The sequence below is a fragment of the Arachis ipaensis genome, chromosome B9 (assembly GCF_059453495.1).
Source record: "Arachis ipaensis isolate K30076 ecotype BB chromosome B9, ASM5945349v1, whole genome shotgun sequence".
NCBI lineage: Eukaryota > Viridiplantae > Streptophyta > Magnoliopsida > Fabales > Fabaceae > Arachis > Arachis ipaensis.
This window is the reverse complement of record NC_142444.1, coordinates 11,178,696-11,322,874: the sequence shown is the minus strand read 5'-3', so window position 1 is coordinate 11,322,874 and position 144,179 is coordinate 11,178,696. Positions and strand designations below refer to the sequence as shown.

The 144,179-nt window shown below is 33.2% G+C and overlaps 11 protein-coding genes, 1 long non-coding RNA gene and 1 pseudogene across 13 annotated transcripts; 7 read left to right on the top strand and 6 right to left on the bottom strand.

Annotated features, from left to right (window-relative positions):
- Window positions 1–11,781: 11,781 nt before the first annotated feature.
- LOC107618718 (NAD(P)-binding Rossmann-fold superfamily protein) lies at window positions 11,782–16,846 on the bottom strand. The gene is made up of 9 exons (XM_016320847.3): window positions 16,498–16,846; window positions 15,486–15,598; window positions 15,178–15,231; window positions 14,945–15,029; window positions 14,646–14,751; window positions 13,405–13,491; window positions 13,175–13,272; window positions 12,661–12,770; window positions 11,782–12,066 (listed from the first exon to the last, which is right to left on the bottom strand). The coding sequence occupies exons 1-9, from the start codon at window positions 16,796–16,798 to the stop codon at window positions 12,001–12,003; spliced, it is 1,020 nt and encodes a 339-aa protein (XP_016176333.1). The 5' UTR covers window positions 16,799–16,846; the 3' UTR covers window positions 11,782–12,000.
- A 12,484-nt stretch (window positions 16,847–29,330) lies between these two features.
- On the top strand, window positions 29,331–41,219 carry LOC107618104 (Sec23/Sec24 protein transport family protein). The gene is made up of 12 exons (XM_016320041.3): window positions 29,331–30,282; window positions 30,687–30,860; window positions 31,602–31,763; window positions 35,881–36,023; window positions 36,867–36,942; window positions 37,071–37,246; window positions 37,344–37,425; window positions 38,365–38,442; window positions 39,128–39,289; window positions 39,398–39,661; window positions 40,416–40,520; window positions 40,882–41,219. Exons 1-12 carry the CDS (start codon window positions 29,551–29,553, stop codon window positions 41,020–41,022), a joined length of 2,295 nt encoding a protein of 764 aa, XP_016175527.1. The 5' UTR covers window positions 29,331–29,550; the 3' UTR covers window positions 41,023–41,219.
- A 501-nt stretch (window positions 41,220–41,720) lies between these two features.
- On the top strand, window positions 41,721–45,451 carry LOC107616785 (Heavy metal transport/detoxification superfamily protein). Its single transcript, XM_016318705.3, has 4 exons — window positions 41,721–41,982; window positions 44,015–44,196; window positions 44,611–44,698; window positions 45,126–45,451. The coding sequence occupies exons 1-4, from the start codon at window positions 41,862–41,864 to the stop codon at window positions 45,449–45,451; spliced, it is 717 nt and encodes a 238-aa protein (XP_016174191.1). The 5' UTR covers window positions 41,721–41,861.
- A 10,963-nt stretch (window positions 45,452–56,414) lies between these two features.
- On the top strand, window positions 56,415–59,144 carry LOC107616633 (hydroxycinnamoyl-CoA:piscidic acid hydroxycinnamoyltransferase-like; annotated as a pseudogene). Its single transcript, XR_015899970.1, has 2 exons — window positions 56,415–56,974; window positions 58,286–59,144. The product of XR_015899970.1 is annotated as a hydroxycinnamoyl-CoA:piscidic acid hydroxycinnamoyltransferase-like (transcript).
- Window positions 59,145–60,589: 1,445 nt separating this feature from the next.
- On the top strand, window positions 60,590–63,657 carry LOC107619600 (protein FAR1-RELATED SEQUENCE 5). Its single transcript, XM_016321896.3, has 3 exons — window positions 60,590–60,674; window positions 61,287–61,717; window positions 63,350–63,657. Coding segments are annotated over exons 1-3 (636 nt in total). The 5' UTR covers window positions 60,590–60,673; the 3' UTR covers window positions 63,554–63,657.
- Window positions 63,658–75,412: 11,755 nt separating this feature from the next.
- LOC148543728 (uncharacterized) lies at window positions 75,413–75,845 on the bottom strand. The gene is made up of 2 exons (XR_015899795.1): window positions 75,717–75,845; window positions 75,413–75,598 (listed from the first exon to the last, which is right to left on the bottom strand). It is a non-coding gene; the product is annotated as an uncharacterized LOC148543728 (long non-coding RNA).
- A 354-nt stretch (window positions 75,846–76,199) lies between these two features.
- Window positions 76,200–79,154, bottom strand: FLU (Tetratricopeptide repeat (TPR)-like superfamily protein). Its single transcript, XM_016321005.3, has 5 exons — window positions 78,920–79,154; window positions 78,724–78,809; window positions 78,462–78,624; window positions 77,053–77,373; window positions 76,200–76,894 (listed from the first exon to the last, which is right to left on the bottom strand). Exons 1-5 carry the CDS (start codon window positions 79,152–79,154, stop codon window positions 76,692–76,694), a joined length of 1,008 nt encoding a protein of 335 aa, XP_016176491.2. The 3' UTR covers window positions 76,200–76,691.
- A 3,345-nt stretch (window positions 79,155–82,499) lies between these two features.
- LOC107616977 (FBD-associated F-box protein At4g10400-like) lies at window positions 82,500–85,805 on the bottom strand. The gene is made up of 3 exons (XM_016318825.3): window positions 84,650–85,805; window positions 84,309–84,569; window positions 82,500–82,803 (listed from the first exon to the last, which is right to left on the bottom strand). Exons 1-3 carry the CDS (start codon window positions 85,700–85,702, stop codon window positions 82,768–82,770), a joined length of 1,350 nt encoding a protein of 449 aa, XP_016174311.1. The 5' UTR covers window positions 85,703–85,805; the 3' UTR covers window positions 82,500–82,767.
- Window positions 85,806–94,213: 8,408 nt separating this feature from the next.
- Window positions 94,214–104,501, top strand: LOC107616733 (linoleate 9S-lipoxygenase-like). Its single transcript, XM_088499857.1, has 10 exons — window positions 94,214–94,471; window positions 94,637–94,923; window positions 95,169–95,427; window positions 96,992–97,333; window positions 97,399–97,484; window positions 99,631–99,702; window positions 99,787–100,085; window positions 101,465–101,728; window positions 102,170–102,561; window positions 103,955–104,501. Exons 1-10 carry the CDS (start codon window positions 94,246–94,248, stop codon window positions 104,329–104,331), a joined length of 2,604 nt encoding a protein of 867 aa, XP_088355983.1. The 5' UTR covers window positions 94,214–94,245; the 3' UTR covers window positions 104,332–104,501.
- Window positions 104,502–112,447: 7,946 nt separating this feature from the next.
- On the bottom strand, window positions 112,448–113,170 carry LOC148543727 (uncharacterized). Its single transcript, XM_088498685.1, has one exon. The coding sequence runs from the start codon at window positions 113,168–113,170 to the stop codon at window positions 112,448–112,450; it is 723 nt and encodes a 240-aa protein (XP_088354811.1).
- A 3,267-nt stretch (window positions 113,171–116,437) lies between these two features.
- LOC107619054 (alcohol dehydrogenase-like 7) lies at window positions 116,438–124,294 on the top strand. The gene is made up of 11 exons (XM_088500518.1): window positions 116,438–116,671; window positions 120,389–120,537; window positions 120,615–120,751; window positions 121,124–121,173; window positions 121,852–122,177; window positions 122,398–122,480; window positions 122,564–122,639; window positions 122,945–123,009; window positions 123,163–123,258; window positions 123,624–123,788; window positions 124,035–124,294. Exons 2-11 carry the CDS (start codon window positions 120,498–120,500, stop codon window positions 124,149–124,151), a joined length of 1,155 nt encoding a protein of 384 aa, XP_088356644.1. The 5' UTR covers window positions 116,438–116,671; window positions 120,389–120,497; the 3' UTR covers window positions 124,152–124,294.
- LOC107614986 (neutral ceramidase 2-like) lies at window positions 124,280–130,808 on the bottom strand. Its single transcript, XM_088498684.1, has 9 exons — window positions 130,504–130,808; window positions 129,452–129,660; window positions 128,409–128,711; window positions 127,300–127,555; window positions 126,623–126,881; window positions 126,137–126,262; window positions 125,598–125,661; window positions 125,261–125,430; window positions 124,280–124,834 (listed from the first exon to the last, which is right to left on the bottom strand). The coding sequence occupies exons 1-9, from the start codon at window positions 130,806–130,808 to the stop codon at window positions 124,280–124,282; spliced, it is 2,247 nt and encodes a 748-aa protein (XP_088354810.1).
- Window positions 130,809–136,372: 5,564 nt separating this feature from the next.
- LOC107614985 (putative F-box/FBD/LRR-repeat protein At1g66290) lies at window positions 136,373–138,882 on the top strand. The gene is made up of 4 exons (XM_088498010.1): window positions 136,373–136,435; window positions 137,001–138,290; window positions 138,370–138,558; window positions 138,664–138,882. The coding sequence occupies exons 2-4, from the start codon at window positions 137,010–137,012 to the stop codon at window positions 138,880–138,882; spliced, it is 1,689 nt and encodes a 562-aa protein (XP_088354136.1). The 5' UTR covers window positions 136,373–136,435; window positions 137,001–137,009.
- The last annotated feature ends 5,297 nt before the right edge of the window (window positions 138,883–144,179 follow it).

Below are 144,179 nucleotides of genomic sequence, written 5' to 3'. Positions count from 1 at the left end.
AACATTGTCAAATTAAATTGACTTTTATTCTCTTCAATGGCATTGCATTAATGCACCAAAAGACCGGTAGTTTCTTAAAAAAATATAATATGTTATAAAATTATTTTTAATACAAAAAGTTTAAGAGAAAAAAATTTAAATATAGTACCAATCTTTGAATTGCATCTTCAAGGTGGCACGAATTTTTCAAAATTGAACCTAAATTGAGGAAATCCGATCTCATTATATGCTCCACTTCGAATATTTTTGGACAAACGTAGAAAACGTAGAGAGAATGTGACTTGAACTTGACCTACAAATCTCCTTAGAAACAATTGCCCAATCAAAAAAAATAACAGATTAGAAAAAAAATGCTTTGATTCTTAGATTTAGACTCACTAACCACAAAGAAACATTATATATAGCCTTTAGTAGTACAAAAATAATTATAGAAATTAATTATTGCAATATTAATTTACCACTATGAACGTTAGTATCATATTTATAGCAATTAGAATTATAAATTTATGTTTAACTTTTTATATAATTATAATTAAGATATTTTTTAAATCAGTATAATTATGCATTATTCATTAAATGCTAATTGTAATATAATTCTAATAAAAATATTTTTTATAAATAAATTTAGAAGAGAGAATAGTGCCTTTATTTTGAAAAGAAAATAAATTCATGAGAAATTGACACCTTACTTTCATTAGCTGGGGAAAAATCCAATTTTAGTATATTAAGTAGATTATTTTATATAATTATAATAAAGATATTTTTCAAAATTGGTATAATCATGCATTATTCATTAAATGCTAATTGATGGGTTGGAACCGAAATTCCAACACTTAGAACTCACCGGCAAGTATACCGGGTCACATCAAGTAGTAAAACTCACTAAGAGTGAGGTCGATCCCACAGAGATTGATGGATCAAGCAACTTTAGTGGGTGATTAGTTTAGTCAAGCTAACATTGAAGTGAAATTGGATGAAATTTTGAGAACAGAAAGTAAATTGACAAGAATCTTAAAGCTGCAGAAAGTAAAATTGCAAGTAACTTAAAGAACAAGAAAGTAAAATAGCTGAAACTTAAATTACAAAAAAAGTAAATTGCAGTGAATGTAAAGGGGAGTGGGTGCTGAAAAATTAAAGAAAGCAATAGATCAAGCAACTGGAAATTTAAATTGCAGAAAATGTAAATGTGCAGGAAATTAAATCAAGCTCAATGTGAACAAAAATGTGAAAGTACAGAATGCAGGAAAGGAAATTGCAGAAAAGTAAACGTAGCAGAAGAGGAAATCAGCAAGAAGACTTAGATCAATTTTTAATTCTCAAAGAGAAACTAACAATTTCAATGAAATAGTAAAAACAGAAAGAAAGCCAAGAGCTCACTTACTCTCAAGATCAAAACAGAAAGGAAATTGAAGAAGAATGAAACAGAAAGTAAAATGGAGCTCAATTGCAATAGCTAAAGGAAAGTTGAAGATCTCAGGGGTTGGATGAGACTAGAAAACAAGTCTAGATCTCAAGTCCTTCCTTGATCCAACAAGAGAATAATTGCAGAGAAGTAAAAGAAACAATTGCAGAAGAAGTAGAAGATAAAAGCAGTAAATAGAATTTGGATTCAAATCACAGTTTCTAGAATTATGCAAAAAAATAAACAAAGAGATCTCAAGGTGAGGTTGAGACAGAATTTCCTCAACTCTTCACTTTCAAGATCCAAGACAAGAAGTAAGAAATGCAAAAGCAAGAACAAGGAGGAGAGACTCAGCTCTCAATCCCAATTTCCCCTAGTGCTCTCTAGTAGAGCCAGCCTCCTAAAGAAATGAAGCAGATGCCTTTTTATAGGCTTTTCACAAAATAAAAATGAAAATGAAATTCTAAACAAATTACAATTAAAAATAACTTCCTAAGCTAACTTGTTCTTGTGCCTTGAAGTGATGTCCATGGGCTTTTAAATTTTGGTGCAGGATTGAAATAATTTGATTTTTGGACCATGGGTCACACTCCCAGGGCAAAGCTCTCCCCAAGAGCTCAAAGCTCTCCGTAAGAGCTCTATTAGAAGCACCCCTTTGTTTTGGAGAGAAACTCCAAGTTCGAACCATGATGGAAGCATTTTGTGAGCTATTTTTCTTACATTTTCATGAGGAGACCCACGATAAAGCTCTCGAGGAGAGCTGAGCGCTACTTCCTTGCTTCCCTTGGTCTCCCTCTTCGAATCCTGGTGAAGCCACTTTGATTCATTTTTGCTTGTTTTTGGTCCTTAAAAATGCCTTTCAATCGTGCCTTAATTTCATGCTAAATATAAATTGCCATATATTGTTGGAAAGCTCTAAATGTCAGCTTTCCAACGCAACTGGAAGCACATCAATCGGACATCTATAGCTCAAGTTATGGCACTTTGAAGGAGGCATGGTCATGCTGTGAGCGCCCAAGTTTAACTTAGCGAAAATTTTTGCCTCCAAACTCATTTTCCTTGAGGCAAGCCCGAAAAAGCTCTTGGCAAGAGCTTTGGGCAAGAGCTTTGCTTTGAGTTTTGCCTTGCCTTTTGAAACAAAGCTCTTGGCAAGAGCTTTAGGCTCTTGGCAAGAGCTTTGTGCTTTTGCTCCTTGTTGTGAGACACGCTTTTCTTCCCTTGGTTTGGTCATGGGCCACGCTTTTAAAAGCGTGGCCTAAGACTCCAAAATGTGCTCCAACTTCAAAGTGTGCCCCAAAGCTCTTTTTTTTTTTCTTATTTTGTGCTTCTTTACTTATTTTTCTCCTTATTTCCTACAATATTTATAAAATTAAAAGATTAAGGAAATATACCTTTTAAGCACAAAAGAGTGCGATATTTAAGCACAAATCATCAATTTCTTATATGAAAAAGCATAGAAAAACATGACATGGTGACATGTCATCACAACACCAAACTTAAACCTTGCTTGTCCCCAAGCAAGAAAAGAATCATGCAATTAAGATTGATAATCCAAGGTAAAAAGAATAGCAACTCAATGTTCATGGTAAGCTAGTTTTCTAAGCATGCTACAATCACAAAAGAAATGTAAATAACTGATGCTTCTATCTAGCTCAATTTATGAAATCTTTTCCTTATTTTTCTTTCTTGAAACAAGCTTTTGATTTTCTTATTAGCTTCTCCTTTTGGGTGCTTTGCCCCATGAGTTAATAACAAAGCTACGATTCTAAATGCTTTGTTTTCAAGTATTACCACTTGATACATAAGCACCACAAGCATTTGAATTAGAGGACTTCATTAAGCTCATTTTTCTTTTCTTTTCTTGACTCTCTAATCATTGATGCTCAGAACCTTGAGCTTTGAGGGAGTGCTTTTGCACTTGAGCCTAGCCTTGACTTCTAAGTATTTTGTTTTCAAGCATTTGGCTTGATACATAAACACCACAAGTACTTAACAAATAAATTGCCATTGGTACTCAGAGCCTTCAGCTTTCTCATTTTTTCCCTTTTTCTTTTCTTGCTTAAATTTGTATTTGCTTCTTCAAGGTTTTCATGATTTTCAAAGATTTCACAAAATGTACTAGATGAAAACTTCAATTAAATAAAATCTAATGCAATTGAGCAACAATTAACCATACTAGCTTTCCAATACTTGTATGCACATGCTAAACTCTTCTTTAATTCCTTGTTTGTTTATAATCATGATACTTTACTGCTTTTGAATTCACAAAACTCAAGTTGATAGTCATAATGGCATGGCAACATGTTACAAATCAAGATGCAGGCTATGCTTATCTATACCACACATGTAAACAGGGAAGATAAAGACAATCATGCAATTTAAGTGCTGGAAACAAATGAGAGGAAAAAGGAACTTTACAACCTTGCAATTCTTCTTCTCTATTGTTGTCCTTTTCCTTCTATTCTTCCTTCTTCCCATACCAATACTCAGAATGCTTGCTCATCCTCAAGCAACAATTAGAACAATGGCTATGGGGCTAAGATGGATCATGAATATCTTACATAATGAAATATTAGTAGCACATGTGTTTTAAGCAAGCAAAATTAAGGATAACAATCAAGGCACAGAGAAACAGAAATATTGTGATTGCAAGCATAAGAAGGTGTGCACAATACTTTGCATAAAGAATAAGTAGCACACCAAACTTAGTGTGACACTTTTACTTGGAATTGATGCAAGTATCTAGTAAGGATTGGAACCAAATTTTGTTGCATAGCAACACCAAACTTAGAATGCAATCACATATCAATTTATTTGAATAAAAACTAAGCAAATGAAACTATTATATGTTAAATACAATCACCAAGCCAAGAATCTGTCATGAATAAAGCTCTCTTGGTAATGTATTAACAAACATAGTAAATAAAAGAAAGCATTTAAAACAAGGAAATGACTAAAAACAAAGAGAAAACTAAAATTGTCTAACTAAAAGAAAGATAACAGTGCAAAGAACATTATGATTATGCAAACAAGTAGTGTTGCTGAATGAATTGCATAGAAAAATAAGTGGCACACCAAACTTAGAATCTTAGTGTAACACTTCCATGTAGAATTGATGCAATCATTCAAAGGGATTGAAAACAAATTGTTGCAGGGCAACACCAAACTTAGAATGTAACCATATGCCAATTTATTGAATTTAAACAAAGCAAAGAAAGAAAATAAAGCAGAGAAGAGAAATTATACCTATGGTTGACATGTTGTTCACTTTCTTCCTCTTCTTCCAGTTTGTTAAGAGGAATGACCTCAAGGGATGAGAAGATTCAGCTATTACCCCCTGTCTTGGTCTCTCCTCAGCAAGCTTTCTTTTGTTAATGACTTGATTGAGCTTGCTTGCTGGATCAGGGGGAGGATTGCTTGTAGTTGACCTTCTCTTCTTCATAAATATTGTCCTTTGTAGCTTGGTCACAATCCTCTTCTCGGTGCTTTTGTTAATTGCCTTTACTTCCTTGAGTCCAAGTCTTGGTGGTTGTGTGATTGTTGGAGTGATTTCTTCATCAAGAGCTTTTTGCATTGGTGGTTCCATGAGCTTTTCCTCTTTGCACTTCTCTGCTTCAGTTGAGTGTGAATTCTCTTGAGTATCTTCCTCCATTTCTTCTTCATGATTTTCCATTAATTTCTTTGGGAAAGAAGTTTCAGGTTCCTCTATCACCTCAATTATCTTCTGTGAATATGAAGCCACAGGTTCAAACACCTCCACAACCCCCTTTTCCATTGAAATTTTACTTGACACAGAGGCTTCCTCATCTTACTTTTTCACTTCCTCACCCACAAATTGGTCTTCATCCTCTCTGTTTGATGGTTCTAGGTTCCTCCTTATTTGCTCTGAGGGCTCATTCATCTTCTTGAGGATGATTTCTTTCCAGGATTGAGATTGTGTGTATCTTTCCATGAGTTTTCTGTGTATTTCAATAGCTTGGCATCGGCTTTCTATGGGTTCTTTGGACCATTGAAGGTAATCCTCATTTGCTGGTTCAAGAGATGAAGGTTGAGAGAAATTTTGGTGACATGAATATGTTGTGGTGAAGTTGTGTTGAGGGGTTTGGAATGAGTAGTGTGATTGATGGGATGACTTGTATGGATTTTGGAGGAAACTTTGTGTTGAGGCATAATCAAGTGATGAAGAACTTTCAAATGAGAAACTGGAACGTGAGGGTGGATGCTCTTTCATTCCTTGGTGATACTTCCATCCACCATGAGAATAATGATATGAATTATTTTGTGGTGGTGGTTGGTATCCCATATGATTTTCTTGCTCATCTTGTGTCTCTGAAGCAAATCTCCATGAATTGGAGTGCTTAGAATGTGTATTCTCTTGGTGATATTTCTAGCCACCATTAGAGATTGGTGATGGTGGGTAATATCCCATAAAATTTGTTTGATCATAAGATGAGTTGAACTCCATTTGAATTTTGGAAAACACAACACCAAGGAAAATTGAAATTACTCATATCAGAGATGAGAATTTCTTAGTGAGGCAAAAACTCAAACACCTTGGTTTCAATCTAAAATAGAAAAAAAAATAAAGAAAATGCTTGATCTAGACTTCTCACCCACTTAATCATTGTTGATCTAAATCAATCCCCGGCAACGGCGCCAAAAACTTGATTGGTTGGAACCGAAATTCCAACACCTAGAACTCACCGGCAAGTATACCGGGTCGCATCAAGTAGTAAAACTCACTTAGAGTGAGGTCGATCCCATAGGGATTGATGGATCAAGCAACTTTAGTGGGTGATTAGTTTAGTCAAGCTAACATTGAAGTGAAATTGGATGAAATTTTGAGAACAGAAAGTAAATTGACAAGAATCTTAAAGCTGTAGAAAGTAAAATTGCAAGTAACTTAAAGAACAAGAAAGTAAAATAGCTGAAACTTAAATTACAAGAAAAGTAAATTGCAGTGAATGTAAAGGGGAGTGGGTGCTGAAAATTAAAGAAAGCAATAGATTAATCAACTGGAAATTTAAATTGCAGAAAATGTAAATGTGCAGGAAATTAAATCAAGCTCAATGTGAACAAAAATGTGAAAGTGCAGAATGCAGGAAAGGAAATTGCAGAAAAGTAAAAGTAGCGGAAGAGAAAATCAGCAAGAAGACTTAGATCAATTTTTAATTCTCAAAGAGAAACTAACAATTTCAATGAAATAGTAAAAACAGAAAGAAAGCAAAGAGCTCACTTGCTCTCAAGATCAAAACAGAAAGGAAATTGAAGAAGAATGAAACATAAAGTAAAATGAAGCTCAATTGCAATAGCTAAAGGAAAGTTGAAGATCTTAGGGATTGGATGAGACTAGAAAACAAGTCTAGATCTCAAGTCCTTCCTTGATCCAACAAGATAATAATTGCAGAGAAGTAAAAGAAACAATTGCAGAAGAAGTAGAAGATAAAAGCAGTAAATAGAATTTGGATTCAAATTACAGTTTCTAGAATTATGCAGAAAAATAAACAAAGAGATCTCAAGGTGAGGTTGAGACAGAATTTCCTCAACTCTTCACTTTCAAGATCCAAGACAAGAAGTAAGAAATACAAAAGCAAGAACAAGGAGGAGAGATTCAGCTCTCAATCCCAATTTCCCCTAGTGCTCTCTAGTAGAGCCAGCCTCCTAAAGAAATGAAGCAGATGCCTTTTTATAGGCTTTTCACAAAATAAAAATGAAAATGAAAATGAAAATAAAATTCTAAACAAATTACAATTAAAAATAAATTCCTAAGCTAACTTGTTCTTGTGCCTTGAAGTGATGTCCATGGGCTTTTAAATTTTGGTGCAGGAATTGAATTAATTTGATTTTTGGACCATGGGTCACACTCCCAGGGCAAAGCTCTCCCCAAGAGCTCAAAGCTCTCCGTAAGAGCTCTATTAGAAGCATCCCTTTGTTTTGGAGAGAAACTCCAAGTTTGAACCATGATGGAAGCATTTTGTGAGCCATTTTTCTTACATTTTCATGAGGAGACCCACGATAAAGCTCTCAAGGAGAGCTTAGAGCTCTCAAGGAGAGCGCTACTTCCTTGCTTTCCTTGGTCTCCCTCTTCGAATCCTGGTGAAGCCACTTTGATTCATTTTTGGTCCTTAAAGATGCCTTTCAATCGTGCCTCAATTTCATACGAAATATAGATTGCCATATATTGTTGGAAAGCTCTAAATGTCAGCTTTCCAACGCAACTGGAAGCACATCAATCGGACATCTGTAGCTCAAGTTATGGCACTTTGAATGAGGCATGGTCATGCTGTGAGCGCCCAAGTTTAACTTAGCGAAAATTTTTGCCTCCAAGCTCATTTTCCTTAAGGCAAGCCCGAAAAAGCTCTTGGCAAGAGCTTTGTGCCTTTACTCCTTGTTGTGAGACACGCTTTTCTTCCCTTGGTTTGGTCATGGGCCACGCTTTTAAAAGCGTGGCCTAAGACTCCAAAATGTGCTCCAACTTCAAAGTGTGTCTCAAAGCTCTTTTTTTTTCTTATTTTGTGCTTCTTTGCTTATTTTTCTCCTTATTTCCAACAAGATTTATAAAATTAAAAGATCAAGGAAATATACCTTTTAAGCACAAAAGAATGCGATATTTAAGCACAAATCATCAATTTCTTATATGAAAAAGCATAGAAAAACATGACATGGTGACATGTCATCACTAATTGTAATATAATTATAATAAAGATATTTTTCTAAAAATAATTTTATAAGAGAGAATAGTGCTTTCATTACATGAGAATATTACTTTCTAAAAATAAAGATATTTTCCTAAATTAGTATAATCAGGCATTATTCATTAAATGCTAATTGTAATATAATTATAATAAAGATATTTTTTTAAAAATAATTTTAGAAGAGAGAAGAATGCTTTAATTACATGAAAATAGTACTTTCTAAAAATAAAGATATGTTCCTAAATAAGTATAATTATGTATTATTCATTAAATATTAATTATAATATAATTATAATAAATATATTTTTTATAAAATAATTTAGAATAGAGAATAGAAAAGTGCATTTTGGAGGAAAAACGGAGTCACGTCACCTTCATTAATTGGGGGAAAATCCAGTTTTAGTATATTAAGTAGATAGATGACACGTGATATGTAACGTATTGCTGACATGATACATTAATTAATTATTTTGTGACATATGACATTAATTTTTATATTATCATATTAAGTGATATTTGAAGTAATATATTATTATTTAACTAACAAAAAGATCAATTTAATTTATGATTATATTTTTTTAAAATTAATATGATTAACTTAATTTTTAGGAGACCAATTAAAAAAAATAGATGATCTTTTAGAAATAAAATTGAGTATTAATCCAGTACTAATAGATCCTTTAAGATGTAAAGCTTCAAGATCAACCAGTGACTTTCTGGAAAATTTTCTTTATCTCATCCATCACATGGTAACACAGCCATTGTATGCAAATAATGTCAACGATTATGTCTGCCGACAATAACAAGAGTCAAGAGAGAAGAGAGATGACTGGTTTTGTGGTAAGGAGTTTAAATAACATATATAAAATTGGGTGATGTTACATGATTAAATTATTTTAATAATTAAATTAGTTTAATAATTATTAACATAATAAAAATCAGTTAAAAAAGAAAAAATACAAAAAAATGGTTGAATTTAACTGTAAAAATAATTTATCACCTAATATTTCTCAATAAAATTATTTTTTTAAATTTTATTTTTTTTAATATAATAATATAATAAAAAATATAATTAACTAATAAATTTACATCCATATAAAAATATATTTTCTTCTATTCTTGAGGACATTTAGAGAATTATTTAGGCTTTGTTTAAAATTTAAATGAAAACTTGGAAAGAAGTAAAGAGATGAAAAGAGAAAGAGAAAAAAAGTTGAATGAATTTTTAACTTCTGAGTGTATTTGGATAAAAAAAAAAAAGAAAAATGATATCTGTATGACACTATCTTTTTTAAAAATTTAATTTTGATGTATTAATAATATAAAATATTTTATACAGTTGTTTAATTATATTTGTTATTTTAAATATATCATTCACCGAATCTACATAAAAAATAGTTATTTTTACTGATGTCACGATAAATAATTAGATACATATATAAAACTACTTTACACTGACAGTATATTAAAATTAAATTCATCTCTTTAATAATCTTAAAATATTTTTTTTTTGGAAAATTGTACATACTTATAGATTGAGGAAGTTACTAAAGTAATAAAGTAAATGATTAATAACCGTTGATTTTGAAACTTTGAAAAAACAATCATTTGTATCCATAACTTTACAAATGCTAAAAGCACTCGCCAAAGAAAAAAGCGTTATATCCATGAAAGATGGGTTCTATGCATAGTTGTAAAAACCGGATCGGACCGGCCGGTTCGACCAGAAAACTGGTGAACTGAACCTTATACCGGTCCGGTCCAGTGTTTGAACCGCACAAGGAACTGAATCGGTCAAACTCGGTGTGAACCGGTACGAACCGGTCAAAACCGATGAGGTGGTCTGACCGAACCGTTTGGAAGAAAATATTTCCAAAATGCTTGAGGTAGGGTTCGAACCCTTGTCCTCAAGGAAACCAAAATGCTCCACAACCACCAGACCATTATGTTTTCTATTAAAACATATGCAAATTATAATACATATAGATATCTTCTATCAAATAGTTTACTTTTATTTAATTTATTTTAATTTTAATTATAAATTCACTCCTTCTTAAATTAATTATATTTTTATTTAACAATAATGATAAACTCACTCATTTTTTTATAATTATATAATATCTATTAATATTATTTTTTAATAAATACTTGTAGTATATAATAGTATAAAAGATATAAACTAATTAATAAATTATTAAAATTTAAAAATAATAGTTATTTTAATATAAAAACAAAATAAAAATATTTATGATAGAGTAAAAATAATAAAATATTTATTGTTCATGTTCCATATTGTTTTAAAATAACTTGATATTTTAAAATGTTAGTAAAAATATGTATTTTAAATTTTAATTTTAAACTTTTAACTATTTTTTATTTTTTATTTACATAGGACCGAGTCAACCGGTTCAACTAGTAACCCAGCGGTTGAACCAGTGACCCAGTGACCCAATGACCTGACCGGTTCGATCACCGGGTCGGTTCTGACAACTATGGTTCTATGTTACAAAAGTACTAAAATCCTAAATTTATGTTAACTTTTAAATAGAATTCTCAAATTATCCCACCTTTTATTTTCAATATCAACTCTATCCCTATCTCTTCTTTCTCATATCCCAAATTTTTAGAATCTTCCATTGCCATCACCTTAACCACATTCTCTATTCTCTACTACTCCACCACCACCACTACCATGACGATATTGACATCAATTACCTCAACCATTCCATCTATCAACTCCACCTTTTTCCTTCTCTACCGTAACAATCATAATTACATCATCTTTTAACAACAACAACTGCAAGTAATCAAACCACAAAAAAAAGCATTCAGATTTTTTTTCGGCAAAAAAAAAAAAGATTAAGGGAAGGATGACAGAAAGAGATCGAGGAATCTTAAGTTATTTTAGAGAAGGTGGTGCCATTGACGTTAATGAAAGAGAGATTGATGTCGATTGTACCGCGAAGGTCAAAGAAACTGATCAAGCCACAAAGATTGGAGGTGAGGGCCATCACCACTGCCACCTCTCTCTCAAACACACATACACACAACCTCCTTCGATGTTTCTATTTTTCCTTCTGATTTGATATAATTTTTAACTTCAATTTACTTTCTTTGTCCCTCTCATCTCTATTGTTGGTGTTGGTGAATGTGTCTGGGATGTTGCAGGGGTGCAGTGGATAGTGAAATACAATTTAGGGTTGATGTGGTGGGTGTGATGGAGAGTGACGAGAAATGGGTGAGAGGGACTGATTTTATAGTGTGGTAGGAAGGTGCGAGTAATGGAGGGATCAGGGATGTGAAAGTTTAAGATTTGAGAAAGAAAAGATAGTGGTAGAGTTGAAGTTGAAGATAAATGGTGGGAGTAGTTTCTTAATTTTATTAAAAAATCAACAAAAACTTAATATTTGAATATTTTTATTGCATGAAACTCATTTTTTATTGGTATAACCTTAGTTTTTTTTATGGATACTTTTGTTAGTGTTTGCAAAGTTTATAAGTGTAAATAATTGTTTTTCTTTGAAACTTTTATAAAATGTATACCCCCCACTACTTGGATTTAACAGTGATTAAGTCTTTAATTTATAACGAGAGAGAGAGAGTGTGTGTGTGTTTTTGGAGGGTGATCCTCCTGAGAGTGTTTTTGGAGGGTGATCCTCCTGTATTTGCCCGCCCGTATAACGATTAACAAAATTCAACTCATCCTTTAATTCTTCTAAATTTAGGAATATTTGAATTTCAGCCCTTTTTCTTACACCTTGGAAATCGGAATAATGAAGAAACGTCTAGAATGGTGTGATTGATCTTGAACTCGCTAATTATGATACATATATACATTCTCTTTATTTTTGGTCTGCCACATATACATGTTCCAAATGGTATAAAATTTACTTGCAATTCTAGTTATTGGGAGTGCGCACCTTCGAATAGTTCTTGCCACTTCTGAGCATCAGTTCCAGGACCCTCACCCTAAAATATATGCATTATGTCATAACAATTTCCATACATAAAAAATATATGAGCAAAAAAATGAACTGAATAAAAAGCTCTCATTAAGTGAGGACAACTGTGGTAGAAAACTAAACATTTTTACTCAGGAAAAGAATATAATCTTTCTGTATCATAGGATAATTATCAATATTTGCAGGATTATTTTTCTTAGCAGAATAATCTTTCGAGGATTAAAATAGTAATATACTTGAGAAAAATTCAGCTCTGTACTAAAACAAAATCTCCATAGAAAGGTCTCATCCAGAAATTACTTCAAGTTATAGAAAAATACTGCCTAACACTATAACAGTAGGAGATAATATTAGGTCATTTTAATATGAACACACATGTAAATTGTGTAAATGCGAATGGATCCCCTCAATGCGTAAAATTTCGCATAATCTTGTCATGTGTTAATCTTCTCTATTGGTTTATGGGGTCGATACACGACCCCAGTTTCTTGATCAATGGTGAAAATCAACGGGTCAAAATCATGTAAAATTTTCATGTGAGATCTATTCCCATAATCCAAAAATGAACTTCATTTACCAAAATAATAACATATAAGTTTACCTCAACAGAGTTGACTTCATATACTTGGTTCTTGGTGACTTCAAGATCCAATGCCTGTATGCAAGCTTCAGCAACAATAATTCTGCTGGCCTCTCCAACTAATTTATCTCCTGGAAGCCCATCACAAATTTTATAAAATTTTAGACAAAAAATACTAGTGAAAGTATAAATGATCTGGTATAATCATCTACTGAGTCAAGGGAAGACACCAACAAAGTGAATTAACTATCTTAATCAATTATTTTGAGTTCCAAGATAAAACCCTACTCATACTCAGATATTTATACAATACATAATATACACAAAAATTCCTCCTAATGGCTAGAATCAATCTTTGGCAATTCAGAGTTATTAGGCCTTTAGCTCCATCAAAATCAATCTTTGGGGTGTACTTTTGGTATTTATAAACTTTGGTGGGTACTTTTGTCCACTTCAAATTCTTTCATGTGTACTTTTGTCCATTTACTAAAAAATAAAAGAAAATTGCTTTGAATAATGAGCATTGTATACATACCTTGACCTATAAGAACTGCTCGTCGTTCTCCAGCTGTTGCTTTGAGCAAAGTATTTAAATCATAAGATGTGTATGGTCCATCAGTCAATCTTCCAGGTCTAAAATGCATTTAGATATCCCATATGAGACATGAAGAACTTCAGTCAAACATGATCCAATTTAAACGTCCTCCAACTCTTAGTTTGTCAGATATGAACTTCGGGTAGAGATATGTATATTTTGCATCTTACCTGATTATGGTGAATGGAATACCAGAACTCCGAAGAAAATCCTCTCCCATCTTCTTATACTTAAGAACACCAAATAGATTCATAATGCTACATGAAAAATCAACATTAACAAGTACACGAGTTAGAATTTGGAGAAGAAATTTTACCAAGATAGGTAACATGATTTCATGACACAACAATTTATAGAGGTTCAGCTGGAATTTGTTGCTGTTTCCTTGTCACTTAGTGACATGGTACATAATTAACAAACAGCCTGCACTTGTGAACATGAATAAAGTTCAATTCGAACTAAGAAATCTAGAAAAATTTTCAAAGCACGTATTCTTTCAATTACTAAATGAAGTTGAATTCAAACTAAACAAATCTAGAAAATTTTCTATGACCTATTTTGATCCCCACTAGTTAAACTTCTAACTTCCAATTACACCCCTCAAAACAAATAATACCGAGGCCAGAAAAAAATGGTCTTATTCATTTTGTCTCCTGAATGTGTGTCAAATTTGTAATCTGTAGCCGGATTTTGTCTTCTGTACCTCCTAGGCCCCCCTTTCAAGAAGTGTACACATAACCATAGTTTTGTCCACTGCCACTTTGGGTAACGAACCCATGGTTATAAATGACCCTGATATTAGAGAAAGCATTGTTTCAATCTCCATCTAGTGTAAATATTAACCTTGCATAAAGTCCTAATAGTTAAAGGTACATCCAAAATCAAATCCCTTTTCAAAACCTTCTATTGTAGGAGACCTGAAGGCAAGTCATCAACTATTCATGATCCATTATATAGTCGGAGATTCTCCAGTGAGACAACTCTGTCATAGCCACCTAAGGCTAGAAGTTTACAAAGGAACAGAAGTCAACTATTGCTATTCTGATTATACGAATTTGGAGCACAATAGTAACAATACATATTTAAACCAAATGTTCAATCAAGAATAGCCAATTGAAAGCAAACCTGGTAATTTGAATTCAAAATAACAATACAAATATAAGTAAATTTTAATTTTTTAGTTCATTCTTCTTTAGGAATCATAGATTCACATCTGTGACGAAGAGTCTTTACAACCCATAATGGTTATGTTAAATTAATGTTTTCATCCAATTTTTCATTAGAACTTTCGAAGGGACCCAATCCAAATAAAGAAAAGAAGATTCTGCTTTCAGCATTCTAGCAAAGCAACCGATGGTTTAACAAAGTCACGTACAACTTTGTCTTTAAGAATTTACTCGTGTATGCTTACCTCCACGGCAATTCATTGGACTTAGTCACACCTATTGATGACACAAGAACAACTCTCTTCACTGATGAAGGCAATGCAGAAACTAGATTCTTCACTCCCACCCAATCTTCAAATAAATACTTATAATCAAAATCAAAATATGGAGAAGTTGATGGATTTTTTTATATGTGGTAAGCAACTTTCAATAAAAGCATTACCCATCTACTTAATTTTTCAAAAACTTAAATCAACTAAATAATTTTCAATTTTGATTATTTATGGAATCAAATAATGCAATTTATTCATAATATGATTCTTACCAACTCTTTCTGGTGTATTATCATCATCCCACCGTCTGGAAGGAAAAGCAGTTGTTCCTGTGCAACAAATCACATGCGTAACTCCCTATAAAGCAAGTAAACAAAGAAAAAAAAGAAAGAGAAAGAACATTATTACAATACATTTCCTTTGGTGAATGAAGTTACTCAGCAAAATGAAAAATTTCATATTATCAAATGGTATTAGGCATTGAAAAGGAATTATGAAAGTAGACCTCAAACATGGATGGATCCAAATCTTCCTGCTTCCTTGTGTCGCCTTTGACTACCTGTCATGTCCAGAAACTCCATAAGACCTTTTTTTAATAAATAACGAAAAGCAATATAAACATAAGGCCACTATGGAACCTTTGCAATTTTCATTGTTTTCTCTGATCATTTTATATCAATATATACTTTAAATAAATAACAAGATCAATAACATCAGCATATCTTTTCCATATTGTTGGCTATTTTCAGTTTTTTATGCCCAAAATAACACAAGCTTTGCTCTCTGAATGCTGATCGAGATTAAATGATATACCTGCAATTTATCCCCATCTTGTTTACCAAACAGTGCTGTGGCTTTCTCAGGATCTCTAAGTATCAAGCGTGACTTAACATTCCGCTGAAGCAGTGATGCTACTACCAGCTGCCCTGAATAGCAGATATCACAACCACTTCATAAAATTCCAAAATCAAACTATGGCATGAATAACTATTCAATAATCCGGCCATTTCCATAGCTTACCCGACTTCAAAATGAATGTATAAAAGAACGATAAATTCTTATATAAACACAAGTTTAGCATCACTTTTTGGGCATACTCACAATAAAAATAGGTCTCACTTACCATATTCAAAATACACACCTCAATTCATAAGTCTTGCCAAAGCTTATGTGACTATGTCCAATACTAGAATTTCTCAAATACTTATCTCCATCTCCAGCGTGCAATGCTAGTCACACTTCAGAGAGTAAAGTGTAAAATCTGAATAATTGAATATGAAACTATTGATTTTATCATCAGTTCAAATGCTACACTTTACTATCTTAAAGTGCAACCTACACTTTATAAGGAGCCAGATCCTATCTCTTTAAGATGTTATATCATGAAGAACAAAATCCCCCCTTCATAAAATAGTTTAAGAACAATTCCGCTAACCTACACCAGTATAAAGGAAATCATTTTGATGCTAGGAAACATGGCACACAATTTTTTTCTAAAATATCATTTATCCATTAAAAAATATTCTTTTGCTATTTTCAAAAACTTGAACCCAAACCACTTAGTTAAATAATAAACAATTTGTCATCTCAACTAATTCTATTTCTATTAGTTCTATAAATATTTTAAAAAACAAAAGAGTGAATTGATACACAGTTATGTAGTAACAACCCTTTTCATTACTACATAACCAGTTTTGTTCTAAGAATTAGAACTTACTCAAACAAAAACTGTAAATTTTCTGTCACATACTGATATACTACAACTTATTCAAGTAGAGACCCTAATATATTTTTCACGAAGTAACAAAATTCAATTCGATCTTACCAACTCCTCCAGAGCCTCCAACAACGAGAACAAGTTTTGAAGACGCTGGCGTGCTTTGGCGATTTTCCTTTGACTCTGAACTCCGAATTTCAACGAGTTCCTTGTTGCTCACAGCGTTTTGCGATCCTTCCCTCTCGGTGGAAACAGCGTTTGCATGAACGCGCTTGGAATCGCAGCTCCATCTCAATGCAACGGAAGAAGAAGAAGCGACAGGGATTCTAGTGAAAACTTGAGGCTGTGAAAGGCACTGAATTTTGAGGGAAGAGAAAGGGATTGTAGCAGTTGCAATTGTTGAAGCCATGAACACAATCAGAAGAGATTCTGTTATTAGACGTTAGTCACCACTCACCACTACTTTTATATTTATATTTATTTTTATTTTTATTTTTCGATTAATAAACAATGACCTCATGATATTTAACACACTCATCAGTCATCACCCCTCTATTTTTGTGCCATGTGTCCTTTTCTTACTTGTATGAAATCTAAAAATGATTGTTAAAATGTTAATATGTATTATATTAATTTTTTTAAATTTAAATTGCTATTTTTTTAAAAAAATATTTTTATGTGATTAATAAAAAAAGAACATTTAGTTTTTTTTTTTTGGTGACTAAAAGAACATTTAGTTTAGTTCACGAAGAAATTAGTTTTAACAAAGTTCTAATAGTAAAATTAATTATTATGATTTACAAAATTTAAAACTTTAATCGAGATGAAATTAAATATAATAAATAATATATTTATGTATAAATTGATTTTTTTTAAACATTTTATTTATTTTTATTGTTTTAAATGAGTTAATCATTAAAAATTTTAAATTGAATAAGTTGGAACGATTTATCAATTTTTTCAATTTTTGATCAATTTTTAATTAGCTCTCAAAAAAAATTAAATCTTTATCTTATAAATAGAGCTAGATGTGAATTAAACCAACTTGTGAGTTAATTCAGATTCGATTTAATTCGAAAAGTTGAGTTTATGGATTTGTGAGTCGAGTTAAAACTTGGCTTAAATATTAAATGAGCTGAATTTGATTGAAATCTAAAGTATTTGATATATTAATGACTTTTTTAAATATATACTAAATTTGATTATTATTAGATATTAATTACTCTTGTCACTCATTAAATTTGAGATTAATTTACTTTTTTAATTTCATTGTTTTTTTTTTTACAGAAAAAACATATCATTTAAAGAAAAGTCAAACGGTACTTACAGATAATAGAGATAAATTAATCACCAAAAAAAAAGATAATAGAGATAAATTAGATCTAAAATTAGAGAAGATGATTAGATAAATTCTATGCTGAACTATAAACTGAAAGTAAGTTCAACGTTTGATTACAAAGAATCTTAACCACTAGAAACATAGACAGATTTGAATCTCTATAATTTCTAAATCAACACTAAAAGTGATGCAACATGTTGAAAAATCTGTTCTTTTTCTCTGCTTAAAGCCAAATCCTCCTCTAGTCAGAAGATATTTCTATGAACAATAAGTGAACTTCAGTGTATACTCCAAGATCTGATAGATCTGTACCAACGTAGCCACACTACCCATAAAGGGAGGACAATAAACCACCACAAAATGGGAGAAAATACACCACATAGGGATATTAAAAAACAAAAATTAAAACAAAATAAAAGATAAACAGAAAGGCGTAGGGGAAGAAACAAAGGAGATAAAGAAAGGAGAGAAGGATTGGGGGAGAAAGAAGAAAGTAAGAAGAGAAACAGAGTTAAACAAAGAAAACTGAAAGAAACCAAAGAAAAAAAAGAGAATAAAGTAAGAAGAAAGAGAAGGGAGGGGAAAAGGGGAGAGGGAGGCCACCACCTTACCAAGTTAGCGGTGGCGGCGGCAGCCTCCCTCTTGGATGCCACAAGAATAAAAAGGCTTCAACCCTAGCAGAGAGAAGAGAGACCGGCTAGGTAGGATAGGGTTAAAACTTATTGCTCTGACGGAGTTAGATTTTTTAATTTCATTGTTTATATTATTCGGCAATATTATTATCTACCTATACTTTTTCTTATCCCTAATACATTAATACAAAAGAAAAGAATTTGGCCGATGACAATAGTTGTAATTCAATGATGATAATTTGACGGGATAAGTACGATTTTGGTCCCTAAAGTTTAATGCCAGAATCGATTTCGTCCCTCTTCTAATTTTGGATTTAAAATCGTCCTTAACATTTTTTTTCGTATTAAAATCGTCCTTTTTAATAAAATTTTTAATTTAATTCCTAAACTACCCATATTTTAATTAAAAAAATAAAATTTTAAAATAAAATAAATATAAAATAAAAAAAAGAAAGAAAGGGATCAGAGAAGCGGGGTGAGTGGGGACTGGGGAGAGAAAGAAACAAAGGGGAGAGGGGGCCGAGAAAGGGGGTGGGGGAGGGTGGAGGGGGGAGAGAAGGGGGACGCCATGCTGCCGCACCGCCGCCCGTCGCTTCTTCTTCTTCTTCTTCTTCTTCTTCTTCTTCTTCTTCTTCTTCTTCTTCTTCTTCTTCTTCTTCTTCTTCTTCTTCTTCCCGCCGCCGCATCGCCGTCCGTTTCTTCTTCTTCTTCTTCTTCTTACCGCCGACCCACCGCCGCACCGCCGCCCGCCGCTTCTTCTTCTTCTTCTATGAATTTCTGGATTTCTTCTTCTTTTGTTGTGGAATATTATTGTTGCTGATTTGTTGCTTTCTGTTTCTACTTGTGTTAAATTTGTGCTTGAATTTGTTGATTTTCTATTTCTACTTCTCTGTGTGGAGGTGGGGGTGGGGGTGGGGGTGGGGGTGGGGTGGGGGAAGGGAAGACGGGGAGGGGGAGGGGGAGGGGACGGGTGGGGACACGGGGTGGGGGTGGGGGGAAGGGGAGGGGGACGACGGCGGCGTTGGTGGTGGTGTTGGTGGTGGTGGAGTGGCAGTGGGTATTGATGATGATGATGATGATGGTGATGATGATGTTGATAATGGTGGTGGAGTAGCAGTTGGTGGTGGTGGTGGAGGAGATAATTATATTGGTAGTAGTAAAGGTATTTTTGTCCAAAAAAATTAAAAGGACGATTTTAATACGAAAAAAATATTAAGGACGATTTTAAATTTAAAATTAAAAGAGGGACAAAATTGATTCTGACGCTAAACTTTAGGGACCAAAATCGTACTTACCCCTAATTTGACAACTTTTTAATAGTGGTAACGATCTTCGCAGTAGTTTAATAACTTCTATCTCTGACAACTTTTGTTGATAGTTCGATAACTTTCGACAAATTTTTGATGACCTCGAATGATCCAGCAACTTCTGACAACCATTGGTTGCCAATAACGATAAAGAATTTTATTATCAATAAAATATGAAAAGATAAAATCATTTATTCAATCAAATTAATTTTCATTAATTTACAATCCAAATATTTCTAAACGAATTTCATTCTTATTTTATATAATTAACTCTAAATACAATAATTGAATTTCAGTTCAATTTATTTAAAATTAAATCAAATCAATTTAAAAAATATTTGGTATTGAAATTAAACACATCTAAACTTTATCTCTTTCTCTAACAAGAGACTTAGGATAGCTAACATATCACCCTAGTAAAAGTTAAATTTATTTGGAATCACATAGATGTATGCATTTTCATCAATTATTGCTCAATAAACATCATCTTATATGGCCAATGAGTAATAGCTCAAATGACATAGTCTCTCCATACTCAATTAAGAGGTTGCGGGTTCGAGTCTTCTATCTTTGGTAAAAAAAAAAAAAAAAAAAAAACATCATCTTATATGCAAAACTTCATCATAATATAATATAAACACTAACATGATGAAAATAATTAATATTCTAATTTTCCTACCTACTTTATGTAAAGGCATTATTATTTCAGTATATTATCTAGGCTCAACCATAACCAACTATAGAATATATATTTTTTCTCCCTTAGATTTTTATACTATTATCCTCTGCTTTACAATAAACATACATCATCAAAATCTCTACCATCAGGAGAATGAACATGGTTATTGGTTGTAATAATAGCTGTGGTTATTGAAATAGGGTTTGGTGTTTTAGTACTTTTATCATGATTGTTGTTGTTGTTGTGCTCTTCTTCAAAATGGAAAAAAATAGGTCTAAAACATGTATATAAATAGATAAAAAACCAAAACATCCATGGAATTGTAACCAAAACCAGGCCTCCAATGAGATACCATAGATTATACTTTGAACCTGGAAAAATAAGGTACATGCAAAGGAATACACCTCCACCAATGATGCATGCCAAAATAATTCCAAAGATGAGATATATTCTAACATCTCCATCTTTTTTTACCATTGAAGAATAAGAAGAAGAAGAAGAAGATTATTGATTACTAATAAGATTAGTGGGATCAGAGGACCTTTTATCTATTTATTATTATTATTATTTTTTTTGGTTGAAACGATTTTAAAGAAATTTATCAATGTTTTGTGGAGAAACATATGTTGGAAGATTTCAAACAAAGTTTTATTGAACCGTTAAAATCGGAAAATGGTATCATATTATAGCTAAACAAATATAATATTTATAGTTATTTCTTATTTGTATCTTATTATTTAATTATATATTAGAAAAAGAAAAATAAACATAACTATGGGTATTTTAGAACAAATAAATTTTAAAAAATCATTAGATATAATTATATAATAATTAACTAAATACTGTGACAATATACCCTTCTCATTTTGTTAATTACTCACTCGGGCCAAACTAAATTGTGCATCATTATTTGACTTATTCTAACACTGATAATTAAAATTCTTCCCTTTATATTTTACTAGCGAATTAACAGAGATGTTAATAATAACAAATTTGAAATTGGTTAATATGATAAATATGTTATACTAAGATCAAGAGATTATGGGCTTCATTCTTAGAGTTAACAAAATGATTTTGTTATATATTGTATATGATGAAGAATAGTTTGGAAAATAAATTTGTACATCAACTCTCACATTCAGTAGCGAATCTTGAAAAAAAAAATTAGGAGGGCCAAATATATGATTAAATATATAAATTATATAAAAATATGTTAGAATAAATAATTATATTAATTTAGATTATTTATATTGAAACACCAAAAATATATATGATAATATGAAAGTGGATTTATACTCATAAAATAATTAGAAGAATTTGATTATTTGATCTTCTTTAATCAAAGCATTCGATATTTTTAATAGGGCTGAATTGCAACTCTTCTTTGCTAGGGAAAAAGCTATGGAGGCGGCTTTGATATGTTGGGGACTAAAACTCCTGAAGTCAATATTTATATTTGAATATGACACCTATTAAACTCTAAAACCCAAACAAAAATAATATCTCAAGCTCAAATAAAAATAATATCTGGTTTTATTCTCATTTAATTTCAAATAAAAAATAATTATGACATATTCAATTTAGTATTTATAATAATAAATGAGATCACCGTTATATAAGTCATTTAATTTGACATAGCATAATTTGTAATTATAATTAATATATGTATTGCCCACAAACAAATTAGGAAATTAAATAATTTTTCAACAATCTCCTACTTAAGCCATACATATATTCTTTCCTGAGATAATCACATCTTATAAACTTTATGCACACATCTGAATGTTATTGTTCATACCCTGGCGCAAAACATAAGCCAGGCCCAAATCAGAGAAAGTCCAGAAGATAGCCACCGAGTTATCGACCTCTAAAGAGGTTGACGTACATTACAAAGTGATGACTCTCCACTGAAAGAGTCAAAATTAATCCCAACTATCTCTCATCTACCTCAGGAAGGGAGATCTCAACAAACTCCAAATAAAGGGGACGGTTAACCACCACCAAGGTGGAACCATTCCAACGGTGGTTATTAGCACATCGCCTATAAATACACTGATATTCTTCAGGTGTGCTTAAAACCCAATTGACTAAAAACCTGCTTATACCCTTGCTAACTTAATAATCGGAGTGTCTTGAAGGTATCCCCCCTCCCCCAATTTCCTCACGAAGAACTTGGTCGGCGGCTACCTGACACAGGATAATTCGGACGCTGCGCCACAAGGAGTTTGGACCTCACGTTCAGACCCAAATACAATCTAGTTTCAGGTAACCCTCGAAACATTGGCGCCGTTGCCGGAGACCTGGAAGTTAACACCCATGGCGGACGATCACTCTGAAGACGGACGTACAACATCCGAATAAGAACCAGAATACCAAGAGATAGGCAACGATGATCAAGCCATCGTGATACCCCTTAGAGAATAGACGAACCACATGGTGAAGGAACCGTGAACAACCCTCCCCGTAGGAGAATTAATTCCGAGATTCATCACCTAGAGGATGAAGATCAACCCCGTTCTACCAAACTTATTGGACTAGTGCAAGGACATCACGACCAACTTGAGCACTAGAACAGGAGATAGAACGATAAAGGGAGGCAGAGAGAAACTTGATGAAAGAAATTAAATGACAAAGAAAGTTAGAAGAAAAGCTTCTAAAGCTGGAATCCAACCTTCAAGGTAGGAACCGACATACAGCTCGGGAAGACACCCTCACTTGGAGGAGAAGATCCTTTCATCGAAGACATCATGCGGGCAAAGGTTCGTAGAAACTTTAAAAGCCCTGACATGAGCCTTTATGATGGAACGACTAATCCGAGGCACTTGGTGCGGAATTTGAGAATATTCACAACTGAACTGGAAAGTGCACCGGGTCGTCCAAGTAATACCTTAGGTAAGTGAAGGTTGATCCCACGAGGACTAAGGAACTGGGCAATAATGATCAACTGATTGACTTAGTCAGGCGAACAGAAAAGTTGGTTTTGTGGGTTTTCAAAAGCATTAAACAATAAATCAAGAGTAAATAATGTAAATAATGAGTTTGGTGTAAAAATCAATGAGAGAAACAGTTAAGGTATCAAAGATGTTTACTTTTTCAGATTAAGTTTTCTTACCAACTATTTTAATCATACAAGATTCATTTCATGGCAAACTGTAATTGACTAAACCCTAATCTCTTAGTGATTTAGTCTCCTTTAATTTTTATCAACCGCCAATCTCTTGGTCACTTGATTCTGATTAGAGGGTTAAGTTCAAATATAGTTTATGGCCACAAAAACCCTAATTGCCCAAGGCTAAACGGATTATATGTCACATATTCAGATTAGTTCAAGTAATTAGCAATTTAGGAGAAATTTACTTTCAAGCTGTGTTCAGGTGAGAGACCTCTCCCAAGAATCACAAGAATGCATCTAGAATAAGGGTCATACTCTCGTTCCACTCAGATTCATAAAATTAAGAATGAAAGTAATCATTGAAATTGAATCAGTATATTAATTAAAATAGAAAAATAATATATTTAATCCATAGAAATAAACAGAGCTTCTAACCTTAACCAAGAGGTTTAGTGGCTCGTGACTTATAAAAAAACAAGGGTTCTAAAAAGTGCGGAAAAGAGAAAATCTGAAGGTCCCTCTAAAAGGTGAATCTTTTTCCTTTTATATCTAACATAATTTGATTTGAAACTAAAAGAAAATATTCAATTCTAAATCTAAAAGATTTTGTTTGTAAATAAAAAAAAAAAATAAAAGATAAGATAACAATTAAAAGCTAAATCCAGCTAAAGATGCTCCTTTGGGTGAGGTTGACCCGTATTACTGGCATTTAGCGCCAGAAATGGGAGTTCAGCGCCAGAATTTGCAATGCTTGGGCGCTGGTTCTATCCTTCCTGGGCACTAAACGCTAGGCTCAGCGTTTAGCACCAGAATTGGCAGTGATTCCAGAAGAAAAGTATAAACTATTATATATTGTTGGAAAGATCTGGAAGTTGGCTTTCCAACGCCGTTAGAACCGAGTCAATTGGAATTTTGTAGCTCAAGTTATACTCATTAGAATGCAAGGAGATTAGGTTGACAGCATCCACTTTCTTCCTTTGTTTTTGCACAAAACTCTGCCAAATTCGTCCGAATTTTATCTGAAATAATAAAAATACCAAAAAAACTCAAAGTAACATCTAAAGAGAATTTTAGCACTAAAATATAATTAAACTTACTAAATTTAACTAGAAAATAAGCAGAAATGGGTATAAGATGCTTACGCATCAGCACCACTTAAGCAACTTCAAGAGTCGGATATATTTGCCCGATGCCTCAGATACGACTCGTTGCAACGCCTTTCCAACAACCCTCACCAAGTCGCCTATAAAGTGGTTTGACATTCTGCCACCTAGGTCGGTCACTAGCTTCGACGACCTCGTAAGAAAATTTCTCACCCGATTTTCAATTAAAAAAGACAAGGTCAAGCATGCACCTAGCCTGCTAGGAGTCAAATAAAAAATTGGAGAATCCCTCAGAGACTACATGGAAAGATTCAAGAAGGCGTGCCTAGAAATCTAAAATCTGCCCACGGAAGTAGTAATAATGGGTTGGTCAATAGTCTCTGAGAGGGGCCTTTCTCCCAGTGCATCTCAAAGCGGCATCCGACGTCTTTAAATGAAGTACAGGAGCGAGCCGAGAAGTAAATCAATATGGAGGATAATGTCAGGCTATGAGAACCTAATCTCCGACAAACACAACATTATCAAACTAGAGAAAAGGAGAAAGGAATACAACTCGGAGAAACCAAGGAGGTACCACAATTATACCCCGTTATGAGTTTCCCTTGTGGATGTTTATAGGAAAATTTACCATACCGAGAAGCTTCTCCCTCCTCGGCCAATTAAAAATAAGAAGGGAGGAAGTCGTACTAAATATTGTGAGTACCATAAGCTATATGGACATTCTACAAATGAATGTTACAACCTAAAAAACGTGATTGAGAAACTGGCCAGGAAAAGTCGGTTGGATAAGTATCTCATAGAAAGGTTGGACATTCAGGGAAAGAGAAAAAGGGATGAAGAAGACATCGGCCGAAGAGATCGGTCCACCCGAACTCCAGAAAGGCATATCCACATGATAGCAGGTGAATTTGCCGGAGGAGGTCTCACTAAGTCATCCCAAAAGAGACACCTAAAGGAGGTCTATCAAGTGGAGGAAGAAATCCCTGATTCGCCAACCATTTCTTTCACAAAAGAAGATGTGCAGGGTATAATACTCGGGCATGATGACCCCATAGTAATCATCATGATACTTGCCAATGAAAATCTTCATAGGACCTTGGTGGACCAAGGAAGTTCAGCTGACATTCTATTCAAACCTGCTTTCAACAAGTTAGGGTTAGAAGAGAAAGAGCTGAAGGCATACCCAGACACTCTCTTTGGGCTAGGGGATACGCCTATCAGACCATTGGGCTTCATTTCCCTACCCACCACCTTTGGTAAAGGGATAAGGTCCAAAACCTTGACTATCGACTACATTGTTGTTGATGTAGCTTTAGCCTATAACGCCCTGATAGGGCGGACAACCCTAAATCGACTAAGAGCCGTTGTCTCCACTCCTTACCTTAGCATGGAATTTTTGACGCAGAAAGGGATTGCTACTATCAGAGGGGATCAAAAGTTAGCAAGAAAATTCTACAATGAAAGCTTGAATCTACGTGGTAAAGGTAAAGAAGTCAATTCAATTGAACTCGGTGGAGTACGAGGGAGAGATGACCTAAGACCACAACCTGAAGGAAAGACAGAGGAAGTGCAGATCGGGAATGAAGTCGGAAAAGCCACTAACATAGCAGTAAACCTAGGGGCAGATTTGAAGGAAGGTCTCATCAAGCTTCTATTGAAAATTCCGACCTCTTCGCTTGGAAAGCGTCCGATATGCCTGGAATTGATCCTGAGCTCATGACCCACAGGCTCGCAGTGTATCCTAGATCCCGGCCTGGTCAGCAAAAAAGGCGTAAACTCGGGACTGAACGAGCTCAAGTGGTCGAAGAACAAGTTCGAGCATTGCTAGAAGCCGGGTTCATCAGGAAAGTTAAATACCCATCATGGTTGGCAAATGTTGTGTTGGTAAAAAAGAAAAATGGAAAGCGGAGGATGTGCGTCGACTACACTGACCTCAATAAAGCCTGTCCAAAGGATCCATACCCTCTTCCCAATATTGATGCTTTAGTAGATTCATCTTCAGGATATCAATACTTATCTTTTATGGACGCATACTCGGGATATAATCAATTCCCGATGTTCAAGTCGGATCAAGAGAAGACATCGTTCATCATTCCAAGAGCGAATTATTGTTACGTGCTCATGCCATTTGGTTTAAAAAATGCGGGTACCACATATCAGAGATTGATGAACAAAATATTTTCGCCACACCTCGGAAATTTAATGGAGGTATATGTAGATGACATGTTGATAAAAACTAAGGAAGAAGCAAATCTCCTGTCCGATTTCTCACAAGTATTCAATACCATAAGGAAGCACGGGATGAGATTGAATCCCACAAAATGCACCTTTGCAGTAGAAGCAGAAAATTTTTTGAGGTTCATGCTCACACAAAGGGGAATTAAAGCCAATGCTGACAAGTGCAGAGCCATCTTAGATATGAGGAGTCCGACCTACTTGAAAGAAGTCCAACAGCTGAATGGACGACTTGTAGCCTTATCCAGATTTTTGGCAAGATCGGCGTTAAGGTCCTTGCCCTTTTTTTCACTGCTAAAAAAAGGATGCCAATTTGAATGAACTCCTGAATGTGAAAGAGCTTTTCAAGAGTTCAAGAACTTTTTAAGTAAACCGCCCATTCTCACTCGGCCAAAAACAGGAGAGGAACTTGTATTGTACTTGGCCGTTGTTGATAAGGCGGTAGCTTCAGTTCTGATACGGGAAGATGAAGTCGGACAACATCCCATTTATTTCACCAGTAAAGTCTTACAAGGACTAGAATTGAGGTACCAAAAAATTAAAAAATTTGCATATGCCTTAATTCTGACATCTAGAAGGCTCTGACCTTACTTCCAAACACACACCATAAAGGTTCGAACTAATCAACCCATGAAGTAGATCCTCTAGAAAACAGACATAGTATTATATTAGTAGCAAATATTATCATTTTAAACCAGTAATAGTTTGTACTCGTATTTATAAGATTTTGTATAAGTTAAATTTTAAAATGGTTCCTGAAATTACACTTGGCCTCAAAGTAATCCCTAAAGTTAGTTACCCAAATTTGTCCTCGAAATTGCACTCTAAAACTCATAATAGTTCCTAAGACACTTTTCATCGTCAGAAAGTTGAATTTGATTTATTCCTACCAAAACGACGTCATTTTGTATTTATAAAAAAAATCCCATTAGCCTTCGATGCCTCCCTCTCGAACCCCTTTCCCCATTCGTTCAGGTCATATCCACAACTATCTCGAGTTTAAGACATGTCCATTCAAATCACTTTTTTCATAACCGAAGTAGTTCCTAAGAAGAATATTGAGAGTAGAGAAGGAACAGAAGCTCATGAAAACATGCATCCAATATGTCACTTCTCAATAGACTTGGGTCAAATTTTTCAATGTGGTTTGTCGTGAAAACGAAGACCCTTTCACATCACCTAACAAGACTACAACCCATCCATAAAATTCAGCAACCCAAACAGAGTAACTGAGGATAGAATATAAGGATTTTTTTAGAAAATTCATTTCTCAATCTCTTCATACCGCACACTTCAAGGTTCTATTCAATCTTCAACAATTTTTAATTTCGATGTTTGTTTGTACAGAAAATCTTTGAAGACCAAAATTTTTGTATTTTCAATTTGTTTTGCTTTTGTGCTGTTGATTCAGATTTTATTCTTTTTTTTCGTTTCTTTTGTTTCTACAAAGCTAAATGGTTGAAACGACAGTAGAATATAATTTTTCTAATGGTTTCAATGAACTGTCGAGGATCGAGGCTTTGGAGAGGGAGAGGGATGAGCTTGCAAGCAAGAGCGTGGAAAAGAAGGAGCATATTAAGAAGCTCACGTTGGAAATCGAAGGACTCCGCCGTGATGGCGATGAGATGAGGGAAAAAGTTTTGTGATAGAAGGATCTAGGTGATGACGTGTTCCCAAAGGACGGTGGCGCTGCTCAAGGTGTCGGAAATGGTGTTATTGTTGGCAAGGCCAAAGGTGAAGGCAAAAGAAATAAGGGCGCGTGTGAGGTTGAGGCGGTTGAAGAGCTTGGTGATGGCAAAATAGAGATCCAGTAGGAATACCTCTTGGAATATGATTTGGGGATATGACCAAAATGAACGGGAAAGGAGTTAGGAGGGAGACATTGAAGGCTAATGATTTTTTTTTTTAATAAATACAATTCGTCCCGTTCAGCTTTTCAACAACGGAAAGTGCTTTAGGAATTATTGAGTTTTAGAGTGCAAGTTCGAAGATAAATTTGAGTAATTATAACTTCAGTGACTACTTTAAGGCTTAAGTGCAACTTTAGGAACCACTTTAAAATTTAACTTGATTTTACATATAAAAATACATAATTTACATCTATATTTATTATAGTTTTTTTTTAAATAAAAAGCTCAACACAATAAGGTGGAGCATCATAGTCTCAACAGAAAAGTACTAAACAGATAAAATAAACTAATTCCTAATCATTTCTGACAAAAGCTATCCACAACCCAAAAGATCAAATATTACTTCACTCTTTATAATTCTTAATGGACCTGTTAACTATTGGAACACCTGATTCTTGATTCCTGAAAATTCTGTCATTGCTAATAGTTATACATATATTTATTATTGTTATACATGCAAATTAATATAATTCACTTTTATATTTATCAAAATTTACATATATAAATTAATAAAATATATTTATTAAAAATAATTTGATATTTACGCGGACAAAAATTACTAAAATTTGCTTATCCCTCTCAATTTCTTAATAGTTAATAATAAATTGTGTTAGCATTGCTCTTGAAAAACCTTTTAAATAAATTTACTGTTACTCATAAATTGTAGTAGTCATACACTCATTTTGTGTCATGTACTCGTGTGGACCCATGAAACATGAAATTATTGTTAAACTGGAAACCTCCTCACTTTATCACTCTCTCCGCCTGTGTCTCCTCCTCATCGTTAGCTAACTCAATTCCAAATCTCAATTTGAAACCGAATCCATCACTGAATACGTGATTCATGGCGGAGTTTCTTGATCTGGAATCCCAGGATGGCGTCCGGATGCCCTGGAACGTCATCCCCGGCACAAAGCAAGAAGCCGCCAACGCCGTCGTCCCCGTCGCCGTAATCTACACTCCCATCAAACACTTCCCCTCATCCGCCGCCCCTCTCCTCCCATACCAGCCCCAGCGCTGCCGCACCTGCCGCTCCGTTCTCAACCCCTTCTGCATCGTCGATTTCGCCGCCAAGATCTGGATCTGCCCCTTCTGCTTCCAGCGCAACCACTTCCCCCCTCACTACGCTTCAATCTCCGACGACAATCTCCCTGCTGAGCTTTTTCCACAGTACACAACAATAGAGTACGCGTCCACACCTGATCCTACCGCCACCGTCCCGCCGGTGTTCCTCTTCGTCGTCGACACGTGCGTCATCGAGGAGGAGATTGGATACCTACGCTCCGCCCTGCTTCAGGCGGTGGAGCTTTTGCCGGAGAATTCGCTTGTGGGATTGATCACGTTTGGGACCTTCGTGCATGTTCATGAGTTAGGGTTCGCTCAGGTTCCTAAGACTTATGTTTTTAAAGGATCTAAGGATGTTTCGAAGGATCAGTTGCTTGAGCAGATGTGCTTCTTTGCCAATAAGCCGAAGCCGGCCGTCGGCGTCATTGCCGGCGCCCGGGATGGCCTGTCCAGGGAGAGCATTTCGCGGTTCTTGGTGCCTGCTTCGGAGTGCGAGTTCACCCTGAATTCGGTAATACTAATTTGTTATTTTAATTTCTGGTTGGAGTGTGTTTGGAGGAGGAAATTAGGAATTTAGGATCAACTCTGTGACTCTGTCAGGTTAGTGGAAAAGAAAGGAAGAAAGAACATTAGATTAGTATAATTGATGACTAAGAGATGGTTAGGATCATACTATAACGAAATTTTCTTCTCTTTTTGTGAATGCTGGTGTCTTAGTGAAATAGAGTGTTGCTATGTATGCTGCCACCCTCACAATGACTTTACTTGTTTTGTAATCTATATCATGTTGAAGGACCATCTGATAAATGCGAGTGAATTAGGTGTTTTAGCAATTATTTTAAGTGAACATGAGAGGATCCTGATGATAATGTGTATTTGGTGTTAATTTTTTATTGTGTGTGATTTGGTTGACAGGTTTTGGAGGAGCTGCAGAAGGATCCTTGGCCGGTGCCTGCTGACCAGCGTGCGACGAGGTGCACCAGTACTGCACTGAGCATAGCAGCCAGTTTGTTGGGGGCATGCGTTCCTGGCTCGGCCGCAAGAATTATGGCTTTCATTGGTGGGCCAGCAACTGAAGGACCTGCTCCTGTAAGACTTGCTGATCATACTCGTTAATGTATGCTGTATATGCTATTTAGTGTACTTGCATATATGGCAATTTTTGAGTCCTATTACTAATTTAGAGAATTGCCACTAAGTATGAAAATATATTACTATGACTCATTGATGACCCGGCAATCATTTACTTCATTTCACAATAGGAGAATTTTAATTTTAAAAATCTAAAAAAACCTAAATTGCTGGGTGGAAGTTGAAGCATACCATTTGGAATATTCCAAGGTTCTTGAACGAAATTGTAGCATTCTTCGTTGATTAATTAATTGTAATAATTGTTTAATTCATTATTATTATTATTATTATTACTTTTGGACTTTGGTATCTCATCCAATGGTAGAAGATGATTTGTTTGTTGAGAGTTTTTTTTTCTTGCATACCAAGAAACTATCGCACAACCAATGCAAAGGATTTAAATTTTAATGTTTGATTGTCTACATAGTTTACCATGGGGCACTATGGTGACAAAACTTGGTTGTTGTGTGAATGTGATGAGGGTTGTCCAGACTTATCTGGCTGCATATATATAACTAAACAGAGGTAACAACATAAGCACATATTATAAACTAACATTTACTTTCAGAAGAGTTGCAACATCGTTCTTTTATGTTGGATAATTATTTTACTTCTCTTCATCTAACGGGCAAGCATGATTTCCACCTACTCTGATTGGCTTATTACGGTTGGCTGATTCTCTTATATGTACCGTTGTAGATTGTGTCCAAACAACTTACTGAACCGATTCGTTCCCACAAGGATTTGGATAAAGATTCTGTGCCACATTACCATAAATGTGTGAAATTTTATGATGGACTTGCAAAGCAGCTTGTACATCAAGGTCATGTGCTAGATCTCTTTGCTTGTGCTCTTGATCAGGTAATGCTTTCACTTTGTACATTATCCTTCTTTGATTTGTGAGCAGCATTCTGCTTGTTTTTACGTTGCAAGTGCTTGGCACGATTTTCTCCCTAGTTTCCACCTGGAAAACTGTTCACTGTTTAATATTTGTCAAGCATATAATATTGAATGATAGCCCATCTGCTAAGTAATCTGAGGAGGAGTCTTTTGGTAATGGTTTTCATTTTCATTCACTTCCCATTTATTTATCTGTATATTGAATATACTTTTGGATGTGCTATGGTCATGCATTTACCTTCCTGGACTTATAATTGTTCAATACCAGTGGTTGGAAACTTGGAATTAAATATTTTCTAACTTAAAATATAAATCTTAGGCTCCAATCAAATGCTCCACATCCTAGCAATAATAGTTGCAAATTGTATAGAGATTGTCCTCTTGACTTCTACCAAAACCACTAATACAACAACAACAACAAAGCTTTGTCCCATTAGGTGGGGTCGGCTACATGAATCAAACGACGTCATTGAGTTCTATTATGTATCATGTCTACAGGGAGATCGTTTATATGTAGATTTTGTTTGATTACTTTATGGATGGCCTTCCTAAGTCTTTTTCTGCCTTTCACCCCTTATCCATCTTCTATCTCATCCACCCTCCTGATTGAGTGTTTTGTCGGTCTTCTTCTCACATGTCCAAACCACCTGAGACGCGATTCTACCATATTTTCCACAATAGGTACTACTCCAACTCTCTCTCTTGTATCTTCGTTCTTTATACTATTCAATCGGGTATGACCACTCATTCATTTCAACATTTTCATCTTTGCCACACTTAACTTATGTTCGTGCTTCTCTTTGGCCATCCAACAGTGTACCATAAAGCATAGCCGGTTTGATAGCAGTGCAATAGAATTTACTTTTAAATTTTAAAGGCACTTTTTTGTCACGTATAAAACCAGACGCACTCCGCCATTTTAACTAACCTGCTTGGATCCTATGATTTACATCCAGTTCAATTTCTTCATTATCCTGTATGATGCACCCAAGATATTTAAAACTTTTAAACTTTCGTAGGATGTTTTCTCCAATCTTCACCTCTGTATTAGGGTTTTCCCTTCGGCGGCCGAATTTACATTCCATATATTCCGTCTTGCTATTGCTTATGCGCAGACCATACACTTTTAGAGCTTCTCTCTATAAATCTAACTTCTTATTTAGGTCTTCCCTTGACTATTCTATAAGGATGATATCATCGGCAAAAAGCATGCCCTATAACACAGGCTCTTGGATATACTCTGTGAGTACTTTCAAGACTAATGTAAAAAGATATAGACTTAAAGGATGATTCCTGGTGTAATCCTATACTAATAGGAAATTCCCCTACCACACCGCCTTGAATCTTTACACTAGTTGTAGCCCTATCATACATGTCTTTAATTACACGAATATATGCGATCCTTACTCTCTTCCTTTCCAAAACCTTCCATAAGACCTCCATTGGCACCCTATCGTACCCTTTTTTTCAAATCAATAAACACCACATGTAAATCCATTTTATTACTATGATACCTCTTCATCATCCTTCTTAACAGGTATGTAGTTTCAGCGGTGGATCTGCCAGACATAAAATCAAATTGGTTCTTTACTTGTGTCTCTTGTCTCGGCATCTGTTCTATCACCATTTCTCATAATTTCATGGTATAACTCATGAGCTTGATTTCTCTATAGTTTTTGTAATTCTGTATATCCTTCTTATTCTTGTAGATAGGTATCAATGTGCTTTTTTTTTCACTCATCTGACATCATTTTTTACCTTAAAATCTCATTAAAAAGCTTGGTTAACCAACTGTGTCTATCTCCAAGGTCTTTCCAAACTTCAATCGGAATATTATTGTTTCCTACTGTCCTACCATTTTTCATGTGCTTTAGAGCTTCTTTCACCTCCAAGTCTCGAATCTTTTGACAGTAGTCGACGTTTTGATCTTCTTCCCTTGTGCATAACCGATCAAGGCTCGAAAGAGTCTTCTGTCCTTCAATAAATATTCGTCGAAGTAATTCTTCCACATTTTATTAATCTTCTCATTGAGCCAAAACCTCTCCGTCTTTATTCTTTATGTACTTAACTTGATTCAAGTCTCTTGTTCTTCTTTCATGGCCCTTTGCGATTCTATATATACCTTTTTCTCCTTCTTTCGTACCTAAAGATTGGTAGAGACTCTCATATGCTATTGTTCTTGCTTCACTTACAGCCACTTTTGTCTCTTTCTTAGCCGTCTTATAATTTTCCCAATTATCTGCATTGCGGTACAAAAATCACTCTGTATTTTTGCCTTTATCTTTTTTTGTACACTCACATTCCACCACTATGACTCATTGTCTCTTGGTTCTGTCCTTCTAGATTCCAAAACTTTCTTTTGCTATTCTTCTAATAACTTCTGCTATCTCCCTCCACATCTCCTTCGCGCTTCCATCCCTTTCCTACTTTGCCTCTTGTGTTATCCGTCTTAGGAAGTTTCTTTGTTCTTTACCTTTCATCTGCAATCGCTTTATTCTTGGGTTCTTCGTATGATATCTTTTCCTCAATATTTGCTAAACGCGAAAATCTATGAAGAGCATCCTATGATGTGTTGTTAAACTCTCCCGTAATAATTTTACAATTAATGCAAAATTTCCAGTCGACTAACAAGAAAGTCGATTTGAGAGCTTGTCATGCCACTCCTGTAGGTTATAAGATGTTCGTCTCTTTTTTTAAAACATGTATTTGCGATGAGAAGGTCATAAGTTGAGGAAAAGTTCAAAATAGTTTTACCCTTGGTATTGGCCACCCCAAAACCATGGCCTCCGTGAATATTTTCATGCCAAGTCACTTCTTTTCCAACATAGTCATTTAAATCTCCTCTTAAGAAAATCTTATCTCCTGAAGGTATGTCTTGGACCAAACTTTCTAGATCCTCCCAAAACCTTATCTTGTGTTGCTCGTCCGAACCCACTTGCGGTGTATAGGCGCTAATCACATGAAAAGTACCTCCTTCCACCACAAGTTTGATAGAGATGATCCGATCACCCACCCTCTTGACATCCACTGCGTCCTTCTTCCACTGCTTATCTACGATAATACCTACACCATTCTTATTCTTCAACTTTCTTGTATGCCAAAGTTTGAATCCGGAGGTATCCAACTCTTTAGCTTTTGCGCCGACTCATTTTGTTTTTTGTAGGTATATGATGTTAATCTTCCTCCTTGGCATGGTATTCACCACCTCCATGGATTTTTCTGTTAGAGTACCTATGTTTCATGTCTCAAATCTCAACCTTCTGTTGCTCCGACTTTTACCTTTACCTTTTTTTTTTGTGAACTAGCTTATTTACCCTCGTTTGTTCATGAAAACGCGGGAACCCTTGCTCATTTAACACTACACCCGGGCACCGATGCAGCGTTTCTTGCTCATTTGACACTGTACACGAGCCATACAGCGCGTTGCTTCCGGACAACGACCTAGTTTTAGCGCAATAACATCTTTGATCCATGTCATGAAGATTCACCTAAATTTTTATGTTGGCTGTCGAAGGTCAAACACAAACCTCCTCCTTTATCCGGGTTTGGGACTGGCTATGTACCGTAGGTGTAGGATAGACGGAGTTTACCAAAACCGCTAATGCTAATAAAATTTGGTTCTATGACCAAGGCAGACCCCAAATCTTTCACTAGTGACTAACCATAATCGCCATACAATAATGATGTAAGAAAGGTGGTTCCGAAATACTTTGTTGATTGTCCAAAAATTTTCATTTTAGGCTTAATCAGTTGTTAGGAATTATGCCTTACTCTAAGAAACAAAAGAAAGATTCTTTATAGATGACCTAAGTGATGTTATATTTTTAGGCAATGTGGGAGAGAATTCTCCCAATGACGCAATGATAAGTGTCTCCTACCATATCTAGATATAGTGTACATGTTTATAATTCTTGTCCGTGATCCATGGTCTATAAGGATAATTTTTTAAGTGTTGTACCTAATCTCAATCCTGTTGGAAGTTTTGTTATGCTAATACTATTAAGAGGTTTGTGCTATATAGGCTGATAAGGCTTTAATTGCTAAACTAACAATTTTCTGCATTCTGTTTTGCCCACAGGTTGGCATTGCTGAGCTTAAAACTGCTGTTGAGAGGACTGGTGGCCTTGTTGTACTTGCTGAAAGTTTTGGTCATTCAGTTTTCAAGGATTCACTTAAGCGTATTTTCCAAGCCTCTAATTATGATCTTGGTCTATCATCAAAGTAAGTATTAAAAGATTTTCATTATTTTTAATTTTTATATGGTACATGAATCTTCCTTCTCTGATCCCTGTCGTAAATATTTGGTGAAATTTTATGTTTACTGTTGATAGCCTAGCACAACCTTTCTATTTCACCTGGCCCTTGGGAGTTGGGAATGCCTTTTCTTAGTTTTTCAATTAAGCCTAACATAGACAGATTTCAAGCAAATGGTGCTAAATGAGATAGGTTAAATGTTGCAGAAATAAGGATGCTGCAACGGCTGATTAAATGCACTACACAAAATTGAACTAGGAATAAGTGTATTAGAGATAGAGTTGGGGTGGTGGCTTATTGGATAGAAGATGGTAGTATTTTGCCTTAGGTGATTTGGATATGTAAGGACAAGACTTCTGGAGGCCCAAGTAAGAAGAGTTTATCAGATAGAGTATGGTCTTGTAGGTTGTAGCTAGAGAGGTAGAGGAAGATTTAGATAAACCAAAAGTGGACATGAAAGTGGTCCAGTGTTGGTTTAAATGTAAATATAATTGTTGACTTACTCTACCTTATTGGAGAAGGCTTAATTGTTGTATATGGATCATAGTTACGTTCATTGGTTTCAGAAACAAAAGCATACCCCATGGTGCACTCTGTCTGCCAAGCTGCTGAGTGCTGACTCAGTCAGTTCCTTTCTATTACATATTAGGTGAAGCTCATTCCAATACCAATTTAATGCTGGATGATAGACAAATATGCTGCTGTAAACATAGATTTATTGCATTTACATAAGATTCTAACATATTGAACTCCTAATTAGTGTAGATGATTCTGATCATCTTGTCTTGCTGTTTTAACTTATTTCTGCAGTGGAATATTTGAGATAAACTGCTCTAAGGACTTGAAAGTTCAAGGTATTATTGGCCCTTGTGCAACTCTTGAAAAGGTACATCTAGCAGGTTAACACTGTATTGTGCTACTATTGTATTATAGTAACCCCAGCCCCAAAAGGAAAAACCTCTGCCCTCGGGGGTAAAAAAAAGATGCTTAACTCCTTCCTCGTACATGGTGCAGAAAACCCCATTGTGTTCAGATACTGTTATTGGTCAAGGAGGTACTAGTGCATGGAAGATGTGTGGCCTTGACAAATCCACATCGTTGTGTCTGTTTTTTGATGTCGTGAGAAAGGAAACTCCTGATGCTACAGTGCAGTCTACAAGCAATCAATTTTACTTCCAATTCCTGACTTAGTATGAAAATAATCCATGTGCACCTTTGTGTTATGTATTACCTGTTATGGTAGTGTAGATAAATTATATCTCACTCATTACAGATATTTTGCCTCAGTTATCAGAGTAACAGCGGGGAAATGAGACTTCGAGTTACAACTCTTTCACGTAGATGGGTTGCTGGACCAGGAAGTTCACAGGCAAGCTTTCATCTCCTACCCTTTGATGCATTTTATCTGGTTCATTTGATCACTAACGCCATTTATTTCTAAATATATATTGATTCGGTATTCGGAATTCTGAAAGTCATTTGTTCAAATAGACCAAGAACTTATTTTCATCACAAAGAGTACATGATTATACTTAGTTTGACTTGTGTAACATTAGGGATGTGATTTTTGATGGGAAGACTTGTTAATTTCTCCATTTTTCTGCTAATGGTAGTAGCAGGAGTAATAGAGTTTGCATCATTGGGAATGATGGCCCTCGGTTTAATTTTAGTTTATTTTGGAATGATGACATTTTTTTAGGTTGAGGTATGATGATTTAGGACCTCTATCTATAAAGATTTAACAGAGAACTTTGTCCCGTAAAAATGAAAAAGTTAAACAGGAAATTTTACGGTAATGCAATATTATTTTTGAATAAATAAATGCTTATTTAACTCTAGTTGTAGAACCCTGTAACATTAACATGCTACCGCTGATGGAATTCTTTGTTGTTTGAGGAATATTTGAAACGTGATTAACAAGATTGTAACACTGAAGAATTGAAAGGATGTAGGATGAGAGGAATCTATGTGTGAGATAAGTGCACCTTGGCTCGTTAACATTGGCCCAAGGTGTTGCAAGGTTGAGACATCTGATGGCTTGATGGGTTTTAAAATTTTTATTGGTTTTAAGTTGTTATAAGAAAATTGCTGTCTTTTATCTTTTTCAGTTTTTCTTTTTTTCATACATGACGTCAATGCTTATGGTGCTTCAATGCTCCATTGGATGATTTATAAAGTAATTTGAGCACTTTATTTTTCTTGCTTGGTAACTTGGAGTTATCATATTTCACGATATCATTTGTATTTTATTCATTTTTTATGAAGTCATTTTCCAAAGTTCATCAGTGTTTTATATGTAAAATTCTAGGACTTGATAGCTGGATTTGACCAAGAAGCAGCGGCTATAGTCATGGCACGCCAAGTCTCTTTCAAAATGGAAACAGAGGTGAATGTTTGATATTTTCTGCACTTACAGATTTTGCAGAAATGTGCTAGCCTATTGTCCAATTCCCTTTAAATATGTCAATTGTATATTTTCTAGCTGGATAAACTCAACATAATTGGTTCATGTTTTCTTTTCTCACTTAGGCTCTGGGTCCATAATATGGATCAGGGGCATAGAATGCTGTGTTGCTAAGTCATACAAGATCCCACTGTGGCTTGGAGTTTAATTTGTGTGATACATCAGTGATCTAATTAACGGGACACAAAGAATGTCCTTTAAGCCCACTATAGATTATTGGAGTAATTGTTAGATTTTGGTTTTTAATTTTGTAGTTTGATTGCTTTTCAGAGCATGAAATTGTCCTGGGGAATAATAAAATGGTCGAGCATGAGAAGTGGCACAGGGTCTCCATTTCATATAAAATGAAATGAAGGACAATGGAGTCTAAACCCATTATGCTTTAGTAAAATATAATAAATGTTTAGTTTGCAAAAGAAGCAAATGTTTCATTATTTTTCTTTTTGCCACCTGATATATATGATGCATCAACCGTTGCGAGAACTGAAAACTTACTTGCGATTGTCCTAGAAAGCAACTATTGGTTGTGTAAATGGTTTTATTTTTATGGCTTGTGTAAATTTTTCTATTATGCCATTGTATAACATGATGCAATTTTGGGAATTAGGCTGAATTTGATCCCATCAGATGGTTGGATAAGGCATTGATAAACTTGTGTTCCCGGTTTGGAGAATATCAGAAGGACAGTCCAACTTCTTTTAGTTTGTCTCCCAGGTTGTCAATATTCCCACAATTTATGTTCCACTTACGACGTTCTCAATTTGTTCAGGTATGCATTTTCTATTTTCAGTTCTTTAAATCTGTTGCATTGCTGATGTGTGCCCTAGCTTTATTTTTGTACTTAATGGTGTTTACATCCTGAATTTGTTTATTGCAGGTCTTCAATAATAGTCCAGATGAGACTGCATACTTTAGAATGATATTGAACCGCGAAAATGTTGCCAATTCTGTTGTCATGGTTCAGCCTTCGTTGATTACCTATTCATTCCATTCAGGTCCTGAACCAGCTCTTCTTGATGTGGCAGCCATTGCTGCTGACAGGATCCTGCTTTTGGATTCATTTTTCACTGTTGTTATTTTTCATGGTTCGACCATTGCTCAATGGCGCAAGGCTGGATATCATAATGAACCAGAACATCAGGTATTCTTTTATACTTCTTACAGCTAATTGAGAAACATGAGCTATATATTGATTGAATAATGGTGTTTATTTTTGTCATAAACCAAGTATTTAGCAAGCCATTTTAGAGGTGGGCTTTTAATTTCTTAATTTTTTTTTCTCTTTTTATTTGGTCCTATACCCGCATTTGTTAGTCTTCTCACATGACAAACCATCTTCATATCGAGGTTCTATAAACTCTCTCTATAGTTGTATTTAATTCATTTGTTTGTGATCTGATCTTGTATGCCCATTCGTTTATTACATTATTCCTGCAGCACTTAGATTATGCTCATTTTTGCAGTTTACTGCCCTCGTTTCTGCACTTCAGTGTCCGATCTTATACAGTAAAATTTACCTTAGAGCATGAGACACCTTTCGATTTCATATAAAACCCGACATCATCTGACAAGATATTCGACAACATTTTATACAAATTTTAAACTACTAAAGCTTGCAACATCTGAAAGTAGATTGAATAAGCTATTTCGTCTAAAGATTTGGACCTATTAAGATCTCAGGTATAAAAATTGTCAACCCACGCCAAATCTCAGACCAAATAGATAAAAAAAAGAAAGAAAAAAAGGGACCAAAGCAGGTTGTTGGACCTCTTTTCTAGATTTTGTAGGCTTCAAAGGGTCCTTTTGAGGTCTTTGGCTTAAAGCTGTATCATTGATGCTCTTGACATTGTATTTGTGTACAGAATGCCTTCCATTAAATTCACTACATTTTGCAGGCATTTGCTCAGTTACTACGAGCTCCTCATGATGATGCAGAGTCGATAATAAAGGAAAGATTTCCCGTACCTCGCCTAGTTGTTTGCGATCAGCATGGTTCCCAGGTGACCCACCATTCCTTATTGCATTCCACTTGTTTGTTGTGTAGTCTTTATCTCCCGCTGTATGTGCCTCGCTGCTAAACCAATTACCATCCTGTTTTGAGATAGCTTATGAATGTCACCGCATTTATCTTTATCACTGATGAACTTGGACTGGGATGTGAATAACTCCAGGACAATGCTAATATTACTATAATGACCAAATGGTATAGATTTGAATGATGGCGGATGCCACTCTCTCGTGGTTCAAATCTACGCTATTAAATTACCTTACTACATGATGTATCAAGTTCAACCTGGTACATAAGACATTGTCAGTAACTCGATATGTTCGATTTCATGTACATGTTAATTATTTTTGCAGGCGCGATTTTTACTAGCAAAGTTAAATCCTTCCGCTACTTATAACTCCGACGCTGCTCTTCCTGGAGGAGATATTATCTTTACAGATGATGTTAGCTTCGAGGTCTTTCTGGATCATTTACAGAGATTAGTGGTTCAATAGAAATATCACGTGATTGTTATGTAAAATTTTCCATGTTGCTGCTTGTACATTAATTTCCTTTTAGAATGCTATTAAAATTTTCAATTAGTGCAAAATCATCTATAATTATTTGAAGCTATCTTTTTTTTTTTCTTTTGAAACTTATTATTGATTGAACAGATTGGTTGAGGATTATATTGAAATTTTACACCCTCCAACCAGTGGCTTCAGTATTATTGTTGAATTCAGTGAAGATATATGACAAGCAGACAAGCAGAAGTGTGTTTGCTGTTAGGGTTGGGGGTTGTTAACTAAGGGCATAATGGGTAATACAAAATGTGACTTTAAGAGCAGTTATGTTTGCCCAACCACTATATTAACAGGAAGATATGCCTCAAGATCTTTAAGGATGAAATGGTATGTAAGCATGTCTTAACTTTTCCACCTTTATGTTGTGCTTCTCAAATTTTGGGGACAATGCTCGTGTAGATTTTTTATTATAATTTTGTATAAGTCTGAGTAGGATATAAAACTAATTTAGGTTGGTCGAATGGTTACTAAGCGTGGGGGTTCAAATCCTGCATTATATATGCAGCAACTAATTGACCAATAGTAGATTCTTAAATAAAACTCAAATTCGCGATGAATTAATTATTGATTTGCTAAATCAAGATATATCGTAGACAACAAAAAAAATAGAAAATAGTGTATGACTTTGTGTAAGCAAGTTTCAAGTAAGTGGTGAGCTACCATTAGTTAGTTGAACTAACAAAGCAGGTTGGTTAAGAAACTTGCACTACTAATAATAACTAATCCTAATGTTTGTGATTCCGAGCATTCGTTCTGTGCAACAATAGAAAATGGGAGGAGGGAAAGAAGAAAAGGAGGATATCATTGAAGTAATTACCGCTATTTACAAAGTTAATTTGCATTGCCCTAAATGTGGGAGCAATATCAAGAAGCATCTCCTTACTATTGAAGGTATATATGGATTTTAATTATAAGTGTTATTTTTATTTTAATTAAAATATATCAAAATTAGTTAGTAATATAAAATAATATTAAAATATAAAATATATATTGAAAATAAATTAAATAATATATGTATTATTAAGCACAAATACATAATAAGTGATTTTGATGGTTGTTTTGATATATAAATAGTATTTTTGTATTTCAATATTTACCATGAGCAAATCTTATTATTATAAAGACTTCAGCTCAATGATATGTGGATGCTTTGTTGTCCAAACTCAAAACTGAATTTAGCTACACTATTGACTAACTTGATATTGCTAAATTATTATTTAGGCCAATGTTACTCTGTAAATGGCAAAAAAAATTTACATTTATAGATTTGAGGTGTTAAAATGAGTGGATTTTGCCTATAATAGTGGGATCCACATTGATGAACAAATTATTATTGATGGGTCCACCATCTGAATTGTAGAAGAAGAAAACGGATTTGGATTCTTTAAATTTTGAATTTGTACTTTAGAGGGTAAAGTGTCATTTTCTACCCTTGAATGATTTCTCTCTCATATTTATTTTTGGTTCTACCTATGAAATAAATGGTGAGAGATTACACTTTACTTTCTAAAATGAAATTCAAAATTTAGAGGATCTAAATAAAAAAAAAACACTAATACCAGCAGAAAATTTTAAAGTTTGTGTCTCATTTAAATTAGTTTAATAGTTCTAATTAATATTTAATGAAAATTTTTGTGTTAGGCCAATTACTGAAAATTTTTGGATAGATTGGATTTGAGGACTAACCTACGTTAGTTCAACTTTTTGTTGCCGTGATAAAAATTTTTATGTTTAAAAATTATTATTAATTAATAAAATTATATTAATTTGTTAGAAATTTCGTTTTATCAATTTGAATAATATAAATTTAATTTATCCTGTATAACAAAAAATACTATGACTTTAAAATCTTGTTTGGTAAAATTTTTCAATAAAATTATTTTTTTTCTTCGTGCATAAATTTAATGTAATAGTGAAAAAAAAAACAAAAAAACGATAATAATAGTTCCTTTGATATAGAAATATATTAGTACTTAATTGAGGAAAACTTTAATAAGTCATGTAAAAGAGACAATAAACATTATTTCATGATTATTTCTATCATTTTTTAATTTTTTTTCTTACTATCATATTAAATTTACGTAACAAAAAATATCTTAAAGCCATAGTATATTTGTACCATTTAAAAAAAATGTAAAATGCTTCTCATTTTATTTTTTGTCACTCAGGATAAATTAAATTTATATTATTTGAAATTATAAAAAAATTGTCTTCAATAAATCAATCTAATTTTATTATATATATAATTAGAAAATTTTGTTCAGAATTTTTTTAAAGGTAATAGTATTTTGTAAAGATTCATAATTACGATATAAAATAAGAATAGCAAAAATATTATATAATAAAATTTTATTTAACAAAATCAATACAAATAATATTTTTTAAATAAAGAAAAGTTTTATATTAACATAGAAAGTATGACCTCAAGCTCAAGTCTAGAATTGAACTAATATTATGGCCCAACACAAAAAAAAAAATATTAATACTAATCAAATCTATTTATCTAATTTAAAGGAGGCAAAAGCAGTAAAATGATTAACATTTTCTACATGCATCCTGTTTTTCGTTGCAACAATTTAAATGGTGGGCCATCAATAATAATTTGTTGGACCTACTATTATAGACAAAATCTAATCTCATTTCAACCCCTCAAATCTATACATGTAGAAATTTTTTGGCCATCTATACAGTAGCATTAGCCATTCTCAAATCTATAGATGTAGAAATTTTTGGCCATCTATACAGTAGCATTAGCCATTTATTTAATAATTAATATTTTCTCATGTGTTTGTGTCATTTTCTTTCTCTTTAAATTTGTGGTGTGCAGTGTATATATGTTTTTTTTAATCATTACTAATTATTAATGATATTCACCATTTATAAATGGGATCAATGGTTTTAATAGATGGTGAATTCTGAGCAGGAGTGCACAGTGTTGAAATAGATACTGAGAAAGGGGAGATCAAAGCAAAAGGAAAATTAGATCCTTTGAAAATATTGAAGATTATAGAGAAGAAAAGCAAGAGAAAAGTTGAATTAATATCACCAAAGATCAAGCCCAAGGAGAATATTCCCACGGATTCAAAGCCAAAGGAAAAGAAAGAAGTAAGTTATTCCTTTAATGGGTAATAGTTATTAAATATACATTTAAAGTAAATATTATTTAGGGCCAGTAATCAATTGAAAAAAATTGTTGAAAATATACAACATTTGAAATTTTAATACATTTGTTATTTATTTATTAAAAAATTTAAAAATGTTCTCCAATAATAATTTAGGACACACATGAATTAAACTCTTAAATGAAATAACATTTTTCATTTATAGCTCTCAGTGATTTGGGTTTATAGTTTACTTCTTATCTTTTGAGTATTAGTACTTATAACTTTACTTATTTAAATTTTCTCTTTATTGGTATTTTTTATATATATCTTTTGTGTATCTATGTTTAATAATGTTTTAAGTAGATTTTTTTCATTCGAAAATTATTTTTCACAAGGCCATGTCTATATTTTGAAGCCAATTGTACGGACAATTACGGTGAAGACGCACATGCATTGTGACAAATGTGAAGCTGATCTCAGAACCACGTTGCTGAAGCATAAAGGTAATTCAACCGTTATGTTAGTTTTAAAATATTTGTTTTATTTTTTATTTTAAATAATTTAAAATATTTTCCTCATTTATATTATTTAGGTAATATAATGTTTTAGGTGGAAACTCATGTGTAGTTGTCTTCACGTGGAGTTGATAGCTAAGAACTGTTAGATGAGTTGACTAAATTGTGATCTAACGATTCTTAATTATCAACTTTATATGAAGACAATTGCATGTGAGTTTTTACCATTTTTTTAAACAAATTTTACACTTAATAATGATATTTAAAAAAAAAAGCATAATATTAATTCTATTTATGTATTTTTTGTTTTGTTTTGAATCCATTATTGTAAAATGGAAGAAATATGGATTTACATAATTACATCTAAATAATTTGAATATATTATTTTAAGACTCGCTATTATAATTTCATGTAGGTATTTTCAATGTTAAAATAGACAAGAAAGTTCACACTGTTACAGTTGAAGGCACAATTGAAGAAGAGAAGTTGATATCATTCATGAAAAAAAAGGTGCACAAAAATGCAGAGGTTATTTCCATAAAGGAATTGAAAAAGGTGGAGAAAAAAGAAGTCAAAGAAGAAGGAGGAAAATCTAGTGAATCATCAAAGAAGAAAGATGGTGAAACAACAAAGGAAAAAGATGAGACTAAGACAAAAGACAGTGTTCCTTATTTCATTCACTATGTTTATGCTCCTCAACTTTTCAGTGATGAGAATCCAAATTCTTGTTCTATTTTCTAGTTACATAAATTTAAAAGTGATCTAAATAAATTATTGTATCTACGTAAATAAATAAACAAATAGAGAATCGGAAGGAAAGAAAATGATTGAATTGTTTCCTTTGTTTTGAAGTTATACATTTTCAATAAAAAAAATTGGGAGTAAACATTAAACCAATTAATTAATTTGAAAATCAGTTAATAATTGATAGTGCAATGTTCTCACCCACATAAGGATCTTATTAAGTAAAAATAACTAATCACTTAGAGAGAAGGGAAGAGAAAAAAGTTATTTTTTCACACACATAAAGGTTATTATTTATCACATTCATTAAAAATTTATTAACATTGGATCGAGCTTATACTTGGACAATGTATATATGTTCAAGATACTTAAATCGTTACTTTGACCATTCAAATTTTTTAGATAAAATCTATAGTCGAATTTTTTGTGATATTTTTATTTTCTTAGTTCTTGTTTATAAGATTTGATGTTTGGATTAATTGACTTGTTATATGTACGTATTATAGAATAATTAGTGATCTTCTTATATCCTATTTTGATTATAGAGAAGCTATTTTAGTTTTTATTTTAGTGATTCATGATTTTTAACTCTTATAATAAGATATTTCATAAAAATTTTGATGTGACTGTGTCTTGTTTTTTTTTTTGCAATTTTTCGCTACATTGATATGTGTTTGTTGCTGTCTTTATTTTTGAGTGAATATCGTTGTTCCTCTTATTCTTGCAAGTGAAAATTTTATGTTTTATTTCTAGTACTTTGGCACTTTAGACTTCAAGGTTTTGTTCTTGATGGAAGAACAAAAATAACTTAATCCATCGAAATGCGTTCATAAGGCAGAGAGGAATACCCACTGAGCTGCAAGAAGATTTCTGCTGAGACCAAAGAATGATAGTTTAAGAAATGGACAATAATTAATTTAATATAGTCAAACATTTTTAAATGTGCGCTGTTGGTAGAATACAAACATCACCGTCTTTTTCGCCGACTCAATAGAACCATTGGAACGATAACGACGACTACCAGAATCTTTAATGATTAGGACTTTATTTTACTACTGTTTCATTGTATTTATTTGATTTATTTGACTTTTAATTTAATTGAACATTTGTTACTTAATATTATATAATTGGTTTCTATTACTTATAAATTAACTATTAATTGTGTGAAAAATAAATTTAAATAAAAAAATTAAAATTAAAAAAAATTGCGTCACAATAATTTTAAAAAAATCGAGATTACCGTCGGATTTACTGAAAAAATAATCTGATGGTAATAATGCGAAAAACAAGATATTGTGGCACTAACTTACCGTCGGAAAATTGTGTGGTAGTTGTATGTTGTAACGAAAATGGTGGTACCTTTTGAATCGATTGCCCATAGCAGGAGTTCGGTTGGCTGCAACTGTGGATCGTATTTTTGGCACAAAATATGTAGCAATTATGTTTGAAAATTAAGTGCCTTCCTAGTTCCTCCCCTTTTAATTTCATTAATTACTCTACGGTTGAACTACTTTGTGGTTTATTATTATATTAATTAAGCTATATTTGCTGTTGTTGGGAACATGGTGATAATTAAGAAGAAATTATTATGCACCATGAAGATAAAATATGTTGGTAGTTTATTTAATGGGTTTAGCTGAAAAAAATATTGGCTAAATGTCACAACCAGATGCACTCTAAAGTCTAAATAAATATGGCAGTTAATTTTCTGTTGAGAGTCGTTGGGATAGCTCAACCATCATTTGAGGCACCAAATATATTGAAATTAAATCAGACTCATCATTACGTTCTTCAATAATCAAAGACCTTAATCATATATCACTCTACCTTGTAAATCACATCATTATTTAATCTTCCACATTGGAAACAAAAATCACTCACGAATGTGATGAAGATGGAAAAGGGGCCATCCCCATTGGTACCTTCTCTATTGCTTCTAAGCTTGGGATTGATAATATACTGGTCAAGTGTAATGTCTATTTTAGACATGCTATTATCTTTATATCAATTTGCATCCGAAGTTGAGAAGAGTTTCATGGCTTGCATATTGGTGCTTCTTGTTCTTTTATTTTATGTCCTTATGCACTTTCCTTCTTTATTTCCCTTTATTGGAAAGTATTATTCTTCTTCTTATTATTATTATGGTATAAACCGTCAAGTAAGCATGTCATCTAGCAATGATTATGATGGATTTGAATTCGGTTTTGGAACATTTCTCTTAGTGTTACTCTTCATTCTTATGTATTATCTGATTTGATATTGTAATAAAATTCAAGAGCATACTCGTCTACTACTTTTCTCCTTTTTTTTTTTTCCTTTTGATTTTAGTAATTAAGATCTCGATACTATTTGAATTTTAAATTTTTAGTCTTGTTTAATTTAATCTTACACTTTTATGAAAATAGAGACACATCTAAGTTTTTAATGTGATTATTGGTCTTCTCCCTAGTTTGTTTTGAATAAAAAAAATTTATATTTCTCCTCTAATAAATTAAAATAGAACACTCACACGTTCAAACGAAAAAAGATGAAAAAAAATGAGAAAAATTGTTTAATAAGTTTTATTTATACCCTGATTCAAAATATAGCCATACTTAAAAATGAGCAAAGCCCAATTCTATTTGACTTTATGAAAGTTGGACTCGATTACGCAAATCTTAGCCCTACCTACTTAGATTAATAAGCTGATTCCTACAAACTCTTCTCTTCATTTAGAAGGAAGAGATTTCAACAACTTCCCTAATCGAAAGGAACAGTTATTCACTATCAAAAGTGAAACTATTCTAAAAAGTAGTTATTGACTCTACATCCATATTTATAAATACACTGACGCTCTCAGGTATTTTTCGAACCAAATCTATTAAAAACCTGTCAAAAACCCTAACTAACTTAAGTATTGGAGTCTTTTGCAGGTACCACTCCCCCACCTCTTCACGAAAAACTTGAGCAACGGCATCTCGATACTAGCAAATGTCAGACGCTATCCCAAAAGAAATATGAACCTCACATTCAGATCCAAAACAACCCAATTTTAGATAACCCTCAAAATAAATTTGTTATTCTCCCTTTTTCTTTGATGTGGTAGCTGAAGAATTATTTACGAATAAGTGGAAGTAAAAATAAGAAAGAAAATGTGAAGACGAACAAAAGTGACGAGGAAAAATGTGAAGACAAAGAAGGAAAAGAAAAGATTAAAACGATGATGAATAAGTGGAAAAAATTTTAGTCCAAAAAAAATTAGTATACAAAAATATCTTTAAAATTTTACTCCGGTAGACAAATCAGTTTTCAGTTTATTTTTTGGCGGAATAATTACTCAAATCAGTCCTCAAAAATTTTAAAAACGGACATTTTAATCCCCAAAAAAATTAATAGACACATCAATACCCAACATTTTTCTCGTTAGATATAACAGTCCTCCGTCCATTTCCAGCATGACTCACTAAATTTTTCAAATATTTATTAAATTTTTTTTTGCGTAAAACTATAAAAAAGTATATATATATTTCACTCAATAATAATAATAATAATAATAATAATAATAATAATAATAATAATAATAATAATATTGTTCAATAAAATTATTAAATATTATTCTATAAAAAAATTCAAGATTGAAATTATTTGATATTTTTGTATTTAATATAACTTAGTTTGGTGAGATAGTTAGGAATTAAGTATAATCAAAATTGGGATACGTATTGTTTTGGTCCCTAACATTAAGGGTCAGAATCGAAACCGTTCCCAACGTAATTTTTTTTTTAGAGCAAGGTTGCAAGAACCGGACCTGTCAATAAACCAATGAAGTGACCGGTTCACTGGTTTAATAGTTCGATCGGATTAATTAAATATTAAATAAAATTATTAAAAATTTAATATATAATTTTAAATATTTAAATTTCAATAAAATTTAACCTAATAAAATTTAAAATTTAAAATTTCAATCTATAACCTAATAATAAAAAATAACAAACAATTGAAACAAATCGGTAATAACCACTAACCATTTAATTTGCAAACATAATCATAATTTAAATTTTGAACAAACATAATCATAATTTGAACAAACAAACAAAATTACAAAAATATTATGAAATCAAACAAACAGATTATGAAATCAAATTGTAGTAACAAATTAAAAATAGAACAAAATTAAAACATAATTTAAAATTTACAAAAACAGAATAAAAAACTTGATTAATTCATTTAATTAACAAAATTAAAAGCTAAAAAGCAAAAGACAGCAGCAATCAACAAAAATGAAATGCAGAAGATAGCAATGAAAAACAACAATTAACCCAGACAAACAAGCAACAATCAACATGACCAAATCCAAAAAAATAGCAATTAACTCCTAAAAATGAAAACTGAAGCATGGTAGGGATCTGCTTACAAACTCAAAAATTCATAAACTCAAGCTAAGAAGAAATTATTAAACTTAGAATCAGAAATCAGAAACCAAATAAAAGTACAAAAACAAGCAAAATTAAATTGAAGACCGGCGGCGAAGGAGGAATCCAAGTGACGGCGATGGAAGAGGGGAAGTGAGCTCAGAGATAGAGGGGATTGAAGACAGGCTTGACGCGCGAGAGAGGGGGATCGATGATGAGGACGGACCGACGGAGACATGATTTCAGGGTGGCCAACGACGACGAAGATAGAGAGAGGGCTCGACAGCGACAGAGAGAGACGACGGCGAGGGGAAGAGAAACGATGACAGCGACGAGTATACCTTCACCTTCCACAGGCGACGATTCTTGATGCCACCACGGTCAGTTCCACCCGGCGGCGACAACACCCTCTATCCGTTCGGCGATGAGACCTAGCGACGCGAGGAGATGGGATCCAGGAGAAGAGGATCGGCGACGACGAGGCTGGACGCTGGCTGAGGAGACGAGTTCGTCGTCGACGACGACGTTGGGCATGGGCGGTGGCTCCTGCTGCTGTTGGCTGGAAGGGAGAAAGAAAAGGGGGCTAGGGTTCCGTGGAGTGGAGAGAGAGAGAGGGGGTGGGTCTTGTGCGTGAGTGAGAGAGAGAAAATGGGGAAGGGTTTATATATTTTTTATTTTTTTCATTTTTTTAATTGAAAACTGGGAAAAATCGTTCGGTTCAAATAGTTTACTGGTTAACCACCGGTTCAACCGGTTTTTTTACCGATTTTCTGCCAGACGGTTTTGCACCTCAACCGAACGACTAGATGATCGATTTCCGGTTAATCCAGTTGAACCGGCCAGTCGGGTTTGATTTTCAGAACAATGATTTAGAGTCACCTTTAACTTTTTTTCGTATTAAAATCGTCATTTTTAATAAAATTTTTAATTTTATTACTAAATTACCCCTATTCTAATAAATAAAAAAACAAAAGAATGCGAGGGGGGAGAGGAGGGGAAAAGGGGAAAGGCGCGAGGGGGGGAGGAAAAGGGGAAAGAAAAAGGGAGAGGGGGAAGGGGGGAAGGGAAGGGGAAGGGGGGAGGGGGACGGCGCCGAAAGAAAGAAGAAAGGAGAGAGGGGCTGCGACGGGGGAGAAGAGAAGAGGGAAAGGAGATGCGCCGGAGCTGCTAGGGGTCGCCGCCGCCGTCGCGTCGTCATTGGGCCTTAGAGGGAGACCACGCTGCTGAGCGTCGCCGCCGATTCGTCCATGAGCTGCCGTCGGGGAAGCGCCAGTGGTTCTGCTTCGACTTCTGCATCTGCTCCTTCTTCTGCGTCTGCTTTCGATTTGCTTCTGCCTACATCTGCTTCTTCTTCTGCTCCGACTTCTGCATCTGCTTCATCTTCTGCATCTACATTTTCTTTTGCTTCTGTATTTGCTTTTAATTTGCTTTGTTTCTGCTTCTGATTCTCCTTTTAATTCTGACTTTGTGTGTTGATTTTGTTGTTGAATTTGATGTTGATTCTGAATTTGATATTGTTAAATTGGGTACTCATTGAATTTGATGTTGTTTTTGCTTCTGAATTTGATTCTGATTCTGATTATTAGTATTTGATGGGAGTAAGGGAGGTGCTGGTGGTGGTAAAGGTGTTGGTAGTGGTAAAGGATATTTTTGTCCGTAAAAAGTTAAAAGGACGATTTTAATACGAAAAAAATGTTAAGGATGATTCTAAATCAAAAATTACGTTAAGAACGGTTTCGATTCTGACACTCAACGTTAGGGACCAAAACAATTCTTATCCCATCAAAATTATTCTTTTATTTTCACTTGAATCTCAACTTGATCACTAAATTATCAGTTAACTCTAAAAGCTAACTGAATTTCTACTTCATAATTACACCAACTTAATGTGGCACATACATATTATTTTTTTTATTTATAATGTGTGCAAAAATAATGTTAATACAAAAAAAAGTGTGTCAAAATTACAACTTAATTCCATATGCATAATATCAAATTGTCAACAAGAATCCGACGATATCTTATTTTAAAAAATACTACATGCTTTAAATATTCGTGATATGAAGAGATTAAATACTATTTAAAAGTTACTAATTTATTTTGATGTATTTTGATTTTTATTTATTTAGTTACTAGATTGGACTTTATGTTTGTGGGTTTTAGGGTTTTCTTTATTTTAACCTAATAACATGTTATAAATACCTCTTTAGTTATTGTAGTCGTAGTATCGAGTGATTAGAGGTGTCAAAATAAAGAGAGATGTGTCACAATTAGCACTTTTAAAACCAAATAGATTCAAAGTCTTACTGAGTTTTAAAAACCATTCTCTTGGGACTTGTTTTAAGCTATAAAGAGACTTGTTCAATTTACAAACATGAGTATCACTTTTTTGTTCAAATTCAATTGGTTGAGACATGTAAATAATGTGTTGTAAATCACCATTCAAAAAAGCATTATTAAAATTAAATTACCTAATGATCCAATTTCTAGATAATGCTATACTTAAAACTAATCTAATGGTAGTTGGCCTTATAACGGGACTAAAAACTTGCTCAAAATCAAAGCCCTCTTGTTGATGAAATCCTTGTGCCACTAACCTAGCTTTGTATTTTTGAATTGATCCATCAGGTAGCTTGTTGATTGTGTACATCCATTTGCACTCAATAATTTTGGTATTTTGAGGTACAGGGACTAAATCCCAGGTTTTAGTTCTTAAAAGAGCATCATACTCTTCAATCATAGTTCTATGCCAATGTGAAATACTAAGAGCAATAGTTGATATTTTAGGGATATAATTTAGACTGTTGGTGATAGTATTAATCATAGTAGTAAAGATTTTTGGTCTAGAAGAACCAATTTTAGACCTGGTGGCCATAGGGTGTACATTTAGAGAAGGTTTAGATTGTTGTGACTCAGATAGGGAATCATCTTGTCTCTCAACAGAAGAAGGCGCTATGTGGTTATCTGATATGGGTATTATAGAATCAGTATTAGTAGTAGCTATATCATCATTTCTAGTATTAAGAGTATCTTGGTGAGTTTGAGTGTCAAGATGATTTAAATTATTATTATTAGTAGTAATTATATCATCATTTCTAGTAGTACGAGAAGGACAATCATTAATATTAGTGGTAGTGCTAGTGTTACTTGGCATAAAAGAATCTATACTGATAAAAGGAGTATTAAGAGTAGTGCAAAGCTTATTATGTGACACCAAAGTAGGAAAATTAGAACTTATTACCTGATCAGTATTGAGAGGAACCTGTGATGAATTTGCAGAAGAAGATTGATGAAATAATTCAAGATAGAAAAATTCAGACTCATTAAAGTATACATGTCGAGATATATAAATTCTACCAGTGGAGTCAAGACATTTATAACCCTTGTAATTTGTAGCATAACCTAAAAACAAGCATTTCTTATATCTAGATTCAAGTTTGTTATTAGTGTAAGGTTTCAATAATGGATAGCAAGAACAGCCAAAATTTTTTAAAAAACTATAATCTGGTTTATGATTGAATAAGACTTCATGTGGTGATTTGTTAGCCAAAATGACAGTGGGTAAACGATTGATTAAATAAGTGGATGTAATAACAGCTTTATCCCAATAAGTTAACGGCATAAAAGCAGTAGATAACATAGACAAACTCATTTCAATGAGGTTATGCTTCTTCTCTGCACAGCCATTCTGTTCAGGAATATAAGGACATGAAAATCTATGTAAGATGCCTTCTTGTGCTATAAAATTAGCAAAAGCAAGAGATTTATATTCACCACCATTGTCAGATTGAAACTCCTTAATTTTGCAATTAGTAAGATTTTCCATTAGATTTTTGTATTGTTTAAAGGCATGTAAAACTTGTGACTTATTAACAAGCAAATAAGTACAAGTGTATCTACTAAAAGCATCTATAAAAGTAACATAATATCGATAACCAAGATGAGACACAATGGGGCAGGACCCCATACATCACTATAAACTAATTGTAAAGGAGAAGTATAAGATGTAATAGAATCTGAAAAATAAAGTTTATGCATTTTTGCTTCAGCACAATTATTACAAGTCTTAGAAACTAAATCAGAATTGAGAGTATTGTAAGCTATATTACATTGATTGAGAACTAATTGAACTGTTTTAGTGGCTGAATGTCCTAAACTTTTGTGCCACAAATAAAGAATAGAACAAGAAATAGTAAAGACACGAGGAGGTTAGAAACTGATGTAGTTTGAGGCACACCCACATTCACAAACTGATAAAAACCTCTTCTTCTAAAATCTTGTAGTAGAATTTTCTGGGTGAACTGACAACGAATAACACAGTAAGTTGCATGAAATTCAAAGTAAACAAAATTATCTTGAGCAAACTTAGATACACTAATTAGGTTCTTAGTAATGTGAGGTGTGTGAATTAACTGTTGCAATGAAAATCAGTGTTTAGAATCCAAAGAATACAAAAAAGAACTACCAATATGAGAGATAGAGATACCTGAACCATTGCCAATTTGAACCTGCTCAGGACCAGAGTATTCGGAGCAAGATAGCATGTTTGATTGATGTGGAGTCACATGATGTGAGGCTCCTGTATCTGGATACCATGCTGGATCAGAAATGGTAGATGGTGCAGCTAGAAAAGCTTGTGTATTATGAAAAGATGAAGTTGGTGGTGAAGGAGTAGAAGTTGGGGTATTGTTTTGTGAAGAGGAAGCTGGTAATGCAATGTTGTATCCAGAATTATTAGGCCTAAAGGATTGAGACTGGGAAGGGGGTAAAATTTCTTGATTAAATCGATGGAAGCAGTGCCAAGCAATGTGGCCAAAATGCCCACAAACTTGGCACTGAGGTCTAGGAGAACTATAAAAAGATCTTCCTCCTCCTCTTGTGAATCTTCCACCTCCTCTCCCTCTTCTTCCTCCAGTCCCACGATTGAAGTTTGGAATGGATGGAAAGGAGGACTGTGTGAGGTTAGCTTGCATCACTAGATTCTCTGGTTTTCTATACTTGTCCAACATTTCATCATGAGTTAACAATATAGTTTCAACTTCACATAGGGTAAACATATCTGGTTTTGAATTGATGGTAGTCATAAGCATTTGATAATCTTCATTTAGACCTTCAAGAATAGCTTTAACCTATTTTTCTGGTTTGAGAGGCTTTTCCAAGGCTGCTAATGAATCTGCAATGACTTTGATCTTTGAAATATATTCTGAAGTAATGAGATTGTGTTTCTTGATAAGCTTGAGCTGTGCCTTTCATTGTTTGATTCGAAGTTTTGTAGACTCAGCAAAATATGCCTCAATCCTATTCCAAATCTAGTAGCTATAAGTACATCCAACCATTTTAAGTTTGATAGCAGAATCCATAGAGGCCAGCAACAATGAAATTAGGTTTTGATCATGTTGAATCCATTGTTTGTATTGAGAAGATTCAATACCAGCAGATTGATTCTCTGAATTTTCAAAAGGTGTAGGGATCTTTTCTTGATAAAGGTGATTTTCCAATGCTTGTCCTCGAATGGCTGCCAAAGCTTGTTGCTCCCATGTTTTGTGGTTATTTTTCTCCAACTTATCTTGAATCGGATTAAAGGGCTTTTGGTTGAAGAATTGAAGTGGAATCTGAGAAGAATTTGTATTTGCAGCACTTGAATCTTTATTAGCAGAGATAGTAGAATCATTTAACGAAAAAGTCATAGATCTTCAAAAGACCTAAGCTCTTAATACCATAAAAAAGCTTTGGAACATTAACTAGTTTAGCAAAAAATAAAAAAAAAACAAAAAAAACAAAAAAAAAAATTCTTTGATTTATGGATACCTAAAGATATATGAAATAGATACAATACTATCCCTTTCTAAAGGGTTAACTACTAATATATATACTAGTACAAGAGAAAATATTAACAACAAACTACTAATTAACCAAACTAACATTTTAATTCTAATAAAGATTTACAATCTTTATTTTTATTATCCTTCAGAGTATCCACATGGAACTTGATGCTCCTTCACAAATTTAAATTGAAAAATATATCAAAATGTTTTGTTTAATCAAATATCAATATCACATCATCGTGATGGTCCTGTATAACGATACGATCATGCATCGATTCATTAATTGCATCACATGTCATAATATTATTTATTTATATATTAATTTGTTATATATAATATTATTTATTCATATATTATCTATTATATTATTTTTACAGATGCATTTAATTGTTTCTAACTTTACATTAAGTAATTTATTTTAATTTTGAAAATTAAATGTCACACGCTAACTTAATTTTTTTACTAGTTTTTTTTGTTTTTTTATTATAAATTTAAAATTTTTAATATTTTTAAATGTATTAATTTTAATTTTATTTTTTTAATGTTTAACTACAAGTAATTCTTTAATATTTATTAGAATTTTTATTTAATCATATAATTTTTTAATAATTTAATATCAATAAATTTTGTAATATATTATATTATTTAATAAAAAATTATAAGATTGACTAAAAAATATATTTTTTATTTTAGTCATATATGTATTGTGATTACTGATTCGGCATAAAGCACAGTCATCCCAAGCCTTGAGACTTGAGTGTTGAAACCGACAAAAAAATGGCAAGAATCATAGGTTCCTATAGTGTGACACCAAAAAAAGAAACTCCGAATGGTGTCTTATGGTTAGCAGAGAATGACCAAGTCCCACGTTGGAGTCACCAACCGACACTCTACATTTTTACAAGCCAAAACATTCAGAATCCGAAGATGATTTCAATGTGTTTGTTGAGAGAATGCGAGAGTCTCTTAGCCACATCTTGGTTCATTATTATCCCTTAGCTTGCAGGTTGAATTGGATCCAAGGTGATCGTTTGAAACTGGATTGTAACGCAAAAGGAGCCATGCTTCTTGAAGCCCAATCCAACAAATCAATGGCTGAATATGGAGACTTCTCACCAAATCAGCCAATCAAGGAACTCATCCCAACCGTTGATTATTCTCGCCCCATAGAGGAGCTTCCTTTGTTGCTCGCACAGATCACAAGGTTCAAAGAATTACAAGAAGGCATCGCCATTGGAATCGCTTTGTCTCATCCCTTATGTGATGGCCTTGCAGGCATTCACTTCATCAACTCATGGGCAAAGGTTATTTTTATACACGTTTAGTATTTAATTAGCGGGTTAATTGATCATTTACTACTTAGTAATGTTTTTATAGAGGGAGTCACGTTTAAAACAATTTTTTTAAAAGAAAAAATCTAGGAGTCAGCAACTTTATTAAATTCTGATCAGCATGTAACTAGTAAAAGAAAAATGAGTAATTTTACACTATTGGATAAAATCTCATACCATTAAAAACATTATTGATGACTACTTGATAGTTACAAATCACAAAAATTACTAACTCCTAACATTTCTCTTTTTTAAATATTAAAAATGACAATAATACTTTTATTATTATTATTATTTATTGAGAACCTTAACTTCTAATCATTTTTTTTCTCTAAAGTTGGGTAGCGTTTGTTTTGAGGTACTGAGACAGAGACTGAGACTGAGACTCAGTATCATGTTTGTTGGTTCAAAGACTGGTACTAAAATTTCTGTCTCTGTCCCTAAAATTTCAGTATTTCAGTACCTTCAAAAAGTAGGGACACAGGGGACTAAAATTTTTAGAGATAGAGACTGAAACTTTAATAACATTTTATACCTAAAATACCTTCATTTCAATTAATTAATTCCAATTTTATCCTTTGTACAAATTAAATTAGAATTTTATTTTTGTTTTAATTTTTGTCTCCCACTTTACACCAAACAGAATACTGAAATTTATTTTAATCTCTGTCTCTTAGTCTCTGTCTCTCAGTCTTAGTCTTTCTGTCTCTGTCTCTCCACCAAACGCTACCTAATAGGGACATGATTTAGAATTTTTAAACTTCATATATATAAATATTTTAGTTATTTTTTATATTAAAAATATTATAGTTATTTTTTTATAAAAAAAATAAAAATTAATTTAAATTAGTTTAAAAATTTAATTCATCAATTTTTGGTCAAATCGATTTATTCAATATTATTATGACTGAAATAATATAGTTTAATCGATTACATATATTAAATTTTAATTTTTAAAAAATATATTAAAAAGACAACATTTTAGGCGTGTTTATTGAAATCACTTCCTTTTATAGAAGGCCGTTATTATCAAAAGAAATAATTTGGATTTTGAGTCGTGCTCCAGTTACAGCGCATTTTTTTAACTTTATTGTTTTATGAATAAATTTATTTTCATTTAAAATTTTTATAGATATAAATAATAATTTACTATTTAATATTTTTATTAATTAAATACCGACGAAAATGGTTAGAATCTGCTTACTCGGAAGAGCTTCTTTTATTATTTTTGTTATTTGTAAAAGCAAGTATTTAATGATTGATTTCACCATTTACTGAATAAAGATGAGTAGAGGAGAGACATTGGAGGCAAGTGAATTGCCGTTTCATGACCGAACGTTGCTAAAACCGTCACACCCACTGTCATCGCCACGCTTTGATCATGCAGAGATTAAGCCTCTTCCACTCATTCTGGGAAGAACCAACACCATAGAAGAGCAAAAGAAGAAGACAACTTTCTTTCAATTGAAGCTCACATGGGAACAAGTCCAAAAAACTGAAGAAAGATGCCAATAATGATAATAACGACTTCCAATCCCGGGAGCCTTATAGCAGATTTGAAGCCATTGGAGCACATCTATGGAGATCTGCTTGTAAGGCTCGTGAGCTTAGCAAACATCAACCAACTGTATTCCAGACGGTGGTTGATATTCGCAAGAAGCTGAATCCTCCTCTGCCTCAAAACTATTTTGGAAACGCTTTAGCTTTCACGAGTCGGAGAGATCGTGTCAAAGCCGCTGAGTTATGCTGCAAAGAACATAAGGGAAGCAGTGGAAAGAATTAACGATGAATACATAAGATCACAAATGGATTTCTTTGCGTGCTAAAAGCGAATGGATCGAATTAGGACTCCTTTCTTGGAAAAAGGAGAGTATAGAGAAGATGTGTTATTCTATGGGAATCCAAACTTTGGAGTTACAACAAGCTGGATGAGCATGGCGGTGTATGAAGCTGATTTTAGTTGGGGAAGGTTGGTTCACTTTGGTCAAGGTGCTTTGTTTCCCTTTGATAGGGGATTGTTGGCTCTAAGCCCAGACATGGATGGATCTATTCTTGTCTTCATGCATTTTCAGGAAGCTAACATGCAAAATTTCATCAAGTTCTTTTGGGAAGATATTTGATGATGAAACTTAGGTGGAGTTATTTTTGTGTAAAATTAATAATAAAAAATTATTAAATAATTTAATAAATTTAATTAAATTGTTTAATAAAAAATTTACGTATAATTATTTTTATATGAGATTAATAATTAAAATTTATTAAATTATTTAAAAATTTGATTACATTATTATCTAATAATTTTAATTATTAATTTTATCACAAAAGAGCTGTGGGTGCCTACTTTATTTTGTTTGGTCGTTTGAGTTAAAATGTTCGATTAATTCGGGTAAAATGTTTGGCTATTTATTGTTAAATTGTTAGTATTGAAATATTTGATTATTGAAATGTTTTGGATTAGTTATTGTAAGGTAATTTGATGGTTTGTGGTATAAATACCAATTGTGTTCTTAATACTTTTTTTCCCCTATTTGTGTTAAATTTTAAAAATTGATTCGGTGTTATCTCGTTAATTCAATTAAAAAATACTAATAAATAAGATGACATATATAGTAAATAAAAAATTCTATATGCACAGGTGTCACCAAATTATGCATCGTATATTTGTGTATAAATATATACTTTATTTAATTTATTTTTAATTTATATTTTATATTTTAATATTTATTTTATACGAGCAATTGATTTTTAGTGTACACCTAATATAGTTGATAATAAATATATATGCGAAAAGCGTATTTTTGTGAGCAAACTTAAAAATAAAAAAAAATAAAATCTATAGTCATTTTGTTTTATATTCATTTGGTGTGGTTTAAAATAATATAATTTTATATTTTTCAATTAAAAATACTAAACAATATTATATATATGGTTAGAATTTTATATTTTACATGAATAAATTTGTCCATATAAAGATAAATTTGTAATTTATTTTTTTTTTTCATAGTTTTTCTCTCTATAACTACTTAAGGGAGATACAGGCCCCTTCTTAAAGATCAGAAATAAAATAATTCAAAAAATAAATAACTTTTGGTTTTAATAATAAAATTTAATTTTAATATACTGACAATACAAAATGTTTTATACAATCGTTCAATTATATTTGTTCGTCATTTAATTATATTTGTTCGTATGGATAACTATTTATGCAGTCAGTGTAAAAAGTTTAGTTTTTCTAACATAGTACTATAGTACTATATAATTAGATACACGTATAAAATTGCTTGACACAAACAATACATTCAAATTAAAAATCTTAAAAATAATACTTCTTTTATCCTGAAAAATGAAAATACAAACAATGACTATATTTTTTTTCTTTTGGTGATATGACGGGCCTTAGCCCAAATAATGGCCATAGTTGATTGAATCAAAACAATATTTTTATTTTTTGTCTGGTGAAGATTGGGCTTTGAGACCTTTTGCGACGATGAATGGGCTTCTTAATTTGGGCCAAACTCCTGACCCACTTTTGCACTCCGTATTTCCCTCTCTCTCTCTCTTCCCGTTTTCATTTTTAACTCCGTTTTTGGTTTTTATGCTTAGGAGAAAAAGAGTGAGCCCCCTGCTTCTTCCACGCACCTATTTCTCTCTGCTCTGTTCTACACGCTAACAAGTAAGCTTTTGCGTTAACCTCCTTTCCTCCAACCTTGTTATTTTCATGTTAAATTATACAAAAACAGAACTTTATGGAAAATCCAATTTTGCGGAGGAAAAAATTTGACTAAATTCTGAGGATAGTTTGATTATTCTCGCTTTGTCAAGCGTGGTCTTGTGTTTTTTGCAATGTGGGTTTAGAACAGTGTCTATTTGTTAAGGATTTTTGGACTTTGTAATGAATGGGTTATGTCTTCTTGTGGTTTCATGTTATAGATAGGTCCAATTTAGTTAGGATTATTAGAAAATTTAGGATTTTATTGATCTCTTGTTGTGGTTTCACCATGAACTTTCGACGGTAAAGTGAGAATTTTTAATCATTAATGAGAAAATCAGTGACTTGAATATCAGATGTTTATGCTTTGTCATGCTAGTATTTATATGCTGTTGAAGTCTTGAACCATTGATTTTCTCATTGATGATGTTGCAATTGTGTGAATTACTTTCAAGTTGGCTCCATATAGTAGTTAGAGGAAAAAATATATATTTTTATATGCAAGATTTTTGTGTTGATAAGTTCAAGAGGGAATATGTTATTTGAATAACGAATTGTTTATTGTTATCTGGTTAGTGGAGTTGGAAGCTGAACTGGTAACTGCTAACGAAAGTTCTGCTGAAAAAACAGTAGGACCATGTGTGGGCGCTTCAATTTTGGAACCATATATTGGTATGGAATTTGATTCTGAAGCTGATGCCAAGAACTTTTATGATGAATATGCAAGACAGGAAGGGTTTATTGTGCGCATTGATAAATGTCATCGTTCTGAAATTGACAACAGAATTATTTCTCGTCGTCTTACTTGCAATAAGGAAGGTTTTCATGTGAGAGGGAAAAATGATAAAGTCAACCCTTATCGGAAACCACGGGTTAGCATAAGAGAAGGCTGCGAGGCAATGATGATGGTCAAAGTTAATAAATGTGGGAAGTGGGTTGTTACTAAATTTGTAAAAGAACATAGTCATCCACTGATGGGTTCTGGTGTTCGTTCTTATCGTACAACAGTAAGTTTCCCTTTCTTCAATTCCTCACATTGAGTAGATTTTTCTCTATCTGTTGATTATATTTATAATGTTAGAAATTGAATGCCATTAAGTCATATTTTTCTTAAATCCATTGTAAATCATGATTGCAGGTATTACTTCAGGGAGATATTCTTGTCATTGTTAAAAATTAAAATTGCGTTTCAACTCAGGGTTGTACAGTTTTACTAGTTTTGGGTGCTAGAACAATTCACGTATCAGGTTTTGGAATACTTAGCCTGATGCCGACACTATACCAGTATACTTAGTGTGTTTTTACCCCAGTCAATGTCACCTTCATGTGAAATTATGTTCCCTAACCAGTGGTATAATATACTATATATGAGCACCAGGAGATAAAACTGTTTTGTGACAACCCATAGGTGTGTATCTGAATTTCGAAATATTGCTGAATGAGTGTTGTGACCTGGTCTATAGCTGCTGCAATTTGCTACTTCTTTTTTATCTGTTAACCGTTTTGCTTTCCTACCGTTTTGCTTTCCTTTTATTTTGTGTCTTATTTTTCTAGGGTAAAGTATTATTTTGGTTTCCAATGTTTGGACCAAATTCTAATTTGGTCATAACTCCTAACGTTTCAACCGTCCTATTTCTATTTCAAAAAGTTTCAAATGAGTTCAATGTTGTCCTACCATTAAATTTACACGAATAGTTAACGGAATGAGTGACGTGAACATTAACAACACTATTGTTAAGTTATATCTTCTTTTGTGTTAGAGAAACATAACCAAAACCTTTTTGTAACACTTTCTCTTCTCAATCTCCTTGTAAAAAAAATCCCAAACCCTATCAATCATCAACGCTCCAGAATCAAAGGAAAAGCTTTTATGTTGGTGGGTCGATTTTACTTACATGTTTAAATAAAACGTTATTAGCTCTTAAATATGCTAATTGTTCATGTCAAATTTAACAATAGGACAATATTAAATCCGTTTGAAACTTTTTGGGACTTAATAGGACGTTTGAAACTTTTTAAAACTAAAATAGGATGTTTGAAATGTTAGGGATTGAATTAGGACTTGGCCCAAACGTTGGGTACCAAAATAATGTCCAAACCAAGCAGAAGTGTGTTCAGTTGCCCTTGTTGAAGACTGTTGGTTGTTTGATAGCTTAGTCTGTATCAACTGGGTTGAATATCTCTGCTTCATTCTATATGGATACAATAGAAATTGGCATGTTCCATCACCGAGTCTTGGTACGCATGTAGAAGCCTGAAACAGCCCTAGTGAAAAGAGTTGATCTAGTCTGGATTTCGTTGCATCTTATGCATATTGTTATAAATTATAATTATTCTTCCCATCCTACTTTGTTACATTTATCCATTGTCTGATGCTATACTTTTGGTAGATATTCTAGGATTTCTCCTGCAATCTTGAGGTGCATTTTGAAATTGATGACGATACGGAACTTATCTTTCTTAGGAAACAAGCTTGAGTTGTTGTGGAAATATAATTTCTGAGAGTGCACCATAGGCATGAATCTAAATTGATATTTGCATGATTTTGTGTTGGCATCTTTTGTCCTACAGCTTCCTTACACATTTTGAATTTGTGAGCTTATGAAATCTAAAAACAATATGTTTTGCTTTACTACTAGGAATCGAAGGATAAGAGAATTCGACAACTCACAAAGGAACTCGAGCGTCGAGATCAGCAATGTCAGCAATATCGCAAGCTGATACTTTCCCTTCTGGAAACTGTTGAGGAGCAAAATAAATTCTTATCAACGAAAGTTGAACATGTTGTTCAGTGTGTGAAACAACTTGAGAATGATGTGCAAAAACCTTTGGACACTAGCTAGCACTCATCATGGTTTCATTAGATTTTGATTTCTTGGTTGACTTAGTTCAAGTGTAAAGAATTCAATAACCAATATAGAGGAAGTTGGGGGGGTGCTTTGCCAAAGAATTTGTGCTTCACCCAAATTCATGAGTAGTTAAAAGGTATTGGTAAATCAGCTTTATTGATAGCAATTTCCTTCTTGGTGATTTTGTTTTTAATATAAATTAGAACAAAAATTGTAAATAACTCCTTTGAACTTTGACATGAGTAATTTTGATCCTATTCTGTCAGTACTGTGATTTAACCCCTTAAAGTTGTCAAATGATGCAAAAGAAATACTTTCGTTAACCTAGTTTTCTAAAATAAAATTACCTTTCTGTCTTTCCCTTAAGAAATGATTTGTAAATAAAATTACCTTTCAAAAATATTGTTGATACTTATAATTTTACCATTTTTTTCAGCTAAGCCTTTACAAGTTAGAGGTTTATTATTAAGTCCTTATATTAGATAAAATAATGTTAAATAGGTCATTATTAATTGCTTTTTGTTAAAAAATGTGAAATATTTTTGAAATATTCGATTGTGTTTGATATAGGAAGAATTGTGAAATATTGTAGCCATCTTCTGACATTTCTTCGCATGAAAGTTCATCACATTTCCCTAACATAGCTGAAAAGTTCGTCATGTCCTCACCCTGCATTGCATATTCTCCCCACGGCATTCGTTTGTTTGAATTGAATAATTCTTTTGGAATTTAGGGATATTGACATTTTGAGTTGTAGTTGTTAGAGGGATGAAGGTAGGGGTGTAATGAGGGAGAAGGGTGAGTGTTTGTTGTGGTGATGGTGGTGGACTGGTGGTGGGTTGTGAGTGGGGGTGGTTTGATTTTCATGATGATGCAAGGAAGAAGGAAGAAAGAAAGAGAAAGGGGAGAAGGGCCTCTTTGTTGATCATGATTGTTGGGATTGTGTAGGTGTGGTGATGGCAATGTGATGGTGGTAGTGATGGGTAGGAGAAGGTTGTAGTGTAATGTGAAGAATGCAAGGGCCTATTTTAAGTCTCAAAAAATTGAAAAAGCAAACTACTATGTTTTAATGTTTATTTCAGTTTCTAACCATTTTGTTAACGTGGCACTAAATTGTCTAACATATTTGATGATTAAGACCGAATTTGGTAGGAAGTAGAAGAGACCTTGAACAAATATCTAGTTCCGAACCTAATCAATCTGTTTTCTATAATACATCCCTTACCATTGAAAGAGTACCCTCAACACTTAAGAAAATCTTGTCCAATAAAATTGAGAATCTCGTAGAAATTACTCATGTTCCAGAAGATTCAAAGATGCCTGTAACCCAACAACCACTTATAAAACTATACACTTTTTACCATAGACAAATATTCAGCCATAACCAATATCCGTCATCTCATCACCAGAAACTCTACACCCCCATCAAAGAAATTATCCAGACCTCACATTTACAACAATATGATCTTCAAGCTACAGCGGTTGAGCAGTATGTCACGATTGAGATCCCATCATCCCACAAGATCTTATTCGTGATTACCTCCAACAAGGATACACTCATTTACATCTAGGAACAATAAGGTTAATTATGACTTTACATGGCAGGAAAGACTTACCTGTGATAGCAAAGATTACACTCCTAGATACCACATTTAAAGAATACCAACATACTCTCATCGGAGCACTTGTCACCACATTGACAAATGGAAGTGTGATCCTCACAATCTCTCCGAATTTTACAAGACTCACTGATCCAACACTTGCTCAAAGGATCAAGATACAAGTCCAACTGATTGGAGTAACACAAGATGCTAGTGCTGAGCAGGTTACACTCTAGCATCAAGTCCTGTATAGAGTCCAAGATCATGCCTTAGACCTAAACCTCCCAAATTCTACAGAAGATGCTCTCTTAATGTTCATCACTGACAAGAATCATGGACCAGCCATAGTAAACATTCCAAGAATGATTACTACGGAGGAACTTTCCTCTATAGTACCTTTGGAATGGATCACTAACTATGAAAGAGCTTTTTCACAATATGTTCCTGATGTGCATACAACAATGCCTCCGGTCATCAGCCGAGCACCAGATGGAACAGTCAAAACGGTCTTCCAAAGGCCAGAAACAAAAGGACAATCATCTTTTTCCAGACAGTCATCATTCAGGAGAATTTGTATTATTTCTCCTCTTATCATCCAACACACAAGTGATCAGGATGATCCCCCAATCCATTACTTCCAAGAAGGAAAACCTATTTATGCCTCACACATTAATGGCCATTTTATATGAGACGTTGATCCAAGTATGTGTGATTCTGACTGTGACTCATGGGGCGACTCTTAGGAAGAAGACTACTTGAAAAATAAGTCAAGAAAAAAGAAAAAGAAGCAGAGTTGTAATGCTTCATTAAGATTCTACCCACGAGATGAACCTGATGAAACACCCAGATTCAATCTAAAGAAGAAATCCCAAAAAATCTTCAAAAATCACCGTTTGAGCAGTCCTATTGCTCTACCATGTGTGGCTACTATCCGATCTTATGACCAAGAGTTTCCTCCTCTTCAGGTTACCACTGATGACTAGCGAATCACACAAAGACCATATATGACCTCTAAGGGAGTAACTCCACAAGGATACCAGTCAACCATACCACAAGAAAAGGTCCTAAACTGGCAGACTGAAAATGCCGTCAGCCAAAATAAAGTCTTGCTAAGGATTGACCATACCTTAGAAAAACTTGTTGATAAAACTGACAAGTTGCCTACACAAGTGTATTCTGTGCAAGCCCAAGTCAATGAATTGAAAGAATGCCTAACTAGGCAAGCTCAACAACTTGATCAAGACCTCAAGACCTACATCCAGATTAGGTACTTTGGTCCTGAGTTTCACAAAAAAGATCAAGAGTTGACGCGCATAAAAGCACAGCTCAAGCAAATTGAGGAAGATAGGGCGAGACAATCCAAACCACAAGCCTTGGCCATAGACCCACTATCCATGTATCTACCACCATATCCCACATATTCTCCCATCTTTACCCCTCCACAACAACCTCCTCCTGATATGCTTGATTATGATAGTATCTTCAAAACAAACTATCATCTTGTCCAGAGATTTCACCAAAAAGGGAAAATCACATCGTCCAACCCACAGGTCTCCAATCAAAGGGTCTCATGAACCAAGACCAAGATCACCATGGACAACAGCAGATTTCTTTAGAGGGGAAGCTTCTGGAGAAAAACCCAGCAAGACCTCTGCTAAAGAAAAAGAAATTAAAGAAGGATCGCCAACTCCTGGTAGGATCATAGGTATGCTGAGTGCACACACAGCAATGGATGATATATTTACTGGGGATACATCTGATACATCCGATTTATTAGATTCTTTTGATGATTCAACTGAGGAGGATCATATGGCAGATCTGTCTGCTATTGCAATGGTCAATTCTGTCCTTGAAGAACAAGACAGAGGAGAGGTTTCAGAGGTAAAAGAAGAAGAAAATAATCCACCGCTACAACCTCAACAATTAGACCCAACCCAGATAAAAGCAGGCAATCACTATTTTACTTTTGACAACCTTCCTCCACACAAATATAGAGAAAGGATAAATGATTTTGGTGCATAGATTGATACAAGGATGGCAGCTCCAAACACATGTATCCAGCAAGTTCTCTTTGAATTTGTCACCAGAATGACAGGCAATCTTAGAGAATGGATCAACACCCTTAGTGAGTATGAACGCCTGCAACTCATTAATGGAAGTGCTGTCCAGTTCTTGGGAACATTACATAGAATTTCTAGGAGATATTTACTATCATCTAAAAAAGAAATTCTCAAGAATACTTTGAGATGAAATGCTGCTCTCTCAATAGAAAGGATCTGGAAGCTCACTACAAGAAGATGGCAGCTAAGTACTATCCTCTCAGAGGGCAGAGTAATCCACTTCTTAAACAAGTATTTCTTGCCTCACTTCCAGAAGAACTCCAACCGGAGATTCAGAGAATGATGGTTACCCTCCGAAAGGAGATTTCTACAACTCTCGGAAAAATTTATCAGCTGGCTTTAGCTGCTCTTGACAAGCTTTGTGAACAGCAACAGATGATCAAACAACTGACAAAAAATTCTCCAGTGCTTTGTAAAGTTTCCCTTGCCATGTTGAGATAGGGGTAAACAAAGTCAGAAGTTGTTTAAGGAGTGACCCCGATAATTGCCTATCACAAAGCAGGTGATACATGGCAAGAGCGGGAACAATTATGACACAGTCATATTGAGCAGAGAGTGCCCATATGAACCATAACATTTCTTCTGGAATTGGTCCCTTGATGATGAGGATGATGCAGTAGGAAAAGCCGATATCAAAATATCAAGGGTTGGCTGTTATCTGTGTAACAAGGAGGAGTCTATATAACCAGTAAAGTAGACAATGTCGGGCCAGGGTTTTTACTTCAGTGGGATTTGTTGGCTTGGCTGAGAAAGGAAAAGGCTCTGCTGGTCTTTTATAAAAATGATGGTCTTGAGGACAGTCTGGAAAAGGAAATGTTGGTGGATTGATGGTGCTCATTGTTAAAAGGTGGATGATTTTTGGTGGAGATTCTTTATTAGGACGAGAGAGATAATCAACTATTATATTGTGGTTTCCTTTGATGTGCTTGACTGTGAATTTATAGCGAGAAAACCAATCTTTCCATCTCAAGAGTTGTGAGTCTGGAAGTGTCTTTCCTTTGGCATCCAACATTGATGGAAATGATGTATTATCCATTTCCACGATAAAATGGTAAGGACTCAGATGAAAACTGAATTTCTCTATCCCTCTTTTGACTACAAGAATCTCTTTGTTGATTCTAATTCTTTGAATTGTCCACTGGCATGTGCACAGTAGTGCCTTGTTCCGTCAATCTCTTCAAGTAGAACAGCTTCCTAGTAATTATCGCTAGCATCAGTTTGCAGAATGCGTTGTCCTTTGCTAAGGATTTTTAATGGAGGGGGTTTTGAGCTACCTCTTTTAAGTGCTTGACAGCTGCTATTTGTTCAGGACTCCAAGGTGGGGGTCGTTTTTTTAGCATCCTTGATAGCTGACTTGTGTGCCTAATCACATCTGAAATAAAGTCATGGATATAGTTTACAATGCCGAAGAACTGTTGGACTTGTTTTGTTGAGAAGTGGCCATCAGAAAAATTTAACAGTTCTTTGAAAATGTGATTTTCTGGTTGAAAAAATTCGTCTTGAAAGGTCATTCCCAAAAAATCAATTTGGGCCTGTCCAATGTGACTTTTATTTTGCAAATAACATGATTCCATATTTCTCAATAATGATAGCAAATTGGGCAAAGAGAGTTTGATGAGTTGAACCATCTTTTGAGAACAGGAAAATGTAATCTATGTAGATTAGGCTGAATGGAGAATGGGCTCAAAGATTTTGGTCATGGTCTTTTGGAACAATGATGGAGCTACCTTCAATCCAAATGACATGACAGTCCATTGGTATTGTGCATCAAGTATACAAAACTCGATTTTATATATATCTTCAGGATGAATACCAAGCTGCCAAAATCCAACTTTAAGATCAAACTTGCTAAAGACCTTGGCATCGCTGAGGCAAGAGGTGATAGCATTGATTCTAGGTAGTGGAAATTTGTCATTTTGTAAGAACGTGTTTAAGGGTTTATAATCAATGACTAATCTCTTTTTGGCTTGGATTTGTTCTGATCTTTTCTCAACATAGAAGGCTTGGCATGCCCAATTGGATGTTGTTGGTTCAATCAATCCTTGGTTCAGCAACGCAACACATTCTTCCTTGGCTAGTTTTAAATCTTCTGGATTCATTCTTGAATGAGTTGCCTTTGTGGGATTGATATCTTCATTCTTCTTAAAAGGTAGTCAGATGTAAAATTTTTTATTCTTCCACAAGGGAAGAGGGTGGACGAACTTGTCATGGCTGTCACAACAAGTTTTCAGCAATCTTTTTTGAACATTTTCATATTCTGAAGGGACTTTGCTGATTTCAAAGACACCAGGAGTGGTGACGAATGGCAAGAAGTTCTTTTTGTACTTTAATCCATCTAGCCATATCGAAATTCCTTGTGTCCGGTAATAAGCATTGAACCTGAAAAGTACGTCCTGTTCAGGAGGATAGCTCCCTAAGACTCTTAGCTATGTTGTTACTCCTGGGAATATCTGAAATCCAACATTTTCTTTAGAAATGAGATCAATTGTGAAGATCTCTTTGTTTGCCGCAGTGAATGTTTTGTTGAAGGGGATCCATGCTTCAGGGGGAAGCAAGTCATGTTTAACAACTGTGGCGCAGGATCCTGGGTCCAATAAGGCAATAGTCTTTATGGGCACATCATATTTTGATGCCTTCATTTTAAGATTGAAGCGAAGCCGAGGAGTACCATCAATTTGCCTGAATCCTAGGCTTCCTAGATATCCCAACTCTTTCTCATCTGTTATCCATTGTTGAGGCATCAGAGCTGTTATGCTGTGGATTGGCCTGTAGGTATAATCTTCTTCAGTCTATTACTCTTTCAGAGTCAGAGATATGCAAGACATATTGAGTGTCTTCATCCTTTTCTGATTGCTCTTCAAGAATAGACTCAAGAACTTCATCATCTTGTAAAGTGACGGCATCTTGTAGAGATTGAAGCATTTTTATTTCTCTTTTGTTTTTCTTTTTTGGACAAGTTTTTGCAAAATGGCTAGTCTGGCCGCAAAGGAAACATTTGTTGGATTTTTTATCTCGTAAGTCCTTTCTTCTGAAATAACGTGGTTTCTTCTTTCCGAAGTTTCTTCTACTCCCAAAGTGATTTTTGTCGGAAGTTGGTCGTTAAATCCTCCTAAAGTGGTATCTTCTTTTTGTTTGGCAATCACAAGAATCAGCATCCTTGCACTTGATCTTCAGATAAGATTTGTTATAGGCTCCTTTCAGCTTCTGAGATTTTTTTGTCAGTTGTTTGATCATCTGTTGCTTTTCACAAAGCTTGTCAAGAGCTGCTAAAGCCAGTTGGTAAATTTTTTCGAGAGTTGTTGTAAGAATCTCCTTCGGAGGTAACCATCATTCTCCGAATCTCCTGTTGAAGTTCTTCTGGAAGCGAGGCAAGAAATACTTGTTTAAGAAGTGGATTACTCTGCCCTCTGAGAGGATAGTACTTAACTGCCATCTTCTTGTAGTGAGCATCCAGATCCTTTCTGTTGAGAGAACAGCATCTCATCTCAAAGTATTCTTGAGAATTTCATTTTTGGATGATAGTAATATCTCCTAGAAATTCTTTGTGTAATGTTCCCAAGAACTGGGTAGCACTTCCATTAATGAGTTGCAGGCGTTCATACTCACTAAGGGTGTTGATCCATTCTCTAAGATTGCCTGTCATTCTGGTGACGAATTCAGAGAGAACTTGCTGGATACATGTGTTTGGAGCTGTCATCCTAGTATCAATCCATGCCCCAAAATCATTTAACATTTCTCTATATTTGTGTGGAGGAAGGTTGTCAAAAGTAAAATAGTGATTGCCTGCTTTTATCTGGGTGGGGTCTGATTGTTGAGGTTGTAGTGGTGGATTATTTTCTTCTTCTTTTACCTCTGAAACCTCTCCTCTGTCTTGTTCTTCAGGGGCAGAATTGACCATTGCAATAGCAGACAGATCTGCCATATGATCCTCCTCAGTTGAATTATCAAAAGAATCTGATAAATTGAATGTATCAGATGTATCCTCAGTGAATTTATCATCCATTGCTACGTGTGCACTCGGCATACCTATGGTCCTACTAGGAGTTGGCGATCCTTCTTTAATTTCTTTTTCTTTAGCAGAGGTCTTGCTGGGTTTTTCTCTATAAGCTTCCCCTCTAAAGAAATCTACTGCTGTCCATGGTGATCTTGGTCTTGGTTCATGAGACCCTTTGATTGGAGACCTGTGGGTTAGACAATGTGATTTTTCCTTTTTGGTGAAATCTCTGGACAAGATAGTTTGTTTTGAAGATACTATCATAATCAAGCATATTAGGAGGAGGTTGTTGTGGAGGGGTAAAGATAGGAGAATATGTGGGATATGGTGGTGGATACATGGATAGTAGATATATGGCCAAGGCTTGTGGTTTGGATTATCTCAGCCTATCTTCCTCAATTTGTTTGAGTTGTGCTTTAATGCGCGTCAACTCTTGATCTTTTTTGTGAAACTCAGGACCAAAGTACTGAATTTGGATGTACGTCTTGAGGTCTTGATCAATTTGTTGAGCTAGCCTAGTTAGGCATTCTTTCAATTCATTGACTTGGGCTTGCACAGAATACACTTGTGTAGACAACTAGTCAATTTTGTCAACAAGTGTTTCTAAGGTATGGTCAATCCTTAGCAAGACTTTATTTTTAGCTGACAGCATTTTCAGTCTGCCAGTTTAGGACCTCTTCTTGTGACGTGGTTGACTAGTAGCCTTGTGGAGTTACTCCCTTATGGGTCATATGGTCTTCGTGTGATTTGCTGGTCATCAGTGGTAACCTGAAGAGGAAGAAACTCTTGGTCATAAGGTCGAATAGTAGCGACACACAGTAGAGCAATTGGACTGCTCAAATGGTGATTTTTGAAGATTTTTTGGGATCTCTTCTTAAGATTGAATCTGGGTGTTTCATTAGGTTCATCTGGTGGGTAGAATCTTAATGAAACAGTACAGCTCTGCTTCTTTTTCTTTTTTCTTGACTCTTTTCAAGTAGTCTTCTTCCTCAAAGTCGCCCCATGAGTCACAGTCACAGTCAGAATCACACATACTTAGATCAACATCCCATATAAAATGAACATTAATGTGTGAGGCATAAACAGGTTTTCCTTCTTAGCATGTTGGTATTCTTTAAGGCGAAGTCTCTGGTATGGATATATCAAAATATCTATACCTCTGGATCATACGTGTGTGAGTTCAATAAGAGACACGTGCTCGTTATGGATAACCTGCAAAATCAGTCCTTTAAAAAAGTGTCATTGCAATAGCAGTGTGTCAGAAACTTTGTTCAGAAGTAGTCTTGTGAGAGCAGGAAGATTATTTGCTAATGTGATATTATTAATAGAATGTTAGGAATAAAAATTTTTTGGCCATGGACTTCGTGGGTTTAACGAAATTTTGGCCAGATTGTTAGGCATGAAGAATATGGGACGAGAATGGTTTATGTTTTGAAATCCATAAGGGAAAGAGGAAAAATATTTTAATGAAATGGAAAGAAAAAAGAAAAAAGAAAAAATAAGAGTGGTCTGAAGATCCAATAAAATTGAAAAACAGTGGCATAGTGCTACATTGAAAATATGTGAACATTAAGAAAATAAAAAAATTTAATAATTATAAATTTTACATTTCTTAAGTATTTCATAATGCATTGGTGCCATATCTAAATTTTAATATTTTTTTTATTTTATCGAAAACTGAATGGATTGAACCAGAAAGTCAAAAATCTAATTAAATATTATTTATCAATTAAAAGAGATAATATATTATATATATACATAACGTTATTATTCTCAGTTAACAAAATTATTAAGAAATGTTAACATGCAAAATAAAAATATTTTTAATTTTGTATTATCACTTTATTCTCAATATATTATTCTTGCTCCGACAAAATTTATAAAAAAAATAATTCTATTAATTATGCCCATTAACATTGTTATTACAATAACAAATATTTTCGTTATCTTTAATTATAAGGTTCATTAAATTTGTTGGTAATTTCTAAAGTCTATATTTATTTGAACGAGTAATGTTATAAGTCTTTTTATGAACTAAGTCTAACTAAATTAAATAATAAAATAAAATAAAATTTGTTGATAACTGCTAAGGTCCATTATTCAATATTAAAATAAAATAATGTTATTGTAAATGAGATATTTTTTAATCAACGCGGTTATTATTGAAACATGAAAGCAAAATTCGCTGTAAAAAAATATAGTTGAATGGTATTTATGCCATCCATTTTGAATGAATCTTTGAAGTAATATAACAAAATTAGGTGTTTATTTTGGTACGATGATAAATTTATATAAATTAGTATGATAAAAATATATTATAGGCTATATGTCGTCTTTTTATTTTATTGTTTAACTTAGTTAGACTTTGTTCATAAAAAGCCTTATAGCATTACTTAAATAAATATGGGCTTTAGAAATTACCAACAAATTTAATGAACTTTATGATTAAAGATAACGAAAATATGTTATTGTAATAACAATGTTAATGGGCATAATTAATAGAATTACTTTTATTTTTATAAATTTTATCGGAACAAGAATAATATATTAAGAATAAATAGATAATATGAAACTAAAAATACTTCTTATTTTGTATGTTAACATTTTTTAATAATTCTGTTAACTGAGAATAAGAATGTTATGTATATATATATTACCTCTCTTAATTGATGAGTAATATTTAATTAGATTTTTGACCTTCTAGTCCATTCAATTTTCAATAAAATAAATAAAAATATTAAAATTTAGATATGACATCAATACATTATGAAATACTTAAGAAACATAAAATTTATAATTATTAATTTTTTTTATTTTTTAATGTTCACATATTTTTAATGTAGCACTATGCCTGTTTTTCAATCTTATTGAATCTTCATGCCACTCTTATTTTTTCTTTTTTCTTTTTTCTTTCTATTTCATTAAAATGTTTTTTCTCCTTTTCTAATGGGTTTCAAAACATAGACAGTTCTCTTCCTATATTCTTCACGCCCAACAATCTGGCCAAAATTTCGTTAAGCCCACGAAGTTCATGGCCCAAAAAATTTTATCCCTAACATTCCATTAATAATATCACATTAGCAAATAATCCTCCTACCCTCACAAGACCACTTCTAAACAAAGTTTCTGACCCACTGCTATTGCAGTGGCACTTTTTTAAAGGACTGATTTTGCAGGTTATCGATAACGAACACGCATCTCTTATTGGACTCACACACGTATGATCCAGAGGTATAAATATTTTGATATATCATACCAGAGACTTTGCCATTCTTTAAATGTGGTATTTAGGAGTACAATCTTTGCTGTCACAGGTAAGCCTTTCCTGCCATGTAAGGTCAGAATTAACCTTATTGCTCCTAGATGTAAATGAGTGTATCCTTGTTGCAAGAAATCACGAATAAGATCTTGTGGGATCTCAATTGTGACATACTGCTGTAGCTTGAAGACCATATTGTTATAAATGTGAGATCTGGATAATTTCTTTGACAGGGGGTGTAGAGTTTCTGGTGATGAAATGACGGATATTGGTTATGGCTGAATGTTTTTATCTGTAGTAAAAAGTGTATGGTTTTATGAGTGGTTGCTAGGTTACAAGCATCTTTGAATCTTCTGGAACATGGATAATTTCTACGAGATTCTCAATTTTATTGGACAAGATTTTCTTAAGTGTTGAGGGTACTCTTTCGATGATAAGGGCTGTATTATGAAAAACAAACTGATTAGGTTCGAAACTAGACATTTGTTCAAGGTCTCTCCTACTTCCTATCATCTTTAATATGCTTTCTCTTTGCATAAGATTTCAGGCTCTGATACCACAGAGATAAATCCAGGCGTATTCGTAAAAGAGAAGGTCAGATTCAATAGATGTTTTGTACCTATATCCTGACAGACCTATAATAATCTCAACACAGAGGTCGTTAATGGAACTCTTAACAAGAATATTTAATCCTTCGAAAAATCTCTTATAATAAGTGCACCCGAGTTCGAGACTTGGCTTAGACTAATATCAAATGAGAGCCCTTAATATTGGGTGTGTGAATGTATAGTGTGCTTACTAGCTAATTTGGTGTGCCTGTTTGTTAAAACATCACGAAAAAGCTGCGTTGTCGGAGTAATTCTTCAACGCACCATTATATTAGAAGCTTATACTTCACACTTGATGTCATGTTTCTTAATAATTATGTGTTCAAGAAATGAGATATAAATACAGATCAGAAAGAGTATGATTATTATAACTGAATAAGAAATCCAAGTTTAGCATTCCCTACATACATGAGCACTTTTCCTCAATGTGTAGACATGGCACGCAGTTATACACCGTCTGTCCCAGGATTTGGGGTTATGCCTTGGAAAATAATAAAAATTTAAATTCGCATAGCAATAGCAATATCAAATGTATCTGATATAAGATGAAAATAAACTTGGAGACAACAATGTACCTCGATGAATTCTTTACTGCAAAAAAATGTGGGTTCAAGCTCAATGAAATAGGTTCTGATTTTCTGGGCAGCATCTTGAGAGCAAGAGCTTCACAAGAAGCAGATCCTAATCCAGATATTCATGTCTCCCAACACCTAAGTGTTTGATCCTTGGTGGAGCCGTGGAGGGACAAAACTGGCAATGCATGAGTTTCGAAAATTCTACATAATACAAAGTACATAAAGACCAATAAAAAGGAAATAGGTAAACATGCAAGCAGAATGATTGAATCAATCAAGTAGCTAGTTTATACTTACGAAAGTTGGTTGATAGATAAAGAGCACGAATGATGTGAAGACTCCATGTTGAGCTCCACATTCACTTCCAATCGACTAGAACAATGCCGGAAAAACATGGAAGGTATGCCGGCACTATAATGATAATATTGATGATAATAAATTGGAAGCAATAATGTTGACCTTCTTCAGATTAGAGCAACTAGATAACACCAAATCCTTGAGTTGAGCACTTGAAATATTAATCCTCTAAGGCATAAAGCAATTATTCAATTACAAACTCTCAAGGAAACGGAATTTAAGAAACAGTTCAAGAAGCAACTTGCCTACAAAATTACTTTCAAACATGATACAATCAACGATCTCAAATTTCTACAACTATCAAAATTCAACCTGCAAGGCATATAGCACACTAATATAGTTTCACAAGATTTGGAGAATCAATGTAAAACCTCGTCTATTGCTTCTAATGTTAACTCCCTTGAGATCATGTAGACCATACATCCTTAATGATTTCAAAAAGGGTATGCACAACATCGACTTCAAATTCAAATGGACAGTTTTAGCATATGAACTCTGAGTCAAGAAAAACGTGGATTTGGTAGAGCCAAAATCCTTGAGAAACACATTGTGACTAGCCATCAGAAAACTCAAACTAATTCTAAATTCGGTACATGTAAGGAATTTCAGAGTGACTGATTAGTCCTTTTCAAGCCTTGCAATGTACTTGTCATAGAATTGACCTGCCCTTTCAAGATCTCCAAGCTCAGTGTAACAATCAGCAATTGCTCCAAAAGCTTCTGTGTTCCCAGAGTCCTCTCCTTCTCTTTCAGAGATGGCCAGAACCATCGAATGATACTTTACAGCATCCCTATATTTTCCCTGTCTTTGAAGTGAAGCACCTGAAATATGCATGTAATATTTACATTGTGTTCATGGAGCTGCTTGTAAAATCATTCACTCAATAATGCACATAAAAGTTTAAAACACATACACATGAACACACAGAGGGAAAACCAAAGACAGAACATTTATGAGCAAAACAGGAACGATAACAAACCTAGACCTCTAGCAGCTTTTTTCTCCTCAATAGGATCATTCAGATTTTGGGCAAGTTCAAGTGCAATCTTAAACTCAGTAAATGCTTTATCTGGCTGCTGATTCCTTAGATAGTTCTTTCCATTTTTCAACTTAGAAATTAGTTCCTGCTTCTTCGGGTCAACAATAACCTCATTATCAGGTATCCTACCACCAACAGGAGCATAGCTCAAGCTAGGGGCGTAGGACTCAATTTTAGCCTGCTTCCTTAAAGCTTGATTGATCTGGAGCAACTGCTCATTCACCTTCTGTAATTCTGCCTTCCTTTGCCGGGCAAGCAACCCTGCCATAAGATTTATGGTTTCAAGAAAAGCAAAGTATAACAATTATGAATGAGTATACATTAAATGCATCTACTATAGTTTAGCAAAAGCACTAGTTAGTATAAACTGTGATGTACAGAAATAACATATCAAAAGATAAAAACTACTGTTACTTTTTCCTATCAAATTATTTTTATTTATTTTTTCTTCTATTTCCTATTTTCTTTCCCCTTAGCTTCATTACGGTGTCTTCTCTTAACACAAATCCCATTTATTTCCCAGTGATTCCCTCGAAACCCCCTTCCTTTTTTGGTCTACAGCAGAACCTCTCAACTAACAAGGTGATGTCTTCCAGAGTCCCACCTCCCAAACCCCAACAATGGGCAATCCCTTGAGAATCTCTAAGGAATCTGGTGTTCATGGAGGCGTGTATAATAATGGCACACTCTGGTGCACAAGCATCCCTCGTAAACGTACGGTTTGGGAAGTTCCGGACACAACAGGTGTAATGTAGGCCATCTACCCTAATAAAACAAACACTCGAGAATTTCTGGATTCGACACAAGAATTTCAAATTTCATGCTTCATATAGATTACTCTTAAACCATACTCTTGTATTTGTATATCTTAAACAAAGACAAAACGATAGCAGATGAACTAAACCAACAAATAAAAACCAATATCTCGAAACACAACGAAGTTGTACTCTATAAGTCCTTGTAGATCAAAACATAAACGTTTGGACGGGAGACAGACAAAAACTCAATTAAGTCTTTATATTGTATTTGATGTAAAATATACTGAACTGAATTATGTCTCGATATCATAGTTGATTTAAGATAAATATGGAGACTAAAGATAAATTTGGAATTTAAAAAGTTAAATAAAAGTATTTTTGGAAAGAAATATTATAAAAGTTCAATCTCTGTCCCTAAACATTTCAGTCTTCTATCCCACTTTTTGAAGGTACTTAAAAGTACTGAAATTTTGTGTCCGTGAACTGAAATTTTAGTTGGATCACCAAACACTATACTCAGTCCCAGTCTCCCGGTCTCGGTCCCAAGAAAGAAACGCAGACAAACATACTTGGAAGCTCATACAACCTTACCTCCTACAGTAGCTCCAATGAGGGCTACTGCTAGCAGTATGGGCATATTGAATAGAGAATTATCAGCCTCACATGTTTCGGCCAACGCTTTGGAAGGAACAGAGTACATCAAAACATTGGTGGCCACAAACATGAGAGATGGGAACCTTTGTTGTATGTGTTCCTGAAGAGGCATGGCAATTAGGCAAACAATTCCAATCAATTTTCAAACAGAACTCACAAACATTACAATACACAGTGTGTTAGTCACTCAATCACTAACCATCGGAATTCGAACTCCACAAGAAGCATCATCACATGTAACTTTAAGGCAAGGAACAAGTTTGAAAGAAAGGCAAACGAATTTTCCTGATTCATTGAGAAATAAGAGTTATCACTATCTTAAAAATCTGCATCACACTAAGCTTAGGTGAATTAAGGAAAGATTTGCAAGTAAGATAGAGAGAAGAGAAACTGACGAGTAAAGTGGGGCTTGTTGTGGTCGGAGAAATGAGGTTGAGGGCGAGGGCGGGAGAGAAAGGTGGGGCAACGGAGGACCACCGCCATGAGCGACGGCGAAGTGGCGTTGCAAGTTGGAAGTTGGAAATGGCGAGGGAGAGTGAAAGGATAAACGCTTCCTGTGTGTGTGCTGCTCTGCTGGGTTATGATTGATGCTGTCTCGTTCAAAAGTTTAGCGACTTGGGTCCCTCTCATCTCGGCAAGGAAAAGTATAAATAATCAACAATATTTTTAAATTATTTAATTGATAATTGTTCATGTTATTTAAGATGATTATTATTTATTTAGTATTTTCCTTTCGTTAAATATTCAAATTACTTTATTATTTTAATTTTCTTTTCAGTAAAAATGAATTAGATCATTTTAAATTCTAAGCATTCCGTCGTCATAATATTCACACATACTATACATTTAGACTATATTTACAAAAAAGACATTGATTAAATTAAGTTTTTTTATTATATTTAATTTAAAATAAATATAAAGATTAAGAGATAATTTAAAATTAAAAAAATTAAATGATAATATTTTTTAACAAAAATATTATTAAATTTTTAATTTTTGTTATCAAAATTTCTGTTTTTAAAATTGTGTTTGATTTTTAAAACATGACAAAATAATATATAAATAATAAAAATATAAAAATTAATGTTTTTATATTTTATTTAATAATAAATTAAAATAAATTATAAAAATTTATTTTATTTTTTTTAATTTAAAAATATATATATTAATAAAATGTATAATTATAAAAAATTAATAATAATAATAAAAAAATTAAAAAATAAATTGTATTTTTGTTAATGTCTTAATTTTTTTGTATAATTATAAAATGTACTAATTTAATATTTATAAATACAAAATTCATGTTTTATCTTACAAATATAATTTTGTGTTTTTATTTTAATTTTTTTTTATCTTATAAAATCTTATAAACAAACGCATTCTCATTCTGATAGACTTCTAAGTCTCTAATTCGGATCTACTTGTTGTAACGAAAAGATCATAAGTACTAGGCTAAGGCTTTTTGTGCTGGGAAGGCCTTCTTGATCATATTCCAGGTGAGGCTTTCAACAAGAAATTATCAGTGTAAAATTGGGCCTTAATTTATAGACCTAATTGGAAGTTCCTATATTATGCCAAAGATACATGAACGAAATAAAAACTTAGGCCCATCAATTTGGAAGTGGATAATCCAAATTCTCCATGTGAGACTTGAGAGTGTTTTGGTCAACATCGTCACTTCATGACCAAAAACCAAAAAAAAAACACCACTTTGTCCATGGGTTTGTATATGAAATTATGAACAAATTGTGGGTTTCATTCCGCTGATGCACTTTATATAACGTGCACACACATATACATATACATATACATGTATATATGTATGCACATTGTATGTATAAATATGCTATCTGTATATTAAAATTAATCACTAAAATTAACTATCAGTATAAAAATACATATTAAAATATAAATATATATTAAAAATAAATTAAACCACATATATATTTATACACAAATATATTAATAACTGATTTTGATGTATAAATAGTATTTTTGTTGTACATATACACCATCGGTCTATTTTACAAACTGTTGTAAAGAATCTATGATTTTAGTATGTGCATTGACCTGAAAAATAAGGGAAAAAGGTTCAGTCTTCTGCTAGTTATTTCTAACTTGGTTCAGTCTTCTGCTACTTATTTCTAAATTGGCACGATTTATTAAAGAAATTCATCTATTTTAATAACCACAAGTTTTAAGCTAGATTAATCTGTGTTTAGTTAGGAATTTCACAACCAACGAATGTGATTTAAGGAGTAATATGGGTTTTTGCGTTGGAAGCAGAGTCACGGGAGCCATGCATGGAATTCACAACCAACGAATTGCAGACCCTCGTCACCAAAAAGTGACAGCTTCTGTTATTTTGGACTATTATTTTAATAAAAAAAAAATTATTTATTTTTATTTGATAAATTTTTAATAATAAAAATAAAAATATTAAAAAAATAAAAAATATTTTTTTAAAAAAATTGTAATTTATATTTTAAAAAAAAATTAATATTTTTTATGTAATAAATAAATAAAAAAATATTTTTATACTGTTATATCTAAATATAATTGATAAATAAAAAAATTTTAAGTTCACCCAAACAAATAAAATTATTATTCATTGATTTTATTATTTTTAATCTTAAAAATAGTTAAACTTTAAACTTAATTAACTACATAAAATTTTTATAACAAAAATTACTGTATTTTTTATTTAAAAAATAAAAAATTAAATATGGGTATATATACTAATTTAATATTTTTCATTTTTTTATTTAAGGTTCAAAATGTTTAATATTTGGACCGTTTCAAAATTCTGTCTGAGACATTTTTTATTAAGTTTGAATTAATAATAAAATTTTATATTTTTATATTTTAATTAATATTTTTTATATTATGTGATATTATTTTTGTTTTAGAATAACATATATATATATTTAAAAAATTTGTTCCCATATGAGACAAAGAAAATTTGTACTATTTCTTCCCCGATAAAGCAAAGGATAGGCTCGTTGGCAGTTAGTACAAGGGAGATGAGTTATTAGAAGGGAGATGAGATAGTGTGACAGTGGTAGTGATAGTAAATAGGAGGCAATGATACTGGTTGTAATGGCGGTGACAGTGATGATAGGTGAAGACAGAGAGTGGTAATAAAGAAGAGTTTGAGTGGTGACGGGATTAAAGATCGAGGGGGTGATTTTAGGATTAGGTTAAACTAAAAAGTATGTAGTTTAAAATTTTAAATAATTTTTTAGAAGTTGAGTAGTTTTATTAATAAAAATTTATTTTTTTTATGGATATAAAATATTTTTTGTTAAATAAATTTATTAATATTTTATAATTTCGTGAGTTGAAATAATATTTATTCTTTTATTATACTAGGAATGATTTTTTTTTCAAGATCATAGATAAAGATCAGATTGAATAAATATATATAAATTATAAAAATATTAGACAACTAAACACTTTGTACAATCAATTTTAACTAAGTACTTAAAAATAAAAATTTACCCACACTACAATAATATAGATTATTTTTTAAGGTTATAATGTGTAAAAAAAATTAAAATTTGTCAAAAAAATAAATTTTGATTCTATTTTAATTATGAAAATATGTTAATAAAAATTTTGTCAAAAATAGTATTTTTAACATATAAGTGATTGTGAAAAGATTTAAATCTTATTTTGATAAATATTGGCTGTCAAAAATAATTTGTTAAAAAATTTTGAGAACATATTTTCTGTGATACTTATTAATTGTCAAAAATACTATTTATTTTGACACTTATTGATTATAAAATATTTTCAACAAAAAATTTTAACAAAGAATGAAATAAGATCTTGAAACTAAAGAATAAATTGAGATTTTGAAGATAAAGAATGAGTAGTATAATCCTAAACTGAGAGCAGTGTGATGTCAAAATTAACAGAGCTCAAAGAAGAAGGAAAATAGTGGAGTAAATTGAAAACAAATGAGTATCAAAATTGAGGAGTAATTTTCTACGGTCAAATTATTCATCAAGAAAACATAAAAAATTTGACATTTGTGATATTTGTCAAAAATATATATTAATTTTGACATTTAATTATGGTGTTAAAAAATAAAATGTTAAAATAACTCTATTTTCTTGTAGTGTGGCCACGGGTCTCTCTTTTTTATTACCTTCTTGTCTACTTCTTGGTCTACTTCTTCACCTTCTCCATTCTCTATTCATCGTTCTCTTATTCTAATACATTGTTATTGATGTCGTTCTCATCGTGGCGCCTTCTTCTTCTTCTCCTCCTCCTCCTATATATATATTTAACAAATTTACTAAGTACAAAAATTTGGATACATAGCATACATTCTAAAACAGTAGCAATAGAATTATTTATGAATTATGCAACAAAATTATTAAATATAAAAATTTTAAAACGCAGCACAAATTAGTTATGTATAAAATTTTTGTGATATATCGATAATTTTATGCACTATGTAAAATTTTTTATGCTACATGTAAAATTTTTTATATTATATCAATAAATTTATATATTATATATAAAAAATTTTGCTACATCAATATGAAGTGTGAAAAAAGGTGTGTAATATATGTACAAGTTGATTTTTGTTGGATTTGTATCGATTTAGTTAAACTTAGTCACAAAAATACTTACATGTTTATCATGTTCGTATAGATTATAATTTGTTGGAGAGAACTAGAGAAATTCTATCTTTGTTACATAGATAAAATAGATAAGGGAAGTTCTCTGGTGACCAAGGTAATAGTGGTCAAGGGTGACCAAAGATTGACCCACAAATAAGAAGTTAACATATGGGATTGTTGATTACAATGAGAATCATTTTTAATATATGTTTTTGTGAATTACATTAAAATAAGGAGTCATAATTTTCACAAATTTTCAAAAAAAATTTTGTGGGTCTTCGACAATATAGACAAAAAATTGGAAAAGCTAAATTATAAGAAAAAAAACAAGAAAAATATAAATACACCGAAAAAAAAAGGGATAAACAAAAAACTGTGCGGTTAATAAAAATAAAAAACCAAATAAAAAAAATAAAAAATAAGAAACTATGATATTAATTTAAAGTTTATAAAAAAATATTATTTTTTTATTTTTAAATTTACCTAATTGAATTTCAAACCAACAAATTGAGTAAAATCTCATTTAATTAAAATATAAAAAATTACGTAAATATAAAAATAATAAACAAAAAATTTTATAAACTTTAAATTAATTTCGTAGTTTTTTATTTTTTATTTTTTTTACTTAGTTTCTCATTTTTATTAACTGCCCAGTTTTTTGTTTATCTTTTTTTCGGTGTATTTATATTTTTCTGTTTTTTCTTATAATTTAGCTTTTCCCATTTTTTGTTTATATTGTCGAAGGCCTACAAATTTTTTTTTTTTTAAATTTGTGAAAATTATAGCTCCTTGTTTTAATGTAATTCACAAAAATATATTTTTAAAATGATTCTCATTATAATCAACCATTCCACATGTCAACCTCTTATTTGTGAGTCAATCTTTAGTCACCCTTAGTCACTACTACCTTGGTTACCAGAGAACTTCCCAATAGATAAAGGTACCTAAGATAAAATCAATAATGAAGTAAAAGATATGTTGGAATCTATCAACACATCCACATTTGGGAGCTTCATTCACCTGAATGTTGTAAAGTTAAAATGGTATCCTTGTTGCTAAAATGATCTTGTTCCAATTCTGAAGTACCAACTTATTTGTATTTATAATTAGTAGGATACGTACACATAATGGTAAAGAGAACATATGGTACCTGATTCCAGCAAAAGTTAATTTGGCACGCCTTAGAACTCCTTGGGAAAAGGAATAATTCTTCTGGAAATCCTTTAGCTCTCGCACGATCCACCTGAATATCAAGTGACTCCAAAACAAGTCCATGTTGAAGAACATAGGCGAAAAAATCTCTATCATCTCTGGATTCAAAATATCTCTTGATTTTAATCAGTTGCAGATGTGATGCAAGACAAGTAGGAACCTTGACTGGGTGTTCCCATTTTCGTGACAGAAGTGGATCCTAGGAACAAAGAACAAATACACCTAAAAGAATAGCCAGCAAAACAACAAAGTTAAATAAACCATGAGAATATGAAATACCTTATCATAAGGGCTAGCGTTAAAAACAACAGCAAGAAGTTTAAGCATGGGACATTTCTGAAGCATATCCATGATGTATCTGGTGTCGAAACACCTAACAGTAAGCTCTAGCCTCTGTAAACAGGTAAATTCCGGAATAAGGTGCGGAGGAGCATCAGGTAAACAATCAAACACTAATAAACGCAGCACCAAAATCCTTATCCTGCAAAGCTTCACAAGAAACTTCAGCACAGGGAATTGCCAAGGAAGGTTGATGCTGGCTTCCTCCACGTTGTGCAAGTTGCGAACACGGATCTCGCGAAACCCCGACTCAACTTGGATATCAAGACGTTTAAGAGATGGTGTGTCTATAACAAACAATCTAAGAGGTTCCCAAAAACAAGATTTGGAGTGCAAACTCTTCAAAGAAGGAAAACAAATTCTCAATTGGCCTTGGCCCTCGCGTGATAGAACGATTGAGTCAAGAATAAGAGTCTCAAGAGCAGTGCAGTGAGAGAGAATCTCCTCCAAGTTACCAACAGAGGTTACGACATTATACAATTGCAGTGTCTTGAGTGATGGCAAGTGATAAGGGCACGACGATGAAAGCGGCGAAGGGATTGTTATGCCTCCGTTTAAACGGAGAGTCACGAGGGAAGTGCAACTGAGAACGCCGTTGGGAATAAAGACTCTGTGATAGGAGCGATCGACGAGGGAGAGTTGGAGGTTCAATTCCTCGAGGTTTGGCCCAAAAACCTTTCTAATGAACCACTCCACAGTGCTTTGATCGAATTGATCTACGTTGCAGGTGAGACGAAAGGTTCGAATTGGCGGCGCTTTGTGGCGGGAGAGAATCCAATTAACGGTGGCGAACAATCGCTTCCGTGAACTGAAGTCTGACCAGGTTTGGTTGCGGTTATGAAATTGAATTTGGTTGAAGTCGAAGTGTTGGAGGTCATGGCAGAGGTGGGTCCATCGGCGAGAGAGGACGGCGGTGAAGAAGGCGGTTTTTGTCGGGAGGAAGGAGAGGATGTGTAACAGTATGCAATCCGGCAGGTTGCTGATCCTGTCCATGGCGATTAGGGTTTCTTTGTCCCAGTTCCCACACAGTGCGGCAGTTCCCTCTTTTCCGTTCCCTCCAATCTATTTATTTTCCGTCCGTACCAAAAGATTCGGTGGCTCATAAGAAGGCATTGATTCAATGATTCTTCAAAGATATTATTCATAAAATAGTCTTAAAAACTTTAAAATATAATAAAAATAATTAATAAATCTTATATTTTTTATGAATAATAAAAAAATCTTGTATTTAGTAAATAATTTTTTTATTTGATCTGAATACGACATTTAAATAAATATTTGAAAGGTGGACAGTGGACACATAAAAAAGTTAGAACAAAATTTGATTTTGATTTTTTTATTTTTTAAAAAATATGATTATTCACAATAAAAAAAATTTATAAAATTAATTAACATAAAATTACCAAATTTAAGAATAAAAATATATTATTTTTTTAATAACAACTGTAAAACTTTGCAACAAAATCTTATTTCTAAAGCTACTTTTTTTTTACTTTTGAATTATGAAAAGTTACGATAAGCGTATTTGGTACTATTTTAAAGAAGAGTTTTTAACTTTTCGAAAAGCTAATTTACAACTTTTGGAAGAAGTAAAAATAAATGACTTGTCTCCTTTTTCATAAGTCATTTTATCACTTTCGTAAAAAAAATTGATTTCAAAACAAAAAAATCTACTTTTGTTTTTGATCCTGTGAAAAAATGTTTCATGTTTCTTGTTTCTTAATACTGACCCTCCACCACCATTTTCACGCAAGATTCCATCTTCTAGAAGCACTGGCCTTCCACCATTATCTTCACGCAATGTTCCATCTACTGAAAGTGTTAGCCCTCCACCACCGTTTTTACGTAATGATTCATCTACTGGAAGTATTGACCCTTCACCACCATCTTCTGTTCCATCTGAACCAACATATATTCCTTTCAGGTATTTTTTTTATCATTTTATCATTCTATTTTTATTGTTAAATTTGTATTGAATATTGTGTATACTATGGGATCTCAGTTTTAATTTTTTTTATATGTGATTTTAATTTTATTTTTTTATATGTGATTTATTTTTACACAATTTGCTATTATTTTTATAATTAGTTTTATAATTTTTTTTATGTTCTTTCCTAACAAATTCATGAAAGTGGCAAGTCCGAAAGAAAATTTAAAGCTGATTGGAATGAACGAAATACTGTTATATTCATGAAAATATGTAAAGAAGAGATGGTGGCTGGAAATAGACCTGGAACACATTTTAACAAAGTTGGTTGGGCAAATTTAAAAACAAAATTCTTGAAAGAGATTGGTTTAAATTATGAGTCTAAACAATTTAAAAACAAGTGAGAGGCTATGAAAAGAGAATGGGGACTATGGGCTAAACTAAAAGGAAAAGAGACCGGTATTGGTTGGGATTCTATTAAAAAGACCATACAAGCAAGTGATGATTGGTGGGATGCTGAGCAGGTATGTTGCATTTTTTAAAACTATTTTAGAAATATCAATTTTATCGAGAGATTTTTAATTGTTATTTTATCGTCTCATAGGAAAATCCTGATGTGGCAAAATTTAGAGAGAAAGGTCCAAAACATCTTGATGAAATAGAGTTTAATTTCTTTTTGAAGATGTTGTAGCTACTGGTGTAGGTGCATTGGCACCTTCTGAAGATATAAATGATAGTTATAATGATAGATATAATCTCTCAACTAATATCCTAGTGCAATGAGACAAAAGAGAAGAAAGGTTGAAAAAGGGTCTGGAGCCTCTCAACTTTCAACTCAACTAGAATGTACAATTAATGTATTTGAAGAAGAAAAGGCCAACGAAATAGCTCATAGAAATAACGTACCAAGTATATCTACTTGTTTAGCTGCTCTCAAACAATTACCTGGGCTAGAAGTGGGGAGTGATATATTCCTTATAGCTACAAGACTAATGGCAAAAAGGTCGAATAGCGAGATTTTTATGGGGCTAGAAGATTCTGCCTTACAACTTGGTTGGTTGAAGACTCATAGTTTAGCAGATGTGTCTGGTTTTTAAAGTTTTTTTTTTGCTATAATATCTCTTTTTAATATATTTATGTGTTGTTCAACAAACATTTTCTATGATTATATTTTTTTATTATTTTCTATAGTTGTTTGCTATTTTATATTTAATATGTGAACTAATGTTTATTTGATATTAGTTTAAAATATTTGTATAACAGGATATCTAACATTCAGGGAAACTATTTCTAGACAATTTCATTGTGTATTGGATGCTGTTTGCAAGCTTGCTCAACATATTATTCAACCAACTGATCCACAATTCACAGATACTCCAGTGAAAATTAAAAATGATGAAAGATATTATCCATATTTTAAAAATTACATTGGTGCAATAGATGGAACTCATACCTGTTGTTGTTCCTGCTGAGAAGAAAATTCCATACATGGATAGAAAGGGGATTACAACTACAAATGTGATGGTAGTATGTGATTTTAACATGTGTTTCACATTTGTATGGACAGGTTGGGAGGGATCTGCACACGATACTAAAATTTTCAATCAAGCTGTGCGTAGACAAAGTTTTCATTTCCCTCTTCCTCCTAAAGGTTAGCATATGAGACTGATATTATTTATATTAGATTAAATTCTTTATTTTTATTAACTGATTTTGTGGTGCACTAAATTTTTGCTAGATAAGTACTACTTGGTAGATTCTGGCTATCCGTGTTTTATGGGGTTCTTAGGTCCTTATAAAGGTCACAGATACCATCTTTCGCATTTTAGATTGGGTCCCAGAGCAAGAGGAAGAAATGAAGTATTCAACTATTATCATTCTAGCCTTAGATGTACAATTGAACGCTCATTTGGATGTTGTAAAGCAAGATGGAAAATCTTAGGTGCCATACCATCGTTTTTCCTTAGACACACAAATTAGAATTATTGGTTGATGAGTTTGGAAAACTCCCATTTAATTTGATGATGAACAAACATTATTAAAATATTTAATTACAAAATTATTGATTTGATCTCAATTCATATTTGCTTAATTAATAATTTTGTTGTGCAGATTTTATATTGGGCCGAGAAATGTGTTTCTGGATTAAGCCCAATAACTAGCCTTGTTGCATGCTTTAAAGGGCTGAAACTGAATTGTTAATGGGCCAAAATAAATTTGAATATTGCAAGCCCAAACAAATGCTTTCTTAATTCTATGCTGGATTCAAAATTCATCAGGAAAGCAAATGTTAACTAATTGGGCCAGCTTTATTTTTCAATACTAGAAGCCCAAGTCTTTTAGTGATGAATGATTCCAAGTCTGGTCCAAAACTAAGAAAGCAAATTGGTTTCATGCTTCCAACGGACTCCATTGCTTTGCTAAGAATGGATTTCAAATCTTATTATGCTAGCATTGGAAACATGAGAGAGAACTTGACTTTGATTTGATGGGAATCATTATGATTAATGCTATACGCTACTCAAAGCAAGGGAAGTAAAAAGCAATCTATCAACTTGTTTCACTCTCATTTAATTGCTTTTACTTTAACTTCACATTCTCTCTCATCTCTTCCTTCTTCTTTCTTCGGTCCTTGTCCAGGAAATAATGGAAGAAATGTTCTTCAACCAACAGAAGGAAGAAGCTGCATGCATCAAGACCATCAAGCTAATGATGGCAAGAAAACATACTAAAATAAAAATGAGCTGTGACTAAGATACTTACCAAATGTGGTCAGATTTGGTGAGGTAATCTTGAGCTTTGCATGCTCAAAAAGAAAGAAGAAGATCTCGGCCAGCAAGGGAGATTCTTGAAGCATGGCTTGTCTTTGATTCTGCTCAACCACCACAGGGAGTAGCTAGAGTTGCAAAGTGATGGTTGAAGGCAGAGATTGAAGCAGATGAAGTCATCATCATCATGAAGCATCAAGGGCCAGAATTCCATCTTGGAGAGCAAGCCAAGGATGGAGAGCTCGGATTGATGAAGGGTGATGATCAAGAAAGGACTAGAGGTAATTGCATGTTGGTTAATGCATGGTTATCTCTTCTCTCTCTTTGTGGCCGAACCGATTTTATTGAAGGAGGAAGAAGTTGGTTCGGTTTTGGCTTCAATAAGTGGAGACTCCCCTCTTCTATAATAAGGGTGGACAGCCACTGTTTGAAGCAAGGAGAAAATTTGAGAGTGCAAGGCACAGAGTTCTCAGAGCTACCTAAGCTAACAGTTTTTCTCTTCTCCTTCAATGTATTCAGTTTTGTATTTTTCTGTTTAATTTTGTCATGTCTTGAGTCTCATGGTAAAAGGCAAACAGTGAGGTTTGTAATGAAAAAGCCATAGAGCGGAAAAAGGCAGAGAGTGCAAAATTAAAAGAAAAAGCCATAGATGTCTTAGAGTTCCTTTGTTCATCTATGTTGTGTTTCATGATTCTGTGGGAATCCCCTTGTAAGTTGGGTTAGCACTTTACAAGTTGTAATCAGATTGATTATAGTGAAATTCCATCATGTTTGTGATGGAGACTGGATGTAGGCTGCACTGCACTTAGCAGCTGAACCAGGATATATCTGGGTGTAATCTTCAACTCTTCTCTCCTACATTTCTATTTCTACTGCACAGGAGCAAAAACTAATATTATCTCGTGCCAAGTGACGAGACAAACAGAAAAGTCTCGTGGCTAGGGACGAGACAAAACAAAGTTGCTCGTGTCCAGTGACGAGCAAAAACAGAAAAGTCTCCTCTGAGTTCAGCAAGTGTTAGCAACAAAAAAAGGGGGCTAAGATTCAACCCCTCTTCTCTTAGCCACTGAAACCATCATTGGTGCTTGTATGGTTTTATATAATTTTATTCGATAGAATGACACAAGCGATGAACAATTTGAAGAATTCTATGAAAATTTTGATCTTATGGGTGAAGGTGAAGGTGAAGTAGAAGAACCAGTTTCTAATGATATTACGTGGAAAGAACAGAATGCTGAAAGTGCTAGAAAAATGGAACTAATTAGAGAATAAATAAAGAATCATTTGCCTGATCGATTGTAATCTTAGTGATTTGGTTATGTAAAATCAATCTTTAATAATGGAAAGTATTTGTTATCATCGTTATTTTAATATTAATTCTCTTATGTTAAAAAAATTGTATTTTTTGAGTTATTTATCCAAACGCTACAACTTTAAAATAAGTATTTCTATAGTTAAAAATCCAAACACAAAATAACTTATTTATAAACTATTATTAATAAAAGTTCTTATACTTTAAACTCTTTTTCCAAAAAAACTTATTTAAGTTATTTACCCAAACTGGTCTTAAGTTTGGAATTCGGATCTACTTATTGTAACGAAAAGATCATAAGTACTAGGCTAAGGCTTTTTGTGCTGGGAAGGCCTTGTTGTTGGTATACTAAGTAGGCCTTCTTGAATCTTGACCATATTCCAGGTGAGGCTTTCAACAAGGAATTATCAGTGTGTAATTGGCCTTAAGAAAAATTATCAGATGTTCCGTTGTACTTTATTGAAACACGGATGTTCTTTGTACGAACAGGTAACCTATATTTTTTTGTCTTTTAGTTAGTAAGTGAATGACAATCCTAACTCTTGATAAAGAAATATTTTTCCAAAAATGATAAGCTTAAAAAGAAAGATATTGGCTTGGGGTAAAAAATTTTCAGTGCTGAGTATTTAAGTTGGTGTCGAAGCTCAACTATACTTGCAATCCCACTAAGGAGATGTTCATTTTTCGGTACATCTTTGGTGGTCCAGTGGTACCAAATTGGGGAATATTGAGACTGAAGCAAATACTCTGTGTTTGTCTTTGGAAGGAGAGGAAAGGTGATAGTGGTGGTGATGGTGGTAAGAGAGGAAGGGATGGAGGAGTGCCACGTGGAGCAGGTGTTGTGGAAGTGGAAGAAGTTGCAGTGGTAGTGAGGTGTTTCGATATGAGGGACATTAGTTCCTTTGGAAAAGCTAACCATTTCATTGACTTGGTGCTGTTGTTTTTATCATCTTCTTCATTAATAGTAGTCATGTTTTTCACGAATCAATGAAATTTTTAACAGGGAAACAGTGTCTTAGCTATGTTGTGCTAATAACCGTGCAATATTGACCATGATCTTACCTTACTAAATTTTTTTTCTGTACTCTCTATACTGATCACGTTCAACCTTCAATTTAAATATAGCGAAAAACATATAATTTGACTTGCACAATTTGAATAGTAAATAAAGTTGAGTGTAAATTATTATTTTTTTTAATATATATCTAACTTGATTTTATCCAACAATTAGTCAAGCTATGGTCATTTTTTCATAATTTTCCACTTTTTCTTTGATTTAGGTAGTAGTTTTGATTTGAGAAGGAGGCTTTGATAAAGTTTGTTGGAGTTAAAAATAGCATTAAACTTATTTAAAATTGTCTAGTGCCACCTATTTATTTTGCAGCTCTTTCGATTCGAGTGATTTAGAACATGATTTCTCAAAATTTGACCATTATCGATTTCATATATTTACAAAAAATAATAATTATTCAATTTTCAATTCGTCTTTTTTTTTTAATTTAGTTTCTTTTCAATTTTATGATAATACAAGTTTAATTCTAGAGTCACTGTTTGTTAGAGTATTTTTTTTTTCAAGCTTAATGCCCATTAATTATAATTATTAGGAGTTAGGACAAACCAAATTCTTTCCCCTTGTAATTATTTTTTGCATGTTTTTTTTTAATTGTCTTATTAAAATTTTTCAAGAAAAATAAAATTGGCAATGGGAGAAGGAATATATGCATATGAACCGAGGCAGCCAATGTTAAAAGGGATGAATTGGTGGACAGGGCAAGCCAGCTTTGTTTCTAGCTGGACAAAAAAAAAATCTCCTAGGCATATGTACTGAGCAACTACTTAACTGGTTGCACATCTTTCATGAACTTTCTGTGTTTCAAGTTCACAGGGCTGCCAATGGGTAGGGTAGAGTAGGGTTTGAACCCTACTCTAACCCTACCCGCGGGTTGAAAATTCTATTAAAACTCTACCTTATCTTACTTGCGGGTTGAGAATCTCTCAACAGATTCTCAACCCTAACCCTACCCGCACCTTAAAGTTCTAAACCCTACCCTACCCTACCAAACCCTATCCGCAGATATATTAAATTTTTTCAAAGTAAATATAAAATTAGATCATTTCAAATTTTATACATATTAATAACATAAAAAATAATAAACTAATACTCTAAATTACTAAATTGACTAATTAGTTTAGTAGTTGTTCACTTATTGTAAGTCATTACATAAGAGAGGTTGTAGGTTTAACTCTCACTTCTTTCACTATATACTTAATTTTTATAAAATATGTGATATATATTTGAGGTGCAGGTAGAGTAGGGTAAGATACACCCTAAACCCGTATCCTACCCCTACCCGCAGGCATATCCGGACCATACTCTACCCTACCCGCAGCGGGTAGGGTAGCCTACCCTATTTGAACGGGTTGGACCAGCAGCGGGTAGGGTAGCCTACCCTACTCGAACGGGTTAGACCGGATTGGATATCCGCAGGTAGGGTATGAATTATCAGCCTTAAGTCCATTGAAGGAAACGTTTCATGTATCCGGACCGTTTAAATAATTTACATTATATCTTCATAGTTAAAATGAATGTAACATCAATGTTTCGCTAAAGTACAGCGGAACACCTGAACCGCTTCCCTTGTAGACTTAATTGGAAGCTCCTATATTATGCCAAAGATACATGAACGAAAATAAAAACTTAGGCCCATCAATTTGGAAGTGGAGAATCCAAATAAATGCTCCAGGTGAGACTTGAGAGTGTTTTGGTCAACACTTTGTCACTTCATGACCAAAAACAAAAAAACCAAACCACTTTGTCCATTGGTTTGTATATGAAATTATGAACAAATTATATAATATGCACACATATAAATTACTCACCAAAATCAGTTATCGGTATAAAATATATGTTAGAATATAAATATACATTAAAAATAAATTAAATTATGCATATATTTATATACAGATATATTAATGACTGATTTTGATGTATAAATAACATTTTTGTTATACATATACACCATCGGTCTATTTTACAAACTGTTGTAAAGAATCTATGATTTTAGTATGTGTATTGACCTGAAAAATAAAGGAAAAAGGTTCAGTCTTCTGCTAGTTATTTCTAACTTGGTTCATGGAGAGAGGTATATTAGTTTATCAGATAAATGAAACTGGGATAATTTATTAAAGAAATTCATCTATTTTAATAACCACAAGTTTTAAGCTAAGATTAATCTGTGTTTAGTTAGGAATTTCTCAACCAAAACTGAAACTTGCAAAAGTTAAAAAGTAAAATTCTACCTTGCATGCCACCCCAAAAGGGAGACATCAATACCTGATAAAATTGATATTTTCCAATAGCTAGAACATCACTTCAAGGCAAGCAAAGTATCAGATACCAAGTTATTAACACAAGGTAATAACTCTTTCAAGCACACTATTAATATTATTACTTGATTTGGCCCTAAAAACACTCATAACATAAAAGAATAAAAGAAAGTAAAAGAAGCACAGCCACAATTATAGAAGCATGAATAATAATGAAATGGAAGGCCTAAAAAGGGTTTCTAGCATGAGGAGGTGCTCCAATGTTGTTAAAACCAAAATTGTCAACAACTTGAATCCAATTTGCCATGCTGGTCAACAATTGACACTCAAGGGCAAGTTCTTCATTACTCTCACTCAGGATCAAAGAAAATCAATACCTGGAAAATTTATTTCTGTTCAGATTTACAGTGGCACAGAAGTAGATCCAAGTAAGTACATGTTCTTTACATTAGTGTATGTTTAAATTTTTCTTTTTCTTTTTTTTTTTTTTTTGTAAAATTCACTTTTAATAGAAATAATTCTGGTAGAATTGATTTTGATAATCAGAAATTTTAAGTTATGTTTTAAAAAATTGTTGTGTTTGCATTGAACAGTAACAGGGAAAGGGAAGCTAAGTGAGAAGGCAGTTCTCAAACATGATGGGACAAAAAAACATGACAATGGGGATGCAAAAACCATGATATATAAAATTAGAATAAATGTTTATTCACATTTTGGAACACCAAGAGCTTTTTTGATACAGAACCGATACAAGAAGAGATTCTTCCTTCAATCTGCATCAATTGAAACTTGTAACAATCATATCATTCACTTTGATTGCAATTCTTGGGTGTATCCAATCAAGAAGACCAAATCCGATAGACTCTTCTTCTCAAATGCTGTAAGATATTCAACCTTATAATAGCATTTTTTATTGAACTTTTTTGAATAAATAACTAATTTTAATTATTTATATTTTTTAAGATTTGTTTTGTTAAAATCATAATTTTTTATAATATCAGAAATTTTTATATATTGATAGTATAAAATAATTCTATACTGTTATTCAACATAATTTTATTTTTAATTTTTAGAGTTTGCTTTGTTGGATGATTGAGTTTCTAAGCTGTTGATGAGTACATGCAGTGCTATATTCCAAGCGAAACGCCAAGGGCACTAATGGAATTAAGAAAGGAAGAGCTTGAAAGATTGAGGGGTGAGAGAGATGTAAATAGTAGTGAAAGTGAAGAAAGGAAGGAATGGGGAAGAATATATGAATATGATTGCTATAATGACCTTAGTGACCCTGAGAAAGGTGCTGAATATCTTAGACCTATATTGGGTGCTTCTTGGTTATATCCATATCCTCGTAGACTAAGAACAGCTCGCAAGCCTAGTGCCTCAGGTAATTCTATTTACTACCAAATACTTGACAATTTCTCTCTTTCCTTTTTCCAAGTATCTAATCTAATTCAATTTAAAATTTAAAGTAGTTGTTAAATTTCTGGGAGAAAAATAGAATAAGAAAATAATATTATATATAAAATGGCTATATTAAAATTATTTTTACATGATACAAGAGTCATGTTATTTATAGGAATATTATTCATTAATGTTATAAATATTCTATCTACTAATTATTGGCTATTACTAACTTAATTCCAACTGGCAGGGATGGACATACAGGGGCGAGTGGAGGCCTCGACCCCCAACTTTTTTAAAAAAAGATTAATAGCAATAAGTTATTAAGTATAGTTTAATTTTTTTAAAAATTTATTTAGTATTTAATCTAATATAAATAAAAGTCCAACCTAACCTAAATATTAATGATTTTTAATATCTAAAAAAGTAAGTAACAATATTAAAAAAATTTGAAAAGATATTATTACTAATATTTTTTAATTAAATAAAAATTTTCAAATCTCATAAAGTGAATTTTTTTTTCTTCTTGTGAACGTCCTTCTTGATTCATTTGGTATTAATTATCTCTGTTTCAACTATTACAACTGAGAGATCTTTTTCAGCAATGAATATTATGAAGAATAACTCATAAACAAAATGAAAGGTTAATTTTTTGCTAATTGTCTTTTAATTATATTGAAAAGAAAATTGCTGAAAAATTTAATACAAATTCTATTATTATCGATAAATTTTATGATACGAAGAATCGACCACTTCGTTAATAAAAAGTACATACATATTTTTTGTACTTTAAAATATATTCTCTATCGATATATTTTTGTAATACATTTTACATTATATAATTTTATATATCTTTTTTAATATTATATATGTTATTGGTTCCTCCAGAATAATATTTCTGGATCCGTCCCTGCCAACTGCTAACAATTCTGATAATATTTTAATAGTAGTAGTTTCAACTACTTTTTTATTATTAATATTTTAATTTGATTTGCTTAAATATTCAACCGAATTGTTCAATCTAATTTAAATGTGAAACACCATTTTTGTCTTCACACATACAATAAAAAGTGACCATTTGTAGGCATTTTTATTTATTTTTTATTTACAGATTAATATATTTTAATATTCACCTTATAAAAGAGAAACTAAAAGGAAAAAGAAATAAATCACTCCAAAACAAACAAACAAAAAAGCATAAATTTTAAAGTATATAATAGTCTCTTACTATCAATTTTTATTGAAAAATATTAGATAATTGGTAATTTTTCTTATCTCGGTCTTACATTACATTTGTCAATACTAACCAATTTTATGTCTTTTTAATTAAAAGTGTTAGATCTTTCCCTATCATTTTTTATTTTAATTTTATTTTTGATAAAATATCCACATGTAATTCTAATAATTATGTGACATGGTTTTTTGGTTATATTAACAATAGATATGTTTATACAATTTATATTTTGTTCCCCTTTTCTTTTAAGAGTGTATTATCACATTGATTTTCATTAAAAATTTTGTTGAATATTTTCCATGGAAAATCTCAGGTCCAGCAAATGAGAGCCGGCCAAGGAATTTTGAGATATATGTTCCTTCAGATGAGAGATTTAGTCCAAATAAAATGAAGGAACTGAAATCAAATTCTATACATGCTCTTGCACATTTCTTGTCACCCAAGGCAGCAGAACCATTACTTCATCAACAATGTTCCAAAAGCTTTGAATCATTTGAAGATATTCTTGACTTGTTCTCTGCCTCTAGGAACCAAAGAATTGAAGGGTGGGTCAGAGATAACTTAAATAAAATGTTACCAATTCAGAACTTAGAGGAAATTATTCGTCTAATCAAGAATAAACCATTAGAACTTCCTATACCTGAAATACTATCTGGTAAGAGAGATGTTAATATTAATATTACTATTATTATTAGATATCATTAATTATTTGTATTTCAGAAAATGCATGGGTTTGGAAAGATGACATTGAGTTTGGAAGACAAATGCTGGCTGGAACCCACCCAATCAAAATCCAATGTTTGAAGGTACTTCCATGCTTTAAACATCATTTTATTTGTCATGAATAATCTTATATATGATGTTCTGCTCAACTCCAAGAAAAATAAAAAGCTTTAATGCATGCCCGAGAGACTATATATTCGTGACAAAAGACTAAAAGAGGAGAATAGGAGTGGGATAATAAAGATTTTCTAAATATTTTGTTATTTTACTGAATTTTTTATTTTAAAAGAGTTTGATCCGGCTAGATCTTCATGGGGACTCTTCTCCTCCATGTAAAACGCATTGTCCGTTTACTAATTTCCTAGTAACTATAACTCTATAGCTACTACTCTATTCGGTCCAAAAGAAAGAAAAAAGACTAGTCTATATATTTAGGCTTAGTTTGGTAAAACTTTTGCTTTTCAAAAGTAGCTTATAAAAGTTAACTTTTAAAAGATGGCTTTTTAAAAGTTGTAGCATTTATGTTTGGTAAATCAAATTAAAAATTGCTTTTAAGAATCACAAGCAACAACAATTATATTTGATAAAATAGCTTTTAAAATTTAAAAATACTATAATAGACATAAATGCAAGCATTAAATTTAAAAATTAGTTAACATATGAGGTTATATTAGACTTTTAAATTTTGAAAAGCACAAGCCAACTTTGAAAAGCTCTATTTTAGGTGCTTTCAAAAGTACTCCGATCTTTTAAAAGCTGCAAGCACAAGCACATGATCTTTTTTATTTACCAAACACAAAATGAGGAGCTTGAACTTTTAAAAAGTACAAGCAACTCTTCAAAAAGCTTTACCAAACCAAGCCTTAGTGTGTTAAACACTTAAACTGAAGCTTTCAGCCACACTTGCGTTGTATTATTCCATTACACTCCTCATTTATTGTCAGTGATTGAACACCAAAGTAACCGAAGATGGCATCCTCACCCTCCAATAACATTGGAAACCCGGAATTCCATCGCATCATGGAGCTGGAAGGTTACGTTGGTAATTTTCCTCATCGTAGACACTGCAAAAACCCCTTCGTTTATGGACACCGTCCTCAAGAACCTTCTCCGCGCTCAAAAAGACGGTTACTTCAGCCAAGAGAAAATTGTAACTCTCGCACACCAAAATGCCACTCAGCACTCACCTCGCCAATGAAGTCATGCTATCAACCTATCTCAAGGTGCGAAAATGCGACTATATGAACGAAGAAAGCCTCCTTCGAGTTCGAGGATCTCATAGCTTGGTAACTTCCACGTCAGCAGTACCGTCAAACGGAAAACGGTTATACCTACCGCAAACGCTGGCCGCACGAGCCGTTTCTTCATGCAAGAAGGTTATATTTGGAGCGACTCTGTTTATGCTGAAGCCGTTGATTTTGCTGAGAAGTTAGGTTTGATATTCCAGGCGGTGGATCTGACGGTTAACTTTGGAACGGGATGGTGGCTACTTCGTCCTCGCTGGAATGGTGATTATTTCTTTGAGCTTCTTTCCGCGCTTCCATTTGATAACTTCACTTGCGAGGGGGCAATTTTGTATAGTCTGTTCATGTGTTCTTGATTTCCGATACGTCTGTTCTTGGAGATCGTATTTATGGATCCATTCTGCGAGCGCCGCCTCCTGGCTTCAACGTTGATTCTTTCAATGCCGTTGAATTAGTCAAACCAATTCACTGAGTTGTTGGTGATGCTCTTTCATATTTCATATGTCTCTGAAAAATTTGAAAGTAGTAGATCTTTGATTTTTCATACATGTCCGTGTTTATTGCTTGTAGCTTTGTTTTTGTTGTTCACTCTTTTGCAACATTTTGAGTGAAATGATTCTGATGTCAAATGATGAATGAGTGAGATTATTTTTCCTCTCTTGTGTTGATGAATGTCAATCTGTTCAGGAAGGGAGAATTTTCCATTTGATCAAAGTAATATCAAAATTTTGTGCGTATTATTATTATATTAGTTCTGAAATTGAGTTAATTTGATTCTGGCCTTCATTAATTACTTTGGTTAAAACCTTGGATTATATTGGATGCAAGTTTTCAGGTTATAATACTCTGCTTCAAAACTATTTTTCCAAGAATAATGCTACTATTTCATCAACACAGTGCATGCAGAGTTGTATTGTTTGTTCAATAAGAGTTGTATAATCAAAATTGCTGGGTAAATCGTTGCTGTTTTCAATTCACCTTTCAGACATTCCCAACTCAGAGTTCAATAAATCCATCATTCATAGAACAGAGGCTTGAAGGATGGACACTTCCTCAGGTTAGTAACAACAGTCTAGATTATCTCATCTTAGTTATTTCTTTTCTGTTTCCTTTCTTTTTCTCATTCCGCAAGTGATGACAGGCACTGAAGCATGGAAGATTATTCATGCTTGATCACCATGAGTACCTGTATCCATTTCTGAACAGAATAAACTTAAATGGGGTATGTGCCTATGCATCAAGGACATTCCTATTCTTAAGGAGTGATGGCATGCTTAAGCCTATGGCTATAGAACTTAGCTTGCCAGGCTCATCTCTAAGCAAGGGAATCTGCAGAGTGTTTTTCCCAGCCAAACAGGGAATAGAAGCAGCTCTTTGGCAGCTTGCTAAGGCTCATGTTCAAGCTAACGACACAGTTTATCATCAACTTATTAGCCATTGGTGAGTTATTTAACATCTTATTATTTGAAAATGCTCAAGTTTTATCGATGGTTTGAACACCGAATACCTCAGACTTTTTCACTGAAATAAAATAAAAAATAATAATTTATTATTTTTCAAAACCCCAATTTCAACTTTAATTTCTCAACTAAATTTTTTTTATTTAGAGGGAGTTCGCCCACTTCTGACAAACTCTATATTTTTTTGGAAAAGTCTAGGGGCCAGTAACTTTTGTGTTTTCTGACCAGCACTTAACCATCAAAACAAAGATAAATGATTTCCTACCATTAGATGTAATCTCACACCATTAAAAACCCCAATTGATGGTTACAAAACACCAAAATTGCTGGCTCCTAACATTCCTCATTTTTTTTATTATAGAGTTCGCATAACTTCCGGTGATGTAATTTTTTTTTTAAATTCATGAAACTCAAAATTTTTAACCATTATCATCGTATCCAGGAAGAGTACACAAAAATACACAGATAACCATTTTTATGTCTTCAGAAATATACATATGCACAAGAATAAGTCATATTTAATAAGGATTTTTTTCCATTATAAATAAAAAAATCATTATTTCTTCGATAAAAATATGACTTATTCTTATATATTCTTGTGTATTCCTATGTATTGTAGAGGTGATGATAATATCATTATCTATTATGAAGTTTAAAAATTTGAGTTAGTCATTTTTTTTAAATTTAAAGTGAAATTCGTCGAAATTAGGCTAACTTTATAAAAAGTAATTAGAATTCCCCTGGGTGCGATAGGTGGGACGAATTTGCTTTAAAACCAAAAAAAAAAATTGCATTTGAAAAATTAAAGTTCAAAAATAAAATTTTAGAAAATTATAATTTTTTATTTTATTTTAAAAAAAATCCGAATACCTCGTGATAGAGGTAGAGTTCAAAGTAAAGGTTCAACTAAAATTAGAATTGAATTGGATATAATAAAATAATATATTTATATATAAAATATATAATTTTTTTATAATTTATTATTTTAAATTTGTTAATCATTAAAAGATTGCACCGATTTAACGTTAATCGATTTGTTTGATTTTTTACCAATTTAATGTTAAATGATTTTTTTTTTTGAACCTAACTGATTTAATAGTCAATTCTCAATTATAATTGAATTAATTGATTCGGTTCGGTTCTTATTATTATATTTTGTTTTTTAAAATTATGGGTAAACTACTAAAATCATCCTCAATTTTTTAACACGCTAACAAAGATATCCTCTATTTTTGCTGACGTAAAAATGTTTATCATTCATCAGCTTATTAGCCATTGGTGAGTTATTTGACATCTTATTAGCCACACAACATTTACTTTTCCTGCATTTAATTTTAAATGTCTCGTGAAAATTTCCAGGTTACACACCCATGCAGTTGTTGAACCATTTATCATTGCCACCAAAAGAAGGCTAAGTGTGATGCACCCAATTCATAGGTTATTGAATCCTCATTTCAAAGACACAATGCATATAAATGCCTTAGCAAGAATTATCCTTATAAATTCAGGAGGAGTTCTTGAGAGAACACTATCATCTGGTGAAATCTCCATGCAATTATCTTCTGAGCTCTATAAAGAGTGGAGATTTGATGAACAAGGACTTCCTGCTGATCTAATCAAAAGGTATGTTATATTATTATTACAAACTTATTCATGTTAATTACTTTGGTTTATAGTGAATTTTATACATGTCAATATATGAAACATTAGGTTTTTACTCAATCTAATTTTTATTATTTCTCTGGATTTACCCTTATCCTTTAATCAAATCCTTACATTGTAAAGAATTTGTAGTCAAGTCCCTAGAGAAATTTACTATTGCAAATGTTTTTGTTGATAAATATAGTTATATTTTTGACCTTGCAAAACTAAATAGTAAATAAGAATTTAGGGTAATTGAAATACATGTAAATTATTTTTAAAAACAAAATTGGTCATAGTAAGCTCTTTTAAAATTTACTGAATTTATGTAAACTATATATATCTAATTAAAAATCTAGTCAAACTATAATTAAGAATATAACATATAATTAAGGCATAAAAATAACCGAATTAATTTTGCAGGGGAATGGCCATAAAAGATGAAAACAGCCAAAGTGGGGTTCAACTTCTCTTGCAAGATTATCCCTATGCAACAGATGGGCTTGAAATTTGGGTAGCCATAAAGAAATGGGTGAAGGATTTCTGTTCATTCTATTACAAAGATGATGAGTCAATTAGGTCAGATGTTGAACTTCAATCTTGGTGGTCAGAGATCCGAACCATTGGACATGGTGACAAGCACAATGAGACATGGTGGTACCAAATTGACACAACCTCAAGTCTCGTTGAGTCACTAACAATCCTAATTTGGGTAGCTTCTGCCCAGCATGCCGCTATAAACTTTGGACAATATGCATACAATGGCTACCCTCCAAATAGGCCTACATTGTGTAAGAAATTTGTCCCAATGGAAGGTATTTTGGTCAACATAATTTCATATAAAGCTACTTGATTCTATTTTCTATTTACATGCCTCTTTATTTTTATGGTCGTATTTGGTGAGTGTTTATTAAAAAACATGCAGAGATAAGGGAAAAAAGAAAAGAGATTAAGACAGGAGATTTATGTTCTGTTTTTAGAAAATTAGATAATATTTTATTAAAAATAAAAGATATCTTGTTTGCTTTTTATATCTATTTTTCCTACAAAAGATGAAAAACTACAAAACTAATGCTAATTAAAGTCTCATATTTTATCTTTACAAACTTTTTTAGTTTTGAACTTTTGTTCTTTAGTAATTATCTTAAGACAAAAAATACACTATCCCTAGAATATAAATCTATTTTAAAAGAAATAGATATAAAAACAGATGAAATGATTCTATCCTAAACCAATTTCTATTTACTAAAAAGTTGAAGATAATAAGACATATACTTCTTATTTATATTTCTACATACTATGTATTATTTGTACTATTATTTTAGGAAACATTTCACATGTATCATTAAATCAACTATTTCAGTATTTTTAATAATTGATCTCAATCATAAAATTAGTTTTAACTATTGATCTCAATCATAATATATATATATATATATATAAGAGAATACAATGAGTATAAAATAAAACAAACATATACATTTATCCTTTAAAAATCAAAATGTACCAAAAAATAGTACAAATACGTTTTAGAATAAATAGTTAAATTGATTTTAAAAAAATTTTCATATCGATAATTTGTTTTTCAATTAATTTTTATTCTCTAAAAGTTTTTGAAAATTACGTCATTAGATAGAATAGTTCTTCTGTCTTTATAAAAGTGGATTAATTTGTCTCATAATAATATAATATCTAATTATTTTATAATAAAAATTTTAGAGATTTATTTATTCAATATGTATATTAAAAATTTAATTAAAAATAATATATAGATCTTATTTGATAGAAATAATTCTTGATAATTTTCAAATAATAAAAATTAATTAAAAATTAAATATCTTATTTAAAATTTGTTTAGCTAAAATGTTTACTCCACATTTTAGCTAAATAACTAAGCCAAGAATTCTGTTGTGTCTTACTATCTTATCTCCTTTGCTTGCTTCTCTAATTTGATTGGAAAAGTATAGGATATTAATATACTTTTTGCTAATTTATTGTCAACAATAATTAATTATTATATTTTAAACACATATATAAAGAGACACATCTAAGAGATACATTTATAATTATAAAAAAAATATTTTTATTAGACACATCCACAAAAACACTTCTATTAAACATAATCATAAACTAGAGTTGACAGAAGATGATAAAATTCTTATTGGTAACGTACCGGAATTGAATTTGATTCATACTTCATATATTCAGGTACAATCCAGTTTGGTGAGTTTTTGAAGGACCCAGACAAATACTTCCTAAAGATGTTGCCAAATAGGTTTGAGATGAGCCTTGTTGTAGCATTGTTTGATGTGCTCTCAAGGCACACCTCTGATGAGGTCTACTTGGGGTGCCAGCTGTCACCTGGTTGGATAGACAGTGAATCTATTCAAAATAGGTTTGCAGAGTTTAAGGAAGAATTGAAAGAGATTCAGGCAAGGATCTTGGAAAGAAATAGAGATCCTAAGCTTAAGAACAGGCGTGGACCAGCAAAGATTGATTACACTCTGTTATATCCTGACACCTCTAGTTCTTGGTCTAGAACAGGACTCACTTGCAGAGGGATTCCTAATAGCATTTCAATTTAACTTGTATATAAGTATTTATGTTTTTGATAATGTCACTCTATACATGATCACACATGGTATTTTTGCATTGTATTTGTAGGAGTAACATTCATTTCCAAAATTTATTGATATTATATTTAAATATAGAATGGTGATAAATTCTTATTAATATTATATTTTATGTTGCTGAATGTTTGTTAAGAAAAATTATTTTCTTACAAAAGCAAAAAATTAAAAATTTAATTAAAAAAGGAATATTAAAACATCAAATCACTCAAGCAATTACCTAAACTTAATTGTACACATATTTAATACATAAAATAAATATTTTTACATATTTTATTTACATGTAAAATATTATGTTTAGATTAACTCTACATAATTGACGTATTACATTATTTCCATTTAATTTGAAAAATAATTATATAATTCTAAAACATATTTAAAATATGTTTTTAAGAAATATTTATTATATTTTAGTTATACTTTAAATCAATTAAATATACAATTATTTCTTGTTTTAAAGATATGAAAAAATGAATCTATTATACAAAGGGAGAGAGGCTTAATTTTTTGGTTATGAAAATCTGGTTTGTGTTGTGCATGATTATGGGTTTTTGGAGTGTTACACTAATGTGTGGGGACAGCTTTTGCTCAATTTTAGTGTGAAGAATTCGGACCATGCGAGTTCTTTGTATGGAAAAGGTGATGATTAAATCGGAGGGTTCGATTTGTATTTTTAAATTTTTTTATTTTTGAAAATAAAAATCGAAGGGTTCGATTTTAACATTAAATTTTTTTTTTCTAAACCACAAATCGGACCGTCCGATTTGTGATTGTTTGTTTGAAAAAACAAAACAATATAAAAAAAACTAGAGACACCGATTTATGTAACCCATAACAATATAGTGTGTGTTTGGATCTCAGTTTGTAAATGGGAATTTGCATAAAATTGATTTTGCAAACTTGATTTTGATGAAAAGTTAGTTTGCGTTAAAGTGATTTATGTTTGGTAATCTTTATATCAAAATAGATTATAATAAAGTAAATATTGTTTGGATTACACTACTCAAAATTACTTTTAGATAAAAAATTACTAAAATAGACATCAATTTAAATAAATTTTTTATATTATTCTGTCATTTTAATTTAGATATTTAAATAGATATTATAAATTAATTTTATAATAAAATTAATATTTACTTACTAAAATAAAAATAATATATAAAAATTGACAAAATATATTTTTATATCAAAAGCAAAAATAATATATGAAAAATATATCAAAATATACTTTATTAAATTATATTACTTATACTTTTTTTAATACTCTTGATACTCTTTTATTTAATATTATTTTAAACTATAAATTTTAATTATTTATGACTTTATTCTTAATTATAATTAATTTTTTATTTACTTTTTTCTTTTTAATGGGATCAATAATTTATATTATAACAAAATTATAATAATAAATTAATATACAAAAATTACACTTACAAATTTTAACAAAGCCAAACAAAAAAATTTTTTTATACAAAATCAAAAGTAAAAATTTAATAAAAAATATAATTATTGTTCATACCCTGGCCCAACACTAAGGCCCATGATCCAAGAAAAAAGGCCCAACCCAAAAGAGTTGAGCCTTTCATCACACCGACCAGATACCTCGAAGTCGGCTATCTTCACGACTTGCTATAAAGAAGTCGGTACGAGGATTAGCTGGCAGATAAATCCTCCCTCAAGAGGATAACTGCCCCTAAAATCTCTCTAACCACTTCCAGGAGCCATATCTTAACCTCCCTAAGATAAAGGGACGGTTATTCCCCTTGAAAGGCGGAACTACTTCAACGGTGGTTATTGGTTCACCACTATAAATACACTGACATTCCTCAGGTATCTTTAAGTCCCAATACACTCTAAACCTGCTCACGCCCTTGCTAACTTAGGCATCGGAGTGTCTTTGCAGGTACCACCCCCCATTCCACGCACACAAGTCGGACGGAGGGCACCTAGTCACAGATCCGCTCGAAAGCTTCCTCCTTCATACGTTTGGGCCAACCAACGCCATCTGGCCCATTAATCTCCGGTTACCCAACGTAACATTGGCGCCGTTGCCGGGGACCCGAGAGATCAACCAAAGATGGCGGATAGATTCCCTGAAGAGGGTCATGTAGAGACAGATTCTGAACAAGAGAATCTGAACACCGAAAACAATGAGGCAGACCAGACCCTTCACCAGGAAGCCAATGATCAACACAGGGAAGGCACCTCCGGAATAAAAAACCCGAAGGTAAATTCTTCGGAAGGGCGCGAATCAGAGAGAGGGACCATCCCATGCAACTGAGCTCATGGGATTAGTCCACAGTCGCCTCGAGCAGCTAGAACAGGAACGGGAGCGACAAAAGGAAACTGAAAAGAACCTAAAAGAGGAGATGGAGCGACGAAAAGAGTTAGAAAGAAAACTCTTAAAGTTAGAATCCTCCCTCAAAGGTCAGAACTCCCACGACGGTAGAGAAGAGTCGCCCCTAGGGGGGGAAGATCCTTTTAGTGAGGACATAATGAGGGCAAAAGTTTCGAGAAACTTTAGAAGCCCCGATATGGACCTCTACGACGGAACCACTGATCCGAAGCATCATCTGAGCAATTTTAAAAGTCGGATGTATCTGGCTGATGCTTCTGATGCTACGCGATGCAAAGCTTTTCCGACAACTCTGTCGAAAGTAGCGATGAAGTGGTTCGACAGCCTCCCCCCAAGGTCTGTTACCAGTTTTGAAGACCTCTCAAGGAAGTTCTTGATGAGGTTCTCTATCCAGAAAGACAAAGTAAAACATGCACCAAGCCTCCTGGGAATAAAACAGGAGGCCGGAGAATCCTTAAGAGCCTATATGGAAAGGTTCAACAAAGCATGTTTAGAGATCCAAGACTTGCCCACAGAAGCAGTCATAATGGGATTAGTCAATGGGCTTAGAGAAGGTCCCTTCTCACAATCCATATCCAAAAGACACCCCACCTCCTTAAGTGATGTACAGCAGAGAGCTGAAAAGTACATCAACATGGAGGAAAATGCTAAGCTGAGAGACTTGAGTTGGCGACCTAGACACCCTCCTTCAACAAAAGAGAGGGAGAGGGAAACCAAGAAGAAAGAAGAACTCGGTCTCGATCTACCAAGGAAATATCACTCTTATACTCCTCTAAAGGTCTCCATAGGGGATGTATACAGAGAGATTTGTAATACCGAAAGGCTGCCACCCCCTAAACCCATTAAAAATAAAAAGGGGGGAGCAGCAGCGACTACTGTGAGTACCATAAAATATATGGTCACTCCACAAACGACTGCTACGACCTTAAAAATGTGATAGAAAAGCTGGCTAGGGAAGGTCGGCTCGACAGATATCTCATAGAAAGGTCGGACAGTCATGGGAAGAGAAAGCGAGATGACATGGATAGAAGAGACCCACCACCGCAGACTCCGGAGAGACATATCCATATGATCTCAAGAGGGTTCGCGGGAGGGGGACTCACCAAATCCTCTCGCAAAAGACATCTCAAGAAAGTCTACCAGGTCGGAGGAGAGTCATTCGACCTCCCTACCATTTCATTCACAAAAGAAGATGGGCAAGGAATAATCCCTGGACACGATGATCCAGTGGTAATAACTATGATCCTAGCAAATGCTCATCTCCACAGAACCCTAGTAGACCAGGGAAGCTCAGCGGACATCCTTTTTAAGCCCGCTTTTGACAAACTAGGGTTGGATGAGAAAGAATTAAGAGCCTACCCCGACACCTTATATGGACTAGGCGACACGCCAATAAAGCCACTAGGATTCTTGCCCCTCCACACCACTTTTGGAAAAGGAGAAAAATCAAAAACTCTGAGCATAAACTTCATAGTCATCGATGTAGGGTCAGCATACAATGCTTTAATTGGCAGAGCTACCCTTAATCGACTCGGAGCGGTGGTATCCACTCCTCACCTTTGTATGAAATTCCCGACTTCAGCGGGGATAGCAACGGTAAGGGGAGATCAGAAATTGGCAAGGAAATGCTACAATGAAAGCCTAAACCTGAGAGGAAAAAGCCGAGAAGTCCACACAGTAGAGCTCAGAGGCGCAAGGGCTAGAGAGGAGCTGCGTCCACAGCCGGGAGGAAAAACCGAGGAGATACAGGTCGGCGAAGAGGAGGGAAAAAATACTCACATAGGGGCAAACCTAGGGGAAACCCTAAAACGAGGGTTGACTAAGCTCCTAAGAGATAACTCCGATCTCTTCGCCTGGAAGGCCTCCGACATGCCTGGGATAGACCCCGAGCTCATGTCCCATAAGCTCTCGGTTTACCCGGGGTCCCAACCTGTACAACAAAGAAGATGCAAGCTCGGCTCAGAGCGAGCCCTAATAGTAGAGGAGCAAGTACAAGCGCTCCTAGAAGCCAGTTTCATTAGAGAAGTCAAGTACCCAGCATGGCTAGCCAATGTAGTGCTAGTCAAAAAACAAAATGGCAAATGGAGAATGTGTGTCGACTACACCGACTTAAATAAGGCATGTCCCAATGACCCTTATCCACTGCCAAGTATTGACACCCTAGTGGACTCCAGCTCGGGGTATCAATACTTGTCGTTCATGGACGCCTACTCGGGGTATAACCAAATCCCGATGTATGAGCCAGACCAGGAGAAAACATCATTCATCACGCCCAGAGCTAATTTTTGCTACGTGGTCATGCCATTCGGATTGAAAAATGCAGGGGCCACATATCAGAGGTTGATGAATAAGGTGTTTGCCTCTCACCTAGGGAGCCTAATGGAAGTATACGTCGACGATATGCTGGTAAAGACCAAGAAAGAAGTCGACCTCTTGTCTGACCTTTCACAAGTCTTTGACACCATAAGGTTGCGCGGGGATGAGACTAAATCCTGCAAAGTGCGCCTTCGCGGTAGAGGCAGGAAAATTCCTAGGGTTTATGCTAACACAAAGAGGGATTGAAGCTAATCCCGACAAGTGTAGAGCTATCCTAGAGATGAAAAGCCCGACTTGTTTAAGAGAGGTCCAACAGCTGAATGGCCGACTTGCAGCCCTTTCCAGATTTTTGGCAGGATCGGCGCTAAAATCCCTCCCACTGTTCTCCTTATTGAGAAAGGGATGTCAGTTTGAATGGACTCCTGAATGCGAGGAGGCGTTCCAGGAGTTCAAAAGATTCTTAAGCCAACCTCCTATTTTGACCCGACCTATAGCTGGGGAGGACCTCGTCCTATACTTATCTGTAGCAGACAAGGCCGTCTCATCGGCCCTGATCAGAAAAGACGAGGTCGGACAGCACCCAGTATATTTCATCAGTAAAGTTTTACAAGGCCCTGAGCTAAGGTACCACAAACTGGAGAAGTTTGCCTACTCCTTAGTAGTAGCCTCACGAAGACTACGGCCTTACTTTCAAGCTCACACAATAAGAGTCCGCACGAACCAACCCATGAAGCAAATCCTCCAAAAGACGGATGTTGCAGGGAGAATGGTTCAATGGGCAATAGAGCTCTCCGAGTTCGACCTGAAGTATAAAGCTCGGACGGCGATTAAAGCCCAGTGCCTCACCGACTTCATCGCAGAATACGCAGGAGACCAAGAGAAAAAACCAACTACATGGGAACTCTATGTAGATGGATCCTCGAAAAAAACAGGAAGCGGTGCAGGCATAATATTGGTGGATGAAAGGGGAACCCAGATAGAAGTTTTCCTCAAATTTGAATTCCCAGCTTCAAATAATCAAGCAGAGTATGAAGCCCTGATTGCTGGATTGAAGCTGGCGGAAGAAGTCGGTGCTACAAAAGTGATGATATACAGCGACTCGCAAGTGGTGACCTCCCAGATAAGTGGAGAGTATCAGGTGAAGGACCAAAATATGAAAAGGTACTTGAAAAAAACTCTGGAACATCTTGGGCGCTTTGCAGAAACCGAGGTCAAACATATAACTCGGGATCTAAATAGCAGAGCAGACGCCCTATCCAAGTTAGCAAGTACCAAGCCAGGAGGAAATAACAGAAGCCTGATCCAGGAAACTCTCCAGAAACCCTCCGTGGTAAAAGAAAAAGACAAACAAGAGGTCCTTGAGGTAGTCGGATTAAACCTCGGATGGATGAACTCCTTGGTCGAATACATGAAATTCGACATCCTCCCCAAGGAGGAAAAGGAGGCTAAGAAGATCCGAAGGGAAGCACAACATTACACTTTGGTGAGAAATATCCTCTACAGAAGGGGGATATCAATACCATTATTAAAATGTGTACCGACCTCAAGAACCACCGAAGTGTTAGAAGAAATCCACAGTGGGATCTGCGGAAATCACCTCGGAGCGAGGTCACTAGCCAGGAAAGTAATCCGAGCAGGATTCTACTGGCCGACCTTGCAGAAAGATGCCACAGAATTTGTGAAAAAGTGCCAACCATGCCAGATGCATGCAAATTTCCATGTGGCTCCACCAGAGGAGCTCATCAGTATCACTTCTCCATGGCCTTTTGCAAAGTGGGGAATGGATTTGTTAGGTCCTTTTCCCCAGGCGCCAGGACAAGTCAGATACCTGATCGTAGGAATAGATTACTTCACAAAGTGGATAGAAGCAGAGCCATTGGCCACCATCACGGCCCAAAGAAGTCGGAGGTTCCTCTACAAAAATATTATCACAAGGTATGGGATACCTTATTCCATTACTACAGATAATGGAACTCAATTCACCGACTCTACCTTCAGAAGCCTAGTGGCCAGTATGAAAATTAAACACCAGTTCACCTCATACTGGCAGGGCTGAAGAAAAGATTACAAGATGCAAAGGGAGCCTGGGCTGAAGAGCTCCCACAAGTACTATGGGCCTACAGGACGACCCCCCAATCCGCCACTGGAGAAACACCCTTCCGACTAGTTTATGGCGTAGAAGCCATGATCCCAATAGAAGTCAACGAACAAAGCCCAAGAGTGATTCTCCATGACGAGATCGGAAATATACAGGGGCACAAAGAGGAGCTCGACTTGCTCTCCGAAGTTCGAGAAGAAGCCCAGATAAGAGAAGCAGCGTTGAAGCAAAGGATGACTAGAAGATACAACAAAAAAGTCATTCGAAGAGCATTCGCCCCGAACAACTTGGTATTGATCAGAAACGACATTGGAGTCAACAAATCAAGGGAAGGAAAACTCGCTGCAAATTGGAAGGGACCATACAAGATTAACGAAGTCTTAGGGAAAGGCTATTATCGAGTGACCGACCTGAACGGCACCGAGTTATCAAGGTCGTGGCATGCTTGTAATATGAAAAGGTACTACAGTTAAAAGCGAACTCTACTCCCTGATGTACTCTTTTCCCAACTTCATGATTTTTTCCCAAAATCAAAGGGTTTTTTCTGGAGAAGGGTTTTTAACGAGGCATCATAGTAGAGACTATGGGAAATAGATTGTCAAAAACCTTTAGTAGCAATAAGGTACCTCCCCAATTAATGAAAGATCTTTTTCATATATATCTCTTGCAAATTCCTTTTTAGTTTTGTTTTTTCTTTCTTTCGACGAAACGCGCCGACTTAAGCTCGACAAAACGTGAAAATCCCATGAACCGACCTACATGGTCATCAGGATAAAACGACGAGGTACAAGTCGGTGTAAAGAGGTTATAGAAGTTGATCATGATAAACTCGGAAACATCCCGACTCATAAGCCGGAATGGGAAACCGAGTAAAACGAAAATGAATCACGAAAGTAGCCTAAGTCATAGGAACTCAATAAATCACAAAGTTGAGTAAAAGGAATAGCAAAAGAGATCGAAAAACCTATTAAAGCATAAGTACTATCCTGAAGTCCTTAGAGAAAAGGAACCCAAAAAGGACAGACAGCCAGGAAAAAGGTTTTTCAAAACTGAAAAGATCAAAAAGGTTTTTTTTTCAAAAAACAGAAGTCAGAAAAGCATATACGCATAAGGTAACTTAAACCCTCATCCAAAAAAGGGTATTTATTTTGTTAACTTAAACCCTTATCAAAAAGGGTATTTTTTGTTTACGGCCTTAAAAGGCCAGAAGAAATTGTTCAACAAACACCACCACCAACAAACAAACATAAAAAGTTTAAAAAAGGGGGACCCACAGGCCGGGCCCCATATAGCCAACAAAATTATTTTTGCAGAGGAGTAGACGGATCACCACCAGAACCAGGAAGGGTAGTCAGAGCAGCTTCAGGGCCAGGGAGAGAAGTATCCATAGGAGTCGGAGATGAGGAACCTTGGGGCTTTGAGGAACTCGGAGCATCCTTCGAACGAGGAGGGGACTCAATGATTCTTTGCCCCCGAGTCTTCAACTCTGACTCGGAGACAACCTGAGGAGCTGGGGGATAAACAATGGCCCCATCAATCACAATCTTGTCGGGATCTAAAGGGGAAAGATCTAAGTCGGGGGCAATGACTCTGACCTGATCCTTAAAAATCCTCCAAGCTTCCTCAGATCCCTCAGCAATGGAGTCCTCCAACTCAGCATAGGTAGCCCGAGCATTCAACAAATCTTTTCTAACCCCCACAAGGTCCTCGAACAAGCTCTGGTAACTCTCCTGGGCAGTCTTTCTCAGGCCCACCTCCATGTTGCACTGAGCCTGCAGCTTGCCCTCCTTCTCCCGAAGGCTATCTCTCTCCTCCCTCAATTTGGTAACTTCCTTCTTCAACTCCTTCTCATGCTCCTGATACATGAGAAGTCTTCCCTCTAGCTCTTCAACCTTCGAGGTTGAACCCAAAGAACTAAGAGGGGCCTTCTCAAAGATATCTAAGAGCTTGGTACAGACCCCCGCCGCCCTGATACTCTCCTCAGCCAGAGAGGTAAGGTGGTTCCGGACAGACACATTATCCATACCTATACGAGTATGGGGATAGATGTATTTCCGGATGAATGCAAAAGCATCAATTTTAACCTCACCTTCCAAGGAAGAGTCAGGCTCCAAAGCCTTGCGCTTCTTCCTCTCTGGCTCAGAAGAAGGTCGGGGAGAGGGGGGTGGCTGAGAAGAAGCTGAAATCACAATGGGCTCTGAAGAAGTCCCCAAATTTCGGGGAGGAGGGGGAGGAGGAGGGATAACCGCCCTGGCACCACCAGTCCTGGCCCGGGACCTCGCTTTAGCTTCCTGCACCCTCTGGTAAGACTCATTCGAATTCCTCTTCGTCATCTCTGCAAAAACAAGTAACAACCAATAGATTAGACAAGTCGGGAAAGTAAGTCAGACAAGTCAGAAATTTAATAAACAAGTAAAAGCCACCTAGTTGTGCCTGGACAAAGGTCGGAGACCCCTGGAGAAATTTTTTAGTGTCCAAATATGGGGCCCTCCCCCACGCTTCTCGGACCACAATGGCTGCCTCCACTTCATCCAGGTCATCCAGGCCATATTTCTCACAGGGGGAGGCCTCCAGCCAATATAAAGGAAAGCGAGGAGAAGAGTCATCATTCAGGAAAAAGGGGTGGTGACCCTCTACAACTTGCACTTTAAAAAAGTAATTTTTGAAGTCATGAAAAGATTCATCAAAAAGAGTGAAAACCCTCCGACCTTGGATAGCTCGGAACACCCATTGTTGTTTATTATTTTGCCCACTAAAGGGCTTGGTCATATGGAAGAGATAGAAAAAAAATCCTCAAAGACATCGGAAATTCCAGGGCATGACTGATGAACTGGTAAATTTTCAAAAAACCCCAAGAGTTGGGATGAAGCTGAGTAGGAGCAACTCGGTAGTGGCATAAAACATCAACTTCAAAGTCGGAAAAGGGAAGAAAAACACCCAAACGGGTAACCATACTCTCGTACATGAAGAAGAAATGAGGGGCCGCCTCAGTGGCCCTCCCAAAACACACCCGGTCCTCCAGACCCGGGGCCACTAACTCATATTTCGGCTCATCCTCCTCAGACGTACAAAGCCTGTGATGAGTGCGAAGGTGGGTGATAAATTCAGCATCCACCAAAGGTTCCTCTCCTAATACAGTAACATCAACCCACTGAGCAAGAATGTCTACAGAGGCCATTATTTTTCCTAAAAGGTGAGAAAAACCTACAAAGGAAAAAGAAAAAGAAAAATAAAAAACATGGTCTCTAAGGGGAATACGAAGTCAGAACCTACAAACCAACTTCTCTCTAAGCATGAAAGCCAGAAGCATTTTTTCGTAGAAAAGAGAAGAAAGGACTAACCTTTGTCTGGGTGTAAAGGAAAGGAAGATGAGAGCCTTCGAACAGAGGTTGCACCACGAACAAGTAAAGTAGAAGAGGAAATTTTAAATCGCAGAAACGAAATAACGAAGGAGAGGGAAAGTATTTATAAACATGCTAGGGGCATAATAGTAAAAGCGGAACAGTCATTAATAAGAATGCACCGTTACCAAGGCCATCAATCCCTACGCAAATTCCTAACGGACGCGACCCTTGAGTAGACATAACTGTCAGAACCGAAAGGTCATGAAAAGTCACGTCGGTTACAGACCATCACGTCGGTCCTCCAACAAGTCGGCTACGACCCCGAGTAGAATACTCGAACCCAAATCTTGAAGAGAAATTGGGCTCGAGTAGGGGCACTGTTCATACCCTGACCCAACACTAAGGCCCAGGATCCAAGAAAAAAGGCCCAACCCAAAAGAGTTGAGCCTTTCATCACACCGACCAGATACCTCGAAGTCGGCTATCTTCACGACTTGCTATAAAGAAGTCGGTACGAGGATTAGCTGGCAGATAAATCCTCCCTCAAGAGGATAACTGCCCCTAAAATCTCTCTAACCACTTCCAGGAGCCATATCTTAACCTCCTTAAGATAAAGGGACGGTTATTCCCCTTGAAAGGCGGAACTACTTCAACGGTGGTTATTGGTTCACCACTATAAATACACTGACATTCCTCAGGTATCTTTAAGTCCCAATACACTCTAAACCTGCTCACGCCCTTGCTAACTTAGACATCGGAGTGTCTTTGCAGGTACCACCCCCCATTCCACGCACACAAGTCGGACGGAGGGCACCGAGTCACAGATCCGCTCGAAAGCTTCCTCCTTCATACGTTTGGGCCAACCAACGCCATCCGGCCCATTAATCTCCGGTTACCCAACGTAACAATTATATATTTAAAATATTTGAATACTAAAGGGATTACAAGTAAGGAAGTAAAGAGTAGAATTGATAAAACAAAATAAATTCAATCCTAACGTGATTTTCTAAACGCAGAAGCTACAATTTATAGCTTCTTATAAACGCACGTTAAGAAGGTAAAATCACGTTGGCGTTTAAAGAAAAAAAAAACATTCAAATAAAAAGAGGAAGCGTTCAATGCACTCAAACGTACTTCTCTTCTTTCTAACGCAAAACCAAATACACCCATAAAACATTTCTCTTCTCACACCATTCTGTGATACACGTCTCTCTCACACGAAAAAGAAATTGCGGTGGATAGTGGAGCAATTCACTTGTTAGTCAACTATTCTAGTATTATGTAAGAAAGAACTAAAGAAATGATATTGTCACTTGTCACGTGGGGGGTGACAATGGGGTATCCGTATCACTTGTCACTAGAGGTAACAAATGGTTACAGGAGTACAGCGTTCATGTTTTACTCTAATTACATTTCAATTCGAATTTTATTATTAAAATTTTTTGAGTTGAGTTTTAAAATAATTCTTAAAATTATATCCAAAGTTTAAAATAATTTTTAAAACTAATAATTACTCAAATTTATTCTTAAAGTTACACTTTGAGATTCATAAAGACTCATAATAGTCTCTCAGACAATTTCTATCCGTCACTCGACATAAAAAAAAATCGAGATGAACTAATTCTTGTTATGCTAACATGCCAACAACTAACCAATATGGCAAATAAAACTTTGATCTCTCTCCTTTTAAAATTTTAATCTCTAGATTTTGTTCATTAAATTCTCTTTCTCATTCTCTTCTTCTTTAACTCATTTTCTATTCTCATTCTTTTAAATTCAATCATCAATACAACAACAATATAAAACAACAGTAATCATCAATACAACAACAATATAAAACAACAGTAATTATTTATCAACAAAAATATAATAAATCATAATATAAACTTTTTAATTGATTACTATGCCAAAGCTAAGAAAAAAAATCATCATTTTATAACTAAGAAAATCTACACACATATTAACATGGCAGAAAAACGAAGAAGAGACCGTTTGTTGAAGGATAGGGGATGGTGGGATTCTCCAGGTGAAGGAAGAGAAAAAGACATCAAGATCAGCGCCGGAAAAATTAGCTTTGAGGTATTGGTGAACAGAAAGCTTGCTGGCGAAGATGTGCTGCTTGTGGGCAAAGCCTGAAAGATTGTTGAGACGTTCCGACAAATACAAGTAGCGATCCTAAAAGTATACGAAGGGCGTGATCCTCCTCCCGATCCTCTATCTCCAGTTGTCCTCTTTTTGCTGTGTATATAGTGTGTTTTCACTGGATTCTTTTACATTGATGATTGGATTTTACTACCAAAAAACGTTAAGTATCGTCGAATTTATTGTCGAATTTAGTGTTGGACATTAGCAACGAGTTTTTTTATTAGATTTATCGTCGAATTTGGCAATAAATTCGTCACCTTAAAATATCACCATCAGAATTGATGTTCTAATATAACGTCGACGGTAATATTTGGTGGGAAAAAAAGAAATTTTGGCGCACAAATTACCGTCAGATGGTAGATTCGACGGTAACGTTGTTTAGCGAAACATTGTGTTTTGGACACACGGAAAATGTTACCGTCGGATTCAACCGTAAATTTAGAGCTAATTCAAACTTAAAGTCCTTTCCTCCTCATTTGTTCGACGCGATTCTCTCTCTCTCTCCTCGTCTGTTCACACTTCCAAGGGCAACAGTCACCGTAGCCACCACCGGAGCTTGCCGCCGACGTTGCCACTGCACCTGGAGCACCTGCTGTCACCGCAGCTGCACGTGCTCGTCGAAGCTGCTGCTGCCCCCATCGCATCGTTCGCCGCGGTTGCTGTTCACATTGCCGTCATCGCCGCCTCTATCACCACGATGTTAAAAAGAGACGATAGCTACTATCATCTGATTAGTTTGTTAGTATGGTCATTATATTTTTCATATTATTTTGTGAGCTTAACATTTTGTTAGGATTGTTGTTAAATCAATGGTTAAATTTGCTTAATGAAGTATGTTATTAGGAATTGTTGTGTTAATTTAATGTAAGTAAAAGTTAAATTTGTCATTCTTCTTGTTAGTTTAGTTGAATTAAGAATTAGGTTTTAATTAAGAGGAGTGCTACACATAAAAGTCATTTTGGTTTACAAGTCATACAAGTTGGGACAAACTTAACAAAAAGCACGCTCACCCATATGAGCGTGTTAACACACGTGCTACTTAACGATTTTCATGGCGCGCTTCGCGTTCCTCCTTCTCCTCCTTCTTCTTCTTCTTCTCCTTTTTCTTCTCCTTCTTCTTTCCGTTTCTCCTCCTTCTTGTTCACGTGTTTCATCTTCATCGTCGTTTTCTATTGTTGTTATTGTTGCTGCATTTTTTCCTCCTCCTCTTTTTATTGATTTTGCAACATTATGTATTTTTTTTTCTTCTTTGTTTGATTTTTTCTCCCAAGAAGAATTATAAAAAAACGAAATAAGAAGATGAGGAAGAAGAAGCAGTAGAAGATGAAGAGGAAAAAGATGAAGAGTTTTGAATTGTGCAAAACTTATCAGAATAAAAATACCCCAAAAAATTCTTAAAATACACCCAAATATATTAGTATTACACCTAAATATCTTCGTGTTACACCCAAATTTGCTGCAAATACAGAAAAATATTTTTTCTAATGTTCCGTTTTTTTTTTTCTTCTTTTTTTCCTCATTTCTTTCTTTCTTTTAGTTAAATGAATGTAAGTTCATCCCCTTTCAAGTAATTTTGCAGCATTGTGTTTCTTCTTCTTCTTTTATTGATTTTTTTTGTTTTTATTATTGTTAAGAGAGTAAAACAAGAAGAAATTTGAGAAGGTAAAATAAAAAAGAAAAGATGAATAAAAAAAAGATAAAGATTGTGATGATGATAAAAAAAAAACAAAGAAGAAACAGTAGAAGACGAGAAAGAGGAAGAGGAAGAGTTTTGAATTATGCATAATTTATCAGAATAAAAATACACCCAAAAATTCTTAAAATACACCCAAATATTTTCGTGCTATATCCAAATTTGCTACAAATACAGAAAAATATTTTCTCTAATGCTGCGTTTTTTTCTTCTTCTTTTTTTCCTTATTTCTTTCTTTCTTTTAGTTAAATGAATGTAAGTTCATCCTCTTTCAAGTAATTTTGCAGCATTATGTATTTCTTCTTCTTCTTTGTTTGATTTTTTTTGTTTTTATTCTTGTTAAGAGAGTAAAAAAAAAAGAAACTTGAGAAGATAAAATAAAAAAAATGAATAAGAAAAAAAAAGATGGTGATGAAGAAACAGTAGAAGATGAGAAGGAGGAAGAGGAAGAGTTTTAAACTATGCAGAACTTATCGGAATAAAAATACACCCCAAAAGTTCTTAAAATACACCCAAATATGTTTGTGTTACACCCAAATATCTTCGTATTACACCCAAATTTGCTGTAGAAAAATGTTTCCTCTAATGCTATATTTTTTCTTCTAAATTGAACCACACCTTAGCCTTGGATTCAAATCTGAGCCTGAATTATTTATTATCTTCAACGAGATAACTAATTATGAAGGAGAAAGAGAAAACGAAAAGAGGAGAAGAAATTTCAATGAAAAAAGGAGGAGGAAGAGATGGTGTTGATGACGACGATAACGAAAGAGAAAAATTATGAAAAAGAAGAAGAAAAGGCACGAAGAAAGAAGAAGAAGGAGGAGGAGGAGGAGGAGGAGGAGGAGGAGGAGGAGGAGGAGGAGGAGGAGGAGAGAAAGAGGAGGCACGGAGAAAGAAGAAGAAGAAAAAGAGACACGGAGAAAAACGTAAAAAAAATATAAATATAAATGACTTGTATTGTGGAGAATTCCTCTTTAATTAATTAGAATAATGAGTTTCAACTTGTGAATTTAATAGGTAATCATTTTTATTAAGATGATGCTATTTTCTTCGAGTTCAATTGGAGTTTTTTTTCTTTTGTTGTCTATACAGTAATATTTTAGGTTAGTTTTCTATCTCTGAATATAATGAATTGTTTAAATTATATGTTAGACTTATTTTTTTTAGGATAAAATTTTAGGACAAAAGTGGAAGAAGAAAATTATGGAATTATAAGGAGATGCATTCTTTTCGATCTTGTACCCAGCAAGAAAACGGATGCTCATCAATTGAGTCAGTAGTTCGGGGAGATGGAACGGTAAGCTACGGATGTTAGAGAGTGCCCATTCTCTCTTAAATAAAGCTCGCCCTCGAGCCCGTCTTGTCGGAGGTATCTTTGTAACAAACCGAAATCACCAGCCACCGCGACCTAATTCATTGTAGACTCCATCAGATAGATATCGATATCTTTCAGATGGATCAAGAAAAGTTTTCTTATCAATACAGTCTGTTTGCTAAATTTTAGACAGGGGCTAAGAGCGAGTGCGAGTCATCCCTCTTAGCAGTGTATTGGTTTTTTTTAAAAAGGGAGTGTGTGCAAGTTGTTTATTTCAAGAATAGGTTGGATCGAACACACTAAAATGATTATGATTTGATATTTTTATTAGATCTTTGTATGTTAATAATTTATGTTTACAGCTATTTTCTATGTGAAAACCATTGTCTTTATTTGATAAATGTGACTGAATTAAAAAGAAGATCTATGAATTATCATTTAAATTGTTTATTATGTGTTTAGTTTGTCAGAAACTTATAATTATATTGGGCAGAAGATTCTAATTATAGGGACATTCGGTGGAATTTTTTAATTGTTTGGAAAATAATCAACTCTTTGTCTCCTAAAACTATGACGTTTGGTAATGGTCATTGGTGGTTTTGTGTCCATTCTTTTATAAATTGGAAGGAAGTCGTTTTATGGGGTGGTCTATCATTTCACGTTTTGCTTAGCTAATCATTAACGAAAACTAATTTTAAATTTTTTAAGAACTTATTTAATTAAAAAAATATTCAAATTTTAGGGACCCAAAGAAATTACCATGGAAAGTGAGGGGAAGGACCAAAAATGAAAAGTCTCATATAAGCTCTTCACATTGCAACCACACCATTCCATTCTTTGTTGCAGTTACCATGGAGAGTGAGACCCAAGGCCACCCTATAACATGCAAAGGTAATTACTCAACTCATCAAAATGCTCTTCTCCTTTGGACTTTCATTTCTCTAATACTTGTTTTTTCTTTACTTTAGCGGCGGTTGCTAGAAGACCCGGTGAGCCATTGGTTATTGAGGACATCGTTGTGGCGCCGCCAAGCCCCCGTGAAGTTCGAATTCGTGTTATATGTGCCTCTCTCTGCGGCAGCGATGCTACTTTCTTGAAGCTCCAGGTGTTTTTTTATTTTTTATTATTTTTTTTTTAAATGAGTAACAATGCTCTTTGTTCATATAAGTTGCTGGTTATTTGAAACACCAAATGAGCTACGAGTGTAACTGATGGTTATAAATTAAGCTTCCAAAATTGAAACACAATTTGAATGTACAAATAGCATTATTCTCTATTGATTTAAAAGAAACGGAAATGTTTGGTAAAAAACCAAAATTAGCAAAAATCAACCAGAATTTGGCTTATTTAGTATTTATTAATTATTGCTAGAATTAATAGGCTGTTTTTTTTGTCTCTCTAGTATTGCTGTAAAAGACATTGTAAATCTTTTTGGGATGACTGATGACTCTTTAACATGCTTTATTATATCTTGAAGGGAGGTCCTCCTGGATATTTTCCAAGAATTCTGGGTCATGAAGGAGTTGGGTAAGTTCCTTCATGTTAGTTGTTTCCTCATTTATAACTTCTCTAATTATCCACACACACACAACAAAAGGGGAGGGGGGGGGGGGAGAATTAGTTGTGGACAACTTCCATTAGCTGCTAAAGTGATTATATATTTATATCTCATAATTTTGTTGTTCATTTGTGTCTGGTAAGTCAGCATTCCCGGATACTTGTAACTCTTCTTGTTTTTTTTTTTTTAATATCCCCCTTTTAGCATAATAGTTTCAAAGTACCCTCACTCCAATGGTTTGGAAGAGAATTTAGGATGTGTTTAGAACAAATATTTTTGGATTGGGTTTGATTTTATTTTATTTGAAATGGATTGAAATGAATTAAATTAGAAGTGAATTATTGTGTTTGGAATTGACCATGTAAAATAGAATTTTAATTGATGTAAAATAGTTCAATGATCATACTGAAGGATACACAGCTGGTTTCATTCATTTCTTTCAGTGCCAACACTCTAATCCTTAATGGTATCTGTGAGCATTTTGATGATTCAATTTAACAAACTATATTGTGACAGTTTATCTATGATATAAATCTACGGCTTCATGGTTCTTCATTTGTTTCACCTTATGGTAGTTGTAAATGATTGTGTATTCTGTATTGTTCATATGTGAATGGTGTGTTTAAACAATTTTGAATGTAATACAGGATTGTGGAAAGTGTAGGAAAAGATGTAGCTGAAGTTACAAAAGGAGATGTGGTTATTCCAATTTTTCTTCCAGATTGTGGAGAGTGTACAGATTGCAAATCAACAAAGAGCAATCGTTGTACTAATTTCCCTTTCCGGGTATCCCCATGGATGCCTCGAGATGGCACATCGAGATTCACCGATCTAAATGGAGATATCATATACCATTTCATGTTTATTTCAAGTTTCAGTGAGTACACTGTCGTTGATGTTGCCAATCTAATAAAGATTGGCCCAGAAACCCCCCCGGACAGGGCATGCCTGCTCGGTTGTGGCGTATCAACTGGTAAATTCCATAATAGAAAATCCTAAAAGTTATAGTCAAATTAACTGGTGATGACTGATGAAGAATACCAGGTTTCTCTCTTATGACTATTGATATAAACTATGCACAAATACTTCATGTTATTCACCTATGGGTGCTCTATAAATATCTGAATAAAATACTCTGTACTTTTATTAATGCAACATAGATATTAAGTGTTGATTAGAACTTCCATTGTTAGGGGTAGGTGCTGCTTGGAGAACAGCAAATGTGGAGCCTGGGTCTTCAGTGGCTATTTTTGGGCTGGGATCTGTTGGAATTGCAGTATGAACTCTTAGGACATGGCTTTTGTTTTCTTTTGATCTTATGTATGCTGAAGTTTTCGCCGCAATTGATTGGTTTCTTAGGTTGCTGAGGGAGCTAGACTTTGTGGAGCTACTAGGATTATAGGTGTGGATGTCAACTCGGAAAAATATGAAATTGGTAAATGCTAGCTTCATAAAACCATATATACCGTTCAAGTAAAATAATATACAATTTCTATTCATTTGTTTATGAATTTAATTTTGATGTACTGTCAGCATAAAACAATTTACACGTACATCTAATCACATAATGTCACATCAGCAAAACTAACTACTTTTTTTATTGATTGCGTGAATTATCGTCCAAAAGAACGGATGTGATTAAACATCTTCGTAAAATACACTGTCAGTCATCAAAATTAAACTCTTGTTCTATTGTTATTGATATTTTGTTTTCATGGTATGTGCATATTCTTGAATCAGGGAAAAAGTTTGGACTCACAGACTTCATCAATCCTAAAGAATGTGGGAACAAACCAGTGAGCCAGGTCTACCCTCTTAAAAGGAAGAAATTTTAATTCAAATTATATGTCTTAGGTCCTGAAATAGAGATTATAACCAGATTTGCAAATATCATATCATTGATTTTTTTTCTTTGCTGATAATCTGCCAAATCTTATATAACTGAAGTTGTGGACCAGGTTATCATAGAGAAAACTGGCGGCGGAGCAGATTATTGCTTTGAGTGTGTTGGTATGGCATCATTGGTGCATGAAGCTTTTGCTTCTTGTAGAATGGTAAATCTCTGCAAAAGTTCCAAAACTTGCTCATGGTTTTCATTGTCATGTCCAGGCATACATAAATAATGTGATTAAAGCTATAAGGCTGTGTTTGGTAGTTAAAATACAAATACAGAGACAGTGAAACATAAAAAATGTGTTCGCCAATACAAATTTCTGGTACTTTTGTGCTATTTTTGCTACCAAACACAGCCTACCAACTCTTAACTTCTGCTAAATAAATTGAAACCCCATCTCTTTGTCAGTATTTATTATTATGTTAGATAGAGATCCAGGCTAGATTTTGGGAGTGCCTTAAGTATGAACTAAACAAATCAATAATTGCCAAGAGCAATGAGTGGAAAGTTGATTTTTTCAATCAGGGTTGGGGAAAAACAATTGTTGTAGGAGTGGACAAGCCAGGAGCCATGTTGAGCCTCAGTTCATATGAGGTACTTCATGATGGGAAGACCCTCATGGGATCCTTATTCGGAGGACTCAAACCTAAGACTCATGTCCCCATTCTCCTCAAAAAATACATGGACAAGGTACTGTATACAATTCTGCAGTGATTATGCTATGAAAGTATAAATAGTAGTAATAACAATGTTAAATAGTAGTGCTAACATGGTTGAGCTCATAGCTTAGTGTTTTTAACTGCATGTTTCATTTGAATCTGAAGTTTTGTGTTTGATATCTTTGCTATAAAAATATTGATGGTAAAAAGTAGTAATTGAACTTGTTTGGTTCATCTTTTGTTAGTTTAAAATTTTCCGAATATATTAAATTCACAGGAACTGCAATTGGATGGGTTTGTTACTCATGAGGTGGAGTTTAAGGACATCAATAAAGCTTTTGATTTATTGTATAAAGGAGAGAGTCTCCGATGTGTGATTTGGATGCACAGATGAGTACATTAGATTCTCATGTAATCCTAGCCCCATGAATAACCATGAGATGCAAACATGAAACATTGTTGTGCAGTCCTTTTTTCGTTATTTATGTAAGAACTTATCTATTTCACAGAAGTGATATTATTCTACTTCACTGCAAATGCATGTGATGTGCCGGTAAAGTAACTGATTCGGGAGGTGCCGGAGGTCTTTGATGCTCCAAAGTGCCTTAGTCTGTATACTCCAGAAATAGCATGATTTGGTATTTCCCATTCTATGATGGCTAAGCCATGCAAGGAACTATTGTCTAATTGCCACTTGAAAAACAAGCTTAGATCATCATCATCATGAATGGTAAGCCACTTTTTCCCTTGATGCATCTCCACCGCGGCAAATGTACCTTCTGTTAGAAGGTCATGTCTTGGGTTGGCGCTCCAGAACGTGGCGCTCGGCCTATCTCCCTTGGAGAAGTAGCCTCTTTTTGGAAGGGCTATGTCTTGTTTTGTGTCGCCGAACTTGATGCCTTTTGGAGGTGACTCCTCAAAAGGACCAAGTAAGAGGCTTAGTTGTTGCGATGAAAGATCCGGCGGCGAAGGGCCTTTTGCGGCGACTTTCTCCCCTTTAGCCATTGCTCGCGCTAGCTTATTGAATTCTTGGATATATGCAGATAATGTGTGAGGACCATAGAGAGTTGAAGCAGCCTGCTCAATTTAACACTGTTTCAGGTCAATTTTTTTGAGTTTATAACTTCATAACTTTGAGGTTTCCACTAGGTTTATTCATACACCCTAAAGTTCTAGCAGTCCATTAGTACTAGGGTCACTAAGGTTTCTTAGGATGTAAGATTTAGAATGTTAGTTTGTAATCTCTTTCGTTAAGTAAATGCTGATGTGAAACGTTAAATGTGAGATGGTGTAGCTTTAACTATGATGTGTCTTATTTTGCCACATCAATGTTTTAGCTTGTCGGATTAGCAATTGACTCGAAGATATTGTGTCACATTGGTAACATGTGGAAACTCATATGCAGTTGTTTTCATGTGAAGTTGTTAATAGAAACCGTTAGATAACAATTTAGTCAGATATGTCAAATTATCTAAAGATTCTTAATTAACAAGTTGTTCTTACCTCATATCGTTGTTGATGGTATTCTTCAAAAGTTGCAATGTATTGCGAGTAAGTATTGGTTAGTCCTGCAATAACAACGTGTGTGTCCTGGTCGAATTCTCCATTTCCATTAGATATTAATGTCTCCTTCACTGCTTCCCTTAGCCTTCTTCCAGACATTGTTGTGAACTCTGCAATACTCAAAGGATAATAATTTGTTAGGGCATGTTTTTGTTCTTCATTTTATGATTTGTCAAACTTGCAAATCATAATCAATCTTTCAAGAACTACTAATCTATATAAAAAGCACAAGTCTCTTTTCCTTTATGTTTTAATACTTGTGCAATTTGAAACATACCTCCTGGTACTGAAAGAATAATCAATTTCCCCAGCCTCAATATCTGGATTGGAAGAATTGCTGGCTGTATGAATAACATATTCAAATTACAAGAGATTAGTAAGTTGTTGCTTTTAATAGTTTTTTTTTATAGGATAATTTATATATATTTAACACTTTTTTTAAATTGACAGCACTATCCGTGCACAAAATTTAAAGGTTAAATTATTTTGTTAGTCCGTATAGTTCTAAATTTGTAATTAAGTCCCTACTTTAAAATTTCTTAATTGGATCTATGCATCAGTTTAAAAATTGTAATTACATTTTTGTTGTTCTAAAAATGTCTTAAAAGTCCTGAGACATATTCGTTAATCATTAGCAGTGTAAAATGGATAAAAATATTTTTATAACGTTTATTATTTAAAATGATCTAAATTACAAATTTAAAACTGATGTAGTAAAAATTTTTAAAATATAACAACCAAATTATAAATTTAAAAAAATTATAGAGATTAACAGAGTAATTTAATCAAAATTAAATGATAATTTTTTTCTCATACCGCCCAAGGATACGGATCAAACATTTCTCCAGTGCTTAACAAAACAGGCTTTGGGCTTTGGCATCTCACTTGATGCTTGCTTGGTTTTTTCAACAAATCCCTCAAATGCTTCCAGAAAGGATTAATCTGCATAAATGAATCTTCCTTAGCAGTCAAGTCAGATTTGTCAAATTTTGGATAACAGAAACGCTAGGGGCAGCAGTTTTTAGTAATTTGGCCATCATTTGGCACAAATACTAAATTATTTTTAATAAATAAATTTTATTAATTTACGTGTGTAAATTTTTAAAAATATTAGTATAAATTATATTGACTCATGTATGCAAAGTCTGGTAAATATAAATATAAATTATATATTTTTTATATATAAATTTCTGTAAATATAGGTATAAATTATTGTTGGACAAAAATAATAATATTTGTTGATCACATAGCATTGCAGTTTCTATAATAGATTAAATGGTAATATGAGAATTAGTTAGTTACCTTTGTATCACCTTGTTGAAAGCCAAAAGCACCAGGTCCATCAGTAGTGCCTGCAGCAAAACCAGGACCAAGGGCTGCAGGGCAAGTTTTAACTACCTTCTTGTTTTCCAATTTAACTTGAATGTTTGTGAAGTTGACATAAACATGGCGATAATCAATCTTTCCTCTTAATTCTTCTGAAGCAGACTCAAACAACTTCCAAGCAGTTATGAATTGTCTCTCACCTATCATCTTTGTGCTTAATATTTCATCTGGGTATCTGCTCCATGCAAAATAGCATATTATTATTTATGTATATAACCTTGCTTTTAAAAATATCAATTTAGTTCCTAAAATTATATTACTAATTAAGTGGACCTTTATTTTAAGATTTGCAAATTTATGCTGCTGAAAGCATAATGACTTGAGAATAACATATTTGATCTTCCTATGTTTCAAGAGATAAAAGATGATTTCTGAATATTTTGTAGTTAAGTATGTTAGAAAAATTTTAATAATTACCATACATACTTTCAAGAATATACAAGAACTACTAAAGTTTCTAAAAATGCAATTTCTAGCCTTGAAACAAATGTTCAATAAGTTAATGGCGATTATTCACGTGCGAATGTTTTCATGTTAACACATTTGATGTTAAATAATTTAGTCAAACATATCAAATTATCGAACGGTGTTACCCGGGTCCTCGGCCCACACATAGCTGGTCATTGCCATTGCAAGAAGAGTGGTTGAAGTCACAAGGTTTTCCGGTGTCAATGCAAAACGCTCCAACAACATTTGGAGTGACGTCTCCAACATTTGATTGGCAAAACGCGGCCACGAACAACGACCCATCGTTCTTCCTCACCTTCGCTTCTTCGCTTCTTTCTTTGCTGCATTCATGCCCTCCGCTCGCTTTTATTCCTCTTGCTTTCTTCACTAGCTGTCCAATGTCTGCCCTCATTAACCATTCAACTTTTCATTAATCTTTCATTCAAAATTCTTTGTTTAAAACAAGCATTGCCAACTATTAAGTTCACATTGTCTAAAATAAAAAATTTAACAGTCTTTATAAATATGAGACAACCTTTATTTGTTAAGTTAGTTTTTGAGATAAGTGAGATCCATTTAATTTTTTATACCAACACTGATTTGGATAATTTGATGGTAAAAAATGTTGTGTAAATCAACTACTTTTTACACGTAACTGTGATTGTTAGAGTTACAAATACATCTAACAAATAGTTTAAACTTTAAACAATGTACATGTTTGTAAAAATGGTTAAAATGTAAAATACTACATATCTCTTAATTATGGTAATTTGTTAATAAGTAGCCTATAAGAGAAGACAAAATAAGAATAATAAATGGGTATTATTATATCTTTGTCCTTATCTCCACAAATGCGAAAATTTTATTTAGTTGTGGAATACATGATATACACAATAAAAATGAATTAAACAATAGAATAAATGACCATTTGTACTTATAAAAGATGAAAACGCTGACATATGTATCCACACTAAATTGAAACTAAACTTGTACCCACGCAAGATGCACTCCGTGTAACAAAAGTACTCTGTCTTTAGAGGGTTGGAGTGCCACGTAGGGTACTTTTGTCACACGGAGGACATCTTGCGTAGGTACAAATTTAGTTTCGATTTAGTGTGGGTACATATGTCAGCGTTTTCATCTTTTATGGGTACAAATGATCATTTATTCTTAAACAATATATGTATTTATATAGCGACTGATTTTTTATGTGCATATAATATTTTTGAATTAATACAGGGAAAATTTAACAAACCTGGTGGAAGAGTGGAAGTGATGGTAGAGGGTGAAGAATTGTTTTGAGAAGAAAAGAAATCTTCAAAGAGTCTAGCAGCAACACCCTTGTTATCTCCACTAATAAGCTTGTTGTCTCTGCTCATTGAGGTTCCATGAGTTGCATACCAATTAAATGATCCAATGCTTTCGCCACTTGCTTCATCCACAAACTTCAAAAGGGTCATTTCTCTGTCTACATTGGAATGGTATCTTGCTCTCTCTTCTGCAGGGTTTTGCAGATATGCACTTGGACTTCTGTTTATACCACCTCCTTTTACCTCTCCTACAATAAATAATTAAATTTAATTTTGACGCAAATACGCGCTAGCTTTACATGTATATCTAATTATGAATTTTATATTATAAAAAATAATTATTATTTTTATTAATCGTGTAAATACTAAATAATTAGCTAAAAAGCTAGATGTAATTGTATTTTATATTATTAATACACTAAAATTAAACTCAAAAATTGATGAAGTAGTTAATATTAATTAAAAAATAAGATAAATATATATAAAAGAAAAATATTGGTAATAGTCACCAATTCAAAAAATAACCAAAACAAAATATATATAATATGATAAGAAAATAATTTTTATAATAATTTAATATAGTAGGGTCAATCTAATCTAATAATATACTAAAGGGCAAATTATACATGGATTTATAGGGTAATTTACACTATTAAATTGAATAGGATTTAAAATTATGTAGATGTGTTAAATTAATTTTTGTTACACATCTATCCTAAAACATTTATAAAATAGATTTGATTTGATTTACGCTATTTACATGTATATCGAATTAACTTAATTTGATTTACTATATGATTATTGGTAGTTGATATGATTTAGCTAAAAAATATGTAAGTTAATATATATATATATATATAATAATTAATTTAGTATCCGATTTTTAGTGTATATAGAATACTTTTTTTAAAAATATGTTGGTATCAAAAAATGATCTCAGGTTTAGTTGTATCGAAATTAAAAGCAAAATAATGAGTGTATTATTGACCTGTGTTGATAAAAATGGAAGCAGGTTTGAGATTGTTGTGAGCTTGAATAATGGTTTGTAGAATTGCGTTAGCGATGGCATCAAAGGATTGTTTGACAAAACCCAGAGAAGTGACAGAGTAAATCACATACTGTAGATAACCACCAGGTCCAGCATGCGTATGTGTCCCACTTATTGCTACATTTTCTTCATTGTACAAATTTCCATACCTTCAACAACAATAAATAAATAAAAATTTCTGATAATTGAAGTGAAATAATATGATAAACATTCACCAATACTTAATAATTAATCTTTTTTACAATAAAACATTTTTTTCTACAAAATATATATTCTAATATCATTGTGTCTCCTTCACACATGGGATAGATTATTATTTTGTTTCCAACGTTTGAATTGAATTCTAATTTGATCCCTAAGTTTTTAGAGATTTCAATCTCAAAAACTTTTAAATATCCTAGTTCAATCCAAAAATTGTCTTAATTAAGCAGGTTCAATGTTGTCCAATCATTAAATTTGATACAAACTATTCGTATATTGAAGAGTTAATAATACTCAATTTTAGTATATAAGTAAAATCGATTCACCAACGATTACTAATATAAAAGTTTTTCCTTTGATTTTGAAGCGTTGATAATTGATTGTTAGGATTTTGAGTTTTGTACCCAAAAAAAATAAAGAAAAAAAGTATTACAAGAAAATTTTGGTTATGTTTTTCTAATATATGAAAAAGATATGACTTAACTCGTAATATTATTAACGTCTACGTTATTCATTTCGTTAATTATTAGAGTCAAATTTAACAATAGAATAACATGAACCTATTTAAAACCTTTTGAGATAGAAATATAATATTTGAAATGTTAGAGGCCAAATTAAAATTTATCTCAAACCTAAGTGACCAAAATTATACTTTATCCTCACACATATCTTGGTGTCTAATAAACACACTGCAAAATCATATGATCAAATTTCCAGAGAGAGTAAAATTTAAACGCCATATATATTTCACACTAGAAGAAACACTATGTCAACAAAATTTGGATTATTACCTTGAATGGAGGGCCTGAAGAACCTTAATAGTAAGAAGCTGAGAAGCCATTCCAGCATCAAGATTGACAAACACAAACCTGTTATTATTATTAGAGGCATCAGCCACAATGAAAGTTCTTGCTCTTAGCCTGAAATGAATTCCAGAAGTTTTTTGTTCCAAATTTGCATAACCCATCATGTTCACATCTGCAGCAGGACCAGTCATGTCATAACTCCCAACTCCAATTAAGTACTCACTACCATTTCTGCAATACACTAACAAAATCAATGCACTCAAATAAATAACTACTACTAAATGCTTCATTATTATTCTCATCTGCTATACTCCTACTAAGTAGTTAAATTCGGTATATATACTATGTATTTATATGCACATAGCTTCTAGCTGAAGAGTGAAATGATTTCTTGGATTCTGGTTCAGCTTAATTATATAATTAATTATAGTTATGTACTCTATCTATCTCTTTTAATTTATCTGTTAACCTTTTCTTTACTTTTAGATGCTTTAATATATTTTTTATTTGTATTTTTTTTTTTCAAAATATGAATGCAGAAGAAGTTTTATACATGTATTCAATTATAGCTACGAGTTATAACAATGGTCATTCAAAAAAGGATTGATGTGATAAAAAAATTTAGAGAAAAATACAGATAGGTTCATGATTTTTTAAGTTTTTGACAAATACATTCCTGACAAAATTTAAATACAAAAAAGTTTCTGACTTTAACAAACGGAGGACAATTTAGTTCTTCCGTCTATTTGCCTTTCATACACCAAACGGAACTGGCTGACGTGGCTGAAACGGTGTCCATGTGTCCGTTACGGTGCCACGCTGGAAGGAGAATAAAGTTCGAAGGACAAATAAGTCATTGACGTCATTTTGCAAATAAAGTTTGAAGGACAAATAGGTCCTTGAGAATTTAGTTCATTATGCTTATATATGTATCATATATTACTATCTAATTGAAATATACCTATATTATGTATCATATATTACTATCTAATTTAATAATCAATTGTGTGACATGACACTCTTATTAAAATTAAGAGAAAATATTTTTTTTCAAAATTAATAAACTCATTTTCTAAATTCTCTCATCTACCTCTTTCTATTTTTCTATTTCTCTCTACTATTTTTACTCTATATATAATTATATTTTATATTAGTAATTTGATAAATCAAAATATGTCATCCGATATTTTTTTACAATTAAAATATTTTAAATGTAAAAGTATACACATTAAATTATTTTAAATTTTAGATAACGAATGTTAAAATTAATTATTAATAAAAAATTATACTTTTTCATATAAAAATAATAATTAAAAATTTTATTATTTAATTTTTTATCTGCAGATATTTTGGTCTTCTTAGCCAGAGACTTTTGTCAATTTACGACTTTTTTGTAAAAGTAATTTGATTTTGTAAATCTTTTGTGCCATGCATAGTTTATACTGTTAGAACAAAGTGAACTATAATTTTAAAAAAAATTATTCTCGTAATGTTATTATGGATAAAAATACTAGTTCTAATATAATACACAAATGCATTAATACTAACTTAATACATGAATGATGCACAAATAAACTAATGCTAACTTGATGCATAAATGAACTCATGCTAACTAATGTCACTGATATGATGAAAACTGAACTAATGCAATTTAACAAATTCTAATATAATACACAAATGCACTAAAACTGAACTAATGCAATTTAAGAAAAAAAAAGTAGAAACAGAACAAGCCCAATTTCTGCAATTTTAATACAAATAATTTAAATTGCAGAATACAACAAGTTAACTAGATTTTAAAACACAAGCATAATTTTATAAACTAAATTCTCATAATAGAAACATAATAGAAGTATAATGAACTAAATTCTCAAGGACCTATTTGTCCTTTGAACTTTATTTGCAAAATGACGTCAAAGACTTATTTGTCCTTCGAACTTTATTCCCCTTCCAGCGTGGCACCGTAACGGACACCTGGACACCGTTTCAGCCACGTCAGTCAATTCCGTTTGGTGTATGAGAGGCAAATAGACGGAAGGACTAAATTGTCCTCCGCTTGTTAAAGTCAAGGACTTTTTTGTATTTAAATTTTGTCAGAAATATATTTGTCAAAAATTTAAAAAGTCAAAGATCTATCTGTCTTTTTTCCAAAAATTTATACTTAGTTCATCAAAATTAAACACTTAAAATATATATTTAGAAATATATATAAAAAAAAATAAATTTGGTAATAAAATTATATAAATGGACAAGATTAATCCTATATTCCTATATACATATATAAGTAAACTTCACTTGCTTAGAAACCAATATTTCTTATAATTAATGTTCTTTTTTGGTGTCTTAATCTCTTAAGTCTTAACATTTCATATACTCATTTAGTTGTATATAATTAGATGTCCCTATACTTAAAATATTACAGCATTTGTTATTTTCATATTTTAAAAGTTAATTAATAATATTACTATTCACTACTCTAATTTAAAGTTTGTTTTATATTGTATGATATATAAGGTCATTCTAATATGTCTATGTTATAGTGGTTATGATATTTTAAAAAATATTACTAAAACTAAAATAACATTTTTTCATAATTTAGCAACGGTTTTTAAAAAATATTGCTAAAAAAATATTATCAAAATATTAAAAAAAAAAGTGTAACTTTAAATTTAGCAACACTTATATAGCCACTAACCTATCATAAATATTTTTAGTAACGTCCAAAAAGTAGAATTGTCTTAAATGAATAAGAATACACAAAGATTAGGTTAAAATTAGAAAAGACAAAAAGAAATAATATATTTTAATTGTATCTAATAATTGTATAACAATTACAATCTAAATAAATAATTCAATAAAAAATCAATAAACTCACCGGTAAGCTCTAGTAAGTATTTAATCGTTACTTAATTTTTATTCTGCATTTAAAAAAAATTGAGATAGAAATTAAGAGATTAAGATTAAATTAAATTTTTATATTATATTTGGTACAAAATATATTAAATTGAGTTATGTTTTAATATTATATTTGATTTAAGATAAATATAAAATTTAAGAGATAGATTTAGAATTTAAAAAAAGTTAAACCAAAATATTTTTAAAAAAATGTTATAAAAATTTTAGTTTCTATCCTTAAAAATTTTAATTCGGTGTATTTATATTTTCTAAAAATACTAAAGAGACTTATTACTAAACACTAGGGGTGTTTACGGTGCGGTTTGGTTTAGTTTTAAGGAAAAAAGTCATTCGATCCGAACGCTTAATTTATGTGCAGTGCGGTTTGGATTGGATGATTTTTTTTTGGAAATCCGATCCGATCCTGATTACAAGCGGTTTGGATTTGCGATTTTTTAAATAAAAAAATTAAATACATATAACAAGTCTCAACATCAAATTTTAAATAATCAACAATGACATAACAAGTCTTAACAATATCTTAAAAAACTAACGATAACATAACAATAGAAATAAAATTATAGGTTAGTTAAAATAAATAAATAAATAACATTTTCAACATAAAATATTTATTAAATAATAATAATACATGAATAATAGAAAAATGTATAATAAATTGAACATATTATAAGTATCATTGTAAATATAATAATAAAATAATAATATTATAGCACATTGTACGGTTTGGACTGGATTGGATCGGTTATGAAAAGTAGATCCGAAATCCGATCAAATCCAGCAGTTTACAAAAAATAGAATCCAATCAAATCCGAATTAGTGCAGTTTTAATCGGTTTTCAATTTGGATCGAATTGAATGAGCGGTTTAATTTAAATCGGTTTGGATTTGAACACCCCTACTAAACACAACACTAAATCGTAGTTGCAGAAAACAAACGCAACCTATAATCTCTTTTGGTGCCTTCTTAATCCTCATAATTAAACTGAAGTAATTATTGACGCTAATAGTTAATAGTTAATACTACTTTGATATTAGAAAAGTATAAATTTAAAATGAGATAAATATGTTTAAACTTTAAATAGAGAGAGCATTAAGTAGCCTTAATTTTTTCTTTCTTTTAATTGTACCCTTAATATCTTAAATGAATAAAATGTGGGACATTTGTTGATATAATATATTGAAAATGGAAAAGAATAATAGGTGTAGAACTAGTAATCTAGTATTATTAGTATGTATATATTTATGTTTTATACAGGAGCAACTTTCTCTATCATTTTTATACCATTAATTAATATTTTTCGTTGTAATTTATTTGTTTTTTATAGATAAATTAAAAAATAAATCGGAAGATACAGAATATTTTCTTTCTGAATATGCTAAGCAATTATTTTGGCAGCAATTAGTATATACCTAGGTAACGAGGAGTGTGAAAATGATTTCCAAGGTATTGGTTTGGCCTCTAATGTGTGATTTATACGAATTCATGCCGACTCAAAAATAATTTCTCCAGCGAGGATTTCTATAAATCACAAAAATGAAGATATGGCAATATTGAATTTATAATTTTTATTATGTATAAGTTATATAGTGTTTGTTTGAGTATTATTAAATTGATAAAAAAAATTATTTTATAATTTTTTTAACGTATTTAATAAATTTTTAATAGTAAAAATAAAAATAATAAAAAATTTAAAAACATATTTTTTTAAAAACTACAATGGACTTTTATTTTTGAGTGAGCTTCTAAAAAAACTTTTGAGTTGTCTTTTTTAAAAAGCTCTTATAAAAAAATAAAAATAATTTTATATTTAAATATCTCATACAAAAAAAATTTTTATTTATCAATTATATTTAAATATAATAATAAAAAAGTATTTTTTTTGTTTATTTATTATGTAAAAATATTTTTTTAAAAAATTTTTTACAAAAAAATATAAATGGTACCTTCTCAAAAAAAATATGTTTTTTTAATGTTTTAATTTTTAATACTAAAAATTTATCAAATACACTAAAAAATAAAAAAAATTAATTAAAAAAAATATTTTTTACTAACTTAATAACATCCAAAAAAAATACAATTTATATTTTTTAATTTTTTTAAAAAAATTCTCACATAATAAATAAAAAATATTTTTATATTATTATATTTAAATATAATTAATAAATAATTTTTTTTACATGAAATACTTAAATATAAATTATTTTTATTTTTTTATAAGATCTTTTAAATAAAAATAAGTAGATAACTTCAAAAAAAAAAAATCTTTTTTGTAAGCTCATTCAATTAGATCAATACAATATGCGATGGAATTGGCTCAATTTAATTTTATTATTTAATCTAATTTAATTTGATCTAAAAATTTAATATATCATAAATAAGAATTTAATTAAAAAATTAATTATTTTTCAATTAATATTAACTAAGATTTTAAAATTATTATTTTATTTTATATCAATTATTTTCTTAAATTTTAAACTCTAGATTTAGTTTTAAATCTTAATTCTTCAAAAAGAAAATAGGATTGAAAAGATAACTTTAACGATAAAAAAAAGATTAATTATATTAACTAATTAAAAATTAATTATATATACACATATTATAAAGAAATATTAAGTTTGATAATAAAATAATAGAATTAATATATAGTACTTTATAAAATGACAGAGCATATATATATATTTTATTTAAATAATTTTTAATGTATATTTAACATAATTAATTAATAAAATCAAGATTTATGTTTAACAAATTAAAAAATCAACTAATAAAATTAAAAGATATTTTATTTAGTTAATAAACTTGTGAGTGTTATCCAATCTGAAAATTGATTTAAAATTGCAAAAATCTAAATCAAATCACAGGGATTATATTTAAATTTAAACAGCCTCTTAAACCGAAAACCCCAGTCTCTTGGCGCCATCTCCATCGCCCTCTTCAGACGCAGTGTCTCTTTCAATCTTCGCAGTCTTCATCTCTTCAGTCACTCAAATCAGCGTTTCAGGTTCGGCTCTAAGTTCTAACACTGTAACCGTGTGGATCAGTTTCCTGTGATTGTAACCCTAATTTGAGTCTTCATATCTTTAACTTCTTGTTCATGGACACATTGCTGATTAGTCTGTTTCTTTAGAGAGAGAGAGATTTTACTAATTATATTTATTGGCAGTTATGCAAAAATCTTTAGACTTTGCTTTAGCTCAAATCTTTAGAGTTTCCATCCTTGATCTTATTTGTTCTGTATGTGTTTTTCGCATCCAAATTAGCAGTGTTTGTGCAGATGGTGATCAATAATGATTCTTGTGGGTTCTGCTTTGTTAATTAGTGTTGCAAAACAAAGGGGAAAAAACAAATTTTGTAAATTAGTTTTTTAGAGAAAAAATCTCTATATGATGACCATTTAAGATATATCTACATTGACAGTATTTAGTTCTTGTTCTGTTTGATAACTCCACCAGGAAAAAAACTCTCATGAGCCATATTCATTAACATGAAAAGTGGTATTTTTTACTACCATAATTTGACATAGTTTGAGTTATTCTTTTTCTGATATTCTTCTACTTGCTTTGAAGGACACAATAATGGATGAAAAAATGGACCAGATATCCAGTTTACCAGAAACCATACTTCATGACATTCTCTCAAGACTGCCAAAGAAAGATGCTATCAAGACTAGTGTTTTGTCTAAGACATGGAGAGAAATATTCTATACCTTTCCCATTTTGTCTATTTGTGACCGAGAATCTATTAGGAGGTCTTCCAAGCGGAAAAAAGATCAACAAATTAAGACATTCCTTGATTATGGCAAGCAAAGATTGCTGAGGTTCAGTGAACAAGGCTTAGCAATCAAAGAATTCAAGCTCAAGCTTAGTTTAACCTGCTTTGACCTTCAGCTTATATACCCTGATGTTGATCAGTGGCTTAAGTTAGCCAGTGAATGTGATCTCCAGACCCTAAAGCTTTGCCTGCCTACTTTAAAAAAGGATGATCCGTGCCTATGTTATATCTTGCATCCAGGTGTCATTGAAGCAAGATCACTTAATAAGTTAGTGCTGAAGGGGAGAATCAGATTTGACAAAGACTTCCTGAATCCTTCAGTCAAGTTTTCCTCACTGTGTGTATTATCCTTGTGCTATGTCCTTTTTGATGACGAAGGTGCTATCGAGCATGTTAATTCTCATTGTCCTTTAATTGAGCATATAACCTTGAAGTGGTGTTATGTATACAACCCCCAAGGTGCCAGAGATCTGCAAATTTCTCTTATGAAATCAGTAAGCATGCATGGTCTACAAAAGCTCAAGGGAGTTGATATTCAGGGAGTACAAAATGTCTATATTGATGCTCCAAATATTGAGAAAATATATTATGGTGCTGACAGTTATGAGCCCTCCAAGATGAATTTTGATAGTTGTGGAAATTTGAGAGCTTTGACCTTAATGAATATGAAGATTGAATTTCTTTTTACAGATATATGGTTTCTTCATCTATCTTCCAAATTTCCTTTCCTTGAGAGTTTGGAATTGGTTGAATGCTCCATGTATGAGAACATTAATATTTCAAGTTCTCAACTCAAGGCTTTGGTGTTATCTAATTGCTCTATCATGGAGAAGCTTGAAATTGACACTCCAAATCTATTATCATTTCGATACTATTATGCTGGTGACAACTTACCTTCCATATCTTTTCTACGATGTTCTAGTCAACTGGAAGTAAATGTTCTGTTCAATATGATTCATCCACGTCTTTACCAGTTGGGGAAATTTGTCGAACAATTTAAACCACAAAAGTTCTTGGCATCACTCTCCCTCTCCATCCGTCCCTGCATCCCTTCTGATGAACATTTTTATTATTATGAATATCGTGTAAGTATAAATTGTTATTTATATTCTGTTAGTTTACCTGTTTTCTTAATATGGTTTTTATATACCTTGGATTATGCAGTATTGGGAAGACCCATATTCATTGCCACCTACATTGCCTGTGCCATGCATCAAACACTTGGTCATACGCTCTGTTAGGGAAGATAAATCTAAGTATGCACTTCTTGTGAATCGCTTGTTCTATGGTTGGTGCCCAGAAACTATTTCATTGAGCTTGAACCCGTCTCATTGCACCAAAGCATTCATTGAGGTACGACATTGTTTCCAAAGTTTATATTTTATTTCCTTCCTCTGCTTTTCATCAGTTCAAAGGGTTATCTGTGGAGCTTCTAACTCTTGTTTGTTATTTGTTAAGTTTTTCTACTGGATGCTAATGGAAACCAAAAAGCCAAAGGGCAAGTTTTGCTCCTATTGTTATTCCAAGTCTAAGTGTTGGTTGCATGGCTTGAAGGATGTCAAGGTCACAAGCTCAGTCAAGAATGATGTGAATGTTGTTGATTTTGTTCATCTCAAATCTGTCTTAGGTGGATGGACAAGTTCTGATAATGCAAATATTAGTTTTAGATTAAAGTAGTAATTATCTTTTTGTTAGTTGGTAAGTCATTTACATTGCTTTCTTTAATGTTTTATCTTCCATAGAGGAGGAAGTTTTGAATGTGTGAAGGTTTCTATAATATATTAATAACAAACTCAATTTTATTTTTAAATATAATTTTCCTTTTCTTATTTTTTTCTATTATGTGCTTACTTACTTGATATTCATACAGAGAGCATTAAAAAGCATTTGCCCAATGGAGAAAATAATCATTTCTCATGAGTTTTAAGTTCTCTTGTATGAGTAAAAAGTTATGAACGGCTTGCTGCATTCATACTCATAATAGTAAATGTAAATTTACTATGTTCATGATTTTCACTTCTAACTCGGAAAGTGAGACTGAAAATATATGGAATAATACAACAGGATGAGGAAGATTGGAATCATTTGTAAAGATCATTGGGGAAGGTGGCGGATAAAAGGGATTATGGGATAAATAAACATGAAGGATAATCCCTATCAAATTGATTTTAATTGGTTTTAAATGAAAATTGGGTTCGTGAACTTTATGCCGTTCGAAGAACGGAAGAAAAACGATTTGAAACGATTGAGTTATGCCCGTCGAAAATTTTGGTGCGAAATATGTAATTTATATGTGATTATGCAAGAAACTTGTTATGATTCTGCAGCTCTGCTACTGATCTATTTTTTAAAAGAACGCACGTCCACGCGTATGCGTGGCATGGGATTTCGGTGATGCGTACGCGATTGATGCCATGCGGACGCGTAAGGGATAGTAAGCATGTCCACGCGTACGCGTGACCCACGCGCATGCGTGACATGAAGTTTTCACCCACGCGTACGCATGACAAAGGGACGCGCGCGCGAGCTGCAGTTTCACACTCCCACGCGCACGCGTGGCCCTCACTTCAGCAAACATGATTTTCAATGGACTAAATTGTGTTTCAAACCTCTAAACCTCTATTTTCATTCTTTTAGTCATTAATAATAGTATTAAACCTGATATTCGGATGAAGTTAGGAAATTTGGAGATGAAGAAAAGCTGAAAAGTGATGAAACGACTATGAAATGTTACAGATGATCATGTATGATACTTGACTTGATAATCAAATGAATGATCATGTATGATATTTGGCTTGAATGATTAAATGATCTGAGATACGGGATTCCATGGGTAAAATACCGTGGCTTGCCATCACGTGTACTAGGTTGAAAACTCGATACTTTGTTGACCCTATGATGTAAAGGTGACCGGACACTTATAAATTCTCGGGAATGTTAACCCCCATTGAGAAATATTGATTATTTGAGAAAAAGCTATGCATAGGCTCTTGGGGATGCACGTCGAGGGACAGTCTAAGGTTTTCAGACTTGTCGGGTTGGCTGGATAACCGACAGATGAGTCTCATCAGCCATAGGACAAGCATGCATCATATGCATTCTACTTGAATTATTTGTTTGTGCATTAACTGGGTATGCCTAAGTGTACTTTCCATGCTAAATATATATTTGTTACCTGCAGTACTTGTAACCTTCTTGTGCTTGCCTCTACCTGTTTATTTGTCTGTGAAATGCTGACGGAGATGGAGATATGGAAGAATGGTAGTATAGAACTTGGATTTAAGGTTAAGTTAAGTTAAGTTTAGATACTCTTAGAAAACCACCTTTTATGACTTTTGTTTAATACTTTAAGCTCTATAATCTGAGTGTCGGCGTTCTAGAATTATCTTTGGCATTCCCAGGACCTTATATATTATGTGTGTGACACCTTTACCATACTGAGAACCTCTGGTTCTCATTCCATACTATGTTGTTGTTTTTCAGATGCAGGTCGAAAAGCACCTCGTTAGGCGTCTGGACACCTGAAGCGAAGTGGTTATTGGGTTATTTTGTTGTATAGTGATGTATATATATATATATATATACTTAGTTTTCTCTCCGCATAACTTATTCTTTTGATCCTCTTAGAGGTTTACGGAGAGACAGGATTTTGTTTATGTATCTGATACGTGAATATATATATATATATATATATATATATATATATGTATTCTCCGGCCAGTCTTGGTTTCACGGGCTGAGTTAGGAGCTTGTTATTTTGTATCTTTGGCGCTTTACTCCTACTTTTGTTATCTTATGTTCGATAGTTATGGTTTTTCTAACACTCAAGTTAACTCGTTTCTTGAGCGTTGCGCTTTTATCTCGCGACTTTTGTTTCATCTATTCTTCAAGACTCCTAGTATATTACAATCTTTCTGCTATTATATGTATACATTTTATTTTAGAGGTCGTAATACCACACCACCTCTGTTTTACGACTTAAGCGTAAAGCTCAGTATGGTAGGGTGTTACAAGATACACATTGCACACAAAGCTAAACACCACAATAATTGACATAGTCACAAGTCACAACCTAAGTTTACTAACTTGAGCTTCAATCTTCCCTAACTTCTTGAGCATCTTCACTTCAGCTTCAGCCTCAAGAACATCTTCGTGCATCTTTCTTTTTGAAACTGGTCTCCTCAAACCCTCCCATTGACCTTCGGTTTTGTCTACCCATACAAAGTAACTACAGTCTGAAGTCTATCAATGGCAAAGAAAAATTAGATTAGAGACATATTCACTTCGAATAGAATAAAGTGTACAAAGGGTATACCTTCCATTTGGGACAACGGACGAACCACCTCCCAGGATTCATTGCCGTCCCCGGCTGCAACAAGGTCACATCCAACCCACAGAAGCATCTCCCATTGAACTTCCTATCATGCACCCGCTTTAAAATTGAGCTTCTAGATACACTACATCTCCCATTCGAAGGTGGGGTAAATAGTCTCCGCCTTAACATTGAAATATTTTCGAAGAATTTTATTAACCTAGGGTTCGTGTTTAGAATGAGAAAAGTTTTGAATTTGGGAAATTTAGAGATTTAGGGTTCATTAATTATAACGGTCAAATAGCTCATCATTTCACCTATGAAGACTCCCAGACCACGTAACGTTGTTATGTGTCATGTAGGGAGCGTCACTAACGGAGTCAACTCCGGAATAACGATTGGTTAGTTTTATCTCACGGATCTCATTATTGATGGATACATTTGGTAATTTTTTTTTTTATGGATAGATTCGTCAACGTTTTCAACTTTTATGAGTAGAAATGATAATTTACTCTTTTTTGATATATTTTTATGAAGGTTTCTTCTAGAGAAAAAGCATTTTCAAGACTTTTAAAGTTCAGAAAATATTTGAAATTAATAAATATTTTAGTTGCTGGTTCATAAATATTTTTAAAAGACAAAATTAAAATTATTGAAAGTTGAAGGTTTAGATTGTCATGAGTAATATTTCACTGTTACTTCAGGTACTACCATGTTTTATTTGATGTGAATTCAATATTATTGTTAAGATCATTGCTCTTATTATTTTTTTTAAATAATAAGAGCATTATTATTATTATTATTATTATTATTATTATTATTATTATTATTATTATTTCATAAAACAATTCCTGTTGCCAATGCGAGGTGCTAACGGTGGAGGAAGCCAGCTTCGATGTGCGAAAACCAGATAAACAGAATGTTCAAAATCTGACAACGGCAGAATCCAGGAAGTCGTCCTCGGCACAGCGACGACAACGATTTGTGACCTAGTGTCATATGAATATCTTATGTGTCTATTAGATGCGACATTCTTGGACTAGGGAAGGAAATGCAGCGCTACGGCACTGACAGGCAACGTTCTTCGGATTAGGAAAAAGATGCGAGAAGACCCTCCCCTTTGTCTTGAGTGAAGATCCTCCTTACAACGTTGAAGGAGAAGGAAGTTTTGTCAGAGAAAGGAACGATGCAACCTATGAAACACGGACCCTTAGCTGAGTTATTGTGTCTGCATGTTAAACACATTTTAGATACGATATTTATCGATACTCGTCTGTCTGACAAGCGTGTTTGCTGTGTCCAGCCGTATCTTAATAAAAAGAGAAAATTCTACTTCCCTCTCTTGCGAGATGCTAAAATGACACTCCCCTCCCCTCTATTTATAAAATACAAGTTTAATCACCCGTGCCATGCACGTGATAAGATTGAAATTATAATTTTAAATTGTTATGTTAAATTTCATTTTAATTATAATAATTTAATTAATAAAAAAATAACTTGTATGCGTTGTTTTTCTTTTCTTAATATAGTGTTAATTGTATTAACTATAAAATAGTTATTTAATCTACTTTTTTCAATAAATCAGGCATATATACTCAATATGATCATCTAGTAATACTTAAATCTACCAACAAAGTTTTATATGTTGGTTTACTGTGAAGTAAGAAAATATCAAAATCAGCTCAAAATGAAGAACAATTAACCCGTACCATGCCATGCACGTGATAAGATTAAAGTTGTTATTTAAACTTGTATTAACCCGTACCATGCACGTGATAAGATTAAAATTATAATTTTAAATTATTTTGTTAAGATTAATTTAAATTATAATAATTTGATTAATAAAAATATAATGTTATGATTTATTTGTTTTTTATTAATCTAGTGTTAAATATATTAATCCTAAAATAGTTATTAATTGGTTTTAGTAATCTACCTTCGTCAATAAATCAAACATATATACTCAATGTGACCATAAATAACTTAATAATACTTAGACCCACCAACAAATTTTTATATGTTATTTTACTGTCAAGTAAGAACATATCAAAATTAACTCAAAATAAATAATAAATTATTAGAGAATTCTAATGCACAAAATTCTCTAATAAACAATAAATAATTTAAATCTACTAAAAAACAACTCAACACTTTTCTTTGATGCCTGTAAAACATATACTTAAAATAATATTATATCAATATTAGCATACAGTTTTACAATCATCGACCGTATTTACTATACATGACTCCTTCTTAAAAGTTATTCTACACACGTGTGCAGTCGGAAGATAAATTACTGGACTTTATTTTTTTAAATTATTATAATTATGTATTATTCATTAAATGCTAATTATAATATTGTAATAAAATTATAATAAAGATATTTTTCTAAAATAATTTAGAAGAGAGAATAGTACTTTCATTTTGGAGGAAAAATGAATTCATGAGGAATTGTACCTCACTTTTATTAGTTGATAATGTATTAAATATTGATTTTATATAATTATAATAAAAATATTTCTCTAAATTAGTATAATCATGCATTATTCGTTAAATGTTAATTGTAATATAATTATAATAAATATATTTTTCTAAAATAAATTTAGAAAAGAAAATAATGATTTCATTTTAGAGAAAAAAATGAATTCATGAGAAATTAACA

Excerpts from the sequence above, each read along its gene's own strand:
- LOC107618718 (XM_016320847.3), bottom strand. The coding sequence starts at position 16,798 with ATGGCTTCAACAATTGCAACTGCTACAATCCCTTTCTCTTCCCTCAAA. Across the intron at positions 15,030-15,177 it reads TGGATCCATCCATGTTTGAG|GGAGTTACGCATGTGATTTG; the intron begins GTCTACTTTCAT and ends CTTGCTTTATAG. Across the intron at positions 14,752-14,944 it reads TAATACACCAGAAAGAGTTG|ATTGGGTGGGAGTGAAGAAT; the intron begins GTAAGAATCATA and ends ATTTATTTGAAG.
- LOC107618104 (XM_016320041.3), top strand. The coding sequence starts at position 29,551 with ATGGCGGAGTTTCTTGATCTGGAATCCCAGGATGGCGTCCGGATGCCC. Across the intron at positions 36,943-37,070 it reads CTTGTGCAACTCTTGAAAAG|AAAACCCCATTGTGTTCAGA; the intron begins GTACATCTAGCA and ends TACATGGTGCAG. Across the intron at positions 39,662-40,415 it reads ATAATGAACCAGAACATCAG|GCATTTGCTCAGTTACTACG; the intron begins GTATTCTTTTAT and ends TACATTTTGCAG.
- LOC107616785 (XM_016318705.3), top strand. The coding sequence starts at position 41,862 with ATGGGAGGAGGGAAAGAAGAAAAGGAGGATATCATTGAAGTAATTACC. Across the intron at positions 44,197-44,610 it reads AGCCAAAGGAAAAGAAAGAA|CCAATTGTACGGACAATTAC; the intron begins GTAAGTTATTCC and ends TATATTTTGAAG. Across the intron at positions 44,699-45,125 it reads CACGTTGCTGAAGCATAAAG|GTATTTTCAATGTTAAAATA; the intron begins GTAATTCAACCG and ends AATTTCATGTAG.
- LOC107619600 (XM_016321896.3), top strand. Across the intron at positions 61,718-63,349 it reads TTCGTTCTTATCGTACAACA|GAATCGAAGGATAAGAGAAT; the intron begins GTAAGTTTCCCT and ends CTTTACTACTAG.
- FLU (XM_016321005.3), bottom strand. The coding sequence starts at position 79,154 with ATGAGAGGGACCCAAGTCGCTAAACTTTTGAACGAGACAGCATCAATC. Across the intron at positions 78,810-78,919 it reads CAACAAGCCCCACTTTACTC|GAAAATTCGTTTGCCTTTCT; the intron begins GTCAGTTTCTCT and ends TCAATGAATCAG. Across the intron at positions 76,895-77,052 it reads AAAAGCTGCTAGAGGTCTAG|GTGCTTCACTTCAAAGACAG; the intron begins GTTTGTTATCGT and ends TGCATATTTCAG.
- LOC107616977 (XM_016318825.3), bottom strand. The coding sequence starts at position 85,702 with ATGGACAGGATCAGCAACCTGCCGGATTGCATACTGTTACACATCCTC. Across the intron at positions 84,570-84,649 it reads ACGCTAGCCCTTATGATAAG|GATCCACTTCTGTCACGAAA; the intron begins GTATTTCATATT and ends CTTTGTTCCTAG. Across the intron at positions 82,804-84,308 it reads TTAACTTTTGCTGGAATCAG|GAGGAGGAGGAGAAGAAGAA; the intron begins GTACCATATGTT and ends ATATATATATAG.
- LOC107616733 (XM_088499857.1), top strand. The coding sequence starts at position 94,246 with ATGAATAATAATGAAATGGAAGGCCTAAAAAGGGTTTCTAGCATGAGG. Across the intron at positions 97,485-99,630 it reads TCAAAATCCAATGTTTGAAG|ACATTCCCAACTCAGAGTTC; the intron begins GTACTTCCATGC and ends TTCACCTTTCAG. Across the intron at positions 102,562-103,954 it reads GAAATTTGTCCCAATGGAAG|GTACAATCCAGTTTGGTGAG; the intron begins GTATTTTGGTCA and ends TCATATATTCAG.
- LOC148543727 (XM_088498685.1), bottom strand. The coding sequence starts at position 113,170 with ATGGATAATGTGTCTGTCCGGAACCACCTTACCTCTCTGGCTGAGGAG.
- LOC107619054 (XM_088500518.1), top strand. The coding sequence starts at position 120,498 with ATGGAGAGTGAGACCCAAGGCCACCCTATAACATGCAAAG. Across the intron at positions 120,752-121,123 it reads CTACTTTCTTGAAGCTCCAG|GGAGGTCCTCCTGGATATTT; the intron begins GTGTTTTTTTAT and ends TATATCTTGAAG. Across the intron at positions 122,481-122,563 it reads TGGGATCTGTTGGAATTGCA|GTTGCTGAGGGAGCTAGACT; the intron begins GTATGAACTCTT and ends TTGGTTTCTTAG.
- LOC107614986 (XM_088498684.1), bottom strand. The coding sequence starts at position 130,808 with ATGAAGCATTTAGTAGTAGTTATTTATTTGAGTGCATTGATTTTGTTA. Across the intron at positions 127,556-128,408 it reads CACTTCCACTCTTCCACCAG|ACATTGGACAGCTAGTGAAG; the intron begins GTTTGTTAAATT and ends TAATGAGGGCAG. Across the intron at positions 125,662-126,136 it reads TTGATCCGTATCCTTGGGCG|CCAGCAATTCTTCCAATCCA; the intron begins GTATGAGAAAAA and ends TTATTCATACAG.
- LOC107614985 (XM_088498010.1), top strand. The coding sequence starts at position 137,010 with ATGGATGAAAAAATGGACCAGATATCCAGTTTACCAGAAACCATACTT. Across the intron at positions 138,291-138,369 it reads TTTATTATTATGAATATCGT|TATTGGGAAGACCCATATTC; the intron begins GTAAGTATAAAT and ends TGGATTATGCAG. Across the intron at positions 138,559-138,663 it reads GCACCAAAGCATTCATTGAG|TTTTTCTACTGGATGCTAAT; the intron begins GTACGACATTGT and ends TTATTTGTTAAG.